The following is a 121,896-nucleotide window of genomic DNA, read 5'->3' as shown; positions in this document are numbered from 1 at the left end:
CACAGAGCCAAGGTGCAAAGTGCAAACTGTTTGGTTGCCCTTTGTACACAGTTCGGCACCTCGCCCTCATGGGAGACTAAAGATGATGTGGATATTCAATTTAAGGGCCTGAACCATGGGAAGAGTGATTCAGAGTGGACAAGCTTACTGTTGGGAAGATCCAGTAAACATCCATACATACAGAATGTAGCTGGTTTATCCTTTATGAATTTCATTGGCAGTTCAATCTCTTCCCTGAGCAAAGTCTACAAATGCCTAATATTGGGCTGGTCCGATCTAGTTTTCAGCGAATTCAACATATAAAAAAGACCTAACCAACCTGCTTCATCAGACGAAAAGAAGTATGCATGTGCTTCAGTCAGCTAATGACAAACACCACAAAGGAGGGAGGGGGGTGTCAGCAGTCAGCTTAGGAACTGTGCTTCTATTTTGAGGACAAAATTACCTATTGACGGAGTACGTGGAAAAACCCCAGCTACTAAATTCCCAAAAGAATGGAAGTAAAGCTAGTTCTTTCTTTCTTTCTTTTTTCTTTTATGGTAATCCATATTATAAGCCAGTAAGGCACAATAGCAGAACTTGACATCATTATTCCAATATAGAGAAACACAACTTTAAAAAGAATTCTTAATACAATCATGTGAGGATGAAGTAAAATTCAAGAAAGGAATGTAAAGTGGTAAAATCATGTCGACGAAACCAAAGGCTGTGTGGTGCTTGATTCTGAAGAAGTGATATCCGCAGGCTGCATACAAGGTGGGCGGTATGCAAGGATTGCATGCTCAGAGTTGACTTCCAATGTACCAACTTTTTCATCACGATCATCATTTTCCACCGCATTCTGAACAGAAGAAATACATTACTGGAACACATGAAAAGTTCATTCAACAAATTCTAAGAAGCTCTACTATTACTATAATCACCATTAGATAAGCAAGTCAACATGCAATGACAACTAGCACACCACCCAGAGTAGCCAAAAGTTAAATGCATATTTTTACAATAATTTGATTTTGTACTATTTATGAGTTCTTTATAAAATCTAATATGATTTGGTAACAATTGTCGCTAAAATTAAGAAAAATACTGATTTTAAGTATACAGAACAGGGGCCAATATACTGACGTAAAATACTCAATGTGATACCAACTAGAAGCTTCTAGCAGGAAATCAAGTACCACCACACTCACAGAGCAGGGGCCAATATACTGACATAAAATCACCATATAAAAGCTTCTAGCAGGAGATCAAGTACCATCACACTCACAGAGAAGCAAATCGGGCGGAGGTTGTATTAATAATAGGAATGAACTATATACTGTACATTATTTGTAGTGGCCTAAAAGATTCCAAGGGGAAATAAGCACCAATTGCTTTCAACTATGCACAAAGGGCACTAAGCATTGACAATAACTATTATTTTTCAGTAGTAAATGATTAGAACTTCTATCTCAATTTAATTGAACATATTTCCTCCATCCAGCCCCAAAATGCCCTAAGAAAAGCCTCCACATTTTCTGGAAATGAAGAAAGGGTGAGAACAATGTAGAGATTCTCCATCATCCTTATAAAGGATTACTATATGCTATAAATCGTTTCTTGATGAGGAATGCAACAAAGTATCTAGATTAACACAATTCAGTAAAATGGCATTGCTAACTGTTTAAAATAGACAACTCTCATTGCAGTCAAGAAGAGATGCAGTAATCCACCCTTCCGGACATCTCTTTACTTCAGCATCGCATCCACATAAAATGAAACAGGTTTCTGTATACTCAACTCTTTACATAAAACCATAAATTCAGAATAATAATCATGGAGACTTTTCCCACCCTGTTGAATGCTAAAAAAAGAATTCAAACGTTGATAAATTCAAGTTACATTATTGGACCAAGATTACCTTTTCTTCACTTGTTTTCAAATTTCTCTAGTCGTATTGATAAAAATGAGACTGCTGCTAATCCCAGGCTCCAATTAATTCTATAACTAAGTCTTAATTTTGAATCATTTTGGAGCAATTTAGAATAATTACAGGTGCCAGATTATGGTTTCTTATTCTCAAAGAAACGGTTCAACCTAAAAGCAAAGCTGTTAGGTGGGATATGGACCTGAAGATCAGGGCTTGAACCAGCCCATGCCAACCCCAGCTACAGCCAGTGGTCCAGCCAAACCTACCTCCAAGCATTCGTTACATCCATACAAGCAGACTTATTCTAGAAGATCACATCAGCAAATAGTTACAACTAATGTCAGAATGAACTGAGCTGTTATTTGAGCCGATAACTACATGTAAATAAGCCTGGAGAGAATAATATAAATATCAGATCCTTAGCAAGTATCTTCTTCTTCTTATGTTCTTTTCTCTTCTGTAAGGAGGTAGAGTCTCCCTCGAAGAAGTCTCCCCAGATAGGCAGTTCCGTTCCTGAATAGGTTTTTATTCTCTAACACATCCCCTTGCACAAAAGCCCAACAAGGAACCATTAAACCTAAAAGCTTAAGCTGTCCCTAAATAAGTTTTTATTCTCTAACAAGCCGCCTCATATGAAATCCCATCGGGATTGAAGCATGGACAAGCACAGGGCCACCATACCTTGTGCTGAAACTTAATTAATTATAATGGAGGTGACAAGAATTTAACACTAGACCACTTGGAGAAACAGGCTTTGATACCTTAGCAGGGAACTGTTCAACAAAAAGCTTAAGCTGTTAGGTAAGGTCCCTAAATAGGTTTTTATTCTCTGACATGCCCCCTCATGTGAAAGGCCATTTATCTCGAAGCATGGACAAACACAGGTTCACCCATATATATATATATATATATACACAACAAAAGAATAATTACAACAAGGAAGACAAACACTCTTATCTTCCTAATATAACTTAAGCCCTCAAGAAAAGAGAAGAAAAGGAAAAGAATGAACAGTTAAATTACAACTTGGCCCAAAACATTGATTCCCTTTCTACCCCTTGTTTAGTTAATCCATCAGCTACAGAACTATCTTTTAACCCAACTCATCTTGACTTCCATCTCCTGCACCAGCCACTTGAATTTCCTCCTCTCATTGCTATAGTTCCATAAATCACTGTTGTCTTTATTCAGCCACCCTATCACCACCTCCGAGTCCCCTTCAATTATGAGTTCTCTGATATTCATCTCCTTAGGTTTTTGGACTCCTTCCATAACTGCCAAGATCTCAGCTCTAAGGGAGTCACCCACTCCAATTGGGCCTGAGAACAGGGCAGAAATGATCCCCATTCTCATCCCTAAAAACACCCCCGATCCCTGATTGTCCAGGATTCCCCCTACTACTCCCATCAAAGTTTAATTTTAAGAAACCAGCAGGTGGGGGGGGGGGTCCAAGACAACCTCATTACTGATTTGGTTTGTGCGCAGTTTGCAATCTCACCCCACTTCCTCAACATGTCATCTAACATGTCATCCACTGTGTAGTCTGTGAATAGCTCTAAAGATTTCAGCCACTGTACATTCCTTATATGGATCACAGCCCTCAATTCTTCAACCCCTCTCTCAACTTCTAAGAAGATCCCGGAATTTCTTTCTTCCCATAATGACCAACATACTACACCCCTCAGTCCTCTCCACATAGTCCTTCCCCTTTTCATGCGCCACCTGAAAAAAGAAGGGGAGAAGAGACTCTACATGTTTGATGGAGGGTTCCACCTACGCCCAAAGAGAGAAAAAACCCATTCCCAAATTGACTTTGCAAATTGGCAAGACACCAATAAGTGAAAACCAGTCTCCCCATCCGCTTTGCAAAGAACACACCAATGAGGTGACAAGCAAGTATTGGGTCTCTTCTTTTGGAACAAATCACCAGTGTTGAATCTTTCCAGATAGGCTTCCCAACAAAAACTACCAACCCTAGGAGGAACTGGTCTACACCAAACCTCATTAACCGGGAAAGGGGAGGTTGCAGGACTGGTGGACTGGCATAAGACTTTGAAGAAGGAAGCACAAGAAAAAGAGCCCGTGGGGGTAGGGGTCCAAAGTCTAGAGTCCACCTTAGAGGGGTCTAAGAAAACATTATCAAGAAGTTCAAGGAGGTTCAAAATACTGTCGAGGTCTGAGTCCCTCACAGCCCTCCTCAAACCGAGGTTCCACTCGAACCCAAAACTGGAAGAGGAAGGGGTGATGAAAGAAGAAACTGGCTCATTTTTAAAATCTAAGAGAGCATACAAAGAGGGAAACTGGTCCTTAAGATGAACATTCCCCACCTAAGTTTGTTCCCAGAATTTTATGGAATTACCTGAATTCAAATCATACCTGACAAGAGGGGAGAAAACTGGTAGCAAATCATGAATGGCTTTCCAAGGTGAGGTGCTTGTGGTCCTAGTTCTGATTCCAGCATCCCATCCATTTTGCTCCATCCCATGTATGCTTGCCACTATTCTAGCCCATAGCTTCTCTGCTCCAAAGGAAACCTCCATAACCACTTCCCCAAAAGGGCCATATTCCTTTTCTTGATGTTCCCAAGCCCCAAACCACCATAGATCTTACTCCTTGTCACCACCTTCCAGCTAACTATATGGTCCCTCTTCTCCTCTCCCGGCTCCCAAAGGAAATCTCTCATCAACCTCTCTAACTTACTAGAAACCTTCACTAGAATTTTGAACACTGATTGGAAATAAATGGGTAAGTTTGCTAACGTGGCCTTAATCAGTGTAGTCCTTCCACCAAGAGAGAGGTAATTTTTTTTCCAAGAGACAAGTCTTTTTTCAAATCTTTCCACCACTGGGTTCCAGAAGCTCTCTCTCTCTTAGGATTATCACCTAAGGGAAACCCTAGATAACTTAATGGCCATCTTTAAACTTCACACCGGAGCACTTCTGCACTCTCCCTAATCTCTCCCTCCTCCATATTCACACCCACTACACAACTTTTCCCAAAGTTCACCTTCAGATTTGACATTTGCTCAATGAGTTGAATCACCAGTTTCAAGTTCCTGATGAAACTCACATTACCTCCTTCACAAAACAAGATCGTATCATCAGTAAACTGTAAGTGAGTGAGTGGGATGTCCTCCTTTCCAACCCTCCAACCTCTAATGAGGCCCCTAGAGTCTGCTCTGTGAATCAGTTTCCCCAGAACATCAGCAACTAGTAAGAACAAGAAAGGAGATAGGGGGTCTCCCTGTCTTATACCCCTAATGGCTGAAAAGAAACCTACCACTGTCCCATTCACTAGCACTGAGTAATGACAATTCCGAACACAACCCATGATCCATTTGCACCATCTAGCCCCAAACCCAAATTTGGTCATAACTTTCCTCAAAAATTCCCAATCCACCAAGTCATAAGCCTTCTCTAGATCCAACTTACAAACCACTCCCTTCTTTTTATCCTTTTTGAAATTCTCCACTCTCATTAGCAATGAGGATTTGATCAGTAATCTATCTTCCACTCACAAAGGCACCTTGATTTTGTTCAATGATGTCCAACAGTACCTCCTTCAATCTCAAAACCTTTGCAATAATCTTGTACAGGCTATTTACCAAACGGATTGGTCTAAAGTCCCTTGGGTGTGAAGCTTCTTTCTTTTTGGGAATCATAGCTATAAAAGTGTTCACACCCGGATTAACAATTCCTCTCCTATGAAACTCCTCAAAAACCAATAGAAAGTCATCTTTCAAAATATCCCAGTAGTCCTGATAAAAAGCCATTGTGAACCCATCTGGCCCTGGAGCTTTTGTTCTATCCATAGAAAACACAACCTCCTTAATCCCTTCCAAGCCAAACATTCTTTCCAATCTTCTCCTGTTATCCCCCCCTACATCTGGCCAATCCAATCCTTCTACCCACACCCCTCCACTTACAGGCCTTCTTAGAATGGATTTAAAATGTTCTACACATGCCCCGACTATCTCCTCTTGTTGAGTTAACTCAACTCCATCCACAACCAATTTGGAATTGAATTTTCTCCTTCTCCTTCCATTTGCCAAAGAATGAAAGTACCTGGTATTTCTATCTCCCTCTTGCAACCATTTACACTGAGATTTTTGCCTCCAGCTTATTTCCTCCTTATGTAGGCAATCCTCTAACTATCTTCTCAAACCTCTTCTAAGTTCATTGTCTTCCTCTCCAAATTCTCCCCTTTCTTCTTTAGAGTCAAGGCTTTCAAGTTGGTCCACCAGAGCTCTCTTTCTTTCTTTTAACCTCCCAAACTCCAAGAGATTCCACTCCTTGATCTTTTCTTTCAAGAATTGTAGTTTCTTACGGAATCTCATACTCTCCCATTCCACCATTGGGTTACACTCATTACACCACTCCCTTACTCTATTGGTATACCCAGGATGGAGTAACCACATATTTTCAAATCTAAAAGGGGCAGGTCCTCCACTCCTCTCTTCCTTGCATATCACTATGGGCCAATGATCCGAGGTCACTCTAGGTAGAGCTCTAGATGCCAAGTTCCCCCAATGTTCTTCCCAGTCCAAAGAGAACAGGAACCTATCCAGCTTAGGGCATATAGGCCTAGATTGGAGATTTGACCAAGTAAAAGTCTTCTGGGCTAGAGGTATCTCCTTGAGCTCAAAGGCATCCACAAACCTGTTAAACTTCCTCATGCTAGTTGGTCAAATAGGCTCTGATACCTTAGCAAGGAACCCATTCAACTTAAAAGCATAAGCTGTTAGGTGCGGTCCCTGAATAGGGTTTTTATGCACTTATCAGTTACGTATTTTGATTTCCCTTTTGCAATCAAAATACCTCAACTGATTCTGCCCAAACAACATAACTACTCTCATTATGTTTAATCGATGTCATCTGAATAAGGAGAAAATCAGATGGTAAAATCATAGCTTCCTTGGTTTCCATCATATGTCACAAGAAATATGTTCAGAAGTTCACAACCCACTTCTGATCACTTTCTTGGAACAAAGAAATCAACAGCCACAATTATAAAGTCACTACACATACATCACCTCTCAAGTAGGGGTGCAAGTCCGGCTGGGTTAGGTCTGGTTTTGGTCAACCCTAGACTGACCCTAATCCTAACCCAACCTGACCTACAACCCCATCTAGTAAACCCTAACCCTAACCAACCTAACTCAACCCAAAGATGACTTCAGGTTGCATTTGATTCGGGTTGGGCTGACCCAATCTCCTCCCATCCTCCTAAAATCTCATAAAATTTCTCTCTTAATATTTTATTTTCTTATATTACTCTTAATATTTGATTAAGAGACCTAAATGTAATGTTTCAAATTACTAGTCTATTATCAACGTTGATAGATCTCCTATTAAAAATCTAAAATCATGAAATCATCAATAATGAGACATAAAATTATGGAATAATCACCAATAACTTGCATTGGGCTTAAGAATTAAGGCAAATGGATCAATAATATGCAGTGGGACTATAATGCATGTAGTCAGGTTCGGATTGGGTCGGGCTCTCCAAGGGGTCATCCGTAACCCTAATCCAATTGTTAACCCAACCCAAGTTGCAGCCCTACTCACAAGTTACAATTGTAACTTGCCCATAATTCAACATAATATAAAGCTGTGGCTGGGACAGGTCATTCACCATATCAGATCACAGCCAACCACTCAAATAGTTTCAGTCACAAACAGTTTACATGTACAATATCAATTCGAATCTTTATTACACCACCGCTGGAATAAAAAGAAAGTAGATTTCTAGAAGCTGACCAGATCAGAACAAATGTAAAATATCCACCTGATTTTCTAGCTTTAAACTGTAAGAATGAAAAACTGAAACCAGGTCCAAGATGGATCAGAACAGATGCTTCGTAACAATTGTTGAGATTCTAGATGAAGAAGATTTAGAATATATATATATATATATATATATATTTATATATATATGGAGAGAGAGAGAGAGAACTTCCTATTAACACAGATCGTATATTTAGAACATTCTGAAAATTACAGAGAAGTCACTCAACTCATCAGTAATCACATACATGCATTCTAACACTGCCTTTAACACCAAAGAACTAAAGCAATCTCAAGTACATTTCGGGCTTTTAGGTGGCAAGGTCAAACAAAGACATTTGTATCTCACAATGCAAACATTTTGTCGACTTGCTTAATAAATTGGACAACTTGTAGAGTTATAGATGCACCAATTCATCCAAATCACAGACTCAGTTGAATCAAGGGAAACTGGTGGAAGAGAAAGCAACATTCCAGGGCTAATTAGGAAGTTATTATGCCTATTTTTAATTAGGATGGCATTGCTTAGGTTGTGGGAGTCATCAATCAGTACATACATGATACCATATCTGGAAGTAGTTGAGAGTCATGACCATGACTCATGGTGTGGCAGACTTACCGTGGTTGAAGCTACCACTAGCAGTTGGTAATCAGATTGATAGTCCTTCTAAGTATTACAACAACAAGGCTTCCATCAACAGGGTTCATAATCCCATACAACATGATCACCCCAAGCACATGGAAGTAGGTAGACACTCATCAAAGAGAAGTTGATTCCAAGGAGGTTTGCTTGTTCTATGTAAAGATATAAATATAATATCAGCTTGCTGATTTTGTTTTGTTCTTTTTTTCTCTGATAGAAGGCATAGTCAAAAGTAAACTGATGGGCAAATTGAGCATAACTAATATCTATGCTCCACTAGAGGGAGAGTATAGATAATAATGAAATAAGGGTATTTATGTCTTTTCCTATTTTATAATAATTAGAGATATAATTATCTTTCTGGTACATTCTAATAATTGAGATATATAAATGAACAGAGGGTGTTACAATCTCCAATACTACTTTTCTCCCCGAAATTTTTTTCTTGCATCCTCCTCTTTCTCTCTTCTTTATCTTATTTTACACTCTAAATCACTCAAGATCTCAACTGTAGATCAAGCTAGCTTAGATCCTTGACAGTTTAACTCCACCCAACAACCCCAAGGCTTTTATGAGCATATTTCCATTTTTACTAGCATGGTTAAACATGCATAGCTACTAAGGGATGGCAATTTCCCCTGCCCGGCCTCCCCAACAATCGGGTTGGGTATGGATACTACTATGGCAGGGATGGGAATGAGGATGAGGATTAACTCAGGTACACAATCGGGATGGGGAGTGAAGTCCCCACCCTGACCTAATCCCGACTGTAATATTTTAATTTTGAAAATATATATGCATATATTAAATATTCTAAAATATTATTTGTATATATGTTCTTAAATAGATTTATATTCATTTCAACTCAAATTAAACCAATTTAGATTAATGATTTTTTTCTTTTTTAAGTAAATATTTTTTCCCAAGAAAACTTTTAATAAAAAATAAAAATAAAAAAAGAATTCAGAGATTTGGGAACCCACCTCCACCAGGGATCAGGGATAGGGGTGGAGGCGGCAAAGGTTGGGGCTGTGGAGAAGGAAATAATGTGTCTCACCTCACCATTACTCTTCCCCTCAGGTGAGACAAGGAAAAAAGGATGAGAGCCAAAGAATGTCACATCCGTAGAGATAAAGGCCTTATGAGACATAAGGTCGAAACACTTATACCCCTTGTGAGTAGTAGGGTAAAAAAGCAACTGATGTGGGGCCCGGGATTGTAACAAACGTGATGGCATGTGTAGCATCAACCCAAAAATGCCTTGGAACATTCATTTGGAGAAGTAAACCACGAGCCACTTCTAATAAATGGTTGTTCTTCCTTTCAGCAACACCATTTTGTTGTGTTGTTTTAGGGCAAGAACCTTGATGTAGAATACCATTATTCAAAAGATAAGTATTGACGTCTTTAGTAAAATACTCCTTTTCATTGTCTAAATGATATGAGTATCAACATGGAATTGGGTATATCATACAATGGATGCATTTTTATAACTTCAGGGACTTCATCACGAGAACAAAGCAAATATATCCATGTGTAGCGCAAATAATCTTCAATGAAACTAATGAAATATCAATATCCACCTTCAGAAACAATAGAAACAATGCACAACATTATGAGAGAATGCACAACATTTTCCCTTCCAAAGAAAATAATCAGTTTATCCAGAATAAATATGTAATCAATGTATCTTTTAAAGGATGGATATAGGGTTGCTCTATTTTATTGAGAATGGATGATAGATGGCTCTTTCTCTTCTATTTCTGGACAGGGCGTTATCTCCCTTCCTAATGGTTTAAACTTGTCTAATGTTTACCATGTTCCAAGAATGCCTATTATTCTTCTTTCTACCAATCATCCTCCCCGATGTAAAATCTTGAAGCACACAAGAATCATGAAGAAAAGTTACGAAACAGTTTAATGACTTAGTAATACAATTGATAGAAAGAAGATTAATAGGCATTTTTGGAACATGGTAAACATTAGACAAGTTTAAACCAATAGGAAGGGAGATAACACCCTGTCCAGTAATAGAAGAGAAAGAGCCATTAACAAGCTTAACTTTATCTTTTCCAGACAAAACATGATAAGAAGAGAAAAGAGAAGACTTTTTTTTATCAATAAGAAAAGAGAAGACTTTTTTTTATCAATAAGAAAAGAGAAGACTTACCAGATCCTGTAGATTGAACAATGGAGGAACTACCATTACTTGACTATTGATGGGTCTCTTGATTTGGTATAGTTGAGGCAGTATTGACTACATTAGATTTTTACTCTACTTCTCTTGGAACTTTTTATGTTTTCATGTAAATCCCAACAAAAATCCTTATTGTGTCCAGACCTTCTACAGTGGGTACACCATAATATATCCTTATCAAAATCACCTCTCTTGTTTTCACCATTAGTTAGGAATGCAACTTGCTCTCCCTCAGGAGGATTCATAGCCATCCTCCTAGTTTCCTCGGATTGAACCAAAGCAAAGACTTCTTCAAGATCCAGGAGTTCCTTGCTACCCAAAATATGAACTCGAATAGGTTAATAAATGGAATCTAGACCTACCAAAAAGGAACATACTCTTGGGAAAGTAATTTTCTATAGACAGAAGCATCATCATCATTTTTCCAATCAATGATCCTATAGCGGTCTAACTCCTTCCACATAGATGTGAGAGAAGAATAGTAGGCTGTATGTGATATGTCTCCTTGCTTATAAGTTGATGATTCAACTTGTAATTGATAGATTCTAGGCTTTCTAGCAAAATACCTTTGTTCAAAATAAGTTGATATTGCTTGGTCCCAAATCTCCTTATCCATTTCAGCCCACATGAAGTTTTTTCTAAGTGAAGGCTGAATAGAAGAAACAAGCCAAGACATGATCATTGTTTTAAAAGGCATGGGAGGCATACACCTGGAAGCGCACCCCCAAAACGCCCTAAGGCGCAGACCCAAGGCATACACCTTATACGCTTTTTTCATGAGGCATGCTAGAGGCATATGCCTCATGCACACATCACAAAAAAAGACAAAAAAGGAAAAAAAAAGAAAAAAAAAAGGAAGGGAAGGGAAGGGAAAGGAAGGGAAAGAGTAAGAAAGAAAGACCAGAAAAAAAGAGAAAAAGAAAAAAAAAGGAAAAGGAAAAGGAAAGGGAAGGGAAGAATAGATAAGGGGAAAGAAAGTGGACCAGGGGCTTTACCCCGGACCCCCCTTTCAACTAGTGCTATTCATCTTCATTATTTTTAATATAAAATATTTTTATTAAAAATAAAGAAAAATGAGATCCGTCTTCCTCTTCCCCTTCCTCCTCCTCCTCTCCCTCCTCTCAAGGAGGCTTAGGCTTCTTACGTTTTAAACTACGCCTCACGCCTCTAGGTAGTGCAACGCCTCATGTTTTTAAACATTGGACATGATTAAATAGTTCTCTTGTTTCCACTTATCACAGTCACCTCCTTCTATAGTAGGTCTCTTGGTCTTCCCAGTGAGATACCCCAACTTTCCCTTGGCTCCAACAGACAGTTTTATACTTTTAGACCACTCCAAGTAATTTAATCCACATCAATAAGGATGATGGAGACTGGGAAACTAACACTCTCCGTACTGCTATTAGCACTACTTTGCCCTCCAAGAGGATTAGATGTGACTGAACTATTAGTTGACATGGCTGAACAAACTGTTAACAGCACACCTTTAGGTCACAAAACCAATCACAAAATACACTTCCAGGAAATACACCAACATCTGAATAAGAGATGAAAATAAGAAAAACCAAAGCTCAAAAAGCTGAAGAGATGAGATCCAGTCAGTCCAAGATTACAGTGCGGCACCCTTTAAGAAACCAGATTGCTGTAGAAAATTAGAAGGGAAAAATGGGTTTCCTAGGACAGATTATGCTCTGGTACCATGTAAAATCTGTCAAGGATAACCCATGTGAGAAGGAAGAAACAAAATAGAAGAGAAGAGAAGAGAAGAAGACAGCAGAATGTGAGGTTTTTTTTTTTCAATTTAGTTCGTGCAGAGGGAGGACCCCTCTGACCTCTTTTATATAAATAAAACATAAATACTACAGAGAAGTCCCTGAGAACAGAAAAAAAACAAAAAGATCCCCTGCACCTGAAAACATAATAAAAGGCATCTTACAACAGCTACTAATTGCTCAATACCAAGAAGGAAAGTTCGAATTTTATGACATGAATGATGAATCATTGAGGAGAACTATTTAACTGGTCCATCACCATATAACACCCCTTCCCCCCGGGAAGAAAAAGGAAAAAAAAAAAAGAAAAGAAAAAGAAACCAAGTTGACAGTATTATGAGAGAATGCACAACACTCTTCTTTTCAAAGAAAATAATCAGTTTATCCAGAATAAATATGTAATCAATGTATCTTTTAAAGGATGGATATATAGGGTTGCAAGTCAGGTACCTGACTAAAAGAATTTATACTACAGTATGGCCAGGCCCTTTCAAATTTTAACAAATGCTGAACCCAAGCCTGCCCAATGCATTTCAGGGGATATTCAAGTCATTGATAAATTCCTTACATGACCATGGATTTGATACAAATTTAGCATCTCAGGACTAGGTCTGCAAATGGTATCTGTTTGTCCAAATTCAAATTCAGATCAGATCCAACATAAGCAATCCAAATTTGATCTGTTTATTACTTGATCAAGTATGGATCCACCTCAGTACAATGAAATATGATCCTATCTGATATTTAAATATATATGCTTATATCTTTACAAAATTGATATGTATGTTTTAAATTTCTTTTGATTGTTGTATGCTTAGTAAAGTTATAGATTCAAGTCTCAGAAGTTATTTTCAAGTCATTTTATTCATGACAAACAATATACAAGTCGCTTTTAGTTCATTGTATTCATAATATAGTATTCTGATAATTGATAGATTAATAATTTGTTGATGGTATTATAGATACCATTAATGCAAGAAAGGTCACTTCATGCCCAAAAAAACAAAACAGATCAGAAGGCTGTCGTGTTAGAAAAGCCTTTCTCAGAAGAGGAGGTCAAGAAGGCCATTGATGAAATGGAAGGGGAGAAGGCTCCTGGACCAGATGGGTTCACAGTATTATTTTATAAAAAATTTTGGGATTTAATCAAATCAGATCTGCTCTAAGTCCTGGAAGAATTCCATAGCTCAGCAGCCTTGGAGAGAAGTCTGAATGCCTCCATCTCTTTAATCCCTAAGAAAAGTGGAGCAGCTCAGTTAAAAGACTTTCGCCCTATCAGCCTAATTGGAAGTGTTTATAAAATAATGGCAAAGATTCTAGCATCTAGATTGTGAGGAGTGATGGACTCTCTCGTTTCTGACTTCCAAGGAGCGAAACGTGATGGAGTTCTAATTGCAAATGAAATCATTGATTCAAGAAAAATAAGTGGGAAAAGGGGGCTGGTCTGTAAAATCGACTTGGAAAAGGCCTATGATCATGTGAATTGGGCCTTTCTAGATTATATGTTAGCAAGGATGCACTTTGGGTCATAGTGGAGGAATTGGATGAAAATGTGCATATCAACTCCAAGTGTATCAATCTTGATCAATGGGACAGTGAAAGAACAATTTAAATTCTCAAGAGGGTTAAGACAAGGTGACCCTCTATCTCCATTACTTTTCCTCTTTGTAATGGAAGGTTTGAGCCGGATGGTGGAAAGAGCCTCGACTTCAGGCTGTTTAGACGGTTTTGAGGTCAGCAACAATGGACTAAGGTACCTTCATTGCAATTTGCATATGACACACTATTTTTTTGTGATGCCAAGGTGGATCAGGTAAGCTGTTTTAAGCACTTATTGTTTTGGTTTGTGGTGGTGTCAGGGTTTAAGGTCAACCTATCTAAAAAGTGAAATGATGGCAGTAGGAGAGGTGCCAAACATACAGGATTTGGCTGATGTGTTAGGGTGTAAAGTGGGAATACTTCCCTCCAAATATTTGGGACTTCCTCTGGCTCTGGGTGCAAAGTGCATTTCCAAATCTTTGTGGGATCCAGTCCTTGCAAGTTTAGATTCAAAATTGGCCCCATGGAAGGCCTGGTACCTGTCAAAAGGGGGTAAGGTGACCTTAACTAAAAGCATCTTGGCCAACCTACCTGCCTATTTTTATCCATTTTCTCAATGCCCTCAAATGTGGCTGACAAAATTGAGGAAAAAATGAGAAATTTCCTCTGGGCTGGCTGGAAGGATTCAAATAAGTACCATCTTGTCAATTGGGAGCAGGTGTGCAAGCTTCAAAGTCAAGGAGGTTTAGGAATCAGGAAGTTTAAACTGTTCAATGCTGCCCTGTTGGGAAGATGGTTCTGGAGATTCACTGCCGAACTAGATAGTTTGTGGAGAAAGGTTATTGAGGAGAAATACGGGTTGAGAAGCAATGGGTGGGATACTTCGAACTCTAACCAGTCTTGCGGGTGCACAATGTGGAAGGGTATCTCCAGAGCTTATGACCAGTTTTCTGAAGGCTTAAAACTCAGAGTGAGGGATGGTAGGAAATTTTACTTTTGGATGGATCCTTGGTGTGGGGATGCTGCCCTAAAAGATGTCTTCCCGGCTCTATTTACAGTGGCTGCAGATAGATCAGCATTAATAGCTGACTCTTATGTGGTGGAAATGGTAGCACATCTCTTTGAAGTGGGCTAGTCACCAGCTTTAAGGAGAGATTTCAATGATTGGGTGGTGGACATGGTAGCCCATCTCTTTGAAGTCCTTTCAAAGTCAATGGCTGAACCCGCAAGCCCAAGACACAAGATGCTGGAAGTAGACAAGGACCGAATAGCTCTCTGTCAAATCCTTCTATATGGGTCTGGCAGGACAAGTGAGAGATACTTTTCCAAGTAAATCCATATACAGAACAGCGGCCCCCTCTAAAGTAAATTTTTTTCTCTGGGTATCTGTGCTGGACAAATGATTGACAAAGACCGTGCTAGTGAAGAAGGGCTTCAGTGTTCCTGATCTGCTGTGTGTTTTCTCTAATAGAGAGATGGAGACTTCTAGTCACTTGTTCCTGAACTGCAGTTTCAGTGCTTCAATTTGGAACTATTTTCTTGCTGCTCTAAACATAAGGTGGTGTGTTCCGAGGTCATTGGAGGACCTACTAAAAGGCTGGCAGGTCCAGGGTATGTCAAGGAAAGGCAAGCTGTGCTGGTCCTCTGTCACAGCAGCAATTTTGTGGGCCATATGGCTAGAAAGAAATAGAAGAATTTTTTAGCAGAAGCTAGTTTCAGAAACAGTGGTGATTAACACAGCAGTAGGCTTCTTCTTTCTTGATGGTGGATTTTTTTGGAGGTACCTAATGGGTTATCTTGTATAGTTACTCATTGTACAAAGGACCTGGTTTAGATATTAATTCAATTTACCATACTTTGCCTTTATCAAAAAAAAAAGAAAAAGAAAAAAGAAAAACAACAAAAGACAAAAGGCTAAGTCCATATCCAGTCCAACCCTCCCACGACCCCAGATAGCTAGGACTAACATTGGATAATGGCCTTTCATTAGAGGTATTCGATATCTCAATCTGATCTGATATTGATGATTGATCTAAATCTGCTGGTGAGATTTGATTCAAATCTGAATATTAATGAATCAAATCTGGATCTAGGTATATCTTGTTCAATCCTATCTGTTGGAAGCCCAACTCAAAACCACATGACATGTTCTAAGTTTGAGTTGCTAACTTCTATCTCTGCAATGGGGCTCAAAATGAAAATGACAATGGAGCCTCAATTGGTAGAGGTTCCCTCATTAAAACATTGTACGATAAAAAAATGTAACCAAGAAATAATAAACTTCCATTTACTGATTATCACTGTAAGACTTTACCATAAATGCACATATAGACTCGAAGATACCTGGATAGAGTAACAGCAAAATGTAGGAAGGAAGCGGATCTTGCAATATTCATTGAACAAGAAAGTGCACAAGAGGAGTGGTATTGTTGAAATTGATGCTGCTGGCTTTGACTTCAATCCAAAGAGACCAATCATAGTAATTTGCATAAGAATGATGGCCATGAAAATATAATGATGAATGTATGGCCAGTATTGTCCACATGTCTCATAAACAAATTCATATACATTTTCAATCTGCAAACAATATTTGCACCAATTATACTCAATTCAACTCAACAAATCCTTATTCTACTATCTGTTGTAGCTAGAAAATCCCATTTTACCATTTCACTCTATCAAGGGCCACAAATTCCAATAAAATGGAATCATTTCATGTTTTCCATTGAATTTGGACCCTCCCAATTATCATTTGAAAGTTGAAACTAATCAATTGCAGGTTCTTAAGAAAAATCGTAAATGATCTAACTTGAAAGAAAAAGAACAGAAGAAATTGCTGCCTTATTCCATCATTTTATAGACAATTGAGAATGGATCCAGTTTACATGATGAACTTGTGCTGTAAAGTGTATAAGAAAATGGCCTTGGCCTTTTAAGGACTTTTCCAAGAATTAGTGTTATGAATGCAAAGAGTTTGGGCATGTGGCCTCTCACAGTCTAGTCTCACTGTAAGAAAAAGAATTTTGTACCTACTAAAAGCAATAGGGGCATATTATCATTGAAGGCCCGACTCAGCCTCCCAAGAAAGGTAAGCATAAGGCACTTCACACAGTTATAGAGTCCTTATCTGATAGTACTCCTTCCTCCACTTCTACTAAAAGGGGGAATCTTTTGGCACTTTGGCTGAGGAGAAGATACGACAACTCACATCTTTGGCTATTTCCTCTGCTTTCTCTTCTCTTGGCCCGTCTAATAAGTCTTCTACCATTTGTTCCTCTCCTAGCCATATGAGGATTATTGATTCAGGTGCCTTGAATCATATGATTGGGGCCTTGCTTCATCAAACTTCCAAACTCTACTCTTTTAATACCTAGATTGTCACTAGTAGTGGTGAGTCTTTGAAATTGCAGGTTGTGATGATTTGTTTCTTTAGGCTCTGTTTGGAAGGAGTACAAATACAAATATGTAGAGCATAGAACTTGTATTTTGTATGTATTTGCACTGTACATATTTGCATTTGTACTTCTTCCAAGCTGAGCTTTATATTTCTCAGTTAGTCTTCCTTTCATCTCCCAAAAGAACTTTTTTATTCCTCAATTAATTATTAATATTATATCTGTTGGACAACTTGTTGATGATGGTAAGTTCGTAACATAGTTTTGTTTTCTCGTATTGGTTGTTTTATATAGGACCAATGCATTGGGGAAGTGAAGGGGAAGGGGTGTAGGCTTGGGAGGCTATTTGCTCTTGAGTTTGAGAAGAGGCCATTGTCTTCAGCTTCTTGTTTCCTTTCTAGTACTAGTGATATTTTGCATTCTCATTGAAATAATATGTGGCATTTATGGCAGACATTTAGGCCATACACATGTTAAGAACTTGGATCATCTATTTCTTTTGTTTGCTTGCTTACTGTTACTTTTGCTTCTAAGAATATTAATGAATCTTGCATAATTGTGGTCTTAGAAAAAGTCACATTTTGCCTTTTCCACCTTTTGGGCATGCTACTATTCCTTTTCAAGTAAAATACATAGTGATGTTTGGTTATCTCTTGTTATATCTAGACTTGGCTATAGACATTTTGCATTATTTATTGATGATTGCACTAGATACACCTGGGTATACTTGATCCAAAAGAAATCAAAAGTTTTTTCCACTTTTCAAAACTTTCATACTATGACAATAACATAGAATAGTGCCACCATTCACATATTATGTTTGGATTTAGGGGGAGAATGATGGGGGAAAATGGAGAGTTCTAGACTTATTTGAAGAACTCCTCAATAAAGCGGAGTTGTAGAACACAAAATCTGACAAATTTTGAGATGGTCAGATCCCTTTTGCTTAATTCCCATGTCCTTGATGCCTTTTGAGTGGATATTGTTGAGAGTGTAAGGGCATTTATGTCCTTTTATGTACTTTTGTATTTGGGCAGATATCCAAGGGCCCCTTTGTAATTTTGCTCAAAAGGATTAAATTAAATGTCTTTGGTGTGAATAGTTACACACCATAGCATTCCCGGCACATCTCTTCTTCTCCTTCTTCTTCCTCTTCTTCTTCTTTCACATCACTAAAACCTTTAACTTGGTATCAGAGTGCCACACGATCAAGGAAACCATCTACTACTGGTCGCGACTCACAGACAAACCTGCTAATGTCAATACACTGCCAGTTGATGTCAACAGCCCATACAATCGATGACATCCTTATGGTTTTTTTATGCTCATTGATTCACCCTGATTTTAGGGAAATTTTGGTATAGGTTTCATGGTGGTTTGAGGCTGTTTTAGTTTTTTCTTGGATTTTTTTCGATGAAAAATGGCGAAGATCCAGATCTAGAGCTTAGGGCTTGCATGCTCATATGGTGGTCTGGTTGTTGTTGAAACCTCGTGTTTGAGTCGTACTAAATCCCTGGGACTGCAAGTAGTCGTGGATTTTTTGGAGCCCTAAAACATTTTTGGGAATTTTTTTCTTCCCCTATTTTTCCCCCAGTACCTTTTTGTTTCAAATTTTACGGTTGTAACTCCTATCTAACCTTGTGGGAAAGGTGTTTGGGAGTTCAGCCGGTGTTGGATACTCTGGTTTTGGTGAGAAAGGAGTTTTTGAAGGGTTTGTGCTCGATGGACTCACACAAAGATGTTCGCATACCTACCTATGTCCTCTCAGGAAGTAATGACAATGCTGGAGGGCAGATTACTACTGTAAACTTAATGGAACAAATTTTCTTGAATGATCTCAATCAGATAAGCTTACAATCGGTGGAAGAGGTAAGTAAGCTTGGATTTATTACTGGTAAGGAAGCCAAGCCAAAGCCTAAAGATCCAAACCATTCAAAATGGGAGCAAGATAATCTGTTGGTTATGTCTTGGCTTGTATTCTCTTTGTAGCCACACATAGACTGCAACTATATGTCCCTTTCAATAGCTAAAGATATTTGGGACGGACTAACTGCAACTTATTCTCAAGCGAAAAACACTGCTAGAATTTATCAATTGCGAAGAGAAGCATGTAATATGCGACAGGAGGAGAAATTAGTGGCTATGTATTTCTCCTCCTTACAATTAATTTGGGAAGAAATTGATCATTTAGAGGCTAGAGGCTTTGGAGTGGAAGGGTCCTGTTGATGCAAAACGGTACAAGAAGTACATTGAAAAAACCGAGTTTTTGATTTTCCTGCTGGGCTGAATGACGATTATGACTTCACCAGGAAACAGAACCTAAGTGCTGACATTTTGTCTCTCTCCACAACATATTCTCCTGTGTAGAATGAAGAGAGTAGGAGGAATGCTATGATGCAAGTGTCTGTACGTGAGAACACTGCTCTTGTGTCCACAAAGCCTAAGAAAATTTTTGGTAAACTTGAAGAGGTAGGTGAGCACACTACCATGGAGGTCCCCAACATGTGTCTCTAGTGTGCCTGGTCTTTCAGACAGTGAGTGCACCAAAGTTTGTCTTTGCCATCCACTCTCTCTTGTAAATCACCCTTCTTAGAAGAGCCTCCAACATTTGAATTTGTACCTCCTCTGATAGCTAGAGCAACTGGCTCCCCCTCTGCACAATTCATCACACTTCTTCTACTCTTCAGATTGAACTAAGGCATAAACTTCCTGAATTGAAGGCAAGTATTTACTTTTCAAGAGTACCCTAATAGACTCATATGTAGGATTCAGCCCCAAAAGAAAATAAAATACTCGTTGCTGGGAAACAAGTGACTTGTAGGCCTTTGCATCTTTATCACACTTCCAATTCACATTTTGGTAATGATCTAGTTCCTTCCATATTGATGTCAGATCTGAGTAGTACACTGAGAGACTTCTCTCCCCCTGCTTGCAAGTGGAGGATTCAGCTTGCAATTGATATATCTTGGCAAAGTGCCTTTGTTCCGAATAGGTATATTTCACTTGCTCCCATATTTCACAAGTTGTTTCAACCCACATGAATGTTTTCCTTACTTGTGGCAGCATAGAAACCAAGAGCCATTACATCACCATACTATGTTCTTGGTTCCACATGTCATATTCAGCACTTCTAGTCTTAGATTCCTTCACTTAAGCATTAATATATCCTATCCTCCCCCTAGCAATAATGTAGAGTTTAATTCCCCTAGACCATTCAAGGTAGTTCAGTCCATCAAAGGGAATTACAGCCATAGGAAAACTCATATCCATCTCCCTATTCATTCCGTTTTGACCTCCTGAAACCTCAGAAGTTGCAGAATTCTCAGAGGACATGGTTAAGAACACTATTTAGTTTCAAAACACAACTTAGGATCCCTCCTAACACCAAAAACAAATTCCTAGAAGCACCCCAAATAAGCAGTCTACATGCACACAATTCGTTTTGGACACAAACTGAACACAGACCAGCACCAACTCTCCAAAAAAAAAAAATTAGGCTTAGATTGATTTCAGACCTGTACAGAATCAACAGTTCTAGTCTACCAGGCTTCCAAGAGTGTCTAAGTGTATTAACAACCGGAGAGATCCTCATAATATTGTAGTCACACCAAAACTGGGAAATAACAGGTCATCCGTGACCTACAGGCATCCCTTTCACAAGTACAGGATCACACGATCCAAGAAAAGAGGTCTAAACCTCACAATTTTTTTGACAGCATTCAGCAGGCCAGCTTATCGAGTTTTTTCCTTGGTACACGACCAAGATAAAAGAAGGAAAAGAAGGAAAAAGAGAAGACTTGTATCAGTCGTAGGTCAGTTTTTTTCTTTTTTGTTCTCAGTCTGGAGAAGACAGCAAGATGAAGGAGAAGACTTGTTCGATCTGCTCTCAAATCCAGTAGAGTTGCTCTGATACCATCTTAACAATGGACGAACAGCAGTAAACAAGAAGGGAAGAGAGAGAGAAGAGAGAAGGTAGAAGAGAAGAAAGAAGATTGGCGAACCCAATCATAGTCTGGCGACGCCAGATTACATTAATATTTATAGGGCAACCATAATTAGAAGGGAAAAGACCCTTGTGCCCCTGCTAAGATTAAAGTACAAGAACAGTAATAAAAAAACTACTTTAAACAGACCAAACAGACCCTAACTAAGAAGAATAAGAAAATAAATATGAAATAAACTATTTCAACAAAGTGAAAACAGAAACATCTTTGCACAGAGCAATTACTTACATGGTGTTAGTAATAAATATTAAGAAAATAAAAAATAGAGAAAACTAGGATGGATCAATTCAGAACATACTAATGAATTGAGAAGCAAGGTTGACCTGATTGATATATACAATATATCCAAGGATGAAGTATCCTACAAGAAATGGAAGCAGCAATGGCGCAACTAATGCATATACCGTCCCAATTAATATTGAAAGTGAGACAATAGGAATAACTCTGTAATATGGAAAAGAATAAATATATGGTTTCCTCTTTTTTCCTCGAAAAAATAAATGAACGTTCAAAAAATTCCATGCCATTAAGCCAGGCTGAAGAATTTCCAATGAAAACCCTGATAGTCCATCTGTCAAAATGTATGTCATGAAGAAATCCGCCTGGGATAAAAGAAGAAAAAGGTAAGAACAATCACAAATGCAAAATCCATTTTCTGTATGATGCCATATGCAGAAACAAGCTACAGAGATTTTTCCATTCCTTCATAAAAGTGTTAAAAGGAATACTTGTTTCTATACATGAAGCTTATAAAAAAGAGTTCAAAATATCTTAGATTCTTTAGATCAAGATTCAATTTTACTCATATCATAATAGAACATTGCTGTTGGTTTTGCAGAGCATTGTAACAAGTTAAATCTGTTACAGCATAAGCACCAAAAATGGTATCTCATGTCAATTGACTGGAGTGCAAATTAATTGTACCAGATATTTTTTCCATGGTTATTAGCAAGCTACACTCTAAAATTATGTCTACATAAAATCAAGGGACTGGATCAACTAACACATACCCATAGAAGACAACAATACCTGCTCGTATGAGGTAGGGATGGAATAGAAAACCCAGTTCTTCTCACATGTATATATGGAATGATCCACCAGCCATCATTCAAATTGTTGTGGATAAGAAAGTGTATAAATCAACAAGAAGAAAGTGTGACTTAGTCAAATCAAGCAGTAAGCTCTGCTTACAGATCAAAGAGAGCTGAGCTAGCCTATTATGTTTTTTCTGCAACAACTCTCAGGTGGCAACTATATACACTAGCATTCTAAATTGAGTGACACATAGACAGAGTGAGCTGTAATCTTGACAAGGTTGGAAGATCTAGCCAGAGAAGATGATAGATAGGTTTGTAGATTTTTTTTTTTTGATCAATAACAGAAATTTTATAAAAAGAGATATAGAAATTACAACCAGGAGGGAGGGGTAAAAAGACTTAACCCTCCCTAACAAACTGAAAAAACATATTACAATATAGCCCAAAAAAGATTTGTTCTTCCCACCCCCTGTTTGGCCAAGGTATCAGCCATGGAGTTAGTGCACCTCTTGGCCCATTGAACCCTTACCGACATATTCTGAGTTAACTGAGTCATTTTCTTTCTTTCATTAGAGAACTTCCACAAGCTGGACACTTCCTTCTGCAACCATTTAATAGTCAACTGAGAATCTCCTTCCACCAACAACTTACTAATATTCAGTTGTCTAGCTCTTTTAAACCCTTCTAGAGCTGCCAAGATTTCAGCTCTCAATGAGTCCCCCCAGCCTATAGGCCCTGAGAACATAGCAATGATTCTACCTTCCTCATCCCTGAAGATACCGCCTATACCAGAATGGCCTGGATTTCCTTCGCTGCTACCATCGAAGTTCAATTTGATGAAACCCAGATCTGGTGGAGTCCAAACAGGTCTAAGAGCTGTGAAGATGGGAGCTGACCGAGCCACTTCATCCCACTTTCTAATGATGTCTCCTACTGAATAATCTTCAAAGAGCTTCAAAGGCTTGACCCAAAGAGCCACCCTAACATAAATAAGTTCTATGATGGCTTCCTTACTTTTTTCTTTATCATGAAAAACTCTTTGATTTCTTTCTTCCCAAACCGTCCAACAAACAGCAGCTCTAGAACAACTCCACAATATTTTCCTTCTCTTTTTTAATCCCCTCACTGTTGTGGAGCTAAACAAGCTTTGCACATTAGAAGGGAAGGTCCACCTGCAACCAAATAGAGAAAAAAACCAACACCAGATATCTGAAACAAAAGGGCAAGAAACAAGCTTTGTAGATTCATTCCCATGGTTCTATAGTTCCCACCAAAAAATGGTGTATTCAAATTCTGATAACTTTTAGGCAATGAAGGGGACCATCTTCTAAACCTACATATTCCACAATGACCAATAGCATACAAGTACATGATAGAAAAGTGAAAAAGAGAACCCTATGTAAGGGGTGCGATAAAGAAACCTAAAATCTGATGCAAACAATCAAATCTGATAGCAAATTTGAAGCAAAACTAGGAACATGAAGAACAATCATTAAGGGAGAGACCCTTTTTGAGCAAGGTTTTAAAAAATGATCTAGAACTGGAACCATTTTGGCCACCGGTTTCCGGGTTGATGGTTCGAATGTCCAATTCCAACTAAAAAAATTAAAAAAAATTAAAAAATAATAACTAAAATAAAAAACGGCCAAAAACCATTGAATGGGTCAAACGTGTCAGCAGGTCGCCGATCAATTCAAGCCAAAGACCAGGTTTGAGGTAAAACAGAACCAATTGCCTAGATAGTTCCTAGCTCAAACGGTCCGACCATCCGGGTCAACGGCAGTTCAAAAACACTGTTGCTGAGGTTTACCTCCCCCCTTTTCTACCTTATCAGTTGTGAAATCTAGGAAAGACCCTAAGGTAAGGGAACTAGTGATCTATCCCATCAATGAAGGAGAAATTATGAATGTATTCTTCTACCCCTTTGCACTATTACACATGGAAACATTCCCACTTGGTGTCTGACCCTTCTGTGGGTTCTTACCCTTCCTCAAGGCTGCTGGTTTCAAATGAGGATATAAAATCTAGCATGTATTCTCGATGTGTCTCTCACCCTCACAATGAGTACATTTAAGATTCCTCTTGTCAAAACTCTTCCCCCCTTTGGGCTAGAGGAAACAAGGGTTGAGTGTTAAATAGGTGGCTGCAGCTATGTATCAATTTGCATCTCTTTTCTTCTTACCTCATTCGTTATGAGGTAATAAACATGCTATAGATTTGGATGTTCATCCCATCCCAATATCTGGGACCTTATAACTTCATATATAGGATCTAACCTGATAAGGAATTTAAATGCCCTGCCTTCAATTTGTTTGTCATATTTCTCCTAGTCCTTTGTGTCATCACAGTCAATTATCAAGTTATGATCCAATTCCTCCCACAACCAATGTAACAAAATATGTGGCTTCAGACATGTCTCCTTGCTCTAGAGCAGCAATACCTTGTGTTAATCTATAGATTCTAGCATTGTTCTTTCGTTGTCCACAAGTCTTAGATACCTTCCTCCAAATCTGATGGGAGTAGGGAAATGATGGACGTCCTTGCAATTCTTGGAGTCATAGAAGCAAGGAGCCAAGACATAACAATTGCATTTTATCTACACCAGGTAGAGCATTCAGCATCTTCATCATTAGGTTCCTTTTTCTTTACATTAATATACACCAAGAGATCTTGGGAAGTGATGAACAACTTGGCTGAGACTGACCATTCCCTGAAATTTTACTCATCTATCAACACATGGTTATCAATAAGCTGTGCAAATTTGGATTATCAAGGTTGAAAGTCCTTCCAGCAGATTGGTTGTCCTTAAAAGACACTTTCCTGAAATTGATGACATTATTCCCTTCTATCCGCTCACAAATAGCAGCTCCAACACAAAAAACGACCTATATACTGATGAAACTCAGTTTTGAGGTTTGCAAGAACACTCTCAGTCACAAAAATAAACAGCTACAATACTCTTTTCAGACCACCTTAACTCTTCTACCTCAACCGGCTACACCAGCACTTTGGTTCCAGCACAAATCTAGGGCTGTCTACTCAGCCATTCTAGATCTGTTCAAAAAACAGATCTTTCTAGTAGCCAAATAGCTTCTGGCTGTCACTTCAATCTAGCAGGGCATGAACTGGGCTGAAAAACTTCCTCTTTGATCCCTACTCCAAAGAGAAACCCTAGTTACAGACTGTCTAGTGTGTGACGACCACAACTAGGGCTTCTTAATCAATAGACAAAAATAAAAAGGAGAATAGAGGAAAGAAGAGAGGATTATTGAAGTTGGAACTTGCAGAAGTTGGATCATTACAGCTCTGATACAATGTTTGCAAACCCGAAATGGAGTTTAGGGCAAGAAGAAGAGAGAACAGAGAAGAGGGAAGAGAATGAATGGGCACAAGTGTATTCTCAGCCAGTCCTCAAATAAAATTTATATTAAGTGTTTAATGGGTACATAAGAAGACTAATATGCCCCTAATTAGTGAAGGCACAATCAGCCACAAACTAATCCAGGCCCATTACAGAAATAAGTATGAGACATAAAGAGATAAAGGCTCACAGATAATTACCCATTACAACAACAAAAAGAAAATATCCAAGGCGATGGAAGCATTGGAATTTCCTTTCTTATTCTTGAGTCTAGCCAGTACAAGGTGTGGGTGAAGTTTTCAGCAGGTATCCCTTGCAGCTTCTTACGATGATTGCAAAAAAATATTTCATCTCTTCCTTCTTTATTTCTTTCTCCTTTCAATCATTATTACACTTTAGCATTGGGACAGTAGGAGCAAACAGCAAAGGCCTCAACAATTTCATAGTCATGGTTGAGTTCAACAAGAAATTCAAAAAACCTATTCCTCTCAATTTCTTGTAAGTAGCTGCATCCTTCTAACTTTTCCAGTCTATATTTTCCAAATGATCAATCTCATACCAAAGTGATTTTAGAGTAGAAAAATAAACTGACACTAGCTCCCCTCTCCCCCCCCCCCCCCCCCGAGATTGGTCACATCTTAGTAAAATTGAGAGATTGGGAATATGTCTCTTTTGCATTATTCCATTTGCAGAATTCACCCATAAGTAGTTACGACTAATACGAAACTTCATAGAGTAGAGAATAGCCATGTCATAACCATGTAATTTGTCTTGAACCCCTCAACTGTGAGAAGCATACGTAGATAACCAATCTTGCCTCTTCCACCAATTGCCACCATAGCTGATTGGGCCCATTGCAAATAGTTCGCCATATCCAGCTTCTATTGAATTTGGAAGTTGTTCTTACCTGTTATGCTTCCAGCCCTTGAAGAACCTTCTCCATTAGTTTTGGGTCCATTTCCAGCAGTCTCTGTAGTATTTACAATTCCAAACTTAAGGAAAACAGATTCAAGAAAAGAGAAAATAGCTGCCCCTATTCACCACTTCGATTGGGTAGAATAGCCCTCAACCAGTATATATATATATATATACTCTTCCAGGAGTAATCCGATTTCCCTGATAATCCAAAAACAAAGAACTGACCTGTGCAATCACTACCAACAAGGATTTTAAACCTGATTACCTTGGAAAACCCTAGACCACCTCTTGGAGAAGAGAGAAAACAGCAGGTGCTCCCACCAGACTACTCCAATCAAGCTCCCATGAGCCAAACCAATGAAGAAACCTTGCTCTGGTACCAAGAAGTTGAGCAGGAAATAATAGGTTCTGTTAAAAATAAAAGAAAGCAAGAGAAGAGGAGAAGAGAAAGGTGAAAGGTCAAGGAAGAAGAGAATAGGAGGAGATACATGATGAGAAGAAAAGGAGGGAACAGAAAAGTCAGTTCTGTCACCCCATACATTAGTATTTATATGCTGATGTTATGAACAAATTACAATGACCAAAATACCCCTTCCAACTAAAACATAAAACATAGACATATAATGAAAAGATATAAACAACTGAAAGGGAAGAAACATAATAGCCCACTCAATCTACTGCATCTCTACAAAGGCGGTTGTTGTTCTAATTAATAATTTTCACTGTACAAAAACAATCGTTATTCTGCATGAAGGCCAAGTTCTATCATCTCTTAACCAAAACTTCATATTACCATACAAAATAAATACAAGCAACTAACCATTCGTTTTCTAAAGCATATAGTGTCCATATCCATTCCTTCCCCCAATATCATGGAAATTCATAAGTCATATTAATTGCCAGAAAGATCAAGAGAATAAAAGATTACTTGATCAGAGACAGCACTTGCAAGATGACTAGGAAAGTCCTTCGGATGAGTGAAGGATTGTCCAATTTGGTCCAGTAAAGACCCTGATAACAAGCTCAAAAAGAAAACATTTCCCACTAGGAAATAGAAAACCATGCTGCAAGCTTTTATCTCTCTTTTGCTCCTTGAGATGCAGCCTTCTAGTTTAGCCATTAAGAGCATGGCAAAGGGAACAATGTAAATGAAGATGTTAAGAATGGCACTTGGAAGATATCCTGTCACAATAGATCTTAAACCTGGTCTGTAGGTTACTATGTTAGCCAAAAACTACAAACTGAAATCAAGAGAATTACAACCAATAGGTATTTCTAAAATGAAAAAAAAAAACAAGAAATAACAAGACAGCTAATTGAAATCAAGAGAACTACAACAAAATTAATAGTTTAAAACTTAAAAATAACAAATTCAATAGGGTTTGAACATGATACCGGAAAAACTTGTACCAATCAACCGGCATCATAAAAGGGGTAACCAATCAGGTGGTCATTTATCAAATTCAAGGGGGCTTTGATTGGTCAAAGCCTTCTGGTATCATGTCTTTCCGACAGCATAGATGTTTTTCAAATAAATATTAGAGCTTCAAATAACATAATATCTTGATTTCTTGGTATATAGTATATACAACCTACTTGTAGATTCATTTCATGGGTCAAAGGACAGAATTATCAAAAGTTGCAGACATGCACTTTTCTGAAGTATTAGGGAATGAAACTTCAGGTAATTAATTTCCCAAAGTTACAGCATAGAAAATTGTTTTTTTCTTTATGAATAACAGAAACTGATTCATTAATATTAAAGATGTACAAAGAGGATAGAGGGAAAGATAAATTTTCTTAACTCTCCCTCACCCAGGAAACATGATTACAGGATTACAAAACAACCCAAAACAAATGATCCCTTCTCACCCCCTGTTTTGCTGAAGTATCAGCAAAGGAGTTAGAAAATTAAGTTGTAGACTAGTAGTTCACGAATAAATAATAAAGAGGTGAATTGTCAATTATTTTGACCAATAGGTGAAGCTTTTTTCAATAATAAAACATAAGAAGTGGGGAAGTTCATGCTATTCACTTAAGACAATCTTCAACAATGATGAAATTCTAATTCATAGTTTTGACCACACAAAAGACATTAACTTTATCAAGAAAAATTTAACTAATTTTCACCATTTAGGGTTGATTAAAAAAATCATGTTTAAGAAATTTATCAAAAGATAGGTCCCAACTTTTTTTTCTCATAGTTGGGAATCAAGTTCAAGACTACAAGAAGGCAAGGGAAAGAATGCATTGACAAGAAGGAACTTGCTTGACAAGTATTTGAAGGGAAAGAAAGAATGGGGAAAGAAAACAAATTTCTTCCAGTTCCTCCTACTCCAATGTTAGTTACATTACATATTTTACTATTTTCCTAGATTAAGTCAAATTTGGCATTTTTTAGGCTATCTTTTGTTCTATCATGGTCAAAGGAATGTGTTCAATTGTAGTTTTTAGAATTTAGAGAAGTTAAAATTTGTTGGGGGTCAAGATTTGTTGGTTTGACTTTAATTTTGGTTTCATGAAATAGATTTTTCAGATATTTATCAACAAAAGATTGAGATCTCATGCATCAAGTGTGTTATGAAAAAGTAACAGTCATTTTATTTGTAGGTCGCCAATGGCTGACTTGGTTTTGTCGCGAATTAATTAGATACTTGGTAGTTTTTCAGTTGTCATTTAGTCCAGAAACAAGTTGTTAGCCCAACTCATTCAATTAAATTTTACACAATCCTATTTTTAATTGGTCGTACTTCAATATTTATTAACATTTATAAACAAAATGAAATACAATAGTGCGCTAAGCACCCAAAATAGGAGGCTAGCATAGGTTAGTTGCCACTTCTTTATTCCTCTTACAAATCCCCCCTTGGGGAATTAAACCCCAATACATCTGATATATATATATATATACATTTTGATAAATAAAGAATTTATTAGAAAAAAAAAATCAAGAGCAACTATTACAGAAGACACTTGCAGAGGCAACCTCTCCAACCCATCAAACACTAAAAAGGATTACAGCTTGAGCCCAATACAAATGTTCCCTCGGTTCCCCTTGCTTGCTAAGCAGTCAGTCATAGCACTGGCAGATCTCCCTACCCATTGTATTCTAACATACAAGTTTCTCGTCAACCATTTGAATCTTTTAAGTTCATTTCTGAAGCACCAAACTGCAGTCTTGGATACTGTAACCACCCCACAACCACCTTAGAATCACCTTCTATTAATAGCTGCCTCACTCCAATCCATACAGAAAGTTGTACCCCTTGTAGTGCAGCTAATAGTTCTGCCCTTGTGGAGTCCCCCTCACCTAACAGGCCTGAAAATAGAAGAGCCACAGAACCACTTTCATTCCTTATAACCCCTCCCATCCCAGAAGGGCATGGGTTGCGCACTACTCCCATCAAAATTTAATTTCAAGAAGCCTTCACGTGGAGGTACCCAGCTCATGTGCATCTTTGTCTTCAATTTACTGAGCAGTGTTCATTTTGTGACTTATTTCCAGTTCCAAAGCTAGCTTCTTTTTTTTTTTTGATAAATGAAGAAAGACTTTACTATAAAGTGTATGGAACAGGCACAAGTGCCCTGTGGAGAGGCATGAGCTGCGACTTCTCCAAGGCATCAAAAACAAAAGCTTACTACAGAGATGCCCAATACAAGTGTTCCCTGTTTTCCCCTTTCTTGGCTAAGCTATCAGCCATAGCATTTGCTGATCTCCCCACCCAACATATTCTAATACACAGACTTCTTGTTAGCTACTTGAATTTCTTTCTTTTTTTTTATCAGTAAAGGAGATTTCATTAAGAAATTCAGAAAGATTACAGAAATGAGTAGCCTCGGCTACCCCACTAGAATTTAGAATTTTCCAACTAACTTTTAACTTTCCAGCCTTACAACTGAACCCAGAAACAATATTCCCTGTTAACCCCCTGTTTAGATAGCTGATCTGCAAAGCCATTTGCTGCCCTTGGAGTCCACTGAATTAATAACTGCATGTCCTTGGAAAAGCATTTAAACTTCTTAATTTCATTTCTGAAGAGCCAGGGAGTCTTTTCATTTTGCTTTAACCAGGTTATAACCACTTTGGAATCGCCTTCCACAACCAGCTTCCTCACTCCCAACTCCATAGCCTTTTGTATCCCAAACACCACTGCCTTTAGTTCAGCTCTAATGGAGTCTCCTCTTCCAATAGGTCCTCAGAACAACCCCACCACAGTCCCTTTGTCATTTCTTATCACCCCTCCAATTCCAGACATTCCTAGGTTGCCAAAGCTACTTCCATCAAAGTTTAATTTGAGGAAAACACAATCAGGGGGATGCCACTTGAATTTCTTAATTTCATTCCTAAAACACCACACCACCAACTCTGGTTTCTGTAACCATACCACAATCACCTTGGAGTATCTTTCTATTATTAGATGTTCCAGTCCTAGCTGTACTGCAAACTTCACCCCTTGAAGGGCAGCTAATAATTCTGCCCTAGTGGAGTCCCCCACTCCTAAGGGGCCCAAGTATAATATAACCGCATTTCCTCTTTCATTCCTTGTAACCCCTCCCATCCCAGAAGGACCTGGATTGCCTTGGTACTACTATCAAAATTTAGTTTCATAAAGCCTTCAGGACAGCCCAATTCAAACACCTCTTCTTAAGGGAGGAGGAGCTTGCCACTGCTGCCCAACTCCTCCAAAGATCATCAAAGGAAAAATTGATGAAAACGATACAGAGATTTCAGCCACAAGATGGCTCTATACAAGACACACTCCTTCAGTTCTTGTAGGCTTCGCTCTTTCTCTTGGAAAATCCTTGTGTTCCTTTCTTCCCACACTATCCATATTAGAGCTGCTCTTGCACACCTCAACATCATTCTTCCTCTTCTATGTCGCCAAGCAAGGGTAGACAGATCAAAAAGCATTCTTACTTCTGCTGGCCTATTCCACCTGCACCCAAAAATCAAGAAAAGTAAATCCCACAATTCTGCAGTAACTGAACAAGAGATTAGTGCATGATAACAATCCTCACCATGCGACCTGCAAAAATGCACCAGTTAGGAGAGATACAGAGAAAAGGTTTTCTCTTTTGTAGATTATTCGAGGTGTTTACTTTCCTATAGAACACTTCCTAGCAAAATGCCAAAACCTTGGGGGGACTAGGCCTGCACCAAACCTCCTTAATGGGAATCATCTGATGGGAAGAAGATCAACAAAGGGATTTAAAAAAAGAAGAACAAGAGAAAAGACCAAAGGGCCAAGAAGTCTAGATTCTATTGTCTGGTTCAAAGGGATTTAGACTCTCAATCTCCTCATCCCTTAACCCTCCATGGAACCCAAAATCCCAAATTGGTGACATAGGAGTTTCCAAAGGGAAAAATAATTTTTGAAACAGGCCCATTTTTTTATTGAGAGACAGTATACAAGGATGGAAAAAGGTCCTTCAAAGGAGCCTCTCCAACCCAAGGATCTTCCCAAAAGCGGACTGAATGACCACCACACACATCATACATGACGAAGTTAAGGAATTGAGGAAGAATACTATGAATTGCCTTCCAACTTCCAAGGTGTTGCCAATGTTGCCTGCCGAGATATTCCAGCATCCCATCCAATCTCTGATTGACCATGGATACTTCCCACCACCTTGTGCCACAGTCTCTCTCTTTATATTGGCCATCTCTACAACTATTTCCCCAATTATGCTGTATTTTTCTGCACAATAATTCCTATTTCCAAACCTCCCTCCTCTTTACACCACTTCCCATTTGATTAGATGATTCTTCCTACTCTCTCCCAATTCCCAAAGGAAATCCCTCATTAATTTTTCTAGCTTCTTGGTTTCCCTAGAAGCATGGTTTCAAATGTTGCAACAGTTCGCTAATGTCACCAGACATATGTCGATGTCGAGGCTCACCAACATGAAAATGGATGGTAATATAAAAATTACATTATTTCGGTCGACATTTCCTATATTTCGGAAATGTTGACCAAATCGGCCAAAATAACCAAAAAAAAGACAGTTTTTCCTATTATGTCGACAGGATTTCGACTAATGTACATTAATAATATAAAATATTAGTATATTATATTAATATAATACAGTATATTAATATAAATTATTCCATCAATAATTTCAATTTAATATTTCAAATAAATATATTTATATAAAAGAATTGACAAAAAATAAAAACAAAAGAATAAATTAATTACTTTAAAATATAAAACATAAAATATTTTTCGAGTAATAAAATATTAACTAGATAGTATTTTTAAAATATTTATTAAAATCAGAAAATGTTTATTAAATTTTATAATAAATCATATTCTAAATTTAATATAAAAAATCAGAATAAATTTATTAAATTTTATACTAAATCATAATTTATTATAAATTTAGTATTAAAAATCATAATAAATTCATTAAGTTTTACAAGAAATCAGAATTTATAATAATCTTAATACTACAAAAAGGAGAATCAGTTTATTAAATTTATAATAAAACATAATGTATTATAACTTTAATATTTAAAAAATCAGAATAAATGTATTTCTATTTACTAGTGTGAAAGAAATATATTAGAATTTATAATAAATCAGAACTAAAAATAAGAAAAGAAAATATAGGATAACCTTGTAAAAACATCAAAATGCATAATAAATCAGTAAGTCGTCATTTACTAAGTTGTTATTGATCTTAGTTTCTGAGCTTTATATAATGGTTGGGAATATGATAATAGTCTAGAAATATGTATTAATGCTTCTTTAATCATTTCACAAAATATCATTGCATATTTCCACATAGTTCATAATATTTCCACAATGTCTCTAATTCTTACAATATTTCCCCTCGACATTTCCGACATTTCTGACATATGTCCTATATTTTGGTAAGCGACATTTCTATCGACATCGACATTTTAAACCTTGCCTAGAAGGAAGTAAGTTGGTAGGTTAGCAAGGGTAGCTCTAATTAGGGTAGTTCTACCCCCCAAATATATGTAATTCTTCACCCATGAAGCTAACATCCTTTCAAACTTCGCTACAACTGGGCACCAAAATCTACTCTCCTTAGGATTTGCCCCTAGTGGGAGCCCCAAATAGATCATAGGCCATGTTGATATAGAACATTCTAAACATTCCGCAATTGCCTCCACCTCTCTATTCTCCAAATTTACCCCTTCTACACTGCTATTGTCAGGATTGACTCTCAAGTTGGACACCCTTCCAAATCCTTTCACCAAGAATTTTAGATTTTTCACCTTTTCAAGATCTCCCCCTTCATAGAGAATTAATAAATCGCCTACAAATTGAAGATGGGTAACTGATATTCCACCCCTTCCCACTCTCCACCCATTTACTAAATTCTCTCTCTCTCTCTCAGCTTTTGAGATCATTCTACTGAGCACATCAGCTATTAAGGTGAGGGTGAAAGAGGGTCTCCTTGTCTTACTCCTCTACTAGCTGGGAAATAAACCTTTACCACTCCATTAACCAACATAGAGAGATGACAAGAGTTGATGCAACCGTGAATCCACTTACACCATCTTTCTCCAAAACCACAATTTCTCAAGACTTCTAAGAGGAATTGCCAACCCACCAAATCAAAGGCCTTTTTCAGATCTAGTTTACAAACAAAACCTTTCCTTTTAAATCTTTTCATCTCCTCTAGGCATTCATTGGCTATCAAGATTTAGTTTGTGATTTATCTCCCTTGTACAAAAGCTCCTTGGACTTGGCTGATTAAGGAAGTACTTCTTTAATTCTCAAGGAAAGAACCTTAGCCAAAATTTTGTAAATACTAGTCACCAAACTAATTGGCCTAAAGTCCTTAGGGTGAATAGCATCGGTCTTCTTAGGGATTAGGGCTAAAAATGTGGCATTAACTCCCAGGCTCATTATGCTATTATCTGCAAATTCTCTAAACACCTTACAAAAGTCATCTTTTAGTATATCCCAACAATCTTGATAGAAGGCCATTGTAAATCCATCTGGGCCCGGTGCCTTAGCTACCCATCAAAAACACTACCTTTTTAATCTTCCCTTCCTCAAAGCTTCTTTCCAACCAGCTTGTTTTTTCCCGTCCTAAATTTGCCCACTCCAACCCTTCCAAAGGTAATCTCTCATTCACAGGTCTACCATAAAAAGATTTGAAGTGATTGACAAAAGTTTTGGCTATTTCCTCTTGATTAGTAATTACCTCCCCTTCTACTTCTAATTTGGCTACAAATTTTTTTCTTCAACGTCCATTTGCCAAATCATGAAAAAAAATCTGGTATTCCACCATCTTCCTTAATCCATTGATGCCTTGATTTCTACCTCCAACACATTTCCTCTCTTAGTAGCACATTTTCCAGTTCCTTTTTAAGATGTCTTCTCAACTCTCTATCTTAGTTATTCACCTTTTGTTCTTCCACTCTACCAAACTGATCTTTGTTCCATTCCTTCAGTCAGTATCTTAGCCTCTATAGTTTCTTATGGAGTCTCACTCCCTTCCATTTTATCTCACTTAACGCTTCATTCCACCACTCCTTCACCTTAGAATCAAACTCCGGGTGTGCTAACCACATGTTTTCAAATCTAAAGGGTCAAGGGCCACTTACAAAGGTTTCCACACCTATCTTAATTGGGTAATGATCAGAAGTGATCCTAGGAAAGGATCTAGAAATCAGGTTACCCCAATAACTCTCCCAATCTACGTTGAAAAAGGAACCTATCCAATTTCAAACACAAAGGGGTTTCTTGGAGGTTAGACCAAGTGAACTTGGTTTGCAAGAGTGGGATTTCCTTCAACTAGCATTCATCTATGAAACCATTAAATTTCCTTATGCTCATTGTAATTACCTATTGGGAATTACTAGTTTCATTGGAGAATCTGATTACATTGAAGTCCCCGCCTAGACACCAAGGACCATCCCATAAGCCATTAATTGCACACAACTCCTCCCACATTTCATTTCTCTCCTTGTAGGAATTGGGTCCATACACATTAGTTAACACCCAAGTAAAGCCATCCTCCACATTTTTTGAATTTGATAAAAACAGAGAATCTTCCTATCAGTCCCTCTATAGGTTCCACTATCTCATCCTTCCAGACCATTACTATTCTTCCTGATGCTCCCCATGACGGAGCTGAAGCCCAACTTATCCCCCTTGATCTTCAAAAGCTTCTAACCCATCTTCCATCTATTTTAGACAGTTTCGTCTCTTGCACCATTACAATGTCAGGTTTTTCCCTCCTAAGTCTTTTATTACTCTTTTATTTCTTGCACTCCCTAGACCTCTCCATTTCCAACTCATAATTTTCACCATTAACTCTTTTCTAAAGCCCCTCCTATCTCCTTCTCTTCTCCTTACCTAAGAGTATTCCTCCTCTCTCCCCTTCCACTAAATTCTAGGTCCCCCTCAATGTCAGTCATTAATCTTTCCACTTCAATTATTTTTTCTTTTTGGTTTCCCTTTTTCTTCTCATTTTTCCCATGGTATTTCTTCAATTCTTCCATCTCCTTATCAAGACCAGTCCTCTTATTCCTCTTATCAATTACCAATGTCGACTCTTTATTTTTGCTCTCTTTTCCTATATCAGCCTCTACCTCCCTCCTAGCTGCTCCCCCCCCCACCCCGTTGTTCTCTTCCATGTATCCTTCCTTTAATCTGAACTCCTCAAAGTCCATCACTACCAATCTCCATATTCTTTCTACTTCGCCCAATCCTTTCCTGGTTTCATACCCTACCTTTTCTTTCAACTCCTTGTCATTGCCTTCAGCATCCTTAGAATCAACACTACTCCCTTCAGGATGAGATGCCAGAGTATCTGAAAAAGGCTCCTCAGCACACGAGTTAGTACCAAAAACCAAATGGGCATTCATACCTGGGCACCCACCAGACAAAGGAGGACTGTTTGGATTTTGAAGTGGAGGTATTACAGCTGAAGCCATATCCTTCCCCTTATCCGGACAATGCAGTGGAGTGTCTTGGGTTAGATAGACATCCCCATCTGATCTTGCTATGATAGGACCTTTTTCTCATAACTCCCTTTCCGGTCTTCCATGATCAGCCACATGGGATTCCTGTCCCTCCGTACTATCCCCCAAACAGTGCTGCCTGGTGGGGTTAGCTCCCTCAACGATGGGGGATGTAACTTGCGCAGCTTCGTCAACACCTGATTCAATCCTCCCCCCATGAACCAATGTAGTCTCTTTTTAACCATCCTATGATTGCATAACAATCTCTATCAATCATAATATATTTGTAACTTGGGAATTTTGTTATCCTTAAGCCATGAGGTATAGCCTAACAACTCTGCTCCAATTGAATCACCAAACTCAATCAGTCTGAAATAGTTAACAGTTTCTTTCCAACTTTCTGAGAACTCACTTTATTCCACTAGGTCCTGGATTCCTCACACTTCAGCCATCAAAATTTCAGCTTTATTTGCTTAGAGTAAGGGGGTCCATGGAATACAGAGGAGTTTTTAACAGATAAAGATACCAGTCTATGAATTCCTTACAACATCATCAGTAGTAAAAGAAGAAAAAGCATCCAAGGTCTTCACTCAATGTGCTACTTTTACAATGATATTCTCCAAGGTGGCTTCTCATAAGTGTTCGTATTTACAAAGTCATTTTCTATTGTATTCTTCTATAATTCTAATTAGTACCCATAAATTTCAACAATTCAACTGAACTCAACTTAACAAAGCCTTGTCCCAACATATTGAGTCACATGAATCTTGATCCACAATTCTATGCTATTCAATGCTATGTACATTCCTGTTTAATGGAATGTGCTTTTTTCCAAAAAACAAAATGGGCATGTCCTTTTTGGTCCCCCTAGATCTAGACCATTCAACTTGAAATGGATCATTTCTTCTTATCGGTGCAGTAAATGATCCTTTATATGCACATGATCAAACCATCTTAGTCTACTTTCTTTCATTTTATCACCTACAGGGGTAACTCTTATATACCCATGAGGCCATGAAGATGTTAACTTACAATCTCATTTTATCATCATCAATATCAAAAGTTTCCTACCTGCCTCATTCATTTTTTTTTTGGAATCATTTTTTCTTAACTTCACAAAGCTTTGCTCCATGCAACACTGCTGGCCTTATGGCTATTTCATAAAACACTATTCATCTTCCTGTCTCTGATCACATGCAACACTCCAAATGCAGCCCTCCATTCAAATTGCTCTAATGTTATGTGCTACCACATCCTCAATCTCTTCCTTGTTAAGAAGCAAAGAACCAAGGGAGCATGAGGTCACATTGAGGCATCTCTTGATCTCTGCAAATATTTTATTTTAGCCCTCATCTTAAAACCTCTTGATTAGCATATTTCCATAGATTTGGTTTTGTATTTAATCCTACTCTAGTTTGTTAAGCCAAACCATGCCATCAACAAACAATGTACACCATGGAACCTCATCTTAAATATGCTTAATTAACCTATCCAATTACCAATGCAAACATATAGCTAGGGATGATCATGGGCCAGGCCAGGATGGACCCAGGCTGGGCTTAGCACATATGTCAAGGACTCTATTCCAGGCCTGAACCCAGCCTGGTCCACACTCCGAGTCTGAAATATAAGCCTGGGCCTGGGGTTACATGGGCCTGGTCCAGGCCAGACCAGGTTCCAGGCCATGATTTTAAAAAACATCATATTATTTTCCTTTTTCTTCTGATCCACCACAAAAAGATTATTTTCCTTTTCATATATTCATTTATAAATTATAGAAAAAGAGGCACACAGTAAAATCCATCCTTCACTGAAACCCACTCTACAGCCTTGAGAAAATAAAATAAAACCCACTCTAAAGTCTAAACAAGTGTCTTATCTTCCTATTTAGTTATCAAAAGAAGAAAGTAAAAAAAGCACATACCTTGGTTTTCCATTCTAAAACTGAGTAGCAAAAAAGATTAAACAAATCAAAAGTGACTGCTGCAAATCCCAACAGCAGCAGCCCCCTTGCTCACAGAAACTCATTCCTGTTCAAAGTTTGATATCTTAAAATATTCTCGCATCACATGAATTTCCCAAGGAAGAGCACTGAGCATTGCAGAGGCATACATATCTTAAAATTGGGATCCATCTCCTTCCTCATACTAATCAATCTATTCAAAATCACAGTCCCCATGAGTCCAATTGCAGCAAACAGAGTTCCATTGTACACAAATGTCCCAAATTTACTGAGGATACTGCATACTCCTGATTCAAATATGCACCAACTCCAACTAGTTTCTCCATAAAGGGGAACTGCAGGCCTGCAGCAACCCTTGATATCCATCTGTTCAAAAATAACCCTAGAATTCTTAAACATGAAGATGATGGTGATGATGCTGATTGATCCTCAGAATCTCTGCTACCACTATAACCAGAACTCAACTCATCATTGCCACCTTCACTTATTCCATGGCTAGCTATGCTGCCTCCATTACCTCTGCACCAAAAACTTCAAACTTTCCACGGGAGCTGGTATTAAAAGTTAGGAGAAAGGAGAAAGAAATTTTTCAAGGGGAAGTAAAGGACGAAGAGAGAGATCCAGAAAAAAGGGACTTTGATTGATAGTATGCCGGTTTCCAGGGAGATTGCAGCGGTTAGAATGAGGAAGATATTGGACCTATACATGCCGCCATGCCTTCAGATTAGGGCCTTTCAAACTCCACCAAAATAAGAAAATATACATGTACAAATTATAAATGTATTTCAGGTAGAGCCTGGGCCTGGAAATTTATGGTCTGGGTCAGGCCGGGCCAAGAATGATCACCCCTCACATATAGGGGTAAGTGCTGGCACTGGTTGGTTTTGAATTGACAACAAGCTCAATGAATTTATGTCTCAAAAAGGAGACGAAGAAAGGAATACATCATGCAAGAAGAAAAGAGATACCAAAAAAAAAAAAAAGGATCACAAAACCATATACGGTCATACTACAGCCTTCCCATCCTAGATAAATGAAAAAAAAAAAAAAGAACTCCCCAAGTAAAAAGGAACCCAAATACATTATAACAGCTCTTTTTTTAAGTATTTCAACTCTGAAAGTTCTATAAACTGTCTTTTCATTTCCATTTCAGATCTTAACCTTACTTAACCATCATTTATCCACCAAAAGTCATATTTCAGCAGACACTATGCTCACACACCATTACAGTATAGCTGTTACACTTATCTTCCCCAAAACTCTTACTACCAATCTGTTATGCCTGAAATTATTAGGAACTATCACAAAAATAAATTAGTTTGTTCATAAATCCTCATATTGTTTGATGATATTAATGGTCTATAGCACTAAATGTAAACAATTAGGCATTCTTTTCCCCTTGGGAAAATATACCAATATCCTATTTTCTTTAACTTTCCCTGGGAAGACCCTAAAATTTCCCCCGTATTACAAATACTTTGCAAATTTTCCTAGAAACTTAATATTTAAAGCTATATTTGTGAAATATCCAGAGATAACCTCTTCATATGGTAGTATTTATAAGGATATCAAAATCATGAAACTTAATCCAGACTAGAGAAAGAACAACATAGGACTTCAATACCCAAAAGAAAAGCAGCATACTTCCTCTAGCAAAGAATGTTTGTGAATGGAAATCTAATACATTTAATATGAAAACCTTCTCATTCACATATATGATACCCAGATACCTGTACAAGGGTACTGTCATATCAGATACTTCAATTTTTAGCATAAATTTTGTATCCAATACCAAGATTTGAAGTATCGAAATGATTGATATGATACTCGCAATACAGGGCATATAATCTCTGTGTCCATGGCCAGGGATACAGGATACAGCACGATTAGATATGTATCCCATGACTCGTGCGTACCCACACAATACTTCTCCGCATCGGGCCCTATCGGTTGTGATTACAATCCGATGCGCATTGATATAGAAGCATACCAGTCACAAAATTGTACATCGACCGCTTTTCAATTGTTTTTGGACTTTAATAAAAATTGAAAATTATAATTATAAAAAATGAATCATATTTTGCCTACCTTAAATGAATCATATGTTTTATTTTACATATAAATTATGTGTTAAAAATGAAAACATATTTATTATTTGAAAAAATATAGTTATTAATTATATAAAATACTAAATAAATTTCCCACAAAAATTAAAAAAAAATTGAAAACTATAATTATAAAAATTGAAATAGAATGACAATTATTATACGATGTGTACATGTTCCAGAGTCCCGGTATTGTTGATTATAACGATTCTCTTCATATACCTATTAAAGTGTGCATTTATGATTTATCATGTCTTTTTACCTTATTCATAGATATTTCAGCTTTAGATTTAGTGTTATTAATGTATTTGTGATTTGTATGCATTTCCCTAGCATATCCAACCGTTTCCATATCTTTTGTTGTATCAATGCATTTCCCAAGATGGAGTCCCTCCATATGATTCTCACGTGGTTTGAGGTTGTATCAGGACCCAAGATTAATCTTCATAAGATGGAGCCCATCCATATGTTTGTACCTTATTTCTATAGTCCTTGTTGTACACTATCATGTATTCTTTCTTTCTCATTTTCTCTTCTTTGCCCCGCAATGGCATTTCTGTAATATCTATCTATAGGGTGGGGTCGACTGATTCTGTTTTCACCCTAAACTCTCTTGTACAAACTGAATGTGTGACAAGTTGATCTGAAGGGTCTCTCTAAAGAAGGCAAGTTATTTGGTGGGTAGGACCAGCTTTATTGGTTTGGACAATATGGACAGAAAGAAACAAAAGATTGTTTGAAAACATGTGTTTCGGAGGAAAATTTATGTAAACGTTTTTGGGGTAGGATGTACTCATGGGTAGGAACACATAAATGATTCAGGAATAGACCATATAACTCTTTTTATAATTCTGGGGATCTTTTTGTATCTATGCACACAGGGTAAACAATACAGAAGATGTACAGCTTTTAATTGGGAACTGCACAACTCCTTGTTGTGCAGATTTGGTTTGCTTTTTGTCTAATATATTACTTTACCTTTTCTCTCAAAAAAAAATCCATGTGTTTCCCAAGTGTATTCATATTTGTATCCGTATTGGAGCTGTTTGATACCATATAAATCCATGTCCCTACTATCCTGGTAACTTAGATTCATTCACATAACCTACAAAGAGCAACAAATGGCAAGATACTTACACCAATTGTACAGCCATAGCCGGAGGGAACCACTTCTTTAGCTTTTCAAATTTTGCTATTCCTTGAACTGCAGTGACTGGGATAGCAAAGAAAATTGTCAGAACCATTGCTGCAAGAAAGGCTCCAATTTTGTAGAGTGGTAGATGAGCATATGGGATAGCCAAATTACTCCATAGAACATCCCTTGGTTCTGGAGCCATTTCTGTTATCCATGAAAGTGGATTTGCATGATGCTGAGATTGGGCAGCAAGTGTAGCACCCCACCGTGTCTTGAAGGACACAAATGCAACAGGCAACTCCTAGAAATGAAAGGTGATAATTGGTTAGAAAAATATTGATCCATCTAAGATCATAAAGAGAAAACTGAAAATGGAAAATATAACACTATATGATTAAAAGAGAATAATTAACTACGTTCTACAGAAACTTATATTTGTTGAGGAACAGGCTCACAAACCATATATAAGAAAATTTGCAAATTCATTTTCATTCGAAGAGAACATATTAGGTAATTTCAATACAGTGCAGAAAAAATGAACTGAACAGATAAGATATACCTGCATACATACAATCATGCAGAAAATATAACACTGTCAACTCAAAGGACAGAGTGCACAAAAATGGACTGTAAGAACCTTACGCTTACAGTGAATCGTACTTACACAGAATGCTTAATTGAGTTCTATTTGTTTTACATCCTTTAGCATTGGGTACTTCCTAACCCCATAGGGTTCATGTGTGATGTCCATAAAATTATGCTCTTTTCTAAATGTACAACTCAATCCCCACACCACAAGGTATAGTGCTAAGGGAAAGTATCAAAGTATACATTTTCCATATAAGTATTTTTCAAAAAAAAAATATTAGTTACCAAAAAAAAAGAGTTGTAAGAGGTACCCTTAAAGCATCTGTGCACTGCCAACCAAGAATATAGCCTTCCCATAAGACCTTTGCTACATAATCTGCCACATTAATCTTCTCAAAAATCTTTGCACTTCCTTCTTGACCATACCATCCAGACCAGAGTCAATGGAATTATTCACCAAATTACTTCCCCCTCCTACTAAGTCCTCTGACCTGCCGGTTCCATGGAAAGTCTTCCATGCTTTCATTTCTCTAAATGAAACTTGAAACTATGTTTACCAACAGGTGGCATATATTAAAAACGAAGGGGGGAGGTTAAGAGTTTTAGCAGAAGTCTTGGTTTGGTGCATGGTTTAGTCTTTTTTCCTTCAAGGTCTTGTTTCAAGTCCATCTTATCCTGGTTGGAATAGAAGAGAGACCTTTTTGTAGTCAATGTTTGATAGAGGGTGAAGCTGTTGGCATTTGCTGGTTTTGCAGTTTGGTTAAGCTTTTCTGTTGTTTCTGGTAAAAGCCCTGGGAGGGATTGGTTTTATTTTATCATAATATATATATATATATATATAATTAAAATGAATTATTCATGAAACATCTATAGCATGTGACAGTGACATTGAATAATCTGGAAACTAACAACAGTAGTACTGTTAATCGGGTGGGTGGAGTTGGTATTGATTGGGACAGTGTAAGGTCGAGGCAGGTTCTGTAATTCATTAAGTTGGATTGAATTCAATAGCAGGTGCCTTGGGGTCAAGTTTGGGCAGGCAAACCCATAACAAAATCAACTCTCTAACATCCCTAATTAGGCATAGTCTTCTCCTATAGCATCTTACCAAGTTTCCATTAAATCCTATTCAATACATAGGTTACCATGATAGTAAGAATAGAAGCTAGTGTTTAGCCTACATTCATATGGTTTTAAAACCACAAACAAGAGCCAATAAGTTTTCCCACTTATTTCAGACAATTACAGAAAAAGATCATAGAAAAAGCTTTTCCTTAATAACAATTAAAATTAGACCCCATTAACAATGTAAAGATGATAAAGAGAAAATTAACAATTACCTACATAAAACTTCAGCACGTATCCACATTACACATATCCATAAAAAATAAGGCCACTACCCACTGCTGGTCTGGGCTATTTGGTGGACAGTATAAGGGCCTAACCTCTGGCTTTTTTCTGCAAAAAGTGACCACTCTCATACTTGAACCCGGCATTCTCATGCTTATCAGCCAAAGAATTTACTATCATGCCAAGCAATGACCCGTACATATCACACATACACAGACCAAAAAGGACATAGGTTGAAGTAATGAGAAATGATAAAAGGGCTCACAATTTAACGATAAATATGGTAGTAAACAAAACAGACTAGCATAACAGGATTCATGTAGCCAACCACATATAGTTAGTGCAACACTTAGATGATGATGGTGCTATATGTCAAAAATTGCCAGGGGACATGATATTCTTGGGTTCTTGTGTTCCTTTAGTCTCACAAACATGGTTCTTTCTCATGCACCTCTTTTTTCCAAGCCCTTCATCTCAACCTCCCATGTTTTTTTCCAGTAAAAGCCATTTGGAAATGGCCAAAGCCACCTAAAATAAAAGTTTGTTCTTGGGAGGTGGTACATTGGAGAATTAATACTTTTCAGGTATTTAAAAGGAAAAAACCTAATGGTTGTCTTATTCCAAACAAGTGGTTCCTATATAAAGCAAGCAGCGAGACTACTACTCTTTTACTAATCACATGCCCCACTGAATAGCATGGGGAGACTATATGATAATTCCTCCTTTAAACCCTCTACACAGAGAGGGATAGTCACAGGGGTTGTCTTAGAGGGGCTCTCCTATGGTCAATATGGGAAGACAGCAATAGTCAAATTTTAGGGAAGTTTCCCACTCAACGGAAGTGGTAACAAAATATTTTGATAGGAATGGCCTCCTTGGCCAAAACTGTCATTGTATGTTTCATTGATGACATAAAGAGGATGGTCCAATGTATCAAATTGCTCCACTACAAGGACAGTAAGTGCTTCCCTTTAGAAGGCTCCTAACGGAAATCATGTAAAGCTTAATTTTGACGGAAGCAGCATTGAAAAATCTGAAATCCAGGAATTTCAAGCATCAGTAGGGTGTTAAGAAAACAGTGATGGTGAAGATTTGTACTCTGGACTTATAGGCCAAGAATAGTCATTGTGGGCTGAACTCTTAGTTGTATACCAGGGTATGAAGCTGGTGAAGACCCTAAATTTTAATGATTTAATCATGGAAGGTGATTCTAAGCGTCATTGTAAGCTTCTTGTAAAACAACAACCCAAGACTTTAGCTGTAGCATCATCGGATGAAAAGTTGCACGAGACTTATAAGCTCAACTTCTGTGGATAAAAAGGGAGGCTAACTGCTCAGCTGACCTTTTATCAAAATAAAGGGTCAACATGGAAAATTTGTATTGAGGAATGACAATTGGGAAATGCTTATGGTAATAATATATGATGTAAACCAGAGTTGCTTGGGGTGCTGGAACTTCTTCACGTAAATTAGGCTTTCTTCTCAATTAATAAAACAAAGTAACCAGTAATCAATTGAATAACTCTAATGTACCTAGAAAGTAACTTCTAGAATGAGGAAAGCACAACTATTGATTTCTCAAAATTCTTGTGTTGTAACTATGGACCCAAACTCTGACTTTTCTGCACAAAGTATACACACCAGATGTTTTGCAAAAAGTGGTCAGAGACTCAAAACTACATTCTCATGCTTGCTAGTCCAGGATGTTACCATTGCACCAAGCCCTTTCATATGACACACACATAAGCAGTTGAGAAAACAAACCAAGTAACTTCAATATACCTAGAAACTGACTTTTAAAATAAGGAAAGAACCACAATTGATAGAAAAATCTCCTCATGTAACATTGATAGACAAAAAACTATAAAATGAAACTAATCCAAAGTAGGAAACTGCTTTATTCTAGAATTATCTAACTTACCGGTGAATCCTCAACATCTTTTCTACAGTAGACCATCTGATAAGATTGATAAGAATATGGATGATGCTTGGAGAAGAACTGTTCTACACAACACTCATGAGACTTATGTTCAGTGCAGAATGGAATTTCTCTTACTAAAACTGTGAACTGCTCAGGCCGATTCCTAACATTGCAAAGGCATTTAATCCTTTTCACCGATATCTCATTGTACTCCTAAGATGAAACAGTACAAAAAGGCACCATGTATATCAAACCATAGAAAGTCCAAATGAGCAACAAATATAAAAATCTTCAAAAATTTTTCAACCAAAACAGATGGTCCAATTGAGCAAGAGAAAGTCATGCAAATTGAAAGGAGATAGGCGTAAATTTTGGGATTACATATAAAAAATGAATGGGAAAGATACATTTTTGTACGCTAAAAGTATCATCCAAAAAGACCAATGCAACTGGAAATTATCAACCACCACAGAAATTTCATTCTTCTCATCAAAATAATCCAGTAAATTAAATAACATATAGTTTTTGCTAACAAGAAAATGTCACTAATATTATCAAGGGCGGTAACTGTTATGCACAACATAAAAGAATAATAAAGCATTCTATTGATTATATGATATTTCTTATTATATTCCTCATGGAAATGGTCAATTAAAAACATTAGCAGTTATTATGATGTTGTAATTCCTGTTTAGATTTTATGACATTATGTACTGACAAGGTTAAAGGCATTTAATAATCAATAGTTTTGTTGTCTTACTACAGGGGAGCATCTGGTTGTCAGCTTTTCATCATCCAGCTCCTACAGAAAATGACTTACAATAGACCATTAGCTATGCCATTGGTACAGGTTATGATAGCTTCTTGTAGGGAAGTTATGTCACAAATCACACTTATTTCCTGTATACCAATACACACTTTCCCATGTAGATCTAAATATTATGGTGATGCTTACATGCACCACTTTATCCCATGCCAATATACTTCACTTTTCTAGGCATGGGGGCTTTGAAATTTCCCTCGGGTGTGAACCAAGGACTCTCCAATGGAAAAGATAGTAGAAAAGGAAAAAACAATAATCCAATTTGATAATAGTGAAAAAGAAGAGAGAAAGAGAGATCTTAGTGAGAAGAGAAGAAGAGATGGGGAGAAGCCAATAATGATCTGGCCACCCCACCCATTATCTTATATACACATAAAAAAGATTAATAACAAAGACTATAGTGCCCTTAATGGGGAAGCTACTGTTCATAACATAAAAAACAGCTCAAAAAAAAACAACATAAACTAATGGGCCTTGGGCCCAATAACACTAACTAATGATTATAAACAAGAAAAACATAAGAAACTACTGAGTGTCCCCCCTCAAGTTGGGAGTAGATGTCACACATTCCCAACTCGTATAGATCATGTTCAAGATTATTTCTTGCAACTCCTTTTGTGAGAATATCAGCTAGTTGTAAATCAGATGCGACATATGGTAGGCACCCTTTCTCTTATGAAATGTCTGTCCACCTCTATATGCTTTGTTCTATCATGCTAAATTGGGTTACGAGCAATGTTAATTGTTGCTTGATTATCACAGTACATCATAGGTTATTCTGCATCAACTCCAATCTTTCCCAATAAGGACCGAACCCAAAAAAGATCTAAAACACCAAGTTCCATAGCTCTATATTCAGCTTTTACACTCGACCTAGCTACAACTGATTGCTTCTTACTTTTCCCAAACCAGATAACCTCCAACAAGAGTACACACTCCTGATGTAGATCTCCTGTCATCTGGGCACCCTATCCAACCAACATCTATGTAAACTTCCAGCTTCAAATTTTAACATCAAACTGGTGAAGAGGCCAATCAAAAGTAGCAGCTAGAAACAACAAAACTCGAACATAAGTCATTTTAACCACAGGAGCAAAAGTCTCAAGGTAATCAATACCATACATCTGAGTATGGCCTTTAGCAACCAATCGAGCCTTAAACCTCTCAATAGTGCCATCAGAATGATATTTGATAGTGAAAACCCATTTACAAACTACTGGTTCCTTCCCTATAGGCGGGTCCACAATATCCCAAGTATGGTTTTTATGCAAAGCATCTACCTCAGTCATCATAGCATCCCTCCATTCAGGTTTGGACAAAGCTTCTAGTACAGACCTGGAAATCAAATGGTAGGGCTGTTCACGGGTCGGGTTGGGTCGGTTTACAGGGGTTTTCCCAACCGACCCGACCTGGTCGGGTTACATGAGGTGGAAACCGAAACCGACCCACTGATAGGCAAAACCGACCTGGTCGGTTTGAGTCAGGTTGGGTCGGTTTGGGTCGGTTTCGGTTTTGCTCCTGTACAAAAATGATAGAGAAGCCTAGAACTAGGACACCTAATTCTAGTTGTAATTGCCTAATGGGTTGCCTATTTGGTGTAAAAGACTAGAGAAATTAGGATAGATACAATTTAGTTAAATAAGAACTAGAAGATAGGGATGTTCTAGTTCTAGTAGAAGACTAGTTAAGTAGGAAACTAGGAACTACCGAACTAGAAAACTAATTGGTTTGGTTTGGTTCGGGTCAGTTTTGGTTTTCTTATGTGAAAACCGAAACCAACCTGATATATCAGTTTATGATTTTGCCCAACCCGAAACCGACCGGTGCTGATGAAAAACCGGCCGACTCGGGTTGGGTCGGTTCGGGTTGGTCGGGTTGGTCGGGTTGGGCCTTCTTATGAACAGCCCTATCAAATGGGTATAAACAAAGGCAAGGAAAGAATAATAGGTAGGGAATAGAAGGCTATAGGGCAGGTGTTTGGAGATACAATGTGTTGTACACTTCTACTTGCCTTTGCGAAGGGCACTAGGAAGGTCAAGGTCTGGGAAGGTAGAAGATGGGTCAGAAGAAGGCTGACCTATTACCTCAATAGTGATGGGAGGTGCAAGAGGCTCTGTTGAAGGAGTGGAAACAACTTGCCCATGCCTGAACCATTGTCTTTGGTACCACCTTTGGACAATAGGGTGTGAGGGAAAAATAGGAGATTGAACTAGAGGAGGAGGAGGAGGAGGAACATGTAAGGAAGGCACAGTGGAAGGAAAGACATTAGGAGAAGAGGACTCAACAGAAGACTCACAAGAAACTGGAAGAGAAACAACTGGAGACATAGAAAATGGTTCCTCGAAATGCTCCCCTTCAGGAGAAATACCAAAAAAAGGAATAGACTCAGCAAATGTGACATCCCTCAAAACAAAGCAGGTGCCACGAACCGGATCAAAACAACAATGTCCCTTCTGTGTGGAGGCATATCCCAAGAAGGCACACTTATGTGCTTTAGGCTCAAATTTATGTCTCTGATGATTATAAACATGAACATAACAGGTGCGTCCAAAGACTCCTAGGGGAAGGGAAAAATGATTTCCATCCGGAAAGAGAAGGCTAAATTGGGTTTTGAAACCCAGAACCTGGGAGGGCATACAGTTAATCAAATATGTGGCAGTAGGGATGGAATCCCCCCAAAATTTAATAGGAACATCAAATGCAAAAATGAGGCATCTAGCAACCTCAATCACATGGCAGTTCTTCCTTTCCGCCACTCCATTTTGTGAGGAGTGTAGGAACAAGAATTCTGATGAATAACTCCAAAAGTCTCAAAGTAGGATGAAAGGTTCTTCTAAAAATATTCCTTAGCATTATCAAACTGGAATGTTTTGAGCCGTGTTAAACTAGGTAAGAACAAGTTCATGAAACTTTTGCACAATAGTTAGTACTTCATTCTGGGATCTCATGAGGCAAATCCATGTATAACGAGAATAATCATCAATAAAGAGGATAAAGTACTTGTAACCCCCCATAGTAGGCAAATGATATGGCCCCCACACATCAAAGTGCACATATGAAAAAGAGAAATAAATCTTTTATTGCTTACTGAATAAGAATGTCCACAATGCTTCGCAAGTTCACGAGACTCACAATGAAGACTCGATAAAGACATTCCCTTAAACATATTGAGAAACAATTGACTTAAAGCAAAAAAAGGTAAATAACCAAACCGAAAATGACATAACATGACTCTATCAATAGACTCTAATAAGACAGACTCCAAGGCTACTCCATTAGGTGGTCCAAGACTTCTATCAAGTGTGTCCAACAAGTATATTCCACTCGCCTCATGGCCACTCCCAACCGTCCTCTGGGATTTCAGGTCCTGAAAAACACAATGGGTAGGAAAAAAGGTTATGCTATAGTTCATGGATTTAGTCAAGCTACTAACAGATAAAATGTTGGTATTAAGCTTGGGGACATAGTTGTCAAGGCGACACCTAGGCGGCTAGGCAATTTTTAGAAGTCGCCTCGCCCAACGCCCAGGTGTTTTTGTATTAGTCTCTCACCCATATATATGCTATACTATTTTTTTGAATGTGCATAAGTGTATTATATCACTTTATTGGTTTGTTTTATCTTATTAGAATACACCCTGTTGTATATTATCATTTTTTTATTAAAGTAATTCTCTTTTACATTAAAACTGCAAAAGTTTCTTTGGGTTTGAGTCTGAGATCGAGAGCTGAGAAGAGAAAACGATGACTAGGAAGTTTCCATTGTTCAGTCCAAGTAGTCCAAGACCTCCAGGTACGTTTTTTCCTTCTTCTTCTTGAATTATTTTTGGGATGAAACAGGGGCTCTACCTCCTCCTCCTTCCTAAAATCACATTGGTACTCCTTTCTTACTTTTAACAATCCTCCATTTTTTTAGCCTGAAATATCTCCACCCCCTTAAACATAGTCCACATCATCCTCTTGGACAACTTATGTTGGAAACGAAACAGGAGCTCCGCCCCCTTATTTTTCACTCTGTTCTTATCTGCAATCCCCCATTTTTGTTGGCTTGGATGTTAGCTATGGCATTTTATGTTTTATTCGAATGATTTTATTGCTAATAGCTAGCATACAGGTATGTTGGTTAGTATAAAAAACCAAAAAACATAGCTTAAGAGGGGTAGGGATATATATTTTATACTTTCAAATTCTATCGGCTAGGCGATTGAGCACCCTGTGGTCGCCTAGGCGCCTTGACAACTATGCTTGGGGACATGAAGAACAGAGGATAAGACAAGTGCTTTAGAGGCTTTGACATCTCCTTTGCCAAAGATGAGAGCAAGAGACCCATCAGCAAGGGATATCTTCTCTACCAGAGAGGAGTTGATATATACAAAAGAGGTTAGATAAACTGGTCATATGGTCTGATGCACAAGAATCAATAATCCAAGGGATTTATGATTACTTGAAATAGTAGCATGATTTGCAGAAAAACGAGTACCTGAGTGAGCAAATGCGGATGATGAGGTGTTGCCTAAAGGGTTGGAAGCTGAAGCAGTGGTCTCCAAGTGATTAAGTAACCTCCCATACTTCTCAAATTCTGCCTTCACTGCTGCCAGCTGCTCCATAGATGGTCTTTCTTCACTTTCCTTATTTCCACCCTTAGGCACTATGGCAACATTAGCATTCTTAAGCTTCCCAGTCTGACTATTCTTCTTATTAAAGTTTCTGTTATTGTTGTTCTAAAACCTATCCAAGAGAAGATCCGGATGAAGTTTCCAACAAGGGTCCTTAGTGTTAGAATGCTCGAGTCAGGGGCATTTTGGTCATTCTGGTGTATCTTATTGAAAGTGAAATGTCTATTGTATCTGAGTTTAAGTTATGTGTCCCATCTTCTATGAGGGACAAAATTGTCTTTCTTGTAACTCAAGTTTTTCATGAATAAAAGTCAAGTGGGTCGGTTAGGAGAGTGACTTTTGAACATCCTCTCTTCTAGTCTGGCCGAACACTCTTCTCCTCTCCTTCTTCTTCTTCTTTCTCTTTTCTTTCTTCTTTCTTCTTCTCTACTTTGACCTAGAAACAACTAGGGTTTATTCACATGGTATCAGAGCATTAAGGTCTGGTGTTCGTTTTCTTGCTGATGTCTTCTTCCTGGGTTCGCCGCCAGCTTCACAGTAGGTTTCATCATCCTACAGCTGATCTGATTGAAGACTCGATAAAGGGCTGAAAAGGAGTTGTCGTTTTGAGGGCCTGGAGGTGAGAATGCCTCTGGCCAGTGCTGTGGTGGTCGTTGAAGTGGTATACTAGACCCTCTATTCAGTGTACGAAGAGGGCTGGTCATATACAGGTATGGACACTGCTGTCGTGTGCTCAGAAATGGACTGTGAATGCTGATTTTTATTTTTTGTGTGCTTCGAAAGTTAGTTGTTGTGGTGCTAGGTGAAACTGATACACATATCAGTCATGTCTTTTTTTTGTGTTTTCTTGCTCACATGTGTGCTGAAAGAAGAGTGGTAGACTGCTGATGTCCACGACAGCAGTGGTGTGGTGTTGATTGTGTTGTGGTGGCTGACATATCTATGTTTTTAAATGCTTAAAAGTGAACCCCTAGACCTTGTGTGTAATCAATTCTGCAGTGTGCAGAACAAGTGTTCGATGAAATGACTGAGTAATTTCAGTAGTGGTGTGTTGGTGGTAAATGGTCCTGCACTGTGCAGTCCAAGTGTTTGATGTGTTGACTGAATGATTTCAGCTTTAGAGTGTAGTGTGTAATGTGCAGTTGAAGAAAGTGGGTTGGGGGTATTGTAAGTGAGATAAGTCTTGTGACAAGTGTAAGATTGTGGAGTATATTCAGAGGAGACATAATTGAGATGGCTTCAACTGTAGTTGGGAATGACAACAAAACAGGCATCATGCTCTCTTCAGATTATCTAAGTGTTCAAATGACATCCATCAAGTTGAATGGTGAGAACTATGTACCATGGGCAAAATCTGTGGAGGTATTCTTGAAGGCCAAGAGGAAAGTAAAACATGTGAGGGAGGAGAAACCTTCCTCTGATTCTCCTGGGTTCAGTGATTGGGAACAAGATGATGCACAGATAATGACATGGCTTTGGAACAGCACGGAACCAAAGATTAGTGTGAACTTCATGTTCCTAGATACAGCCAAAGAGATCTGGGATCATGCTAAAAAGTTGTACTCTGGACAAGACAACACAACTAGGGTATATCAGTTATACCAAGAGTACTTCAATTTGAAGCAAGGAAGTCAAAGCTTAGAAAAGTATTATGCAAGTTTGAGAAACATCCGCAATGAGCTAAATGTGTATCACCCTCTAACATCAGATGTCCAGATCCAACAACAGCAATGTGAACAGCTTGATGTGACTAGGTTTCTTGTGGGCTTGAAGGCTGAGTATGAGCCTATCAGAGCACAGATATTGGGGGGATCAGCTCTCCCCTCACTTGAAGAAGTTTTTGCCTGTCTTAAGAGGACATCCATTGAGCCAGTGGAACATTCCTCCTTCTCTGATAGATCTGGTTTGGTAGTGACTAAAGGGAGTAGTCGTGGAAGTAGAAGTGGTGGTGGCAGCAGTGGTCCTCCAAGCAACCGTAGTGGACACATGTTTAACCGGGCCAGTGGCCGGACCGGAGGCCGTGAGTCAGGGGGAGGCCGTGGAAAAGGAAGGGGTAATGCTCAGAGAAAATGTACACATTGTGGCTTAGAGGGGCACACAGTTAATTTCTGCTATGATTTGCGTGGTCCACCCAACACTTGGGCTAACCATGTTACATCTAAGAGTAGTAGCACAATTACTGAAAGCCAGCAAACTGCACCAACCCCCTCCACACCCACTTGTGCTTCCGGGCAGGAAATGGTGAGTGTACCACGGGCAATATATGAGCAGTTCCTTCAAACATCTCAGCAGAACACAGCTACACTTGCCCATTCAGGTATGACTTGTTTAGCTTCCAAAGCCTCACCCTGGATCATTGATTCTGGCGCCTCGGACCATATGTCTAGGACTCCTGATGTATTTTCTTCCCTTTCTCGCACCTCCACATCTCAGACAGTTACACTTGCTAATGGTTCTACATCTCCTATTTGTGGTGTTGGTGATGTTGATCTCTCCTCATTGTCTTTAGCATCTGTTTTATATGTTCCTAAGTTCCCTTTTAACCTTATGTCTGTTAGTAGATTAACCAAGTCCCTTAATTGTTCTGCAACCTTCTATCCTTCTTCTTGTGTGTTTCAGGATCTCAAGACGGGGACGAAGATTGGTGGAGGGCATGAAGCCGGTGGTTTGTATTACCTTGATGGTGGTGGCCCTCCAGTGGCTTTTCAGTCGTCTCTTACTCCTCTCCAATGGCACTGCAGACTTGGTCATCCCTCTCTCAAGGCTTTGAAGCTGCTAGTTCCTTCCTTGAGTCATCTTTCATCATTAGATTGTGAGTCATGTCAGTTGGGAAAACATCATCGAGTCTCATTTAGTCCAAGAACTAATAGTCGTGTCTCAAGTCCTTTTGCTTTAGTTCATTCTGATGTATGGGGTCCAGTTAAAGTGGTGTCATACAATGGGTTTAAGTATTTTGTAATCTTTGTTGATGACTTTTCAAGGATGACATGGATCTATCTTATGAAAGACCGTAGTGAATTGTTCTCTATTTTTCAGAAATTTCATGCTGAAATACGCACTCAGTTTGGTGTTCATATGAAAATACTTCGCTTCGATAATGCCAAAGAATACATCTCATCATTTCAGCAATACCTAGAACATCCTGGAATAATTCATCAAACTTCTTGTGCCTACACCCCGCAACAAAATGGTGTAGCTAAACGGAAAAATAGACATCTTCTTGAAACTGCTCGGTCCTTGATGATCAATATGCATGTCCCAAAGCACTTTTAGAGTGATGTTGTTCTTACATCCTGTTTTTTAATAAATCGGATGCCCATGTCAATCCTTGGAAGTCAATCCCCTTTCTCCGTGTTGTTCCCCACTTTGTCTCCCTTTCCTCTCACCCCAAGAGTCTTTGGCTGTGTTTGTTTTGTTCAGCACTTGGGGCCTGGAGTAGACAAGCTAGATGCTCGGGCTACGAAGTGTATTTTTCTTGGCTACTCAAAGACTCAGAAAGGGTACAAGTGTTATAACCCTAAGTTTCATAAATCGTTTGTGTGCCCTGATGTCACCTTCCTTGAGTCAGTTCCTTTTTTCTCCAATGCCGGGGTCTCTTCTTCTCCCTCTGTGGTTCCTCTTCCTATTCCGGTTGTGGACCCCCTTCCTGTAGCTCCCACTCCTACTGCAGATGCACATCATATGCCAGTTACTACAGAGAGGCCGCCAATTACTCAAGTGTATACTCGCAGAAGTGCTTCGGCTCCTCCTCCACTTCAGCACCCGCCGACAGATCCTGTTACTGCTCCTTCTCCCTCAGATCTTCATCTCCCTATTGCTTTACGGAAAGGTAAACGTACTTGTACTTCTCATCCCATTTCAGACTATGTTTCCACTGCTCACCTTTCTGCTTCTCATTGCAAGTTTATATCATTACTCTCATCGGTTCCCATTCCCAAGACTGTACAGGAAGCCCTTGCCTCTCCAGGGTGGCGGCAAGCCATGGAAGAAGAACTCTCTGCTCTACAACATAATCATACGTGGGAATTCACCACCCTTCATCCTGGTAAACACACTGTTGGGTGTAAATGGGTCTATACAGTGAAGCATCTTCCTGATGGCAGTGTGGAACGATTGAAGGCACAGTTAGTGGCCAAGGGCTATTCTCAGTTATATGGTGTGGACTATATGGAGACATTCTCTCCTGTGGCTAAAATTGGTTCAGTTCGGGTGTTGATCTCATTGGCTACTATGTATGATTGGCCTCTCCTACAACTTGACATAAAAAATGCCTTCCTACATGGTGATCTTGTTGAGGAGGTGTATATGGAGCAACCACCAGGGTTTGTTAAAAGGGGGAGGCTGGTAAGGTGTGCAGGCTCAAAAAAGGCAATCTATGGACTGAAACAATCTCCTCGTGCATGGTTCGGCAGGTTCAGTGAAGTGGTGAAGGCCTTTGGGATGAAACAGTGTCAGGTTGATCATTCCGTGTTTAGCTATAACTCAAAAGATGGAAAAATCTTGCTAGTCGTGTATGTGAATGATATTGCCATAACTGGAAGTGATAGCAATGGAATTGACAGGCTGAAAAAATTCTTACAGGACCACTTCAATACGAAAGATCTGGGGAAGCTAAAGTATTTCTTAGGAATTGAAGTTGCGAGGTCAAAACAGGGGATCAACCTATGTCAGAGGAAATATGTTCTTGATCTACTTGAAGAAACAGGGTTATTAGGTGCTAAACCAGCAGAGACTCCTATGGAACTCAATGCCAAGTTAAGTGTGGATGCAGGTGAAGAGTTTGATGATCCTGGAAGATACAGAAGGTTGGTGGGAAAGTTGAACTACATGACCATTACCCAACCAGATATATCATTTGCTGTGAGTGTGGTGAGTTAGTTTATGCAACATCCCCGAGTTCCTCACTGGGAAGTTATTCTGAGAATTGTTAGGTACCTAAAGGGTGCTCCAGGTCGTGGTTTGTTATACCAAAAAGGAGGACCTCTTGAGATAGTAGGGTACACAGATGCTGATTGGGCTGGCTTTATATCAGACAAGAGGTCAACCACAGGGTATTGTACCTTCCTGGGTGGCAATCTTGTAACTTGGAAGAGCAAGAAGCAAATAGTGGTGGCAAGAAGTAGTGCGGAAGCAGAGTACATGGCTATGGCCCATACCACATGTGAACTAGTATGGCTAAAGAACCTACTACAGGAGATGGGTTTCTCAATTGACAAACCCATGAAACTATACTGTGATAACCAAGCTGCTGTTCACATCTCATCCAATCCTGTCTTCCATGAAAGAACTAAACATATTGAGGTGGATTGTCACTTTGTGAGAGAGAAAGTGATAAGTGGGGTAATAACTACATCTCATGTGAGCTCAGGAAATCAGTGGGCAGATATCTTCACAAAAGGATTGTCTCGGGGAAGAATAGATTACATTTGTAACAAGCTGGGACTATATGATATATACTCTCCAGCTTGAGGGGGAGTGTTAGAATGCTCGAGTCAGGGGCATTTTGGTCATTCTGGTGTATCTTATTGAAAGTGAAATGTCTATTGTATCTGAGTTTAAGTTGTGTCCCATCTTCTATGAGGGACAAAATTGTCTTTCTTGTAACTCAAGTTTTTCATGAATAAAAGTCAAGTGGGTCGGCTAGGAGAGTGACTTTTGAACATCCTCTCTTCTAGTCTGGCCGAACACTCTTCTCCTCTCCTTCTTCTTCTTCTTTCTCTTTTCTTTCTTCTTTCTTCTTCTCTACTTTGACCTAGAAACAACTAGGGTTTATTCACACTTAGTATGCCTTGGTTTCTTGTAGTATTCACATATCACTTCTTTCTTCTCATTCGGCCCCCTTGGCTTTATTCTGACATGTGAAAAGTGTTCTGCAGGTGGTCCCTATAACTGTACTTGTCGCCTACTCTCTTCACTACTTTCCATAGCATATGCTTGAGCAAGTGTAACCTCATCTTTGGCTAGGATGGTTTGCCTAATAATGTCGAACTCAAGGTTGAGTCTTGTAAGAAACTCAAACACCCTGTTTTGTTCCACCAGTTTTCTAAAAGTTTTTGCATCCTTAGCACTCTCCCACACAATTGTCTCCATAACATCAATTTCCTGCTACAGTGATTTCAACATGGAATAGTAGACTACTACGCTCTTCTCCCCCTGTCTTAGATTGTTCACATCACTCTTCAACTTATAGGCTCTTGCAACATTCAATTTTTGTGAATATGTCTCCATAACACTATCCCAAATCTCCTTGGCTGAGGTCATTCATAGATAATGCTAAATTATATGGGGCTGCATAGAGTTAACCAACCATCCAATCACTTTGTAATTCTCCTGCATCCATTTCTCATATGTAGGGTCCATCTATGCAGGTTTCACCTTACTGCCTATGAGGTACCCTAGTTTCCCTCTACTGCAAACATAAATCTGTATAGACTATGCCTAGGCAAGATAGTTGGTTCCATCATCTAGTTTAATTGTGGTCACTCCAGTCAAAAAGGAATCTACCAGACCAACCCCAAATATCGGCATCTGCTTCATTTCACTTTCAGATTGCTCCATTAATCAAACGAAAATCAAAAAACTAGTTTTTCAGTCTTTATAGACCTAGCAGATGTCAGTACAGTACCCGGAGACTCAAAATTTAGAGTTTCACTGCACCCAGTTGTCGGGAAGAAAGAGAGAAGAGGTAGCCGTTCCTACCAGAGCTTCCCAAACTCCTTAAAATCTCAACCGCACCCTTTTAGGGATCAAAACACACCTCCCAAGCCTTGAGCGCCACACCCAATCCTTCTCCTTAACCTGTAACTTGAAAAAACTCTAGTCAGCTAGGGTTTTGGGCAGAAAAATTATAGCTTCACCTCTTGGCAATTTTCAGCCAGATCCACACTCCCCAAACCCTCTACCAACTAGGAAAAACAGTCCTTCAACTGATCAGGAACTTATCTCTCCATACACTCTTCTAATCGAAGGGTGCATGGGAAAAAAAGGGAAAAATGAAAAATGAAGAACTGCTCTGATACCAAGGTGCAAGTCTGTCCATCAAATCTGAAATAAAATCTGAGAAAAAAGAAAAGAATGACAGAGAAAAAGGATTACAGCAGAATAGAAGAGAAGATGGAGAAGAAGAAGAGGAAGAAAAAGAGAGGTTGATAGTTTTCTCTCTTCCCTCTCTAATCTTTTGTTAATCTTAATTAAAATGATTAATTACAAGTCTGCCCTTTAAGTGGGCGGCCAGCTAAGGAAGAACTAAAAGAAAAAATAGAAAGAGGTTAACAGGCCCATGAAGAAAAGGCCCATTAACACATAAAACGTAAGGAACACTGCTTAAACATAAAAAGTAAATACTAGGGCCCATTCGGCCCAGTCTCTCTACACGATCATTATAAACATCAATCCCACTCTCTGGCTTTGGATCCTTGATATATTGTAACTTCCCCTTTCTGGTGAGAAACACTTCAAAAAATTTCGCCCATAGTACAAAATTGGTACCATTAAGTTTGACTGAAGTCATCTGCACTACCATATAATCTGGCTACCCACCATGGTAGACTTATTCATACCACTAAATGAGGCCATGATAAGAAAATCAATGCTGAAAACACCTAACACCACCACTGTTTTCTCACAAACACATCAAGTTGCCTTTACAAACTGTCACCTGCACGACTTATCTTTATACCACAAGAAACACCAATTAACAGCAATATACTTCAACAAGAAACAGTTCTCAATCAAAAAAACTCAACAAAACAAATCTGGAATAACGGCTAACCTCAAAAACTTAACAAAATCTCCTGATGCCACACTTCATTCTATCATCCAAATACTGCAACATATAGAATACTCAACTGCTAAAGTAACTAACCTGAAACATACTTCAATCTGTACCTCTTTGAACTGTCAAATAGAGGGTTCTCAGAGCTTCCATCCCTTGATGTGATCAGTCCAGAAAGTCAATTGGTGATTCCCCTATTCATAGAAGTAAGAGTAACCTATGTTCAAGGTTGAAGAATAACTAAAATTGATCCAGGTGAGTAATGGTGCTCTGATATCATGTAACCAGCCTGGAATAAATCTCAGAACAAGAGAAAATAAGAAAAAAAGTATGAAATCAAAGCAAGTTGAAAGAACAAGAAGAGAAGAGGCAAATAAGAAAGGGAGAATAATAAAATAGGGATAAAAGCAGAGGAGATCAAACAGAACTTATCTCCTAACCACCGACCATCTTTATTTAGTATTCTAATGTGATGTATATTGATTAAACTGCCCCTGCTTAAGTAATATAAAGAAAGAATCACATTTATGTCCTGCCACCTATATATACAACTTCTAACAACAATGACATACAAAGTTCTTTTCTCTTATAATTTCTTACTCTCATTCCTTGGTGGACAGCAAGCTTTCTAGTTGCTTTTCTACTATTCTTCATTCCTAATCACTTCAAACCCCTCCACCCTACAAAGCCCACCACCAGATCTGAAATTGGTAGGACCCCTACTCCGTCCTACACCATTGCTCCTCCAAGCATCACAAAGCTTCTCAAAAAATAGTATGGGACAATATTCAAATTTTGAACACATCCCCAACTTCTACATTGGGTAACACCAACGATTCAACTTTTACGATTGTGATTTGACCAGCACCAGACTCTATACCTTGAACATGTTATTCATAAATCTCAAGTTAATTGCTCTCTTAAAGGCATGAACTGAAGGATGATTCACTATATAGGGTTATAATGCATGGCCATGTTATCTGATGCAAGCCTGTGGATCTACACTGAGATCAAAAGAAAACAAGAAGTAACTAAAATGCAAGAATCTCCTGGAAACAATTGTAATACTGTAAATTCAAGAATAAATACTGCCGGTCATTATACTTCGTCCTTTGAAATATCTTACAATCATATACCTGACTTTTGAAGTTTTATAGTAAGCAAATACAAAGAGCTTTTCATTAAAAAAAATGAAAATTTATCAGAAGAGGAAAATTTACAGAAGGGAAATAGGATTTATATCCATGGAGCAACCCACAACAAGAACCAATAAACAAGAGAACAAGATGAGCATACAATGTGAATGTCTTGTTAGTAGGATTGTCACTAAGCTAATTTATGTATTGTGAGATCTTGGTTAAAAGCTCAAAATGGTCCTTGGACCAAGCAAACCTAGGTGCTGAATATTCCACAAGATTTTAAGCCCTTTGTTCTGTTTGAGTTGTTTGTACATCCCCCCCCCTTTGCTCCTTTTGAATATAAAAGTTACCTTTTCAAAAAAAAAAGGCCTTTGGGTCAAACGTCAAATGAACTAAAGTTTCAGGAAGGTTCCTAGTCTAACCAACCTTACAGCGATATATTAATTACTTTTCAACGTTTTAATTTTGAATTTTTATAGCGGACCTTAAAGTTCATCTATATGTTTATATGTTGGTTATGTTTTTGTGGTCTTACTGTTGATAAAGTACAAAAAGGGCTAGAAGATATTCCTAGAAAGGTGTATATTTAGTGGAAAGTGACCAGTTGAGTGAATATTCATTTACTCAACCGCAAGATGGAACTTCTCCTCAAAGGTTAATATGGATACTACAATAGCTTTTCTTTTCAATGAAACAATTTTGCTTCTCCGTACTATGTCTATTCAAGGTTCAAAGTATCGATACAATACGTCCCATATCAGGTGTATCATATCATTCCAGTAGGTCATCAAAACACCTATTTCAAGGCTTTTGAGAATTTTGATTTTTTTTTTAACGTTAAATAATGGTATTATAACCCCGCTGTGAGAACACAAAACCAAAAATATAAAAAAAAAATAGCATATGACTCACCCAAAATGCCTGATATGCATGTTTATGCATATTGGGTGTATCAATACTTTGAACCATGTGTCTGTCCCAGTTTGTGAGGATGCTCTTATGAAAACCTTATCTTAGCCTGATTTATCATCTAACCACAGAGTGCTAAAAATGAATTTAGTGTCAAATCCCTCAGCTGGTAGAGAAGCATGCCACAAGGGTGCAATGTGCTGCTGCTTTTGATTATAGACTCACTTGTACACACACATAGTAGAAGGAAACCTATGATGCCCATATACCTGTACAAGGGTGCTATATTGTGTCAAATACTTCAATTTTTAGTGTAAATTCCATATCCATCCATGTCCTTGGCATATCTGGGTAACATAGAAGCAAACGCAAAGCAATCTAACATCATTTAAAAGTTATGAGGAATGGTGTAACACACAGGCTAAAAAAGAACTCAGAGAACATTTTATGCAAAGAAGATCACCAGAGAAACTAAAAATGGAGTTCTGTATGATACAAATAATTCACCTTGACAAAGTATCCTGAACATTTTCATAAACTTGACAGAGGAACTAGTTGAACATTCCAATTATTTCACTACAACTCTAATCTCTTGGAAAGAATATTCTAGAATAGACACAGTTATATAAAGCAAATTCTCGGAGTACTGTAAAAAAATCACCTTATACAGTAAGTATAATCCATAAACAGATATGAAACACAAGCATGAAAAATGCACCCAGAGCCTGTAAAGAAAAAAGGACTAAGTAAGTACTTTCAAGAACCACTCCACTAAAGGAAAAGATTATTTATTTCATAGAAATTATAATGCGGCATGCGGGAAACAAGTGATTATAGAAGGAAATATGTTGTGGGTGTCATTGGGTTCATAAAATGAAATACCTTCCAAATGGCACTGTTGAATAATTTAAGGCTTGATTAGCTGCAACAGGACACACCAAAATGTATGGAGTAAATTATTTCAGACCTTTTTTTCTTTTAGCTAAGGTTAGCTTTACTAGGGTTGTTATTTCTTCATCAACTACACACCAAAATGTATGGAGTAAATTATTTCAGACCTTTTTTTCTTTTAGCTAAGGTTAGCTTTACTAGGGTTGTTATTTCTTCATCAACTACACACCAAAATGTATGGAGTAAATTATTTCAGACCTTTTTTTCTTTTAGCTAAGGTTAGCTTTACTAGGGTTGTTATTTCTTCATCAACTAATTTGGGTGTTCCTTATTCCAATGTAACAATAAAAGTGTGTTTTTACATGAGGACTAAAGATGTATATTGAGCAACCTCCTAGGTTTATTGCTAAAGGGGGAGTCAAATATGATGTGAAAACTATTTGCAAAATAATACATGGGCTGACGCAGTTGCTAAGAGATTGATTTGAAAAATATAGTAAAGTAATAAAGAAATTTAGGATGAAACAGAACCTGGTTAACCATTTTGTGTTCAGTTATGTCACAGACTCTAAAAACATTATGCTAGTAGTTTATGTTTGTTAGAGGTGTCCTTTATTCTTAAAGTATTTGGGCAGCTGGGAAATTGTCTTTTAATTTTCTGTTATAAGAGCATCGTAGTCCTAAAATTATAGCCTCCAATCCTCTCTTCCATGAAAGAATGAAGCATAATGAGGTAAATTGTCATTTTGTACAAGAGAAGGTTCTAAGTGGAGACATTGTGATGCCCTACATGAAATCAAAAGATCAATTGACGGATTTGTTTACTAAAGGTCTTGGTAAAAGTCAGATGGACTAGATTTGCAGCAAGCTGGGTCGATGTGATATATATGTTCCAGCCTGAGGAGGGTGTTGGAATTATCATTTATTCTTAAAGTATTTGGGCAGCTGGGCAATTTCAGTCTTTGTTATAAGGACACTCCAATCCTAAAATTACTGTAATCAGGGAAATAATTGTAATCACCTTTTTATTAATATAAAGAGAGAGGTCAACAGGCTAGGGACTGACTCTTTCCTCTCTTCTCTCCCTATGTTTGTTCGACTCTCCAGTTTCCACTTCTTTCTCTTTTATATTCTCTATATCAATTCCCTATTCTTCTCTCTCTAATAACTGGTATTGTTTACAATGTTGATGATATTGTCATTGGGAGTGATGTCCATAGCATAGAGAAGCTCAAACACTTTCTACAATAGAATTTTTAAACCAAAGTGGCTACATCAATTAAAGGCGTCAATTAGAAACAAAGGAATTATGTATTTGATCTACTCAAGGATGAATATATCAATACTCCTGGATTTGGTGTGAGGACAATCATCACATGGAGATCAAAGAGTACACATAGATGTTGATTAAGCCAGTTGTATTCCAATAGGAAGTCCACTACAGGGTATATACTTTCTCTAGGAGAAAATAGTCACCTGGAAAAGTAGGAAACATAGTGTATGCATGAAGTAGTACTGAAGTCATCAAGTAAAGGACTATAGCCTATACTACATGTAAATTAATTTGGCTACAAGACCTGCTTCAGGTGATTGAATAATCTGATAAATAATTTTTTATGCAAACATTTATGCATGATATCCTCAGCAACTGTCTTTTAACTACAATTTTGTTTTTCTACCATGGAATCGGGTTTTGTTTGGAACTATTAATTCCATACATTGGTCATTCATGGGTGCCTCTTTAATCATCAAAGGGCATTGAATTCTTTTATCTTTTCATTTTGGCTATAAACAAACTTATAGAAGTATAATTCAGCATTACTTCTTTCAGTCTGAATGGACAAAAAAAAGACCAAGCCACTAGGGACTGTTTGATAATGGCTGAAGTGGCTGAACTGAAAAGCTCATTACTTTGTGTTTTGGAGAATAAGTTTTTAAGTGGGTTGTGAGCTCCTTAAATGGCCAAATCTGAATCTGGATAGATTACTAACCTTTGTCTTTTAGTGGATAAAATAATTAAATAATAAAATATTCAAAACAGTAAATTGTTCAGTTTGACAACTCCAGCTGTTATCAAATGGACCCTAAAAATTTTGTTTTCTTTTTATTCCATGAAGTTACATAAATCCCCATAATCTATAACACCCCCAACCCTGGTTAAGGCGGGAATCAATCCCAGGTCTCTACTAGAACCAGACAGATACCTTACCAACTAAGCCAGGTAGAACTTCGGCACTTAAAAGTTGAAAATCACAACAATAGACTATAGTTTGCGATAACACCCATAACCTGTTGTTTTTCAATATTTCCCAATGCAAATATGGATGAACTTACAGAATAAAAAAGCCTCACCTATCAGAGCCTCTAGTAATATTAGATATTGTAAAAGAATCCATGGTGTGTGAGAATTTGATTGTAGAAGAATCTCGTTTGCAGGTGTAATTGACAGGGAGAAGTATAGCCAATCCAACAATGGAACAACCCAAGAAGAAAATGATTCTGCAAAACAAATCTTACTTACAATTGTGAAATGGAAAATTAAACTATACTCAAATTATGTCCTTTCTTGAACTAGGTCTCAGCACTACTACTGACCATGCTAGAAGCCTAGAACCAGAAAAAAAATTAATAATTGACTAATGTAACCATAGTAGTTAGACAGCAAAAAAAGGAAGGGATTAGACTGAGTTTGTCTCCACTATAGTTAGAAGAATAAAATAAAAATAGTATTATTTAATACTGACTGAGATGTTTGGAGGTTGTCGGGTTCATCAGAGCTACAGGTCTTTGGTTGATGAAGGTGATACCCTTGCCAGGGATTTGGATTGTGAGGTAATTGTTCCTGGAGAAGCAGAGGAGAAGGGAGAAGAAAGTGGTTAGGTTAGTTAAGTTGATGCTTATGGCAATGAAGCTTTTGAGATGATACCCCAGAAATTCTAGAGTTAGCAGCATGTGTTCTAGAGGAAAAAAAATACATAGTGGTTGGTTTGACTGTTGGTGATGGGCAGGTTTGTCATGTGGTATCATGGTACAAGGATGGGAGTTGATATTTTTATCTCTTGATAGGATTGGTCATCTCCCCTCTTTGACAATAAACTTCTGCCTATTGTTAATTGATATACCTCTAGGGTTCAAAAGCTTTGTTTTTTTTTGTATAATTGTACATCTCTTTGGGCTTTTATTTTGAAGGGAACACAATGTTAGTATGATTCTTCTAGCTCCCTTTTTCTTTAATTTTGAGTTATTAATTTATTATCAAAAAATACACAAAAGTTGAAAATTGTTCAAGGTTGCAAGGTTGTGTTTGGATTGGAGAATTGGAAGTGGAAACACGGGGGGGACCTGGTTACAACCATAATTCACTAAACCAAACTTTTGTTCATCATATCAACTCTTCAATTTGGACTAGGAAATTGACCAAAAAGACCAGAAGCAACTACCAATTGCTACAGAACTAAGCAAACTAAAATATAACACATAAAAGAAAATCAAATATTGGTTCTAAATCCTAAACCAAGTCTAAATACCAATTACCAATCATACTAAAACCAAACAAAAGAAACATATCTTCAAGATACATCCAAAACATAGAAACTTTCTGATCCTATCATAGACTCACATCCTATTAATAAGATGAATATAACTTTCCCAAAATGCATTAGATTCACAATTTCTTGGTCTAATGGGATAGGTAAATGAAAAATCTATACCAAAATTAAGCCAAAAAAAGTTTTGGCTCCTTAAATTTGACTCCAACAAACTAGAATATAATTTTAAAAGCCAAAAAAACTCAAATTGACCAAAATCCAGATCACCCAAAAACTATGAAATTGCCACTAATTAAGGAACTTAAAGAAACCTGATTTTTTTTCTTCCAAGAATTATTTCCCTTTTCCACACCTGCATTCGTGTGTCTCTTCATATTTGTCACTAGTTAGTGGCTATGGGAATGGTTTAAATGGTTTCAATTGGTAATCTCTTTCCATTGCAATATAGAATATCTTTATCTTCTTCAAGAATCACCTCTGATAATCGATAACCCTAACATTCCCAGAACTCATCAACACAAAGTTTTTTACTGGCCATATGACACTCTACTAGCCTATGTTATGTCTTTTTCCTGGGCACTTATGATTATACGAGGGGAACAGTTTCAACTTAGATGTTAAATAGTACCATTCATTCTGGTCAAGGACATAGATCACCAATCACCATCCTCATAAGTGATAACTAATGGCCAAACCTTGTCCAACTGGTATACACATGAAATTTATTTAAGCTCCCATAATTCAACGATCGATATGATACCCAACAGGACGGAGGACGGAATGGAGAAACAAGGTTAATGTAGCCGACCACATACAGTTGGGACAAGACTTAGATGATGATTGATAAAATCAGAACCTCACAGGCTTCAGATGACTTTGGTGCAGCTTATCACACACAAAGTACGGAAGGGGTGACTGAGACCACATGTATCGTGATCCTTACAAAAAACATTACCACACTGTTCAATATATAAACGGATGTTCTTCACAGGATAAGTTTCAACTTGGTGAGTTCTAGAGTTTTACTGTGTTAGATCCCGCAATACCTCTCACCGAATTCATTTTGTTTCTTGAAAATGTTTTGTGGCATCTTCTATCATAGCCTCATAGGTATCTGGTATCACTGCTTCCTTACAAAATCAAATAAAAACGTAAATCGGAAATTTCAAATCAAATAAGCATCGTCGTTTAATGGCAAAGGCAAACAGAGATGAACATGGAATAGTTGAGAGTCTGAAAGACTGAAACTAGAAGAGGATAAAATAGAGAATCGGACCCAAGTTTGAAGAGTCTGATGAGAACGAGAGCATCGAGGCCGCTGTTTTCGAGAATTTCTTCTTCAGAAACCCGAAGAGCACGTTGAATCCAAGAAAATGAAGGGACGAATCGAGCAAAAGTGAAGCCACGATCGAAAGGGACGCTTTCTTGCTCCGAGAGACGACGAGCATAGTAAAATAAGGCATTTGAAGGTTGTTTCTTTAAGATGGAGAAGAGTGAAACAACAATACAGGCTAGGCTTATATTAACAGCCGCTGAAGCGAGTAAGCTGTGTGGATGCATCTCAGAACTTTTTGTTCATCGATTCATCTGAGAACAACACGCAACGTCACAACATACAGAGAGAGAGAAGAAGAAGAAGAAGAAGAAGAAGAAGGGCAATGAAAACGAATACGGAAAAAAACATGGGAGTGGTGACTGGTGTCGCCACCTATCAAGCTACATGGGTACGTGGCGGGCGAAACGGGAGAACGTCACAGCAGCGGCCTTCGTTGGTTGCATGCCATATTGCAAATTTGCAATGAGTTTATTTTGGTTCCTCGAACGAACGACACACCAGCCAACGAGGGAAACATTATAGCCTCGAATCTATCAGAGGGCCCCTCTCACCCGTCAGTGCCGTCACTACAAAGTATGTTCCGTTTATATTTATTGGGTGGGCATTTATCAGAAAAACCTTTATCTAATAAACGCCCACTTTAAACGTTTTTCTCTATGTTTGGTTAAGTTTGAAATGCCCTTTTATACTTCAACAACAATGAACGTTTTTCCATTTCATGCTATTTGGTGAGCGTTTCAAGAAACAGCCATATAGATGTTTCAATATCACACTTTCATTGTGATCTATAAGATATGATGGAGGGTGATTTGGCCCGACCTCGTAGCATGGGTACACGTGGGCGTGATCTTGCTTAAGCGATGACTTAGCGTGACAGTACAGCAGGCGCAGCCGCAACTCGGAGGGAAGGTCCCACCGAGTTTATCCCAGAAACTCAGTGGGATAGACTACTCGTCGGGAGCCGCCTGGCCTGCACCTCCTCCCCGGGGCTAAGGCACCCCGAGCTGCCCCCGAGCTCGGGGCCCCCTGACCTTTTCTAATACCCGAGCTCCTCCTAGTGGACATCGGGCCACTCCTAGACGGGAACACACCAATTCGCTTATAGATACCCCAAGGTGAAGACACCTCGGGCCAGACAGCTCGACATAGCTTGCCACAGGCAGCTCGTCGCTTACGGGATATCCCGGCACAGGGTAACTCATGAAAGAGTAGTTCGGCATATCGCAGGAAGATCTCCTGCCTGCCCACTGTACCCGACAAATCTGGGGACAGCAGTCGTGTCCCTCGTCAGGCAGCATCGTGCCTGCCACCTTTAGAAGGTGCCTTACACCTGACAGACACGTACCCTGCAATGACGGCCCCGCGCATGCCACTTCAGCCCTGCCTGTAACGGCTACGGCAGGCTGACAGTGGCAGTTATACCTACCCTATCAAAGGCCAGTGGGCCTAATGCAACGGAATTCTGTTTTAAGGAGCCTATTCTCAATAAACGAGGTATCTTCTACCACTCGCGCTATCTGCACTCTTAGCCATTTTTCTCTCCTTGCTTCTTCCACAGAATACTAACTTAAGCGTCGAAGTGTTCTCGCTAGGCAAGCCCTCGGGGATTCTTCTTCTTCTTCTTTTTCTTTTCCATCGCAAGTACTTTTCGGGAGTCACGCAAATGCCAGCTAGGGGTGACCGGATTGCACATCATCAAGATACATTAGTCAATTCAACGGTCTAAATTACATGTGCTTCAATTTGAATACCGATTTTCAGATCCAACAGTTAATATATGATATAATCCACATCCAACGGTGGATATATGACACTTTCACTTTGACTCTCTCTCTCTCTATCTCTCTCTCTATATATATATTATCTATCATTATAATGACTATTAATGTTATTCAAAAGAAAATTGAGCAAAACAACACGGAATTGTTTTACATTTATTAAGTTGCCAATATCCATCTTCTTTCCAACATTTTATCGGATCACTTTTTTTTTTTTTTTTAATAACAAAGATACCATTGGCAAGGTAGATCAATTTGAGCTTGCTTGGGCCCACCAAAGCCCAAATTCAAGTAAATTTCACGTCCCAATTTACTCTCTCTCTCCCTCTCTCTCAATTGCATCCAATAAAATTTATAAAAATAAAAGCACAAAACCCTTATATATTCCATACTAACCATACTAACAAGTTTGCAATGATAATTAATAAGTCAGATAAGTTTTTGTATATAAACCTACATCATTGTGAAATCTATTCAGTTTTCTGTACATAGTTAAATTCAAAAAAAGTCTACACTACTAGACAGGTTCCATATTTTTATCATTTTTATTTCATAAGATGGAATAAAAGAACAACCAAGCATACCCATGCCCCAAAACAACGGATGTTGGGTATCCCCCATTGTATTGGTCTACTCATATGAAAGAGCCTCTGTGATCTCCTCTTAATGGACAACGGAAGAACCATCGTCCATAGTTTTTACCGGTCATGGCTATATGCACTGTCATTTTTCCCTCTCCACATGAGCACATTGGCAAAGAAACTCCTTCCGTCATTAGTATCTACATATAGTTTTATATGGCAACTGTAAAAACAATATCATGAATATTCTAATGGTAACATAAAAATAGAATTAACAATAGCAATGTGCACATGTTCTGTAATGTAAGCTAATGGCATGTTATCAAAGTAGACCAATGTATAATGCATGTACAAAAAAAAACAAATTGAACACAATCTACACTAGACGGCAAACATGCTATTGTGTCATCTGATATTTCTCCCATAGTTCATTGGCAATTTGATCCTGCACTAAGTTGATTTCAGAGTTGCTACTAGAAGCATGTTCACCGCCGTGCCCACCATCACCATCATTTGCTTCATCATCTTCATTATCCATCATTTGTTCATCGGCCCATATGTTTAGATGTACATCCTCACGTGCCTCTCTCCTATTAAAGTTATAAGTAACGAAGCATGCCATAACTATGAACGGTTGCAATGAAAGATCATAACGTGGCATATTCTTCAATATTGGGAATTTACCCTTTAGTACACCAAAACATCACTCTATTACGTTCCGTAGAAATGAGTGTGTATAGTTGAATAGGTCTTCATTGGTTCTAAATCTACCTCGTTGCCCATGAAATTCACTCAAGTGATAGGGCTGACCTGAATCCGGTGTAAGATAATCGGGTGCACTAGCAAAGCCAGAATCAACAAGGTAGTATTTCCCTGCATGCATATAACGAAGAAAATAGCCATTACAATGAATTCTACTAATAAATGTAGTAAATATAATGATGGAATAGTCTCACCTGGGGGAGCTATTGGGAAGTGGATGTTTGGCCTAGCAATAGCTTCTGCAAGTATCCTAAAATCATGAGTCGACCCCTCCCATCCAGTGTATACAAATCTGAACATCATGTCAAAGTCATACAAGGCCAAGACAATTGATGTGCAAACCTTCTTATCGCCTTTGAATGGGATTTGCTTGTCACATGATACACATGCTTAGACATGGGTGCCATCTATAGCCCCCACACAATCCTAGATACAAATAACACCATTCACTTACTCCACCGGTATAATAAGATTTGGTATAAGCATATATATGCTAATTCAATTACCTTAAACATAGAAAAGTATCTATCTGATCTTCTGATGTGTGATGGTGTCTCTGTAAAGGATGGTGTAGTAATGAGCTCATTCCCTAACTTGCATATTGCTATAACAACCTTCTTTATGTGGGTGTTAATGGTTCATGTTAAATGTTGAAATCGCTTTGCCATTACATGGTTTTTATCGTTTTGACTTATGATGAGTGGGAACATTGCAAGAGACTCCTCAACTGTGGTCTATCTTGTGCTTTTTAGGAAACCCCTATCCCTAAGCAGGTCAGCAAAGTTTTTGAACACTTGGCATTCCATCCTAAATGACTCATAGCACCTATTCGGGTTTTCAATGTCACTTAGTATTTCTTGCCACATATAATTGTGTCTGACAGTCAGGGATGAGGTGCGACAAGGCTGCTTAGTTAATCTCGATGCATATGTCTCTAATAATAATGGAATAACAATCGTGTTGACTATCAATTCATCATCATCCGATGATGAGCTAGTTTCAACCCTAGTTTCACGACCACTATGAGTAGGCATTGCTGTACCATAAGATCCATAAATCAATATAAAGCATGAATCAAATCATGAAGAGTTCACACGTTGTGATTGCTCAATCACAATGTTCGGGTCTTCAGCATTACTATACCCATGTTCATCGGTTGCATGTGTCCCCTCAAAGATATAATGCAATTCATCCCAGTGATGATAAACCTTCGTTGGATACTTCTTAGCCCATCTATTACTCTGCAAATATACACACAAAATTAAGGTTTAGTTAATGGATCTACATCAAATATTTTGAAAATTTTCCTCTCATGCTTGCACCTTTTAAATGATTTACATTTTTGCATGACAAAAGTGTAGGTATTACTAGCTCAAGATTTTGGGCAGACTTATCTTATGTTTCTGCTTCTCAACACCCCCATTAATTTCAATCTTTATCAGATGGATCCTCAGATATGGACAATATGATATATGGTCTTGCTAGATTCTGGGAAGAGAGGGAGATTTTATGGTGAAAGCTCTTTATCTTAGTTTCTTTTTTAGGGGAGGGAGATGTCATTGCACATTTATACATCCTTTATTTAGATGTCAATATATTTCTCCTTACCTTACAGAAAGAAAAGAAATTGGAAAAAGGGAAAAAATCTATTTGAACCTAAATGCTTCACAGCTGAACTGTGCACCTATTAAGAATGTGGTGAAGCCTTTTATCCAAGATATTAGATCCCTAGTTACATGGTTAGCACTCTCTTTATAGTCTATAAATGGTGGCATATAGAATTGGAAATGATCTTTTATTTATTTAATTTTTTTACAATAGCTTATCCCTGACCTTGCAGGAACCTTTATCTTTCTTCTTCAAATAAATTGTTGAACAAGTATACTTGTATGAAGAGTCCAACTATGATATTGGAAATGCATCATATCTAAAAATCAGATAACCACTCAACCAGTATCATAAAAGTGGTAAATGGCAACCAATTAGCAGGTATTCATCAAAATTCAACCCCGGGGGTTGATAGGTCAAATTAAGTTCTTCGGCATCATATCTTTTCAGCATGATAGATGCTACCTTGTATAAATAAATAGTGCCATAGTGACAATTCAAACATAACTTTCGGGCTTTGCTTCCCCACATCCTAGGTTCCACTCGGATCTCCTCAATTGTTTCTTCTACAACATCAAGCAATTCTTTAGAGGAACCAGCATTCTTCATGAATGACATTGTAGGCACTGGATGCTGATTCTGGTGATGGTTGCTTGAACTTGTGGTCCTTGAATTAATGATGAGTAATTGGATCGAGAAAGATAAATTCCATATGGCACACTATTTGGGGAACCAATTGAATCTTGCCTTCCAATCAGATTATATACACCATCATTAAATTGTTCCCAGGGGAGAAGCTTATCCTGTCTATGGAACCATTAGCCAAGTCAGAGTTATGACGTGTCTCTGACCTTGAAAAACTTGGGTCTAACAGTGCAGTTGAGAAGAAAATTTCTTAGAAAAACAAGGAGAAAGTGGAGGCCAAGTCTTTATAGCTCTCTGGCAAGGAAAGATATCAATATTAAAAAGAAAAACAGAGGGAAAATGAGGGAAAAATTAATTTGCCCACATAGAACAATTTCTTGGACATTAGACTCTTTATCTGCCGCGTTAAAATTGTAATGAAAGTCACAAAGGAGATAAAGCAACCATCGAGGGCCTGCTCAAATTAGTTCTAAAATATATTACCTCCATATCATGGTAGACCCAGTCCTGATCTTAGGATAAGCAAGTAACGGCACCAGATCATATAGCTATAGGATCTACAAGTAATAGCTCCAAAAGCAACCCTTACACAATATTCAATCAATAATGAATTTAGCACCATGGGCCACTTTGGAATAATTAGTGCAAGAGGAATGCCAAAAAATGCCTTAGATTGATGTGTAGTAACAAGTCAAAGATTTTGAAACTTTTATTTGTTATTGGGATATATCCTAGATATGTTGGATGCGTTAAGGGTAGTTTGGACCATGGGATCACTTCAATGGCACCCATACACCCCTATAGCTGTCATTTTGACCGTTGGATGTGGTTTTCATCCAAAATCAACCATTGGATCTCAAAATATGCAAGCGAGTGTAGTTTGGACCATTGGGTCGATTTAATGGCACACAAATATCAAGGAAATGTGCCACACTGAATCACATAGATGCCTATTTCTGAAATGCCCTTCTAAGCCACAAAGTATGTGTTTGGTTCTGTTGGCGTTTATTGAAAAAACACCACCACATCAGCGCCACATAGGCATTGGCGTTTATAAAATATAAAGCAAAATGAAACAACTGTTTGGTTTTGCCGTTTATCAAATAAACGGTAAAAAACTGAAACGCTTTGATTTTTGTACATGGGGCATTTGGGGAAACGCCAAATTCTTGTTTCCCCAATGCCCCAATCTAAGGTGAAGAATAAAAAATGTTTAAAATGAAGCCCAACCAAACAACAAAAACAAGAAATGTTTAAAGTAAAAAACGTTTAAAGTGAAAAAGTATAAATAAACGTTTAAAGTGAAAAAACACAAATAAATGGCCACCCATAAATGAAAACGGAACCAAACACCCTCAAAATTTGAGTAAACATTTATATTTGATGAGTAGACAAGTGCCTTTTTAAGCGTTGTTTCTTGAAACGCCCACTCCAAAAAACTCCAATGGAATCAAATATATAATATTAGGGTAAATTTCTTAAACTACCCTTATGGTTTAACTAATTGACTAAGTATACCCTTACTGTTTGAAAATTGAATAACACTACCCCTATTGTTTCTGAAAATTGACCAACTCTACCCTTGTTGTCAGATTCTGTTAATATTACGTCAAAACTCATAGGCACATAACATATAAATTTTTAAAAACCCAATTTTACCCTTCACCTCCGACCTCCCCCTCTTTCACCGTAGATCTATGATCTCTCCCATTTGCTCTAATTCTCTTCTCAAGAAATGCTAGAACTGCAGAAGTCAAATGCAATAGGGAGTTGCAGTTACGACCTTCCCCCTCTTCCTTTTCCCTCTCATTCTCTTCTATAGAACCATCGGAACTGCCAGAATTGTAGAGGTCGGATGCTAACATTTTGCTACTGCAAGTGTTTCTCGACCATCTAAAACTCTATTCAATTATTATGCCAATGGAATAGGTGAGTACATATGCAACGAGATGTTTGTTGGTTTCTTTGCATCAAAGGACACTTCGAGAGAAGCCCAAGGGATCTTAGCTTGGAGCTTTAGTAATAAAGGATTTGACACTTTGCCTGACATAAACACAACGGAATTGCCAAGCTTTACACATCTTTCACATTCGCAACCGTCATATTCTGTGAGATCTATATTAGGAATCATTGTTTCTTCTTTCGCTGTTATAATTTTAATCTTTTCTGGAACTTATTGGTTTTGGCAAAGGAAGAGGAAAAGTGAAGAGGAGGACAACATCGAAGAATGGGAGCTTGAGTACTAGCCCCACTAGTTATCCTTCCAAGAGCTTAACAAAGCAACGAATGAATTTTCAAAAGAAAATCTTCTAGGGTTCGGTGGTTTTGGAAAAGTATACAAAGGAACTCTACCCAACAACAACACAGAGGTTGCAGTCAAATGCGTCAACCGTGAACCCAAGCAGGGATTGAGAGAGTTCAGGGCCGAGATCTCAAGCATGGGCAGGCTGCAACACAAGAACTTAGTCCACATGAGAGGGTGGTGCAGGAAAGGCAACGAGTTGATGTTGGTCTACGATTACATGCCTAATGGAAGCTTTAGTAGTTGGATCTTTGACAAGCCGAACCAACTGTTGGGGTGGGAGGGATGGCAAAGGGTGCTCATCCGTGTAGCAGAGGGCTTGAATTACCTGTATCATGGGTGGAACCAAGTGGTGTTGCATCATGACATCAAGTTTAGCAATATATTGTCTTCTCTGGAACCGCCTCTCTTCTCCGGAATTGCAAAGGACGGCACCCCTCTCGTTCTCTTCTCTAGAACCGCTGCAACTGCAGAGGTCGACGCCCCTCTTGTTCTCTTCTTTGGAATTGCTGCAAATGCAGAGGTCGATACTCTGAATGTTCCACTGATTACGATAATTAAGAGGTTGGGGAGCTTCGATTTTGCCTTTGGCCTTCGTTCTACTGGTTACAACAGTTAAGAAGGTGCGTACAAGGACTGGAGGCATCACCGTTTGAACAATTCACAGGGATCATGTTGCAATGGACTAATGTCTTTGTGAAGCCTTCAAGAACAATGCCCAGTTTGGTGTTACTCTGAATTATACCACATATGGGGTCAAATCATATGTGAGTATCTGAAATACTGGTCATTATCCCTAAAATAGTCTTTTTCATATCTCTGCTGACGGACCTTAATGCTTAAAAAGGATTAGTTAATTATTGGAAACAAGAAACAATAGGGTAGTATTTGTCAATTTTTAAACTATAAGGGTACACTTAGGGCCTATTCATTTGCTCTGAGTCTAATGAAACTACAATAATTATATCTGAAAGTACAATATTGGTATTGGTTAATATAAAATGTTGTTTTGAATTTTAAAAATGATCAAATATCCATTTTGACCGCACTAAAACAAACAACTAATTTTATCTTAAAATTAAAAGATTCTTAAAAAAGAATTAAGAGAAAATGAACATGCTATTAGTCAATTAACGAAACAAATAGTTTAAGAAATTTACACTAAAACTACGACGTAGCAAGACTGAACTCGACCTGATCACATCACATGCAGGAAAGTAGTTTATTATCCTTCATTCGAGACTTTGGTTATTTTAGCCCGTTGGATTACGGCCCTCGTAGACATGATCTTCCATTTTGAGCTACTTCAACGGTATAAATGTCTTCGAAGTACAATATTAATATAGGTAAAGGAATAAATAGATCATCAATATCGCAAAGTTCGCAATCATATTTCCGTCTGAAAATCCTCGTTAGGTCCACTGTGGTGTGCTCCTGTTACTCTGCGTGTGCGTGTTTGAGAGAGAGAGAGATGGGGAGTTCATCGGGCGACTTCTCGGTGTTGGTGTTAGCGTCAGATCTGGGCATCGACGCTCGGCCCTTCTTGACGGCATCTGATCGAGAAGAAGAAAATAATAACAGAGAGGAGGAGACCTGGCATGATTGCCCTTCTTACCTTTCCGATGAAGACTTTTCCGACCTCGATGCGTTACAGCTCTTCCGTGTTCAAGGCACCGATAAGTCTGGCAATCGTATCGTCCGCATCGTCGGAAAGTACTTTCCAGGTCTCTCTCTCTCTCTCTCTACACACACACACACGACAAACCTCCCATTAAAGCTCGTTCTATTTCATCTGTAATTTGTATGGATGTCTGGGGATGGTGGTGGTTACAAGTTGTAATTTAGAACCCATTTTCATTCTAAGGGTCTTCCAATAACCCTTTTTTTGGGATAAAGGTTAAAGGTTTCTTTCTTTTATTTATTTGCTTCAAATTAGGCATCTGAACTCTAAACCCATCTGCTTGAATCGGGTTGAAAAGACTTTCAAGGGGTCAGCTCATAAACTGGAATTTTTTTTACCTCCTTGAAGTTTATTGTAGGAAATTGGCTTCTTCTCTCCCTCCCCCTCCTTTTCATGGTTAGGTACTTAGGTTTGAGCTTGTGTTTCGTTATACTTGGGGGGGGGGGGGGGGGGTTGGTTCCTTTTAGTTGTTTCTATTTCTTATTACTCTTTTTTCTCTTCTCTTGGTATTGCAATTTTTGGAAATTTAGCTATCCAAGTTGAAGAGGTTATCAATATATATGCAGGAAGATTTTCAAAATGAAGTTTTTGGAATATAATATTGTAGGAAATTTGTTCTTCATTTTCTAGTTACTAGTTAAGGCATTTTACTATCATATTTAACAGTTTATATCTTAATTTGAAGACATATCTTGGCCATAATTTTCTGATATGTAGCCTTCCCCTTGATAAATTGCAGAGTTTCTCACTGCTTTCTTCAGATGTTTTTTTTTTTTTGTAGTGTTAAGTTCTTTCTCTAGTTTTCATGTTTCATGGAATTTAGCACTGCAGGAAATTCTTATTTGTTTTTGGTTCGAGCCCATAAGGTGAACATTAAGACTTTTCTGTTTCTGCCACTTGGTTAACTTGTAGACGATGCTTATCTGGAAAATGTTGAGAATGAATTGCTTGAATGAACAACTTTTTGGGATGATGACATGCCTAAATGTACCTGGTTTTATTCATGATATGCAGCTCCAGTTGTGAGTGGAGAACGGCTGAAGAAGTACATTTTCCACAAGATCTTCACTGAATTGCCTGAAGGACCATTCTGCATTGTTTATATGCATAGTGCAGTGCAAAAGGAAGATAATTACCCTGGTTTGACCATCTTGAGGTGGATTTATGAAGAACTTTCCACTGTCTACAAGGAGAGGCTTCGTATTGTGTATTTCCTGCATCCAGGAATCCGTTCAAGGCTAGTCTTTGCAACTCTTGGCCGATTCTTTTTAAGTGGGGGGTGAGGACTTGATACCTGGAGGTTTTTAGATAGAAAACTTGAATTTAGTTTTTTTCTGATCAGCTATATACTGATAATTATTGCCATTATAGGTAACTGTAGACTTAAAAATTTTATCTGCTGCCTTTTTGTAGTTTATATTGGAAAATCAAGTATGTTAGCCGTCTCCAGTACCTTTGGGAAGATGTAAAGAAGGATGAGATTGATATTCCTGATTTTGTGCAAAATCATGATGATGTTCTTGAGCATAGGCCACTGACAGATTATGGGATAGAACCAGATCCACTCCATCTGTCTGAGGTTCCACCTGTCGGGTTTTCATTTGGGAGGTATGAAGATAGGTGGGCTTCTCGAGAATATATGTCCTAATTTTATTATTTCTTGGAAATTAACAAATGTACAGAGTAAGGCTTTACAATGTTCTTGTTCCATCAACAGAGTCCATGAGTATGAAGCTATATGTTGGTCTTTTGAGATTCATGTAATGAAGTATGCACTATGCAGTATAATATACTTATCCACAGTGACATGTGGTAGGTATGCAATATGATAATGTAGCTTTCTACCTTCCCCCCCCCCCCCCCCCCCTGCCAGTTTCATCATCATCATCATCATCTAAGCCTTGTCCCAACTATATGAGCTCAGCTACACTAATCCTGTTTAGCCATGTTGTTCTATTCAGTGCCATATCCATTATAAAATTATGCAGGTTTCATTTAATTCTTTTTATATCCTTCAATTCACTTTTATTCCTCTATTCCAATTCTAGTTGGTTGAATCATATCCTCCTTGAAATTCATTTTCAGCATATAAAGTGTATGAATCATCAATAAATATATTGTATGCTTTGAAAGACATGAGCTCTGTTGCCACCGAACCGTCAAAGTTAGGAGTTTCTATGTGGTTTTATTCAGTATGGGGTGATAATTTTATCCTACCATGTACTGTTATCCAACTACTCAACTATCTTTTATAATCATGAATTACAAGAGTTTATACTCAACTATCTTATATAACCATGAACTAGAACAGTTTTACAACTTCTTTGCTACATGGAATGTGGTTATCCATTATCCCTTCTCTCTCTCTCTCTGTGTTTTTATTACATTAGACTTTTGAGTTAACCATATAATTCAAAGTAGCTGGATTGTGGAATTTAAAGGGTTTATTGGTTTAAGTAGGATCAATTTTTAAAGAGGGAAGAAGACCATGCAGGAGTGGAATAAGTAGAACCATCTATGGATCAGCATCAATAGAGGGATCTCCAGAGTCATTGTGGGTTGCAACCAATGAAGGGACATGCTCCCGTTTCTGCACCTTACTGGAATAAGTAGAACTGTCCATGGGTTGTGGTTCTTCATTGGTCATAGAGGTACCCACCAAGATGTTCAGGGCAGTTTGTTGGTTAGTGAGAGCTGCCGGCTTTTGTGAGTGATCGCCCAAGTGACTCTAGAAAGGCCCTATGGAGTTGTAGCATCTACACCAAGTCGGCAGCTTGGCAGAGCACATTTTCGGTGACTGTGCTGTGAACACATTGAATAGAGCGCTCACCTAGCTGAAACAATTGCGAGCCGATGATTACAGCAGCAACAACAATAACGTCTCACTCTCACCAATTATCCGATTTCCACTAATGTTTCTTCCACTGTCCATCTATTGTTGCCACCGAAAATTTGTTTCATGGTGACCATGCTGAAGCAGGTGAAGACGTTGTAACCTGCAACCGAAGTCTGGGTGATCTCAAAGACTTGCAGAGGAAAAAGAAAGGAGAAATCTCATGCTTGCAAGTCACTGCTTAGCCGTTAATGGATACTGATTTAGGAGTTATAAAAACAAATTGAAAGTCATTGTTGAGTCAGTTAATTACAGGTGATTTAGAAGGAATTTAGAGAAAGGAATTGCAAGTCAATGCTGAATTAGCCAAAGAAGAACAATGAAGGGATAAGAATGAGGGGGCGCTTACATGTCTCCATCTCTCAATTTTGTTTTTTGTTTTTACTTGAAAGAAATTGGACGTAAGCATGAGACGAATATCTCTGCAAGTAACGGGAGTGAACATAGATGCGAAAATCTGTTAATTGCCAAAACTTGAAATAAAAAGAATAATAAAACATGAAAGAAAATGACAACAGAATGAAATAACAAAGTCAAAGGTTGCATAGTGTTTTGGTCGCAGTGATGCACATGGTGAGATGTTTTGTAGATTGAGATGTATTTGCAGAGCTCCAGCTTTGACTGCACTCGGAGTTGGATCCAAAAATGGATGCCTCCTTGCTCTCTCTCACTTTTGGTAGAAGGGTGGAAAGGAAGAGAGTTGACTCTAAAAACGCTGGAAGAACATGGGATGCGACCAAGAGAATGAAATGCTAGAGTGAAGGAAAGCACTACTTCAAGAGAATGAAACGATAAAGATTGTCCTTTTAGATTGGAAGCTCCCCATTTTTAAGATTGGAAGTTCCAATTCGTTTACGTATCTAAAATATGACAATTTCCCAGTTTTTGGCAACTTCCCTCAATTACAATACTAATTTTTTGGCAACTTTTCTGTGATATTATAATGTGATTTATAGAGAGATGACATAATCCAATAGGAGAGGGAAAACGTTAATGAGGTGGCAAGTTGAGAGTCTAAAGAATGGTATTTTGAGGAGAGAGAGTGAATCAAGGAGAAGTCAGGAACTCAGAATTGGGGTAATTAAGCAAGGAGAAGCTATCTACTGCCACTTTTGACAGTGGATAAGAATCTTCTTTTAACCAGTAAGCTTCATACCGGATAGGTTGTTTATGACTGTTGCGGTTAGCCAGCAAAGAGAGAATGGTCAAGTTTGAGCCCGATATATAGGTTATTGATAATTGTAGGGAGGTGCCAAACTAAGGTTGAATTGAACTATAGGAGCTAGGGGTGGCCATGTCTAAGCTTCTCACGAGATATTTGAGCTTGGCTTGGCTTGGTTTAGACCAAGCTTCGAGTCGAGTTTGAGCCCGATATATAGGTTTGTTTGCTAATTGAGTCGAGCTTGAGCCCAATTAAGCTCGGTTAGTGAGGCTCATGAGCCTAATTGAGCATAACTTTTATTTTGTATACATAATATTTTTATTTTTTATGTATAATAGTAAATAATTTTTATAAATCTTAATTTTTTGTATGTAAAATAAAAAAATATTTTGTGTAATTTTTATTTTTTAGAAAAAGCTTGGCTTACAGTTGAGCTTGAGACTAACCGAGCTTGAACTTGTGAGCTTTGAACCGAGCTGAGCTTGAGCTCAAATCTCTAACTCGAATCGAGCTCGAGCCTAACACTATTTCTGTGAGTCAAGCTTGAATAGCCAAATATTTGGCTCGACTTAGCTCGAATCCACCCCTAGGCCCTAGTAAGAGCTAGAAAGGAGTGACATAAACACGGTCAAGTTGTTTACTAACCAAACCTGAGGATCTCTGATTAGACCAAGTAAAATGAGGACCTTGGGAACATTACGTTGTGAATTGAAGGTAGTAATTTGGGCTCAAAGCTCATCACGATTTGTGTGGGATGAGTGGCCATAGATTTCATAATGTGAAGAGCTTTTTTTTTTTTTTTTTAGCAATAGAAAGCTAGCATTGCTAGCAAATTTATTTATATGAAGGGGAGATTGTCAACCTATTACATATTTAGCTAATATTAATATTATATATACAAGATCAGTAAGCAAAAAGATGAGCTATGGTGTTCTACTCACGTCCAACATGTTCTATCTGAACCTCCTCAAAGGATCTTTGTAAAATGTATATATAGTCTAAAAGCATTGTTTCGACCCAGTTGCCACTGCATTCTTTACTTTGGATTTTTGTCACCGCTTGTGCTGCATTAGAAAATATAAAGACTTTTTTGAATCCTTCCTTTTTCGCTGCTTCCTTTGATTATGGCACGGAGCTCAACATCTTGGCATCTAGCTGCTTGACATGGATTTCCTTCTATAGATATTAGATGGTTCTCCTTAGACACTATAGCATAAGATACACTAGCATGCAAGCATGAGGGTTTAAATGAGCCATGAGTGGAAGAGCTTTCAAGGTTTTCTTTGTATAGCAATTTTAATTTTTCTAGCACCTGTATAGGAGATGAGAATGTATTCCGAAATTTCCTTGAGTTTCGCTTGTCCCATATAAGCCTCAAAGTAATGCAGAGTTTAGCAAAGTAGTGATCAAGTTCCTTCTTACTCATAGTTAGTTTGAGCCTGTTCCACCAAGAATGAATGATGAGGTGAAGAGGTTCTTGTTGAATGTTTTCTGGATTGATACCTAGTTGAGTACCACACCAGATAGCCCTAGAAAACGGGTAGTGGAAGAAGATATGGTGAAATGATTCCTGATGAGAATTGCAAAGATAACATCTATCCTCCATTTTCCTTGTGAGAAATTTGCTCTGGACAGGAGTTCCATTCCATAAAGCCTTCCATATAAAAAGTTGATACCTGTATGGTATTTTTAATTTCCATAGAATAGACCATTTAAAAAAGGAATCTGATGAGGAAGGCCTATTAGAAAGGAATTCCTTATAAATGGATTTGATCGAAAAAACTCCACTTTGAGTTCTGGACCAGACAAGCTTATCCCTTGGAATCTCACTTAAGAGTCTTACTTTTTTAACTTGTTTTAAAGATGTAGGAGAAAAGAACTATCCAAGTAGAGACAAATTTCAACTGCTATCATTATTTAAGAAACAAGAGACCTTCATATATTTTAATTGTGGCGGAACTTGAAGATCCCATGGAAAAATTGGAAACCAAGGATCTTGAAAAGCCTTTACCTTTTCACCATCATGAAGGACCTAGCAAATATTGCTTTTAATGGATGATAGTAGTTTGAAAGCTTCCCTCCAGTAAATATTGGGGTAGTATTTAGCTTTGATAAAAGCTTGCCTAGAGAGAATTTTCATCACTTATGAGCTTCTAAATTTGTTTTGAGAACATTGCCTTGTCCATTTCTAGGCCTGGTCTAAAACCAATTCCTCCTTTTGCTTTGGTTGACATAGTTTCTCCCATGAAATTGAATGAAAATTATAGCCATCTTAAGAGCCTGTCCACCAAAAAATCCTGCATAATTTATCATAGTGTTAAAAGAACTTCTTTGGCAAGATAGTTGTGCTCATAGTGTAGATAGGAACAACTTGAGCTATTGATTGTATTAATGTATTCCTTCCTGCCTATGAGAGAAGTTTTGTTTACGAAGACTCTAATTGAAGTTTTAGCTTATGAAGTAAGTCTTGTTGTTGCTCCTTTTCTGCCTTATTTCCCCCCATCTTGATGCCAAAGTATTTCATGTAGGTCTTGACATTTGTAATACCTAGAATTGAAGATAAGATTCTTCTATGCCTCCTAAGTATATTGTTACTGAAAAGTATACCTGATTTGGAGAGATTGATTTGTTGGCCTAATAATATTTCAAATCTATTTAGCATGGCTTTAAGATTTCGGAACTGCTGAGGAGTGGCTTCACAAAATAGTAAATAATCATTTGCGAAGAGCAAATAACTAATACAAACATTTGAGCACTTTAGTTTGCAGCTAGAGATGAGACGTGAAGCTTCTGCATCCTGCAGTAGTGAAGTGAGTACCTACATGCCTATGATAAAGAGGTAGGGGGATATTGGGCCCCCTTGCCTAATGTCTCTTTTTAATTTGAAGCAGCTTCCTACTGAACCTCTTAATTTGACAGCATATGAGGGTGTTGAAATACATTGTTCAACAAGATTACACCATTTGGAAGGAAACTTCTTAGCTCTGAGCATCTTTATAATGAAAGACCACCCCATCCTATCACAAGCCTTTGATATATCTATTTGTAAAGCAATCGAATGCTTACCTTTGCGTTGATATCTCATTGAATGTAGGATCTCCTTGGCAAGCAGAATGTTATTTGAAATTTGTCTTTCTTTTAGAAAACCAGCTTGGTTTAAGAGCAATGATGTCTTGGAGAAGTGGTTTTATCCTGTTAACCATACACTTTGTGACAATTTTGTATAACACTTTGCAGAGACTGATTGGACGGAGCTGCATTGGCTCCACAGGAGATTTGACTTTTGGTATGAAGACTGGATTGGTATTGTTTATTTCTTTTAGTATATGTTCATTGTTATAGAAATCTAGAACCATTTGGTAAATCTCCTGTTCAAGGAAAGACCAAAACTTTTGATAAAAAAAAACAAAATATCCATCAGGCCCCGGAACCTTATGTGGGTCCATTTGAGATAATGCTTCTTTGACTTCATCACATGTAGGAGACCTCATGAGAGTGAGAATTTGAACGTCTATCAAAGTCGGGAGTGAGATGTTATTCAACCCTTCCTTGGCAAATAACTCATCTACATCACTCACTTTTTGAGCTTCCCTTTCAAAAGCCTCCATGATATCTTGGCTTTTAGTCAACCAAGAGTTGTTTGGTGCTCTAAGGCACATTATCTCCTAATGTCTTCTCTTGTGTTTCACCATTTGATGAAAAAACTTTCTATTACGACCACCATCTTTGAGCCATAGTTCCCTAGATTTAAGTCTCCAAAATTGTTCTTCTTTCTTAAGCCAGTCATCATATTGTGATTGAAGATGTAGCAATTCCTTCTTTTCTCCAGGAGACTTTAAGGATTGTTATGAGGCTTGAATAACATTCTGGATTGAATGAAGTTGAACTTCAATTCTTCCAAAAACCTTCATATTCCATTCCTTCAACCTTGATTTGCAAAGTTTAAGCTTTTGGACTATTCCGTATGTAGCCGATCCTGTTAAAGTCTGTTCCCATATTAATTGGATAATTCCCTTGCAATCTTCATGATCTGCCCATATGGATAAAAAGTGGAATTGGGACTTACCACGATCCACTTTCATGGAAGTATTAAGTAAAATTGGGTTGTGATCAAAGTGGATCATTGGGAGGTGCTGTATCTTGGAGTTGGGAAATAACGATAGCTAAGGATCACTTGCTAGTGCCTTGTCTAATCTTTCAAAAACTCTAACCTGCCCCATTTGGCCATTGGTCCATGTATATGGGGGCCAATGAATCCCAGATCTTGAAGAGCAAATCTTTCTAGAACCCCTTGCATTATTGATGATAATTGAGGAGTAGAATTCCTTCTTGAGCGATAGTCAATTTGAATACATTTATCGTTCATGTCACCAATTAAAATCCAAGGGCTGTTCTCAAGCTTAATATACTGAAGAAGGGTTTCCCATATTTGTCTTCTATGTTCACGTTGTGGATGACCAAGAAAAAAACAAGAAACCAAGATGACACTAGGGGTAGATCTTCAACTCTTAATTTGATAATATGGGAGTTTTGGAAGATTATCGAGAGAGATATATTTTGACCCCAAAAGCAAAGAAGACCATCTGAATTGCCGACAGCCTCTACCAAACATGAGAGGGAACTTCTTACAGAATTTCAATGCATTTTCCTTTGACATTCGAGTTTAAGATATAAACATGAAGCCCGGTTTATGTTTGTGATAAAGAAATTTTAAATGTCTCTGCGTTTGAGGGTTGTTTAAACCTCTCACATTCCATGAAAGTATTTTCATATTGGTACTATCTCCAAGACGATAGATACAAAAATATAAGTGCAAACCATACATATGTATATTTTAACGGAGAGAATGATTACCTAAGTTAAATAGCTGCCACTTGTATTAAGAAATGTATGGCCTATCACTAATTAAGAAAACCCATGATATCCGCTCAAGAAAATCGTGGGCTAGTATTTTATAGGTGGGAACAAGTGTGGCTGCCATGTATTGTGATGGAGCTGTGATTACCACCTGTTATGAGGGAGTCTTGCATGTTGGAGACGTGGAGAGTTATAGGGAATGAGGTAGGCCATTGTTCATCTTCCGAGCTATTGGCCTGGTTGATTCACTTCTGCCTGTTGCCTGAAAACATGAAGCCAATGATGCCTACCATCAAGGGTTCTTGCAAAAACATATTGTTGAACGTGAATAGATGCCACCAGATTCCCTAGTTGTCTATGTCTCATTTCTGTAATAGCAGGATTTGAAGAGAAATAAAAGTATTGATACAGGATCAAGGTGAGATGAGGACTAACCCTGACATAGAAAAAACAGGCTTGAAACTGAGAGAGATGAATACAGTCTTAAGGCCGAAGAACTTGACTACAGGCTTGGTGCCGATGAATTACTACAGGTTTGAGGTCGAAGAGCTTAACTTCAGGCTTGATGCCGATGTGGAGTCAGACTTTGAACATGCACGAGATAGGCTTGACGCCGATGTTGAATCTGAAGAAAAGAGCTTTAAAATCCTTTATTTTTATTTAGAATTGAAGAGACTCCGCTCGGCTTGTCGCTCACTCATTGATGACTCTGCCGGATGGCTTGGATCTAGGTACATTGGATCGCTATGGTGAGTCTTGAGACTTGAGAGAGCTAACGAGTTCCAATTTAGCTTCTCCCCGGCGACTCGGGTCATTGATTATCATCGCCGCGTGCAACTGACGCAAAAGATGCAATTGGTGACGAGCACCGAGCGGTCGTTGCCAAAATACCAATTCAAGCTGATGTTCTTGGTTACTACGATGAGCGCATATTTGATACGCCTACTTCAATTCAAGAGCTTAGTGGCCATGTCAACAAACATGACACCTGAGCTACAACCCATGACAGAGTTCTACCGCTAGCGACAGGCCAAATTGGCTATGTGAAGTGCAATTGAATTTAAAGATTTCATAATAATATTGATTGAAAGTACAATCCAATCAAAGACACTCATGAAGTTGTAAGGTGATTTCTTCTCTAGTCAACAAAATATAGTCAAGAATTCTAGGTATGGGTTTATAAACAAAGAAGAGGTTATAAACAAAATATAGTCAATCCGTCTTTACCTTTTTTATCCTTTTTGTGTTTCTGATACTTTAAATGAGGTAACGTTAATTAATATTAAGGCCTCGTTCGCTTTTTTTGGTAAATTACTTATCCATCGGGTAAATGCACTCACCCAGGTAAGTGCTTCATGGTAAACACTTAGTAAGTGCATTTACTTATATTTTTTTATTTTTCATGTAAATAAGGCAATGACCATTTTGGCTATAAAAATCTTTTATTAAAATGGACATTTTTGTTCCACTCAAATGTTGATAACTTTTTTCCAAGATGGGAAAGTTATTTACCCACCTAGGAATAGGGGTGTCAATTGGACTGGATTTGGTCCAATTCGATCCAGTCCAATGTGAGTCCATTATAAATGGACCAGGTCCAATCCAGTCAAATAAATATTTTGGACCATTTTGGACTAGTCGTCTGGTCCAATTCAATGTCTGGACCATCCAATCTGTTCAAATTCATTTTGATTTAGATTGGTTTCAACCCAAACTTGGTCCATTGACACCTATATTCTTATCTTATATCAATGGACCAGATATTGGCTTAATCCAACCCAATTCAATATAAATTTATTACAAACGGACCAGGTCCAATCCAATCTAATATATTTTGGACCGGATTGGTCCAATCCAATATGTCTTGTTGGTCCGTCCAATTTGTCCAAATTGATTTTGGACTGGACAGGGTCCAATCCAAAACCGGTCCATTGACAACCTTACCTAGGAGATGGGCATCACTTGCCCCCCAACAAGTGATACCCAGGAAAATAAATTTTCTCTAGTCCCCACATAAATCTGAAAAAAAAAAAACATTGGTTTTTTGGTCAATGGGAACCAAAATCCTATTGACCCTTTTTATTTGTATTTATGTCCATGGTTTTATGGGCCCATGTAAGGCTGTAATTAATCACACCTAGACCTCTTCATGGGCCGGGTTGGGCCAGGCTTTTTCTCTTCATTAACAAAAATTTTTTAGGCCTGACTCTAAAGAACAAGTTCACTGGTGGCGTCGGTGCCTGAGTTCACCTTTGAGAGTGAGAATGGCGCCTGAGTTCGCCGGTTCCTAAGAGTCTGAGAGTGAGAATGAAAAATGAGAAAGTGAGAAGATAGAAGATGAAAATGGTGCCGATCGGAGAGATGGCCTAATTTTGGTGGTGCCGATACTTGAGTTCGCATGGGTTTGTCGGTTCTAAGAGCTTGAGAGAGAGAAACTGAGAATGAGAAGAAAAGTGAGAAGATAGAACACTACTGAAAAGAAGGAAATGGGAAAGGGTTAGGTGATTTAAGAATTTAGGGTTTAAACTATATAAAAGTTGGGACGGGCCAGGCTCTTTTGAGTGAAAAAAAATCGAGCCGGGCTTTTAGGCTTGAGGTTAGGCCTACGGGCTAAAACTCATATTCAAGCCCGTCCGAGGGCCGGGCCTGCCTGTCGGGCTACCCGGCCCATGAACAGGTCTAATCACACCACATATGTTGTTCCGAATAAGATCCATAGAAGCAAAAGGATGTAATTAATGTAATTAATGTACAACAGAAGGCTGTAATTAGTCTTTCTGTCAATTGTCAACCCAAGCCCACTAAATATGGGTATTGTGTAGGGTCAACTAATGGATCATTCCGATTCCAATTCCAAACAGATTATGAGAATAAATCATTCCGATTCCAATTCCAAAGGATTTCGATTCTGACTGCAAGCCAAACGGACCCTTAATAATTAATAGAGTAATTGATTAAATGAACGGGTCCGATTTCCTACTCACCACATTCTATTGCCCTTCCTACTAACTTAATGACATGGTGACATCTGTCCCATGCCTTGTTTGACATCCCTCCCTCGTGTAATATGCTCTCTCGTTTTCCTTTTCTCTATTTGCACACCTTTGGTTGAAAGTCGAAACCCTAAATAAGCAGCAAATCCTATCCTTTTCTCTTAAATAAAAAAGAAGCACGATAGACAAATTTTGTAGCTTTTCTAATAAAACTTTTTTTTTTCTTTTTAAAAAATATGTACTTTTTGGATGTCACAATGAGTTAGGGGTTCTGTCTGGATTCACTACAAAGAAAAAAGCTACCAGAGGCGGTGAAGCAGAAGCAAATCATAACTATTTTGTTCGACAATCATTGTGAAGGAATAGTTGGGGGTTCAGTTTAGATTGACTATAAAGCAAAAATGGGAGAATGACTGATCAACCCAGCTCAGAATTCTTAACCCCACCTCACAGGGGGATGAATCCTGACCGTGAATGACCATGAATTGATGCTAAATCCACGGGCAGGATATGGTTTATAGGAGGCTACTAATAGACTATGGGGGCAGTAATTTCAGAATTAATTCTGCATTTAGCTGCAGTGTATTTCTCGTAAGAAAAAATAGCAGAGGTAATGCTTTCAAACAAACCAGAAAATGACCCCTGTCAGTTGTGAAGAATTACCTTGACCAATCTACAATTGGTTTTGCTTCCGTTCCCAACAAGCTTTAACCATTATACCAATGGGTCTTTTTGTTTTTTCAGTTTCTTTTGGTAAATGGGTTCTTAACGTCCTATTAATTTTGGCCATTAATTGAACATTAAACGACGAGGAATGAATTTGGAGACTAGTTGAAGGCCAATAATAAAAGCTCCCACCCATTTAGCATTGTTTAAATGAACCAATAGGATGGATAAAATCTATTATGAACTATGAACAGAAACAAGAGAAAAAGGAATTGATGGGGAGGACGATGATACTGTTGAGCAGCGCTAGATGGGGGAGTGGGAGATGTTTCACGTAGAAATTGTTGCACATAATAATGAGGTCACACGAATATGGGACAAATGTCACCTAAGTCATTGAATTAGTAGGAAGGGCAGCAAAATGGGGTTAATAGGAAATCCGGACTGAGAGTTGGGAGGGGTTATTTGTGTCTGGCCCACAAAAAAAGAGATGAACTGAAAAGTATATCCAAACTGTTTTGATGGTTCAGACAAGTTTTACTCAGAGACACAGAGAAGAAGAAGAAGAGAAGAGGAGAAGAAAGGAGAAATCTGTTAAACTAGAGAGACCAAACCCGAACCCAATCCAACTTAGGTTGGATTGGGTTAGGATTAGGGTTGAAATTCTTGAAGCCGACCTTAGTTTGGGTTGGGTTAGGGTTGACCCCTCGGGCAACCCGATCCAACCCGAACCTGACCCCTATAGTACTAGACTACTAGTCTACAACTCTACTACATGTCATATATATATTATACTGATTTGTTTAGATGCACGATAGTTATATAGCCCCCCTATATACTATCATGTCTTTCTTTAAGTAATTCATAGGTATTTGATTATTTGTCTTTTCCTTTTGTCTTGTAATTTTTATGTGTGACCAAATTCAAATTATTTGCTTGATCCTATGAATTGTTATTAGTGATTTTATTTTCTTAATTTTATGTTTCATTATTGTTAATTTCATGAATTTATATTTTTGAGAAAAATTCTATCATAGGTCATAACTCATGATAAATAAATATTTATTTTTCTACTAAATTTTAAGGGATGGGAAGGTTGGGTTGGGCCCAACCCGAAGTTGACATCGGGTTGGTTCGGGATGGGTTAGGGTTGAAGGAATTAGTTAGGGTTAAGGTTAGGGTTGAGTAGGTCAGGTTGGGTTAGGGTTAGGATTGGGGGTTTAGAACATAGGGTTGGGTTAGGGTTGGCCTCAATCCGACCTAACCCGGCCCGACTTGCAGCCCTACTTTTATTTTATTAATTAAGGGTATAAAGTCAAATATGCCCCCTATGGGATGACAATTCACCACTTAAAGTCAAATGAAAAAGACTAAGTCACCCTACTCGGCCAACTCTAACACAAACAAAGCAATGCACACATGTCATCAAATATATCAATGAGAAAATAAGAGAAAATGAGCATTGCCCACGCAACAGCCTTGTTCACTACAATTTGTGAGAGTCTCTCGGTACTAAAATATGAGAGAATGAGCATTGTCCACGCAACTGAATTATCACCATTCATCCAAAAAATAGAAAAGAGTAATGGCGATTGTCTTCCCTACTTATTTGCTTTGTTTTTTTTAAATCTTCTTCTCCTTCATTTCTCTTCAGTTCCTTCCCGATTACACTCTCGATGGCCTTGTCGACCCCTTTCTTTTCTTTCTTCTCCTAGCATTCTCACATTGCTAGAGAGAGAGAAAAGAAGGGTGTCAGACAGGGAAATTGGTGGGTGTGGCCTTCTGCAGAGGAAGGGAGGCCAAAATGTCTGGTCTTGATTCTAATTCTGCAGATGGCCTTAGCTTGAACTTCACAGGGGAGCCAATTGTTTGTTACTCGCCAACCATGATCACGGCTGGCGGAATTTGGGAAGGTGACAACCCCCTGGACTACTCCCTTCCTCTTTTCACCTTGCAGCTTGGCCTGATCGTCATTATCACTCGCATTCTTGTCTTTATCCTAAAGCCCTTCCGCCAACCCAGAGTCGTGTCTGAAATCCTCGTAAGCATACATATACTACACCTTGAACTCAACTGCATCGCATCGATCTTTTTATTGTTTTTGCTTTGTACGTAGATGTAAAGACGAATTAATGAATGCAGGGAGGTGTGATTTTGGGCCCATCTGTCCTTGGGAGGAGCAAGACCTTTACTGAGATTGTATTCCCGTTGAGGAGTATCACGTTGATAGAGACAATGGCAAACGTAGGACTTCTCTACTATTTGTTTCTAGTTGGAGTGGAGATGGACCTCACCATGATTAAGCGCACAAAGAAGAAAGCATTTTCCATCGCTATTGCTGGTATGTTCCTGCCATTTGCCATCGGAATTATATTCATGTCCTTCACAAGCCAAAACACCGGTGTGAGCCATAGCACTTCATCTATATTCTACCTAGCAGTTGCCCTCTCTGTAACTGCCTTCCCAGTGGTAGCACGCATCTTGGCAGAGCTTAAACTCCTCAACACTGAGTTGGGGAAGATCGCCATGTCTGCAGCCCTTGTTAATGATATGTGTGCATGGATATTACTTGCTGTGGCCGTTGCCCTATCTGGGAATGATTCAAACAACATGGCCCCACTTGGCATGGTGTTCACCACCATCGGCTACGTCGGGTTTTGCATCTTTGTCGTAAGGCCTGCCATTGAATGGATCGTAGAACGCACTCCAGAGGGTGAGAACTTCAGTGACTTCCATATTTGCCTCATCCTCACTGGTGTCATGGTATTTGGGTTCATCAACGATGCTGTGGGCACCCATTCCATCTTTGGTGCATTTTTCTTTGGTCTTGTCATACCCAATGGTCATCTCGGAGTTGTACTCATTGAAAAGCTTGAAGATTTTGTCTCAGGATTGCTTCTTCCCCTCTTCTTCGCCGTTAATGGCCTGAGAACTGATGTCGGGGCTATTCAGGGGTTTGGCAGCTGGTCTACTTTGATCCTGCTCGCTGTCTTGGCCTGTCTTGGCAAAGTATTTGGCACACTATTCGTTTCTTTCTTATACAAGATGCCAATGCGTGAAGGGGTTAGTCTTGGACTGCTGATGAACACCAAAGGCCTTATCGAAATTATCATCCTCAACATTGGGAGGGAACATGGGGTACAAATATTCTCTCTCTCTCCACGACTTGTTAATCATGCCAATCTCACAGCATGTTTACAATTGAATTCAATTTACTCCTCACAGAACGCGCCTCACACCACCTTGCAGCCATGCATGGGAATATCTCCCATCCATGAATGCATGACAACGTACAAGTACAGGAGATATTCGGAATGTGCCGTTGCACGTGCTGTAGTGAGGAACAAATCCAAATTCTTCCCAATGCATGACTGCTACATGCCGTGAAGGAGATGGGATTTCATCCCCACAAAATTGCTCCTCACCTTGAACAACCGGCCCTGCGTTGGGAACGAGTCCACCGGATCACCTGCCAACAAAATACACTCCAACAACCTACAACCATGATCTCGCATTGCACATCTTATACATGATGGGTGCCAATCTCAGTCTCATAATGAGATGTGCAGTGTTGGTAGGGGTTAGAAGGTATCTTATTGGCAGAAGATCCCAACTCATTGGAACACCTCAGTACTTTTATGTTTTCATCCTCACATTTGTGCTGTAAGGAAGATGTTCTCAATGCACGGTTAAGTGTTGTGAGGTCAGGGTGAGTACCAAATCCGGATTAACTGTGAGGTTGGTGTGAGAGCAAATCCAATTTACACGATTGTAATTAATTATTTTGCTTGTGACCTTCACAAAAACACACACCACACTTGTATACTGGGTGGATAGGTTCTGGATGAACAATCATTTTCAGTCATGGTGATTGCGGCGATTGTGATGACGAGCCTTATCACACCCATCGTGACGACTATCTACAAACCCACAAGGCGATTTTTACCCTATAAGCGTAGGACGATTCAGATGTCGAAGCCTGAGAGTGAGCTCCGAATACTGTCTTGCATCCACAGCCCTCGCAATGTCCCGACCATCATCAGCCTCATTGACGCCGCTCATCCTTCAAAGAAGTCCCCAATTTGTGTCTACGCTCTCCATCTTGTTGAGCTCACTGGTCGAGCCTCCGCCATGTTGATCGTCCACAACACTCGCAAGTTCGGTCACCCTGCTCTTAACCGCACTCAAGCGCAGTCAGACCATATCGTTAATGCCTTCGAGAACTACAGGCAACACACTTCAGGCATCGCCATCCAGCCTCTCACGGCCATCTCTCCCTACTCCACCATGCATGAGGACATCTGCAACCTTGCTGAGGACAAGCGTGTTACGTTTATCATCCTTCCATTCCACAAGCAACAAACAGTTGATGGTGGTATGGAGGCCACAAACCCTGCCTTCCGTAGTGTAAACCAGAATGTCTTGGCCAACGCTCCTTGCTCCGTCGGCATCCTTGTTGATCGGGGCTTTACTAGGTCAGCAAGAGTGGGAAGCAACCACGACACTCACCACGTTGCCATGCTCTTCTTTGGTGGACCAGATGATCGAGAGGCGTTGGCTTATGCATGGAGGATGACAACCCACCCTAATGTTAAGTTGTCATTGCTACGCTTCCTTCCAGGGAATGATACCAGCGAAATCATAGTGGCAGCTGGCAATGAAACTGAGGATTCAAGTATTTTGACAGTGGTAACCGACAACGATAAGGAGAAGCAGCTCGACGAAGAATACATAAATGAGTTCAGGCTAAGAACCGTCCACAATGAGTCAGTCACGTACAGAGAGAAGATTGTTAAAAATGGGGAGGAGACTGTAGCGGCCATACGGTCCATTGATAACATACATGACCTGTACATAGTAGGGAGAAGCCATGGTGTGGTATCGCCTCTCACGGCTGGTCTCACCGACTGGAGTGAGTGCCCAGAGTTGGGGGCGATTGGGGACTTGTTGGCATCATCGGACTTTGCAGCCACGGTATCGGTACTTGTAGTGCAGCAGTACGCAGGGACAGGAAATCATGCAGATGGGATGGGGACAACAGACAGTGCAGCACAGCTCCAACAAAATGATCAAGACAAGGCAGGGAACGCAGGAGGTGGTACTTTTCAAAATCAACCCCTGGCCATGGAGGTGTAGCTAGCACTCAAGGGAAGGGGTGGGGCGACTTTTTAAATTGGGTAGGGCTCCCATTCATCAATATAATATTGGTGTGGTTAGTAAGGAATTGCTCTGATAATGTGGGAAACAAAAAACTACCTTGTTTGACAAGAATTGTAATGTAGATATCCAAAAGGGGAAAAAAAAAACAAGAATAGCAATGGGATTGGACCAAATTTTGTTTATGGTTCCACATCATCTTCTTCTTCATTAATTTCCTCTTTTCTTTTCTGTTCTTTCAATTTGTTTTTTTTTTTTTTTCTGTTCATCATGGAGCTAAACAAGAAGTCCCCAAACCCATAGCCCACCAAAACTCTGATGAGAAGGGGATTTGATCCCAAGTCTCCCCTCATCCAGTCAGATAATTTACCATACTAAGCCACACATCATCAGTTGGTCATTATGGTTCCACACAGCTTTGGGCATGCACTTGAAAAGATTACACACTCATAGTTTGCTAGTATATCCCAATACCTAGAAGGCAATAATTTTAAGGCACAAATTTTGACTAAAATAGGACACACTTTGGAATTTGGAAACATTAATGAAATATAGTTCAGTAGTACTAAAGAGTTTTGCATGTCATTTGGGTCATAGATGTAATCCTTGCCAACAACATCAACATATATATACCTTTTATGCAAAACTTTAAATTTTGAGAGCGGATGGATGGATTTTATTTGTTATCCGGAATTTTGTCAAAAACCTTCCAGATCATCAAAAACCTCTGTTGCTAGGCTCCTAGGTTCTCCGTGCACTGATGGGTTTGGGATCTTTACCAAATAATATAATTATTAGATCATTAGTAACATGACCTTGAAAGAAAGAAAAAAAAAAAGTTAACTTCTCGATCTTGATTTGGGTTACGAAATTGTGTATAATTTTATTTATTTAGGGAGATTTAAAAGATTTAAGAAGAGCTTTGTTTTGATTTGATAATCAATCGAATTTTAATTAAAAACCATATATGAATTATATTAAATAAACTATTTGGTGAGACTCGGTGCTCGTTTGGAATAGCTTTCTCATTTGTCAGGTAGGATCCACCTGAGTAGCCTATTTTACTAAGCCACTTATTAAAATCAGCTTCACCACAGTCAATTTCTTGGCTGAATGTGAAAGCCTATTTCGGCTTTCCTGGTTTTTAACCAAACAAAGCTTCGAGGCCTTCCGTGTGAAACCCATCTTGCAAACCTAGAAGCCGCTGCATGAAATCCTCATGAATGTTTGAAGAGTGGCTTCTTCATAGTGGTTATTTTGGCAGCTAAAGCAACTCAGCCAAAGCTTAGGCTCTCCCATTTCCCAAACAGGGCCTCATTGTCCGCATGGAAAGGGCGAATTACGTGAAAAGCCTGTATTCTTGGCTCTTGAGAAAAGAAGTGGCCATGTGGAGTGGATGAGAGAGAAACCTGTCTAAGGGTCCTTGTTTTAGTGTGTATTTATAACAGTGTTTTTAGACGATTTAGACCAAAGGCGGTTGAACCAATAACCAGTAACTCAATTAGTGTTTATTTGGTTTGAACCTGACAAGATTGGTCTATATGGAGGTATTAAGCAAAACATGATTGGTAAGAGTTTGATGTAGCTAAGCAATAAGAAGAAAAATGGAAAAAATAACTTAACAAATAAGAGAGAGAAGATAAATTGGATGAGTATAGATAATAAAATTACATAGAGGCTAGCTAGGTAACATAATTTCGGGACTCAATCAAGAGATTATTCTCTTGACACTCAAAAACTATGTTCCTGACTCTTACCTAGAAAGGAAAAATTTAGATGTTTCAAGCTTGAAAATAGATGGTTTTACATAAAGAAAAATATAGATGTCAAATTGGAAACTGGCTTGGAAATCCAGTATTAAATTAGTTGTTAAAAATTCACTAATAAATTAGGTGTTAGAACTTAATAAATTAGGTGTTAGAACTTAGAAGCCAAGGTGCAAACTAACTATTAGAAATCTACCAACCAAAATAGTCATTTATAATTCCATTTGTTTTTTAATAAAAATGATTTGGTGTTTCTTTTTCTTTTTTTTGGTAAACAAAGATGGTGTTTGAAAGTGTGGGTACTTTTTGGGACCGATTTAAAAAAAAAAAAAGCCCATGCTTCCAAGACCCATTTTTTCACAAAAAAATGCTTCTGCCACGTAGGTAGTGAGTAACACTATGCTATTTGGTAAGGTGCTTTTCATAACTGTTTTTCATGTATGTGCTGACAGGTAAGTAGTGTGTCTGGAAGCACGTCATTAAACACTCTGGAACACCAGTTTAAACATTTTTAATTTTTATCGTTTCTCAAACAACTAGTAACATAGTAATTAGGTGAAAACGGGTCGTATCCACAGGGAAGCAAGTGAAAAATTAATATATACTTAGATCTGGACTACAGAATGCATTCGGGAATGACAGAAAATACGAAAATGAAATCTATTATTATTGAAAGTAATGTTTCAAATTTAAACAAGATAATAAATAAAAATCAGAATTTAGTAAAGTATGGGAATCAACAAAGGAAATAAAAGAAATAAATAAAAAACGATCCAGAATACGGATCCGGTGGTGGTAGCAGCAGATCGGCCAGACAGCTTGCAGAAACCCCTCCTAACAAGAACCGGGCGTCTGTTCTTTCTACAACCCTTGAATCACCTTAGTCTTGAACTGAACGAATTTAGATCTGCAAAATAGAGAAACAAAAAAGAATTAAATCTAAAAGATTGTAGAAATAAAAATAACAGAAAAGAAAATAAAGAAAAGAAAAGAATGGTTGATCATATCCAGTAGCAGTAGTTGCAAAATGGTTGAATAGCTTGTAGAAACCTCTCTTGACAAGATCTAGGCGTACTCCCCTTCTACAACCCTTGAACTCCTCAAGAAACTTTAGCCTTGTTAATTGGGTGAATTGACCAATCCCTTCTACAAGGCCCCTAGGACCCTTTTTGTAGAGAAGGGTGGACACAACTGGATATAGGGAGAAAGATGGGGGGCAGTAACTGGGATTTAACAAATTTAGGGACGTCCTAGGGTTTCTAATGGATGCTAAGATGGTTTTGGGGTGATCCGATTGCTGAAAAATAAAAGGAGAGGGTGCCCAATATTATGTAGGGCTGAGATTTGGGCGCCCAGAAATGGAGAGTGTAGATTAGAACATCTAGGGTTGAATGGTTAAGATTAAAAGAATAGGTGATTTGGATGTGAAGGGCTGAATGGTGAGATTAGCAGAATAAGTGGCGCCCTAGGGTTTAAAAACTATAAAGGAAAGCCCTAAAATGAGTGGTTGAAATTAAAAGAGGTGGAGGGTGGAGATTAAACACCTAGGAGCGACTAGGGTTTGTTAGGAGTGAAAAGATTAGGTTAAAAAGGCTCCCTACGGTTTGCTAAGGAGAGGGGAGCATGGTAATATAATAGGATGGGTGCCAATTGGGTTTAGCAGATAGGAGGCGCTCTCCTATTCTCAATTCTTTACAAAAACACCCCCTCTCTCAATTGGTCTTCACACCAGCTTCCCAAAAACTGTAATTCAGCCTAAAAAACTTTCCATATTTTTACATAATTTGCACAAAGACCCTCATAGGTCACATAATTGATTTTAATTGAGAAAATGGTACACTTTGACTATTCTAAGGCCAAAAATACCCCTGAATTTTTGCCCTTAAGGCATCAAAATGCAGGGTTATCACACCCCCAACTTAAACATTGTGAGTCCCTTAGCAATGCAACCTTAAAACTACACCGAGTATATAGATCTTTCCCATTACAAGGTCATCCCTAACAGAATTAATCAAGCATCCTGATTCCAACATTCTCAAACTCTGTATAGATAGGTATTGGGCTTTAGGGGTAAAACTATCTTATTTTGAATATTAACAAAACATGGCTTAAAAATGTTATTTACCTTTCCATTTGCAAACTATCTTGATAGGATGAGATTGATTTTAAAATCAAATAGGTATTCTTATTATTTCTGATAGCGGATTTTTACCCCTGAACTTATTTTTATTGTTACCTTTCACCGTTTTACATGAATCTCGACACTTGACTTAGGTGAAGAGACCCGATTATTAAGTGTTAGGTAAGTTTCTTTGGCATTCCCTTTTTCGTTTGACCCAAATCTCAACACTTGACCTAGGTGAAGAGACCCGATTACTAAGTGTAGGGTGTCCATTGACCTTTTATTCTCTCTCTCTCTCTCTCTCTCTCTCTCTCTCTCTCTCTTTGCAACACTGTTCAGGGTAGTCCACTATCTCTTAACAATTTGAAGAATTTTGTCTAATTTCTCAATCTTTCTCTTCCTATCTTGATAGGGGCAAATTTGGGAGTATTTTCTAATTTCTAAACGGTTCGACAATATTCAAACAGGACCAATTGGAAACTTCCCAATTGGAAACTTCCACTTGTCCATTTGTTTCCCAATTGGAAACTTCCACTTGTCCATTTGTTTGAGGATGGTAAGGGGTTGCTATCTTATGAATGATTCCATATTTACAGAGCAAAGCACGGAATTGTACATTAGTGAAATGTGACCCCCCGTCACTAACGATTGCTCGCAAGCACCCAAACCTAGAGAAAATGTTATTTTGCACAAATTTCATTACAATTTTGTGGTCAATGGTCTGGGTTGCTTCCGCCTCAATACATTTTGATGCATAATCAACAGCCACCAGGATGTATTCGTAACCGGATGATGGCGGAAATGGTCTCATGAAATTAATACCCCAAACATCGAAGATTTCTATAATTAGAATGAGATTAAATGGCATCATATCCCTACGGGACATATTCCCAATATCTTGGCATCTTAGGCAATTTTTACTGAAAGCATGGGCATCCTTAGATAAACATAGCCAATAAAAGCCACTTTGCAGTACTTTGGTTGTCGTTTTCTTCCCCGAAAAATGCCCATCACAAGCAAGAGTGTGACAAAAATAATGATACTTTGGGGTTCAAACTCAGGGATGCATCTTCAGATTACTTGATCCGAATAGAGACAGAATAGCTCAGGGTCTTCCCAGAAATAGTATTTGAGCTGTGAGAAGAATCTATCATTCTCATTCTTGGACCACCCCTCAAGAATTTTACCCACTGCTAAATAGTTGATAATATGAGCAAACCACAGAGGTGTGCTATGGGAGACTGCTAAGAGGTGTTCATCTGGAAAAGAGTAGTCATGCACAGGTTTACTCTTCTCAATTTGGATTCTGGACAGATGATTAGCTACTACATTTTCAGAGCCCTTTTTATCCCGAATCTCGAGGTCAAATTCTTGTAAAAGAATGATCCATTTGATGAGCCTAGGTTTGGCTTCTTTCTTAGACAACAAATGTCTTAAGGCCGAGTGATCAGAATAGACAACCACTTTGGTCCCCAATAGGTATGGGAGGAATTTTTCCAAAGCAAACAATACAGCTAACAATTCTTTTTCTATGGTGGTATAATTCAATTGGGCTTCCGAGAGGGTACGACTTGCACAATAGATCACCACAGGACGTTTATCCACCTTTTTTTTCCAAAACAACTCCAATGGTGCGGTCGGAGGCATCACACATGATTTCAAAGGGTAAAGACTAGTCGGGAGGTTACGAAATTGGAGCCTTGGTTAGTGCCCATTTCAAATACTCGAAGGGCTTAAGACATGTGTCATCAAAGCTGAATGGGACATCTTTTGCTAGGAGGTTGCACAATGGTCTGGAAAATTGGGAGAAGTCCTTAATAAATCGTCGGTAGAAGCCGACATGTCCAAAAAAAGAACGGATTTTCTTGAAAGAAGTTGGAGGTGGAAGTTTAGAGATTAGGTCAATTTTTGCTTTATCCACCTTGATACCCCGTTTAGAAACTATGTGGCCTAAAACAATGCCTTTTTTTACCATAAAATGACTCTTCTCCTAATTGAGGACCAAGTTTGTCTTGATACATCGTTGAAGAACTTTTCGTAAGTGTTCGAGACATGATTTGATGGAATCCCCAAAGATTCAGAAATCATCCATAAATATTTTCAGGAAATCACCCACCATTTCCAAAAAAATTGGCGTCATGCACCTCTGAAAGGTTGCTGGTGCATTACATAATCCAAACGGCATTCATCGAAAGGCGAATGTTCCATAAGAGAAGGTAAAAGTTGTTTTCTCTTGGTTTTCGGGGTAAATGGCCACTTGGTTGTACCTAGAATACCCATCTAAGAGGTAGAAATATTTTTGCCCGATGAGTTTTTCTAGAATTTGGTCAATGAAGGGAAAAGGGAAGTGGTCGCTTTTTGTGACTGCATTGAGTTTCCTAAAGTCGATGCACACTCGCCATCCCATGGTAAGTCGGGTAGGGATTACTTCACCTTGATCATTAATGACCACGGTGAGTCCAGTTTTCTTAGGCACCACTTAAGCAGGACTTACCCAACTGCTATCCGAGATTGGGTAGATAATACCCGCATCTAACCACTTAACTATTTCTTATTTGACCACCTCTCTCATATTTGGGTTAAACATTCTTTGCATCTCCCTATTAGGTTTGGCACATTCCTCTGTATAAATATGGTGCATACAGATGGATGGACTAATACCCTTCAGATCAGCTACTGACCAACCAATAGCACCCCTATACTCTTTTAATACCTCAATCAGTTTCTCTTCCTGTCTAGGGGTTAAGTTTGTGGCTATGATCACCGACAGTGTTTGGTCGGGTCCTAAAAACACATACTTAAGGGAGTCCAGTAAGGGCTTTAGTTCTAGTTGCGGGGGAGATTCCAAAAAAGGCACAAGTGGTTCACCCTTTAGTTTTGGTAGAGGTTCAACAATAGGCCAAGATTGAAATGGGTGAGGAGACTTCATTAAGGCATTAGTTTCCTCTGTCAGGTCATCTACTGTGGCCAGATTGGTTTCTCCGTGGTTTCTTTCTACATCTATCGTACAACAATTCTTATTTTTTCTAGGTAGGTAGAAGGACTTTCAGACTCATACAGGTCTTTACACCTTTCCTCCCTTTGAAAAGCTGAGGTTTCTACAACATTTTCTAATTCTAGGGTATTAAAGGTTATAGGATCTTGGTATTGGGGAAGACCTAAGGATTCATCTCTGGTGTTTACAACCGGTTGACTAGGCATTGAATCATTTTCCCATTGCATATTAGTTTCCCTAAGCAGAATTACTTAGCTCTTTAATTTTAGGATTGATTGTTGCTGAGCTAAGATTAGCTGTTGGAGCTACCAAAACCTATCATCAAATGAATCGGTTTGATAAGGCTGAACCGGTTGGGTCCCAGAGTAATCATTATACTCACAGTGAGCCTATGCTATAGACCATTAAGAGTGCAAATCTGGCAGGGTGGTTTCTTGGGCTTGGGCCCAATAGGCAAAATTGGGTTGATTCTTCCACCCAGGATTATATGGATTAAAGGATGAGTTAACATTGGATTGAAGAAAATTGTTAGCTGCATGTAATTGCTCTGTAATTATTGGTTGACATGGGCCTGCCACAGGGCATTGACTCACATGATGGGTTGGGCTTGAATAGATGGAACATGTTGAGTAGGATGACAAGGTTGGGAATTGTTGACGATATGCAAGGATTTGGTCAAGTCTTTGGGCCATCCCATTGATCTTGTCTAGTTGTTGAGACACATGATTCCAATCTATTTGTGGCTTAGGTTGGAATTAGTTTCTCATTCCACACGCTCCGGCCATTGCAATTTGTTTCTTTCTTCTTTTTTATTTTTTGAAATTTGAAATTTTAATTTCAAATTTAGATATTGAAATTTAAATTCTGAAATTTAAACTCAAATTTGATTTTTTTTTTACTTTTTTTATTTTTTATAATTCAAAATTTAAATTTTTGGAATTTTAAATTCAATGTCATATTTTGAATTTTAAATTCCTAAAGTTAAAATTCAAATTTGAATTTTTGAATTTTTTATTTTTTATTATTTTTTTAAAGGCAAACAAATCAACCACACGACCTAGGGGCTGACCTAGGGTTTCCTAAACTAGTGGTTCAACCAATGTGAATCCTTTTAGGTTCACTTGGAATTACACCACTTCCTTTGATTAGCCAAGTAAGAGGTGGGGATGTGGGAGGCTCCCCTTGCTCTCACAAGGACCTAATTAAGTAACCACAAAACCTGCTTAGGCTTAGCCATTTAACCTCTTTCCTTAGACACCAACCGCCAGTTATGGAAAGTAATTACAAGCTTTTCTAAAATTCAACACACCTTTGAACCAAGTGTCAGGCTTCCCTAAAGGCTCTTGCTATCCAAATTTTAAATTAGGGTTAAGGTGAACCGCATGTGAACAGTGGTGATTTTTGGTCCAAGGAAGGGTGATGAAATCCTCACCTTATCTTATTTAAATTGGATAAACTTAAATGGATTAATGGAAAAGCAAAATAAACACAACAAATGCAACTAATTACAATGCATGAACAAGTATTTCTAATATGCAATTCAGCAATATAACATAAAAGAATAAAATAAATTAAGCAAGAGAAGAAATTAAAATAAAAAGAAACCTAGCACATTCATAACTAACAAAATAATTTCAGAAATTAAATAATCCTATATGATGCATGCTCTAGAACATATCAAATCCTAGATGTTGGAATGCAAATGCAAAAATTTTAAAATACTAATTTTTTAATTTTAATTTTTTTGAAATTCAATTTCAAATTCAAATTCGAATTAAAACTTAAATTTAAATTCAGATTTCAAATTTAAAGTCAAATTCAAAAATTTAAACAATTTCCTATTTAACAATTAATTATTCAATTAAAGCAACTAAAAGAAAAGAAATTAAATAAAGCAACACATAATAATTGCAAAAAATAAAAATAAAACAACAATTAATTGTTCTAAACAGAATTAATAACTACCAAAAATAAATTCTAACAAACTAATTGTTAATCTAAAAATTAAACTGAAAATAAAATTATCAAAAAGAAAATTATGTAAGAAATAGATAAAATAAAAGAAAAAAATACAAATCTAAAAAAATTAAACAAAAAAAATATACTGAATTATTTATTTATATATTTTTTTTGTTTTTTTAATAAAAGAAAAACACAAATCTAAAAATTAATACGAAAATAAAATTAACAAAAGAAAAATACTCTACAAAAATAAAATAAATGAACTTTTTTGTTTCTTTTTTTGTTTTTTTTATTGTTTTGTTATCTGAAATAAAAGAAAAAAAATGAAACTAAAATTTAAACCAAAAATAAAATAAAATAAAACAAACAAACAAAATTGTGCTGTAAGAAATAAAATAAAATAAACAATTTTTTTGTTTCTTTTTTAAATCTAAAATAAAAGAAAACACAAACCTAATAAAGCAAAAAAATCGAACAAGAAATTAAAATAAAGAAAGAAGAATAGATCTAGAAACAAAATGGAAGCAAAATACTACTAAAACTAAATAAACCGGATCTAAAAAAATTAATTAAAAATTCAAAAAGTACTATTCAACTAAAAAAAGGAGTTCAGAAATAAAAATAAAAAAATCAAAAGTAAAATGGAACGACTACACCTGAAACGCAATCCAATTCTCTTCTCTTCTCTTCTATCCCATAATCCCACAATGCTCTGGTACCCCACCTTTCGCTATTCCGTCCTGTAGAACCAATGAGAAACAAGAATTAAACTGAGATAACGGATCAAGTAATAAAACGAAAAAGAAAAAATAATGAAACAGATTTAGAAGAAGTAAATAAAAATTTTTCTCCCTGCTTCCCCAGCATTGGCGCCAAAAACTTGGTGTGTCCGGAAGCACATCGTTAAACACTCTAGAACACTAGTTTAAAATTTTTTTATTTTCACCATTTCTCAAACAACTACTAATGTAGTAAATGGGTGAGAACGGATCGTATCCACAGGGAAGCATGTGAAAAATTAATATATACTTAGATTCGAACAAGAGAATGCATTCGGGAATGGTAGAAAATACGAAAATAAAATCTATTATTGTTGAAAGTAAATGTTTCAAATTTAAACAAGACAATAAATAAAAATCAAATTTTAATAAAGTATAGGAATCAACAAAGAAAAATAAAGAAATAAATAAAAAAAATGATCTAGAATCCAGATCCAGTGGCGGTAGCTGCAGATCGGCCAGACATCTTGTAGAAACCCCTCCTAACAAGAACTGAGCGTCTGTCCTTTCTACAACCTCTGAACCCCTAGAGAAACCTTAGCCTTGAACCGAACGAATTCAGATATGCAAAACAGAAAAACGAAAAAGAATTTAATCTAAAAGATTGTGGAAATAAAAATAGCAGAAAAGAAAATAAAGAAAAGAAATGATTGGTTGATTAGATCTAGTGGCGGTAGTTGTAGAATGGTTGAACAGCTTGCAGGAACCCCTCGTGACAAGATATGGGCATCCTCCCTTTCTACAACCCTTGAACACCTCAAGAAACTTTAGCCTTGTTAACTAGGTGAATTGACCAACCCCTTCTACAGGGCCCCTAGGACCCTTTTTATAGAGAAGGGTGAATACAACTAAAAATTAGAAGAAAGATGGGTGGGCAGTTGGGATTTAGCAAAGTTAGGGACGCTCTAGGGTTTCTAATGGATGGGTAAGATGGTTTTGGGGTGATTCTATGGCTAAAAAATAAAAGGAGAGGGTGTCCAATATTATGTAGGGCTGAGATTTGGGCGCCCAAAAATGGAGTGTGTAGATTAGAACATCTAAGGTTGAAGGATTAAGATTTAAAGAATAGGTGGTGTTCAAGATTGAACGGTTGGGATATAAGATGGAGGGAGTGGTTGAGATTTGGAGGTGATGAACTGAATAGTGAGGATTAGCAAAATAGGTGGTGCCCTAGGGTTTAAAAGCTATAAAGGAGAGCCCTAAAATGAGTGGTTGAGATTAAAAGATGTGGAGGGTGGAAATTAAACACCTAGGGGCGGCTAGGGTTTGTTAGGAGTGAAAAGATTAGATTAAAAGGGCTCCATAGGGTTTGCTAAGGGGAGGAGAGCATGGTAATACAATAGGATGGGCGCCAACTGGGTTTAACAAATAGGAGGTGCCATCTTGTTCTCAGTTCTTTGCAAAAACACCCCCTCTCTCAACTGGTGTTCACACCAGCTTCCCAAAAATTGAACTTCAACTTAGAAAAATTTATAATTTTCTACATAATTTGCACAGAGACCCTTAAAGGTCACATAATTGATTTTAACTGGGAAAAGGGTACACTTTGACTATTGTAAGGCCGAAAATACCCCTAAATTTATGCCCTTAAGGCATCAAAATATAGGGTTATCAGTAAGCACCACATAGGATACATATTAGTCAACCGTTGGGAGAAACACATCGGCGCGTCCCGATTTATGAGGCATGCCCGATTTTTTAATAAATGCCTGAACCAAACACTCATATATATAGGCGTTTGTTGAAATACCTTTGTGGATCCGACGTGACACCGTTTTTTGAAAAACGGCCACAGTTCCAAACATACCCAAAAGGATATGGTCTTCAAAGAGCATAATTTGATGAATCTTTGAGAGGTGTTGGACAGCACGGTTGGCTTTGTTTTTGAAAACAAAAACAACTGCCATGTCATGCCAGCCTTGCCATGTCGGCTTGCGAGTCTTGGTGGGTTGTACTTGCTTGGCACGAATTTCCAAGAGGATAGCCTAGTATGGTTTGAAGCCCGGATCCAAAATGGGCAACATGACTTGTTTTAAAAAAATTGAAAAGAATAATATAAAATGTTAAAATAAATTAACAGGATAGATAAAAAACTGAAAGAAAAGATCTTAAAATTTTATTTCAATGTTGATGTATACAATTGTTTATATATGAAATAATAAAAAGAAATTAAAAAAATTACAATAAAATAGAATAATAAAATTGGAAATATAAATTTATATACATATATGTATATATTAATATATTATTGTATATAATTATTACATAATAATAATATTTATTATTATTATTATTATTATTATTATTATTATTATTATTATTATTATTATTATTATATACATATATACATACATACATATATATATATATATATATATATAACTTGGCCCGCTTGCTTAGTGACTGGGTTGTGGTGGCCCGGCCAGGCTGCCAACTTTACACCTCTACAAAATACCCCTAATCAATGACCATAATTATAAAACAATTTTCTAAGACCCATACCCGATATGGACCTGTTGTAATGGGTTGAAAATGGCTCTACTTGGCTCCAAAAGAGAAAACAAAAACCGCTTCAGTTAATAACTATAAAACTATTTCGTCTATACAGGACTAAAAATGCATGGTTTTGGCCATGTCAATGATCATTTCAAAACCCGTTATTTTGCATTAAAAAAATAGGAAATTTAAAGTTCATTCTACCTCACGGATTTTTATTAGATTTTTAGGTTTTGTTTACCAACAATTCCACCTATGATTCACTATCCCCTTGAATTTTGATTCATTCTCTTTCCTCCACCTGGATGAGTAAACTGATATGTAGACTTGGCAAAAAGTTGACCCAATCAAACCTGAAAAAAATAGGATTAGGGTCTATATGTAACTACTTGAATTTGAGAATGACCCGATTCGATCCAATTGGGAAAAATTGGGTTAGGTTGGACCATGGGTCAACCTGCTGACCCGATTGTTAGTTCTAATTGTGACTATTTATGTATTGCTAGAAGCTTTCTCTCTTTCATCTTTACTATTTAGTCATTACTCATTATCATTTACTTTTTGAATTGTTGAATGTTCAAATTCTTTGATTTTATGTTTGGAGTTTTAAGGCTAAATCTTTTAATTTTGACATTTTTCATGTATTTTTTCTTTATTTTTTAAAATTTCTATTATTTTTAAAATGACCCGACTTGACCCATGGGTCAACCCTAACCCAAACATTTAGGGTTAGGGTCTATCATTTGCTGACTCAACCCGGAATCCAACCCGATACGAAATCAACCCATAACGTCTCGACCCACCCAACCCAATTTCCAGGTCTACTGGGACTACACAACATGATATAACCCGTCCCCCATACCCATAACCCACCCAACCCTGTTGACAGCGGGATTTGATCCCAAAGCCTCCATTATAACTCAGCGAGAGACTTCACCAACGAATTCACATCTGCGCCCCACACAGAGGGCGCCCACAAACGCCCCACATACACATCTCAGCAGCATGCATTGGGAACATGTTCCAAATAAAAAGAAGACAGTAAATGACATGAGTCTTAAGCTAAAAAGCTAAAAGGTTGAAAACAAAATGACCTTTGCTTCAGAAAGATTAGTAAGAAAAACTACTAACTTGGACCGGTGATCCACAATCTCAGGCCTCATGCAATCCCGCTTCAGTAGGATGACAGATTAAGATACGGGATTGTAGGGATTCCAAAGAAAAGAGAGAATGAGTAGTGACCACACAACAGAGCGCATCCTCCAAATGGGGCGCCCGACCACCTAAAGAGTCAATAGTAATTCTTCCCTCCTTTACCACCATTCATCTTCCAAGCGGAAACAAGGAAGCATTACAGTGCGTCAAACCTGTATTTTTTTTTTCCTTATCCTCTTGGGTTTCCAAGTTTTTCTTTCTTTTACTACAATTCTCTCACGTCCCCATGTTCTTCTTTCCCTCATTTGACTCATATCTTCTCTCTGCTTCCTCTCTTGTCTTAATGCGTTGAGGGAAAGAAATCGTATCAAAGGTTATCACTGCAGATCATCGTGGTGATGGGGGATGCACTTGTTTCGTTTTTGTTGTAGGTAGAATTTAGAAATATATTGCTGTTGGTGTTGAGGACGGAGGAGTGAAATGGAGTTAAACGTAGACACCTCTGGGGCTGCGGTTGGTCCTATGAACAAGACAGAAGACCTAATCGTATGCTATTCGCCAACCATGATCACCACAAGTGGCATCTGGCAAGGCGACAACCCTTTGGATTATTCGCTTCCTCTCTTCATCTTGCAGCTCACTCTCGTCGTCATTACCACCCGCGTTCTTGTCTTCATCCTCAGACCCTTCCGCCAGCCCAGAGTCATCTCTGAGATCCTTGTAAGGAAAATATAAAGCAAACAATTGCACTACTGGACTTCATGATCATCTATCTTCTCTCTGATTTGTAGTTTAATCAAAACCAAATTAGAAACAATATATAACGTAACGAGATGAATGAATAATGATGAATTTAATTAATGCAGGGAGGTGTGTTGTTGGGTCCATCAGTTCTGGGACGAAGTAGTAAGTTTGCCAACGCAGTGTTCCCATTGAGGAGCGTGATGGTTCTAGAGACCATGGCAAATGTCGGATTGCTCTACTTCTTGTTCTTAGTTGGGGTGGAGATGGACCTCACCGTGATCAGGCGCACAGGAAAGAAGGCCTTGTTCATCGCTCTTGCTGGTATGATCCTGCCATTCATCATAGGCGCTGCGTTCTCCTTCTTTTTGCTCGAAATAAAGGAGCAAACCACTGTTAACCATGTCACCTACCTCCTCTTCCTCGGCGTCGCTCTTTCTGTGACAGCTTTCCCCGTGCTAGCTCGTGTCCTTGCAGAGCTAAAACTCCTCAACACGGAGATCGGGAGAATAGCCATGTCTGCGGCCATAATAAATGACATATCTGCATGGATCCTGCTTGCCGTGGCCATTGCTGTGGCCGAGACTGATGCCGCCTCTTTGGCCTCCCTCTGGGTGATTGTCTCCACAGCCATGTATGTCTTGGTTTGCATCTTTCTTGTCAGGCCTGCAATTTCATGGATCATAAGACGAACCCCAGAGGGCGAGAACTTCAATGATGTCTATATCTGCCTCATTCTCACCGGGGTCATGATCTGCGGATTCATCACTGACGCTATAGGCACCCATTCCATCTTCGGTGCCTTCGTCTTTGGTCTTGTAATACCCAATGGACCGCTTGGAGCAGCCCTCATTGAGAAGCTTGAAGATTTTGTCTCAGGGCTTCTTCTCCCGCTCTTCTTCGCCATTAGTGGCCTTAGGACCGATATTGCCTCCATCCATGGGTCTTCCACCTGGGCAGTATTGATGGTCATCATCGCTTTGGGCTGTGCCGGCAAGGTGTTTGGAACAGCTCTTGTTGCTTTCTTCTACGATATGCCAATCCGAGACGGAATCGCTCTTGGACTACTAATGAACGCTAAAGGCTTAGTTGAGATGATTGTCCTCAACGTCGGCAAGGACCAGAAGGTTTCTCTCTCTCTCTCTCTCTCTCTCTCTCTACCATGAGTGCAGTGTACTTATCCCTTTTTATATATATCGAGTACTGGAACAGGTTATAGACGATCAGTCATTTGCGCTCATGGTGGTTGTTGCAGTACTCATGACAAGCGTCATCACTCCGGTCGTAACGATGATCTATAAACCGGCGAGACGATTTGTACCATACAAGCGTAGGACCATTCAGAGATCCAAGCTTGACGGGGAGTTCCGTATATTGTCCTGCATCCACACACCTCGCAATGTCCCAACCATGATCAATCTCCTTGAAGCTTCTCATCCCAGTAAGAGATCACCCATTTGCGTCTACGCACTCCACCTTGTGGAACTCACAGGACGTGCCTCTGCCATGCTGATTGTCCACAACACCCGCAAGACTGGTCATCCTGCTCTCAATCGCACCCAGGCACAGTCTGACCACATCATCAATGCTTTCGAAAACTACGAGCAACATTCAGGCTCTGTCTCCGTCCAGCCCCTCACTGCAATCTCTCCCTACTCCACCATGCACGAGGACATATGCAACCTGGCTGAAGATAAACGAGTCGCCTTCATCATCCTCCCTTTCCACAAGCAACAAACTGTGGATGGTGGTATGGAGGCCATCAATCCTGCCTGCCGCAATGTCAACCAAAATGTCTTGGCCAATGCCCCTTGCACCGTCGGCATTCTTGTTGACCGCGGCCTTGGTGGGGCTTCACGAGCGGCAGCAGGCCAAACCTCCCACCACATTGCTATACTCTTCTTTGGTGGACCTGATGATAGAGAAGCATTGGCGTATGCATGGAGGATGTCGGAACACCCCGGCATTATCTTGACCGTGATACGCTTCATCCCAGGGGAAAATGCAGTGGATCCCCTGGTGGAACCCGCCAGCGATACCCATGATATAAAAATCCTAACAGTGATTACAGACAGCGAGAAAGAGAGGCATCTCGACGATGAGTACGTAAATGAATTCAGGATGAAGAATATGCACAATGAATCGATTACATACACGGAGAAGATTTGCAACAATGGGGAGGAGACGGTGGCCGTAATACGGTCCATGGACAACATGCACGACCTATACATTGTTGGGAGAGGACAAGGTATGGTATCACCTCTCACCGCTGGTCTCACTGATTGGAGCGAGTGCCCGGAACTGGGGGCAATCGGAGACTTGCTGGCATCGTCGGACTTTGCTTTAACAGTATCGGTGCTTGTGATGCAACAATATGCGGGAGCGTCACATCATAACGAAGGAGCTGGGATACCAGACAGCCCAGCAACACAATCTGGTGACTATTTCCAGCAAATAAACCGGCGGATGTTTAGGGGGGGTTAGTGATGTTCAACTTCCAACCACGAATACATGACGGAGAGAGGTCTAGGGAGTGGAATTGAGCTGGAGGAGCTCCACTGAGATTTGTTGTACAATTCTGAATAGTATTGGAGGATAAACAACGACCTTCTCTAACCTACTGAACCATTTGGAAAGGAAGAAAAAACACAAGTTTTCTTCTTTCCTCGACCATGAAATACTGTTACAAATATGTTAGATGTAGTAAAATTGTCAATTATTAAATGGTGTAAGTAGTGATAGATCCCTGCAGCTTACTGTTCTAAGTAGATTGGTATAATTTGATAGTGCCTAAGTGCCCGCTTTTTCCAAGTCATATCAAACTTAAAAGGAAATAAAATAAATCTTTAGGCTCAGTTTGGAAGGAGTACAAATACAAATATTTACAGTATAAATACATACAAAATACATAATTTTGCACTCTACGTATTTGCATTTACTCCTTCCAAACTGAGTCTTAGTGATTAACTGCCATGGTGATGAAGGTTTGCTATCTGTTCTTAAATCTGGACTAGTGAATGAATTGTATGAAGCTGAAAAAGAGGAGATATCTTGGGAGGTTTTAATGCTTAAAGTGGCATGCATTGACTTGGAGCTCCTTTCAAACGGACCAAAGCAAGTTCTGCACTAGATAGTAAAGATACTAATCAAGGACCAAGGAGATGTTCCTCATGTGTGGCTTTCCCAGCTTTGGATCCAATGTCTTCTCTCAAATCTGTCCGTTTTCCCTTTCCAAGTTTTCACATTGGCCAGCTTTCATCGTTCAAGTGTGATGTTCAGAGGGAATTCGCCATGAGATTCATCATGCTTGATACCACCTTTCTCTGAACATATAACTATTTGGTTTTGTTCAAGGTTTAAAGTATCGACATGTATCGGGTTATATCGGCCAATATATATCGTATCAGGAGCTTTCCGATACACCCCTGTATACTCTTACAGAGGGTGTATCGGGGTTTCGACCAGTTCAGGGGGTGTACGGACCTTAAACAGACCCCTCTGAACCAGATTTGAAAAAAAAAATAAAATATCTATCAATATTGCCCAATAAGCCAATCGGGTGTATTGATATTTTGAACATTGGTTTTGTTCTGTTTGTCATTTAAACAAAGTAGGGGATAACAACTTACAGGGTGTTTGGTTCCGTAGGCGTTTATTCAATAAACGGTACCACATAGGCACCACTTCAGCAATTCCCCTCTCTTACTCTTCCGTACGCATCGAGAATGGCAAAAGTGAACTTCAGTTTTTGTACATACCTACCGTTTGGAGAAGTTATTTTTCAAAGCTTCCACAATCGGTTAGACGATTTTTTATTGATATACTAATGTAGTGATATGGGCTTAATTATCATAAACGGTTATAATTATTACGTTTCTCGGTTTTACAAACAAATTTTATACAAATGTTTGAATGAAAAAAACGTAAACGAAACCAAACACATATTTGTTGTGGCCCTCTGTCCCTTAAGTAAATTCCTCTTTGATCTGCTTTAAGATGACAAGAATAATTCCCTCTTTGATCTGCTTTAAGATGACAAGAATAATTCTTTGAAGGTCATCAACGTGGGTGAAAAAGACACCATTGATGGGGAACTTGACAGATGAACAACTACAGCAGTACTACTGTACTCCGAATCATCAAATATTGGAAGCACTTCTATACGAACAGTTAGTTTTGAAGCCATAGAAGGCTCCAAAGTTTCCAACTCTAGTAGACAGTTTTCAAAATTGACAACCTAATCGATATATTCACCTTTTACATGTCTTAGCAGGACTGTCTGCTATGTAAGCCAATAGCCTGCAGTCATGATGAACACGTTTTCCTGTGCAACAAAAAAATAATTCCTTCGATGTCTGAAATAAGCCCACTTTAGTAGGAAAATAATATTTTCTAATTCCAAATTTAGTATTTTATCAAATAATCGACCCTAGGCCCTATTAAACAAACTTCAAAAATCAAGCCCTCAAGGTTGGTTATTCCTTTGCAAAGGAGACTGAATAGATAATAGGTTTACGTTTAACAAGAAGACTTGAAACATTTCACTGTGAGCATAAAGAATGCAACAAATCAATGACATACTGTACAAGAATACACCAATGTTGTACAAACCAAAAAATAAATGCATCAGGGTCGCTGAGTACCTGATGAAACCTCACTTTCAGGTATGTTTACATTTTTCTGTGCAGATACTTCTTGTGCAAAAAAAACTAACGTCATGACCAAAACTAGGCCTTTCATTCCACTCTTTTTCCCACAAACACAACACTTTGTGCCAAACACCCATTAGGGGTAGAAAATCTGAGAAAGTACGTGTCCTGGCAAGTAAACCTGAGCAGCCATTCCCATGACCTCCTCCATAAAACTGCAATTCAAGGAAACCACAAGTTTCAATGGACAACTTATATGAACCAAATTCTGCAAATTTCCATTTCCAAGAGCTTTTCCAAATCCTTCTGGAATCCACTTTAACTTCAACTAATGACGTGGAACTATCAACTCTATACATCTCTTCTCAGAATTTGCAAACTTGCACTCTGGTTTCATGTTGTTGTCCAGTGGTATGGTTGGTGAATAGTTTCTTGGAACACAACCAGCTACTAGTACAGCTCTTGTCTTTTTAAACAGATTTCTTCTGAAGTTGAAGCATCTTCGTCACCATGCTTCAATAATTCCCCATTTCCACTATAGAGCCGGGCTGACAACGATGGAGACAATGGTGCATAATTACCTGTATGGATGTAAACATAGTAAATACAAGAGTCTAGAAGAAATTCAAAAATTTAGTAAAATGATTGTATGGGAGTGAGTGGGAATGAAGACAGATTGTGAAAGAAAATAACAAACTTATCTCGCACCTCTAAAGGAGGAACTTCTATCAGAGTCTTTTGTCACATGTAATAAAATGGTCCCAGAGAGCACTACAATAAATCCACATATTTCTGATACAATGCTTCCTCCACTTTGCCCATCCCAATCCTGAAATATTTCACCAGAAACAGTGTGAACTGACCAAAGAAAGATTTTTTTTCTATTAAATCTTTCTTAATATTTTTTATGATAAAATTCAGATGATAGAAGATTGGTCTGACACAAAATGGTCTCACATATCAGCTTGTGTGAGGAACCAACCCAACAAAGCTAGCACAAAACAGACTAACTTGAAGAAACAACTAAGAGGAGCAGTAGAACCAGCATGAAAACTTCAGTGGATTGACAATACCTTAAACATTATGACGCTTGCAAGGATCGTAAGTGTTGTGAACATGACATAATATATAGGAGACACGATAGCAGTGTTGAAGGTGTCAAGAGCCTGAAACATTGCAGAGAAAACCATAGGTGATGTTTGGTTACAATTCTGCTCCAAAGAACCACTATTGGAAGAATGAGTTCTGAGAAAAAAGTGATTCTTTGTTGAAATTAAAATTTTCAGCTTCAAAGAATCAATTCTTAGAACGAGTTTTGAACCAGAAAAAGAATAAATTGAAAAAAAAAATCATATATTCTCTATTTTGGGCTCATTTGTAATTGTAATATGTTATTTGGTAGTTTTTCCCATTGGGAAAGTTAAGAGAGCTTATCTCCCCTTTTCTGTATTCTCATTTTAATCTGTTTTAATGAAAAGGTTACTTGTTATTGATAAAAAAAATTAAAAGTGATTCTTAGAATCACCATAGGATTTTTTTTTTTTTGAGAAAGGATAACTATTATTTTCAAAAAGGGGCAAAAGGAAGGGGGTGTACATAAGATGATGTACAAAACCATCAAGATCTCACTATCAGAAATTCACTCTTCAAAGAAAAAACTATCAGGATTAATTCTCTGAAAGTATGCCAACTGTAGCCTTAGTAGCTTCTAAAAATATGTAAATAAACATCTATGTCACGTTGGAAATTGACAAACAAAATAAGCTAATGAAATTAAGTAACAAGTCCAGAAATCTAAAATATTCTGAGATAATCCAAAGAAAGTAATGACTCCAAGAGCTAATAAACTGAACATGGGAGGAAACGGATACAACCCAATAAACATTATGCACCCTTACAGATTTTATTAAATTTAACCTGTTCATATGAAGCCCATGGCAATTTCTCTATATATGCAGGATCAATGTGAACGAGTATTGATACTTTTTTTTTCATAATCAAAATGTAGAGATCCGAAGATGCAGTACACATGATATTATGAAAATTATCTTAAAAGAATTTCCTAGATACACTTAACAGAAAAATTAAAAGTTAACAGAAAAATTAAAAGTTCAACAAAAGAGATCTATATCTAGGTTGTTGGTAGATCGCATCTCCAGTTGAATGTGATGTTCAGACTTATACCAAGATATCTAAGCTCCCTAATGTGATAATGAAGCACACCTGAAAGTCCCCCTCCACCTCTGCCCACAAGGTGATTTGGAGTTGTAAATTAGAAGGCTTCTTCTGGATAGGGAGGTGGAGGAGTGTATCAGGCTGTTGGATGTACTAGAAAAATCAAAGCTGTCAAGTTCTTCAAGGGATGAACTTTTGTGGAAAGAGTGCAGGAACCAGAGGTTCACTGTGAAACCCTTTTATTCAGCCTTAATAAGTTCGCAGATGGGTGCAAATCAATGTGTAGGTGCATGGGGCAATCCTGTTCCCCCAAGAGTGGAAGGCTTTGTGTGGTTGGTTTCTATGGAAAATGTTTTAACAGCAGATCACCTAAAAAACAGGGGTTTCAGTTGGGCTAGTGTCTGTTATATGTGTGAAGAGCAGGACGAACCATTCTTTCACTTGTTCTTATCCTGTAAGATTGCTGGTTTTTGTTGGAAATTCTTTTCAGTCTGCAAGTTTTTCAACCAAGAATCCCAGAAAAAATCTTTTCAATATGGCCAACATTTAGAGGAGGTAAAAAGTTTAAGGTAGTGTGTGGAGCTGCATTCCATTTGCTATCCATTGGACCATCTAGAAAGAGAGGAACAGAAAAACGTTCGAAGATAAGCATCGAAAGATTGAATTTGCACAGTCTGCATTTCAGATCTAGGGGTTAATTTTAGGGTTGTACTTGAGTTATGAAACTGCAAGTGCAAAACTTTCTTTTGAGTTGTTCTTCCTCGGTGTTACCTTAATACCTGAGTATATTGTAATTCTCTCTTTTTTTTCTTTTAATGAAATTTTCATTTTACCATCAAAAAAGTACTTAAAGTTTTGAGAAAATTTAACCAAGATTATTTGAGAATAAAGGGGGGGAGGGGGGTGGGAACAAGAGGAGATATACAAAACAGGGGAGGGGGGGGGGACCCCCTGAAGTTACAAAGGAGGAAGCTTGTCGCTATACAAATGCTCCAAATACACACCAAATTTAGCTAGGCCATCTTCAGTATGATTGTATTCCCTAGGAATCCAAACTAAATTAACATTCAATCCATCCAAAGAATCCCAAGCTTCAGCCAGATAGTGATAAAATCTCCAAGGGCCCCTTTTTTTGTCTCTTAACAATTTTATTGTATTTGCTGAATCACCTGCACTGATCAAATTCTGAATACCCAAATTCTTAATCATCCTGATTCCGGTGAGAGCAGCCATCACTTCAGCCTTTGTGGAGTTGGCCCAACCGATTGGGCCACTAAAAGTCCAGCAGATATTGCCCCTTTCGTCCCTTACTGTACCACCAATACATGCAAATGCCGGATTGCCTAAGGCACAACCGTCAAAATTAAGGGTTTTCACACCTTCACTGATGGGAACAGAATGCCTCAAGGGAGTTTTCTGAGGATGAGGCAGAAACAGAAAGGGGTGAATATTTCTGCTAAATATAATTGACTGAAAGTCCTTTAAATAGATCTGAATTCACCGACCAAAGGATGCAAAGATAGGTAATATCTGAGATTAACTCCTCCAAGGTTCTGCTTTTATTGTCAAAGATATGGGTGTTTCTTTCATCCCAAACGCCCCACATTACTGCATGAGGCACTGATTGCCAAAAGACTTTACCCCTTTTGCTAAGCCCTATTCCTTGCCATTGATTCAAGTTGTCCATAATGTGTTTTGCAAAAGCCCAGCTGTACCCTGCCATATTCAAGAAATGGGACCATATCCTTTGAGTGAAGCTGCGATGAAGAAGGATGTGATCTACAGATTCACCCTCGTTGAGACATAAAATACAAACATGAGGAGAAATGGAGCGTCTTCCCAAAAGCTTTTTCTGAAGGAGATCACAAGTATTAACTTTCTGGAGACAGGCTTCCCATACAAAAAAGCAAATTCTTGAGGGGATGTGACTGCACCAAATTTTCTTGTAAGGAAAAGAGGGATGCTGATCTTCAGCAGTCAAAGCCCTGAACATAGACTTAGAAGAGAATTCGCCATTTGGGTGAAGGGTCCATATTCGGGTGTCAGAATGAGAGGGGGATATATAAGCATCTTTGAGGGTTTGGATTTAAGCTATTAAATCAGAAATCTCCGAGTCCCTTAGGGGTCTTCTGAGGTGGAGGTTTAAAGAATTCTCGGTGGACTGGTTTGGGAGGCAATCAGAAATAGAGGCTTGGACAAGGGTGAGGTTAAACAACCTTAGGGAAAGAGGCATCCAAGGTAGATTACCCCCACCAAAGATCTTTCCAGAATTTAATTTTAGAACCATTTCCCACTTTATACCTTATAAAAGGAAAGAAAGAAGTATGAATGGAACATATACCTTTCCAAGGATTGATGGCCTTTATCCTGTTCAAATGGAGATTGCAATCCCACCCGTTTGTATTTCGTCCATATTTACTTGAGATGACAGTAGTCCAAAGAGCATTAGGTTCTTTCGGAAATCTCCAGAGCCATTTGCATGGAAGAGAGGAATTTTTCTCTTTAAGCTGTTCAATACCCAAACCGCCTTCCTCTTTTGGTCTGCATACTTGTTTCTAACTAACTAAATGGTTTCTCTTATCTCCACCACCTTCCCAAAGAAAATTCCTTTGAAGCTTCTCAATCTGATTTCTGGCTTTGGTCAGAATCTGGAAGACAGAGAGAAAGTAGACCGGCAGATTTGATAAGGAGGCCTTCAAGAGAGTAAGCCTACCCCCTTTGGAGAGATAACACTTTTTCCAAGTCGATAGTTTCTTCTCGCATTTCTCCAACACAGGACTCCAAAAGTTGAGGGATTTTGGATTCCCTCCAAGAGGCATCCCAAGGTAGGTAATGGGTAGATTCTCCACTTTGCACCCCAATAAAGATTTGAAATTTTCTAGAAGATCCACTTCCACTGAGTTGATAGCCACAATACTACTTTTGTAGAAATTAACTCTCATACTAGTAAGAATCTCAAAACATTCAATTACCATTTTAGTGTTTGTGATGTTGGTTATAGAGGCATCTAAGAATAGGATTATGTCGTCGGCGAACTGTGAGAGATGTGAAGTTTATCCCTACCCACTTCAAAACCTTTCACCAAGTTGAAAAGAATTGACTTGTCAAAGAGATAATTAAATATATCCATCACCAAAGTGAAAAGAAAAGGAGAAAGAGGACGACCTTGTCTTAGACCCCTGCTTGCCTTGAAATAACCTTTCGCTTCACCATTTATCAATACTGAAAACCATGGAGAGCCAATACACCCTTTAATCCACCTAATCCAGTTTCTCCCAAAACCTCTTAGCCTTAAGCAATCAAGAATGCCGACCCAATCCACTTTGTCGTACGCCTTCTCAAGATCAAGTTTCATAAGGACCCCTGGGATCCCAGAGGATTTTCTGTCTTCTACACACTCATTTGCAATAAGAATGCTGTCCACAATTTGTCTTCCTTTAACAAAAGCAAACTGATTTGGGGAAATTAGATCTTCAAGGGCTTCTTTAAGTCTATTGGCCAGAACATTCGCCAAAATTTTGTATATGCTCCCAACCAAACTTATGGGTCCAAAGTCTTTAACTTCCAAAACTCCCCCTTTCTTAGGGATGAGGCAGAGAAAGGTAGAGTTAAGGCCCTTGTTAACAATGGCAGATGAATGGAGGTCCCTGAAAAACTCCATGAGATCTGACTTTACAATTTCCCAACAATTTTGGAAGAAAAGATAGGGAAGCCATCCGGCCCTAGAGCCCTATCACCGTCCATGCTGAAAATAGTCTTCTTGACTTCTTCCTCTTCAAAACTTCTTTCCAATCAATCCCTCTTTTCAGCTGAAAGGGTAGTGCTATCCCAATTAAGTATTGTGAATTGATTTTCACTATCCTTGGAGTAAAGGTTTTTAAAGAAAGAAAGGAAAGCTTCAGAAATTTCCTCAGGATTCTCCACTTCTCTCTAATTAAGATTGAGCTTAGAAATAAAATTCTTCCTACTTCTTCCCGAGGCATAGGTGTGAAAAAATCTGGAATTATTGTCCCCTTCTTTCAACCATCTCACTCTTGATCTTTGTCTCCAATAGATCTCTTCCCTTCTAACTAGTTGCTCCCATTCCTTTCTTAATTCTGCTCTTTTATTTCTGTTTAAGGCATTGAGGGTCCCATTTTGCTCTCTATTGTCCAAGTCCTCTAATTCCAAAACTTTTCTTTTTTTCTCTTCTTCAACAGCTTTAAATTCTTCTCTTCCCCAAGCTTTAAGATTTTTCTTCAAAGCTTTTAGTTTCTGAAGAAGTCTGAATCCAGCCCACCCCTCTACTTTGCGGTCTTCCCACCATGTTCCAACCTTTATACTGAAATCCTTGTGTTGTAGCCAGAATTTTTCCAATCTGAATGGGGACTTTCTTTTAATTATTCTCTCGGTGTTCAGAAATATGGGCCAGTGGTCTGAGGTACATCTTGGACGAAGTTCTTGACATAGCAATAAAAGAGAACTAATTACAATAGTGCCCCTTGAGGCACAAACTACTATAAAATCCGAACATTTATTTTGATGATATTCTTATATATAGAAATAGTCCAAAAGAACATATCAATCATTTAAGTCAAGTGATGAGAATTTTACACCAAGAGAAACTCTACATCAACTTTAGGGAAATGACCTTTCATGACACCCGAAGTTATATTTGTGGGGCTTGTTTCTGCTGAAGGCGTAAGTGTTGATCCAGAGAAGGTAAAGGCTATCTTAGAATGGCCCCTCTCTCTTCAAGAGATTAGGAGCTTCTATGGCCTAGCTACCTCTTATAGGAGATTTATTAAGGGGCTCAGCACTATCATGGCCCCAATTACTGATGTAATGAAAAAGGTGAATTTAATTGGATTAAGGCAGCAATAAAAGCATTTGGGACTGATTATAAAGAACAAAATGACAAAGGCACCTATTTTACAACTTCTAGACTTCTCTAAAGTCTTTGAAGGGGCAAGTGATGCATCCAATGTAGGAATTGGAGTTCTCATGCAAGAAAACATTATATTGCATTTCATAGTGAAAAACTAAATGAAGCCAAGAAGAAATATTCAGCTTATAATTCTATATATATATATATATATGTGTGTGTGTGTGTGTGTGTGTGTGTGTGTGTGTGTATTCAACTTATAACAAGGAGTTACATGCAGTAGTGCAAGTTCTATGACAATGGCAATACTACTTAATATCTAAGGAGTTTGTATTCTTTTCAAATCATAAAGCCTCAAAAGTACTCGAATTACCAAAACAAGCTAAACTATAGGCATGGGGAGTGGGTGTCATTCCTACAAGAATACACGTTCGTTCTTAAGCACCAAGTTAGGAATAAGAATAAAGTGGTAGATTCTCTAAGTTGGGTGTCTTACACACTTCATTCCATGAATGTTCAAGTCATTGGTTTTGAACAATTAAAGCAAGACCATGCAGGTTACAAGGATCAGCATCATCTGTGCTGATTTACAAACGAGGAAGCAAGATGAGTATCATTTATTTTCACTGCATAATGGTGATAGGCCCCCAATTAACCTTACGTATGCTAGGAGAAGGAAAGGGCAGCATTAGCCAGGTCAACAATCGGTTAAGGGAGAAAAAGAAGAGTCAGAAGGGAATAAGAAGAGTCTTGGGGCATTTATAGAGGAAGTCAAAAGGGAATAAGAAGAGTCTTGGGGCATTTATAGCTATGTCAGTTATGAATAAGAAGAGTGTTGGGCATTTATAACTAGGCCAGCTGGGCATTTATAGGGGGAGTCAGTCATGCTGTCAGAAGAGTATAAGAAGGGTCTTTGAGGGATGGGGAAAGGTATGTTTTTGTGGAGTGAAGAATATTTTGAGTGTTTGGGAGAGCCGGCGGTCTCTCAAAGAACTGACCAACTGTTAATGCTTTCCTCTGAATGAATACCAGTTTCTTTTCATTTGAGTTATGCAATTTTTGCTGTGTGTCTGAGAATTGTGTGTGAAATCTTCCAGGACATATCAAATGGCTATTTGTTTTATGATATTTGGTTATGTCTACCAAATACCTCTTTACGGGATTTTGTTATTTGGGAGTTACATGCTGGAGGTGTAGTAGACTAGTAGGTCATTTTGGTAGAGATAAGACTGTTACCATGGCAAAAGATAGGTTTTATTGGCCTAGTTTGAAGAATGATGTTGCTCATATAATAAAGCAATGCAGAACATACCAACTTGCCAAAGGACAAAAAAAAAAAAAAAAAACATTGGGCTATATACACCCTTGCCTATTCCTCATGAACCATGGCAGGTTTATCCATGGATTTTGTCCTTGGATTACCCAAGAATGCTAGAGGTTACAATACATCTATGTTGTGATGAATTGTTTCTCCAGGATGGCCCATTTCTTACCATGTAACAAGACACATGATGTTTCACATATTGCTACTGTATTTTTCAAGGAAGTGGTTCAACTTCATCATGGAGTTCTTGTTACTATTGTGAGCAATCCAATGATGAAAATCACAAGAAAGTTGAGAGCAAAGCTGGCAGATCACCTATTGATGAAAATCAGACTTAGTGATCCTATTGGAGAATATGTGATAGATGTCAAGAAGTTTCAAAGGTTGGTGGGAAGACTTCTCTACTTATCAACGACTCAACTTGATATAGCATATGTTGTTGGTGTCCTTAGTCAGTTTATGCATGCTCCAAGAACTTCCCATTTGGAAGTAGCAAAGAGGATACTTAGATATCTAAAGAAATATCAGGGAGTGGCATATTGTTCAAGAAACATGATCATATGAAAGTGGAAGTTTACACAGACGTAGATTGGTTGGCGCAGTTGATGGTAGGAACTCCACTGGTGGATACTGCACCTTTATTGGCGGAAACTTAGTCACTTGGAGAAGCAAGAAACTAAGTGTAGTGGCTAGATATAGTGCTGAAGTTGAGTATAGGGCTATGGCTCATGGGGTAGCTGAAGTACTTTGGGTAAAAAATTTAATTGGTGAATTGGGCTTCGCTGTTGATGGTTCAATGTCCCTTTACTGTGAGAACAAAGCAACCATTAATATTGCAGCCAACCTAGTTCTTCATGGTAGGACCAAGCATATTGAAGTTGAAAAGCATTTTATAAGAGAAAAAAACTTGAGAAGGGTGGAGTTTGTACTCCTTACATCACTTCCAAGGAACAATTAACAAATGTCCTTAGAAAAGGCCTATACTATTTGCAGCATAATGAGTTGTGACAAGTTGGGCATGATTGACATATATGCTCCAACTTGAGAAGGAGTGTTGTAATATGTTATGTATGGTGTCGTAGGGGTATATGCTCCAACTCTAAGTATAAATATAACTTAACCATCGCCAACTATAAACTTTTGGAAGAGACTCTTCCCTTCTTTCTCCTATTC

At 38.4% G+C, this 121,896-nt stretch overlaps 5 protein-coding genes across 14 annotated transcripts in view; 3 read left to right on the top strand and 2 right to left on the bottom strand.

The window, feature by feature from the left end:
- Nucleotides 1–495: 495 nt before the first annotated feature.
- On the bottom strand, nucleotides 496–66,933 carry LOC104608838 (Early-responsive to dehydration stress protein (ERD4)). 5 transcript variants are annotated; one of them, XM_088891405.1, is made up of 10 exons: nucleotides 66,551–66,931; nucleotides 64,079–64,225; nucleotides 61,497–61,560; nucleotides 45,576–45,788; nucleotides 41,888–42,017; nucleotides 41,719–41,794; nucleotides 27,493–27,772; nucleotides 21,572–21,850; nucleotides 16,193–16,426; nucleotides 496–841 (listed from the first exon to the last, which is right to left on the bottom strand). In XM_088891405.1, exons 1-10 carry the CDS (start codon nucleotides 66,832–66,834, stop codon nucleotides 686–688), a joined length of 1,863 nt encoding a protein of 620 aa, XP_088747531.1. In that variant the 5' UTR covers nucleotides 66,835–66,931; the 3' UTR covers nucleotides 496–685. The 5 variants fall into 5 exon arrangements, with proteins under 5 accessions (XP_088747531.1, XP_010273235.1, XP_088747534.1 ...); XM_010274933.3 differs by having other exon boundaries at nucleotides 41,719–42,017; nucleotides 66,551–66,928; XM_088891408.1 differs by lacking the exon at nucleotides 21,572–21,850 and having other exon boundaries at nucleotides 41,719–42,017.
- Nucleotides 66,934–75,635: 8,702 nt separating this feature from the next.
- On the top strand, nucleotides 75,636–77,947 carry LOC104608840 (SEC14 cytosolic factor family protein / phosphoglyceride transfer family protein). Of its 2 annotated transcripts, none has more exons than XM_010274936.3 (3): nucleotides 75,636–76,010; nucleotides 76,982–77,246; nucleotides 77,381–77,947. In XM_010274936.3, the coding sequence occupies exons 1-3, from the start codon at nucleotides 75,758–75,760 to the stop codon at nucleotides 77,613–77,615; spliced, it is 753 nt and encodes a 250-aa protein (XP_010273238.1). In that variant the 5' UTR covers nucleotides 75,636–75,757; the 3' UTR covers nucleotides 77,616–77,947. The 2 variants fall into 2 exon arrangements, with proteins under 2 accessions (XP_010273238.1, XP_088748498.1); XM_088892372.1 differs by having other exon boundaries at nucleotides 75,648–76,010; nucleotides 76,982–77,204.
- A 12,223-nt stretch (nucleotides 77,948–90,170) lies between these two features.
- On the top strand, nucleotides 90,171–93,888 carry LOC104608839 (cation/H(+) antiporter 15-like). The gene is made up of 3 exons (XM_010274934.3): nucleotides 90,171–90,579; nucleotides 90,681–91,676; nucleotides 92,376–93,888. Exons 1-3 carry the CDS (start codon nucleotides 90,343–90,345, stop codon nucleotides 93,672–93,674), a joined length of 2,532 nt encoding a protein of 843 aa, XP_010273236.2. The 5' UTR covers nucleotides 90,171–90,342; the 3' UTR covers nucleotides 93,675–93,888.
- A 13,364-nt stretch (nucleotides 93,889–107,252) lies between these two features.
- Nucleotides 107,253–110,432, top strand: LOC104608915 (cation/H(+) antiporter 15-like). The gene is made up of 3 exons (XM_010275043.2): nucleotides 107,253–107,690; nucleotides 107,837–108,838; nucleotides 108,924–110,432. The coding sequence occupies exons 1-3, from the start codon at nucleotides 107,451–107,453 to the stop codon at nucleotides 110,193–110,195; spliced, it is 2,514 nt and encodes an 837-aa protein (XP_010273345.1). The 5' UTR covers nucleotides 107,253–107,450; the 3' UTR covers nucleotides 110,196–110,432.
- Nucleotides 110,433–112,222: 1,790 nt separating this feature from the next.
- LOC104608841 (putative magnesium transporter NIPA6) overlaps nucleotides 112,223–121,896 on the bottom strand; it is a 17,186-nt gene continuing 7,512 nt past the window's right edge. For all 5 annotated transcript variants that reach the window (XM_010274941.3, XM_010274944.3, XM_010274945.3 and 2 more), the window contains 3 exons: nucleotides 113,434–113,526; nucleotides 113,069–113,189; nucleotides 112,223–112,941 (listed from right to left, as the gene is read on the bottom strand). In XM_010274941.3, the coding sequence (XP_010273243.1) occupies nucleotides 112,811–112,941; nucleotides 113,069–113,189; nucleotides 113,434–113,526 (345 nt within the window). In that variant the 3' untranslated portion in view covers nucleotides 112,223–112,810. The remainder of the gene's footprint in view (nucleotides 112,942–113,068; nucleotides 113,190–113,433; nucleotides 113,527–121,896) is intronic.

Source organism: Nelumbo nucifera, chromosome 7 (genome assembly GCF_055504915.1).
Source record: "Nelumbo nucifera cultivar China Antique chromosome 7, China Antique-T2T, whole genome shotgun sequence".
Lineage (NCBI taxonomy): Eukaryota > Viridiplantae > Streptophyta > Magnoliopsida > Proteales > Nelumbonaceae > Nelumbo > Nelumbo nucifera.
This window is presented reverse-complemented; position numbering and strand designations above follow the sequence as displayed.

Coding starts and splice junctions, on each gene's coding strand:
- LOC104608838 (XM_010274933.3), bottom strand. CDS start 66,834: ATGCATCCACACAGCTTACTCGCTTCAGCGGCTGTTAATATAAGCCTA. Junction 64,226..66,550: donor ATCAGACTCTTCAAACTTGG/GTCCGATTCTCT, acceptor TTTGTTTTGCAG/AATCATTTTCTTCTTGGGTT. Junction 42,018..45,575: donor AAGATGTTGAGGATTCACCG/GTAAGTTAGATA, acceptor TTTCATTTCTAG/GAGTTGCCTGTTGCATTTGT.
- LOC104608840 (XM_010274936.3), top strand. CDS start 75,758: ATGGGGAGTTCATCGGGCGACTTCTCGGTGTTGGTGTTAGCGTCAGAT. Junction 76,011..76,981: donor CGTCGGAAAGTACTTTCCAG/GTCTCTCTCTCT, acceptor CATGATATGCAG/CTCCAGTTGTGAGTGGAGAA. Junction 77,247..77,380: donor CGATTCTTTTTAAGTGGGGG/GTGAGGACTTGA, acceptor GCCTTTTTGTAG/TTTATATTGGAAAATCAAGT.
- LOC104608839 (XM_010274934.3), top strand. CDS start 90,343: ATGTCTGGTCTTGATTCTAATTCTGCAGATGGCCTTAGCTTGAACTTC. Junction 90,580..90,680: donor GAGTCGTGTCTGAAATCCTC/GTAAGCATACAT, acceptor TAATGAATGCAG/GGAGGTGTGATTTTGGGCCC. Junction 91,677..92,375: donor ACATTGGGAGGGAACATGGG/GTACAAATATTC, acceptor CTGGGTGGATAG/GTTCTGGATGAACAATCATT.
- LOC104608915 (XM_010275043.2), top strand. CDS start 107,451: ATGGAGTTAAACGTAGACACCTCTGGGGCTGCGGTTGGTCCTATGAAC. Junction 107,691..107,836: donor GAGTCATCTCTGAGATCCTT/GTAAGGAAAATA, acceptor TAATTAATGCAG/GGAGGTGTGTTGTTGGGTCC. Junction 108,839..108,923: donor ACGTCGGCAAGGACCAGAAG/GTTTCTCTCTCT, acceptor GTACTGGAACAG/GTTATAGACGATCAGTCATT.